At 39.1% G+C, this 141,936-nt stretch overlaps 3 protein-coding genes and 1 non-coding gene across 8 annotated transcripts; 2 read left to right on the top strand and 2 right to left on the bottom strand.

Annotated features, from left to right (window-relative positions):
* Nucleotides 1-25,287: 25,287 nt before the first annotated feature.
* On the top strand, nt 25,288-27,824 carry MIXL1 (Mix paired-like homeobox). Of its 2 annotated transcripts, none has more exons than XM_036823826.1 (2): nt 25,288-25,695; nt 26,658-27,824. In XM_036823826.1, exons 1-2 carry the CDS (start codon nt 25,288-25,290, stop codon nt 26,961-26,963), a joined length of 714 nt encoding a protein of 237 aa, XP_036679721.1. In that variant the 3' UTR covers nt 26,964-27,824. The 2 variants fall into 2 exon arrangements, with proteins under 2 accessions (XP_036679721.1, XP_036679712.1); XM_036823817.1 differs by having other exon boundaries at nt 26,634-27,824.
* Nucleotides 27,825-31,813: 3,989 nt separating this feature from the next.
* Nucleotides 31,814-134,760, bottom strand: LIN9 (lin-9 DREAM MuvB core complex component). 4 transcript variants are annotated; one of them, XM_036843932.1, is made up of 16 exons: nt 134,581-134,671; nt 133,739-133,883; nt 128,004-128,036; nt 126,480-126,574; nt 124,856-124,960; nt 114,713-114,846; nt 113,325-113,450; nt 107,615-107,772; nt 73,759-73,892; nt 72,277-72,396; nt 71,316-71,417; nt 67,435-67,515; nt 39,191-39,316; nt 34,063-34,242; nt 33,794-33,891; nt 31,814-33,299 (listed from the first exon to the last, which is right to left on the bottom strand). In XM_036843932.1, the coding sequence occupies exons 4-16, from the start codon at nt 126,480-126,482 to the stop codon at nt 33,194-33,196; spliced, it is 1,473 nt and encodes a 490-aa protein (XP_036699827.1). In that variant the 5' UTR covers nt 126,483-126,574; nt 128,004-128,036; nt 133,739-133,883; nt 134,581-134,671; the 3' UTR covers nt 31,814-33,193. The 4 variants fall into 4 exon arrangements, with proteins under 4 accessions (XP_036699827.1, XP_036699747.1, XP_036699590.1 ...); XM_036843852.1 differs by having other exon boundaries at nt 133,739-133,838; nt 134,581-134,666; XM_036843695.1 differs by lacking the exon at nt 133,739-133,883 and having other exon boundaries at nt 134,581-134,760.
* On the top strand, nt 60,257-60,329 carry TRNAE-CUC. Its single transcript has one exon. It is a non-coding gene; the product is annotated as a tRNA-Glu (tRNA).
* LOC118890762 (28S ribosomal protein S21, mitochondrial-like) lies at nt 98,943-99,391 on the bottom strand. The gene has a single exon (XM_036844062.1). It carries the CDS (start codon nt 99,362-99,364, stop codon nt 99,101-99,103), a length of 264 nt encoding a protein of 87 aa, XP_036699957.1. The 5' UTR covers nt 99,365-99,391; the 3' UTR covers nt 98,943-99,100.
* Nucleotides 134,761-141,936: the final 7,176 nt, after the last annotated feature.

The raw sequence follows: 141,936 nt of genomic DNA, 5'->3' as shown, positions 1-141,936 counted from the left end.
AAGAAGAAGTTAAATGTTTAGGAATGGAGGCCCCTGATTCCAAGGATCTATTCAAATGATGCTCGGAGACTAAGGCTTCTGCTTCAGGGGCTTTTCAGCCCCACCTGCTGGCTGGAGGCGGTAGCGCTGCCCCAGCCGGGCTCACTCTCCACGCGGGGTGCTCCTGGGACTGCCAGGCTCGCCGCCACACCCGCGGCCCTGTAGCCATCTCCTGGGTCGCGGGAGAGGGATGTGGGCAGCGAGACGAGCAGCTGCTGGGGCCCCGCCTGGGAGCTGGAGAGCCAGGATGAAGCCTGGGGCTTTGGGCAGGTTTGCCCAGATGATGAAAGTTTTCGAAATGAATATAAAAACCAAATTTTGATCAGCCATGCTAGAGGAAAGACTGAATTATCTTTCCATTCTCTCAGTAGAAAACTAAGTTATGAAATTGGTATCATATGGCGAACAAGAAGTATGCAGCCAAAAAAATGTAGGAAGAAAAATAAGCATAGAGATGTATCGGGGAATCAAATAACAGTAATAGCTGTTGTTACAACTGTGTCATTTCAATTTTGTCTCACTAATCAGCTCTTTTAGCATTTGTGATTCATTGTGGTTTCATTTCTCATTCTAATTAAGCATTCATTTTTGTACCTAATTTTTTTATCCTTTTTCTTTAAGAGCTCCCCTTCCCCCCATAAGTGAACAAGCTTCAGGCCTGGACGTGCCCTTGCTTGGGTGTACTGGAGGACTGCTCTCCAAAGAGCGTAGAACTAAAGCCAGGAGACCAGACTTCCGGGTTGGCTTGGTCACTTGTGGTCCTGTATCTCGGATCCAGCCTGAGCCTCCTTCCAGCTCCAGCACACACTCGTGCAGCGCAACCTTCCTTTACCTGCACGTGCGCTTCAGCTCCCTGGTGGCCAAGCCAAAGACTGCCTGAGGTTTCCTGAGGGACACTGGCTGTGGCTCGGGACTGCTGTCTTCCATTTCCTTGCACAGTGCCTGGAAGCCTTCGGTTGCTCTCCAAAAAAGTGGGAACACACCAAAAAACTGGCAAGTGCAAACAAATAGGAAGAATGGAAACTGGGTCCCCAAGGGCTGACAAGATAACTGGGGCAGGGGGACACGGTTGCTTAGTGAGGTTTGGGAAGACTTCCTGGAGAAGGGATAATTTTGAGCCTTGATTAAAATCAACAAGCAACAAGAGCAAGAAGTACAGCTAAATGGATGTGGGAGAGGGAGGCTGAGCCTGGGAGAGAAGTATGTCAAGGAAGCAGTGATTATTCTCCTTACATATCCCAATGACTCTCATGTGGAGGAGGGGTACTTCTCCCACATACAGGGACTGGACTTTATTCTCAGTTGTGCTCACAGGCCTGGCCCAGCCCCTGGCACGAGGGAAACAACCAATTCATGTTTGTTGAATGACTGAAAGAGCATGCAAAAATAAAAAACATTATAAAGAAATTTAAAAAAAAAGAGCATGCAGATTTCATAGCAATGCAAGGAAGTTATAGGAACAAATTTTAGCTCAATAAGAGGAAAAACTTTCTAAAAATTAGAACTTATGATTGAAGGACACCAATAATAGCTACTGAACATGTTGTACGTGTCACGGACTAGGCTAAACTCTTTATGTACATTTCTCATTTAAGCCTTACAGTAGCTGCTTGAAATAAGCATCATCGTCCACATTTAAAAATGAGGAAACTGAGTTACAGAGGTTAAGCTACGTGCACAGAGTCACAAACCCTCGTTCAGAGCCAGTGGAGGAGACTTGACTTGCAGACAGGTTTGTCTGACCCCAAAGCCACAGCTGACCGCACCCTGAAGGTTTGCCAGTACTTCAAGCATCTTGCTGACCCGTGAGACCCTTGCATTTCATATGCAGAATATGCACAGCCTTTCCCCTGAGGAGGCCCTGCCTGGTAAGATCTGCCAACAGGTACAGGAAAAGGTGCTCAACATCACTAATTATCAGGGTTTTGCAAATCAAAACCACAAGGAGATACCACCTCACATCTGTCAGAGTGGCTATTACCAAAAAGGCAAGAAATAACAAATGTTGGGAGTTCCCTGGCGGTCTAGTGGTTAGGATTCGATGCTTTCACTGCAATGACCCGGGTTCAATCCCTGGTGGGGGAACTGGGATCACACAGGCCGTGAGGCACAGCCCAAAAAAAAAAAAAAAAAAAAGAAGAAGAAATAACATGTTGGTGAGGATGTGGAGAAAAGAGAACACTTTTGCACTATTATTGGTGGAAATGTAAATTGGTGCAGCCACTACAGAAAACAGTATGGAGGTTCCTCAAAAAACTAAAAATAGAACTATCATATGATCCAGCAATTCCACTCCTGGGTGTATATCCTAAGAAAGTGAAAACATTAATTCGGAAAAATACATGCACCCCAATGTTCGTAACAGTATTTACAATAGCCAAGATATGGATGCAACCTAAATGTCCATCAACAGATGAATGGATAGAGAAGATGCACACACACACACACTCACACACTAGAATACTACTCAGCCAAAAAAAAGAATGAAATTTTGCCATTTTGCAACAAAATGGATGGATCTAGAGGATATAATGCTTAGTGAAATAAGAGAAAAATGCTGTATGTTATCACTTATATGTGGAATCTAAAAAAAAAAAAAAGCGAATGAATATAACAAATCAGAAACAGACTCTCAGATGTAGAGAACAAACTAGTGGTTACCAGTGGGGAGAGGAAAGGGGGAAGGGGCAAGATAAGTGTAGGGGATTAAGAGATACAAACTACTATGTATAAAAGAAATAAGCTGCAAGGATATACTGTACAGCACAGGGAATATAGCTGTATTTTATAATGACTTTAAATGGAGTATAATCTATAAAAATTTTGAATCACTGTGTTGTACACTTGAAACTAAAATAATATTGTAAATCACCTATACCTCTATAAAAATAAATTTAAAAATTTGAAAAAGCAGCAGCAAAGATACTGCTACCTCCCTCCAGGACGTGCCATAAAACTATTTAAGATAAAGTCGAGGTTGCTTTTTTTTTTTTTTTAACTTTAGAAGTACATGTTTGTTATAGAAAATTCTGTCAACATATAATAATATAAAGAAATAATCAGGCAGAATTCTGCCACCCAGAGAACCACTATTACACAAGTTCTATTAACCGTATTAGCATTATCTCCTAATGGCAGGCTCTCCTGACCCAGCCCAGCAGAGGCTGCTATTTGAGAGACAAAATCTCCTTTGCAGTCCCCTTGTTTTGCCTGGGGCAGGCCAGGTGAGACAAGATTTGAACGTGGCCTCCCATCCAGGTACTAATGAGGTCTGACCCTGCTTACCTTCCAATTTCAGAAGAGATGAGGTATGCTCAGGGTGGTATGGCTGTAGGCTGAGCCTGGCCTCTTGATAAGAGACACAGAGCCCCTCAAAAGGGTACCAAGACATAGGCACAGGGATGTTTATTGCAACAGCATTTATAATAGAAAAAAAATTAGTAGCAACCAAAGTGCCCAGCAGTAAGAGGCAAGCAACATACATAATGGTGCATCCATTCGATGGAGTTTTAGTAGCTACTTTAAAAAAATGCCCCAAAATGGAAAGATCTCAAAAATATGTTACTATGTTACAGAGCCACATTTATAGTATGGTTCTTTTAGGTTAAAATATTTATATAGCTAAAGAAATCAATATATATGGGATATATGAGGGAGGTTTTAACCTTTCATTTTCTACCTTTCTGTACTGTTTGAATGTTCTAATCTTATATGGGCATTATTTTAAAATATCACAGTGAATTCCCTGGCAGTCCAGTGGTTAGGACTCCACGCTTCCACTGCAGGGGGCACGGGTTCTATTCCTGGTCCGGGTACTAAGATCCCACAAGCCCCGCAGCTAAAAAAAAAAAAAAAAAATGTCACTGAGGATTATCTGGGAAGGAAGGGTTACGGCTAATTTTTAAAATCTTTTCTTTGTGTATTCTTATATTAAAAAAACACATGAATCTTCTACTCCTGTATTACAAATACTCTTTTTTTTTTTGGCCACGCTGCCCGGCTTGTAGGATCTTAGTTCCCCAACCAGGGATCGAACCTGGGCCCCCAGCAGCGTAGTCCTAACCACTGGACCGCCAGGGAATTCCCTATTTTTGTATTTTTAAAATTAACCTTTTGTATATATATGTATCACTGAATCACTTTGCTGTACAGCAGAAATTAACATAACATTGTAAGTCAACTATGCTTCAATAAAATAAATTTTTAAAAAATTAACTTTTTTTCAAAGCCTAAGTTAGGAATTTTTGAGGTGGCACCCGTTATGGCTACCAGGACTGCCAACCATCCTCATGCCTGGCACATAGTAGATACTGAATAAATTATTCAGTGGATGAATAAATTTGGTGAATCTGTTGGAGACAATTCACTGTACTCATAGAGCTCAGCCCCTGAGGTTCTCCCACAGTCTCTGAAGAGCAGTTTATCTTAAATGTAACCTCTGCAGCCTTCCTCTTCTACCCAAAAGCTCAAACATTTTCACAATTCAACCAGGAAATATTTATTGCTCACTTACTAAATGCACAAGGCAGAGCAAGGGGCTGGTGTTAACTTCCCCAAATTATTTTCATAGCTAACTAGTTATTAAGTCAACAAATATTTATTCATCACCTATCATGTATTCCAGGTGGAGGGGCAAACAGATGTGATCCCTGCTCTAAGGGACCTAGAGGTCCAAGGGCCATGGATCTCAACCTTATCAGACCCCGAGCCTCTTCATAAAACAGATCACTTTTAGTAGCCCTCTTCCTATCTAAAAGAAATCCATAGATAAAACATCATATCTACACAGTCATTTTTTATGTCCTAAATATAGTATAAAGGAGAAATGCAGGAAAAGCAATTAATAACAAAACTGTGGCTGTTTGAGCATGCCTTCTAGGGCAATAATGAAGTGGTCAGATGCTTGCATGCATGCATGGAACCACCTTGAAAACATCTGCTATAAATGCAGATGGATAATGCTGTTGCTGCTGGTAATGTGCTTTTTGAAATGGTGAACAACTCTTGAGAAAAAAAATTAGCTCACACATAGATACTTCCCTGGAAATTTTAGTGCAAAAACTCACTGTGTTTCTTTGTAAAATTCAGGTTCTGTGCTTGGATAATTACAGACTGGCTTTTTGTCTCCGTGACCATCCAGCGGGATGTGGGAGTTGGGTAACCTGACCGTGAGTGGCAGGACATCGAGTGTACCCGCCCTGCCCACGGATCGCCAGGTTCATCGCCCCCATGGGTGAGAAAAGCAGAAACGCTCGAGGGGAGATACTAAGAATACCAGGTCCAGAGGCTGCCACGGGAGGCTTCAGAGGCAGAAACTGAAGAGTCAGAACCAGCCCAATCACACTGCATATCTTCAAACAACAGGAAGTCCCGACACCCAGGAAAAATGTGGTGTGCAAGCCCCAGAGCAGGGACTAGGGTGTCGGCTTTCCAGGTGCCAGACAGCAGGATTCCGGCTGAGGCAGATATAAAGGTGATAATCAAATAAAACCCCCATTATAAAGGGCCTTAAAATAAGTACCAAGAGTGTGCCAGCTATACCCTCCCCCATGGCACAGGGCTGTGTGCAAGGCTGTATCTATTTATTTTTTAAAAAGCAAACTTTTGGGGGATTCCCTGGAGGTCCAGTGGTTAGGACTCCGTGTTTTCACTGCCATGCCCAGGTTCAATCCCTGGTTGGGATGCTGGGATCCAGCAGGCCACATGGCATGGCCAAAGGTAAAAAAAGAAAAGAAAAAAACAAACTTTTAAAAAGCTGCCTGGAAAGCAGGGCTATGGCAGCTCTTGTGTAAGGGTGTGTAACAGGGCGAGAGGCCCAGAGAACATTTCAATAGTCAAAAGGTAGTGGGACCAGGCAATATTTTCTTCTTCTTACTTTTACTCCTTCTGAATTTTATGTACTAATCCTTACTAACATTAATTATAATTTATAAACTTCAATATATGGTGTATCTTTTAAATATAAAAGATAAATATATCATATTATTATAATATAATCATTAATATAATTATATAAATACCAATAATAATTCATTCTTAATAAAGGAATATTCTTTATTCCTATGGACTTCTTTCTAATATATTTACTTTTAAATTAATCAAAAATAACACAGATTTGTGGTGAAAAATATTCACACAGCACTGCAGGGTATAAAGTGAAAAGTTAAATTCCCCTGCCCCACTCCTAAACTCCCCAGTCCCACCTCCTAGAGGTCAGAGTTTCTCAAGTATCCTTCCCTGAAATTTTTTCTATGCATATGCAAATATATACATGTAAATACAGTACAGAGCCTCTTTAAAAACATACACATGTGCTTATAGTAACAACTCGTTTGGCAATTTGCTTTTTTCATTTCACAATATCTTGGGGACCTCTTTCCAGATAGTACATTTAGAGCTACAAATTCTTTCTGCTTGGGTCTAGATCTCCTTTGAACCAACATACCCCAGTTTATTTAAGCAGGGTGGAGGGCACAGCAAACCAGACAAGAGGCACTCACCCATGCAGTCTCTCAGGCTCACCTGGGGAAGGGCAGAGGGGCTGCATTCCAGAAAGTGGCTGTGCTGTGTCATTATCCCCTCTCCCACTGCAGGCCGGGGAAGGGTTTGAGTCCTGGAATAGCAAGGAACCTAAGAGTCCAGTGCCCACACTATATGGATGAGAAACCTGAGGGCTTGTGTTGACCCAGGTCACCGCCAGCTGGTGGAAGATCCCATACTTGACCTGAAGTCCCCCAGCCCAGCTGACACACCAGCCCACCCTATGGGATCAGTCCCTCCCTGCCTCACACTCCACCATCCAGCCTCCTGGTCTGGGAGCACCTTTGAAAACTGCTGAGAGGGGCCTCCTCTTGTGCCTCACGGAGAACTGGGGGTCAGGGCAGCAAGCGGCCTTTGATGTAGCTTCTTTGGGGAGTGAATCCATCTGTCTGACGGATTTTTAAAATAACAGATTTCTTGGAGTATTTCCCCCCAAAATTTAGTAAGTGTGTACAACCTATGATCTCATTATCTAAAAATAAGCAGAGTTAATTTTCGAGAATGCCCCTCCGGAAGCTTTTCTGCGAATATATGTTTGTGTATTTTTTTATTTTTAGAAAATGGTATATTTTCCATATTGTTTGTCATGTAGCTTGCTTTTCACCCTCTGTGGAGGGGGGCAATATTTCATTTTCTCATGACAATGAATGTTACTTCGCATCACAATTTTCAATGGTTGCATCACATTATATCTTATGAATGTACCATAATTTATCCAGCCAATCGTCTGCTGGTGCTGGTTTGTAATCAAATCAACTGTAGAAGAGTCAAGTTACCAACCAGACTGTATTTCCTTCTGTGTCCAGCACTCGCTGAGGGGAGGGCAGAAGTGTGGGTCTCAGCTCCTGTCCTCCGGAAACCAAACATCTGCAAACACAGATCAGAAATGACAGGAGGGACTTGCCTGGTGGTCCAGTGGTTAAGACTCTGTGCTCCCAATGCAGGGTGTGCAGGTTTGATCCCTGGTCATGGAACTAAGATCCCACATGCGGCTCGGCCAAAAAAAAAAAAAAAGACAGGAGACCGTGTATCGCTATGCTGGGAGGTTATAAATGTGCTGGAGTTGAGAGAAGGGAGGGATGGAGGCTTGTCATGGTGAGGAGGTTAGACTGTGGTGTCTGGCAGACCTGGGCTTGGGTCCAGGCTGGGCCACTAAGCAGCTTGGGTAAGGAGGTCTTGAGTAAGTTATTTGGTCCTGTGCCCAAAGCCACAGTTTCTTTTTTTTTTTTTTTAATTAATTAATTAATTTTTGGCTGCATTGGGTCTTCATTGCTGTGCACAGGCTTTCTCCAGTTGTGGCGAGCAGGGGCTACTCTTTGCTGTGGTGCACTGGCTTCTCATTGCAGTGGCTTCTTTTGTGTGAAGCACGGTCTCTAAGCGCACAGGCTCAGTAGTTGTGGCTCACAGGCTCTAGAGCGCAGGCTCAGTAGTTGTGGTGCACAGGCTTAGTTGCTCCGCAGCATGTGGGATCTTCCTGGACCAGGGCTTGAACCCGTGTCCCCTGAATTGGCAGGTGGATTCTTAACCACTGGGCCACCAGGGAAGTCCAAGCCACAGTTTCTTCATCTATAAAATAACTGGTGACAACCATACAATGGGATATTCTCCAGCCGTGAGAAAGGAATGAAGTGCTGATAATGCCACAGCATTAGATGAACTTTAAAATATTACACTTAAGTGAAAGAAGCCAGACGTGAAAGATCACACACGGGATGATTCTGTTTTTATAAAATATCCAGAAAAAGCAAATGCATAGAGAAAGAAAGTAGATTGGTGGTTACCAGAGGCTGGGAGAGGCGAGAAGGAGTAGTAACTCCTTAGTGGACACGGCGTCTTCCCTGAGGGTGATGAAATCCTTTGGAACTAGAAGCGATAGTTGCACAACACTGTATACATACTAAATGCCACTGTATTGTACACTTGGAAATGATTAATTTTGTGTTCTGTGAATTTCACTCCTTAAATAAAATAAATGGTCACAGTGATTGTACTTACCACATAGGGCGGCTATGAGAGTGAAGTGAGATAAACTGTAGAAAGCATTAAGACTTCCCTGGCAGTCCAGTGGTTAAGACTCTGCATGCTGGGGACCTCCCTGGTGGCGCAGCGGTTAAGAATCCGCCTGCCAATGCAGGGGACACGGGTTCGAGCCCTGGTCCGGGAAGATCCCACATGCCGCAGAGTCACTAAGCCTGTGCGCCACACTACTGAGCCTATGCTCTAGAGACCGCGAGCCACAACTACTGAAGCCCGTGTGCCTAGAGCCCGTGCTCCGCAACAAGAGAAGCCACCGCAATGAGAAGCCCTCGCACCACAACGAAGAGTAGCCCCTGCTCGTCTCAACTAGAGAAAGCCATGTACGGCAACGAAGACCCAATGCAGCCAAAATAAATAAATAAATAAATAAATAAATAAATAAATAAATAAATAAATAAAATTTATTTAAAAAAAAAAAAAAAAGAAGAAAGCATTGAATGCAGAACTCAGCACAGAAAAGAACTCACTATCAGCTATGGTTACAAAGTCCTTCCTCTGAGCAAAGCCTTCCAGGGCTTGGGCCCCCAAGAAAAGCCAAAGTCATTACTCTGTGTCTACTAACTAATCTGGGCCCATCACCTCCCTGGCCTGTTTTCCTACTGCTTCCCCTGCTTCACACACCGGACTTGGGGTTCCTGCCACCCACCAGGCACACAGCCGCCCTAGGACCTTTTGCATCAGCTTTTCCCTCCACAGCCGTCACCTTCAGCGTTTGTTCCAGGCCTCTCTGACCGTCCTATTGAAGAGTGTCATCTCCACCCTATCCTCCTTCCCTACTCCTTATAACACTTCTACCAAACTATGTAGTTAACATCATACCAAATTCCTATATAATGAATCACTTATTTTACTTATCGTCTGTCGCCTCTCAATCAGAGCCCCATGGGGGCCAGGAATTTTGCTGTTTGGTTCGCTGCTGTGTTCCAGTGCCTGGGACAGTGCTGAACTGATGGTAGGTACCCCCGGAACACCTCTGGATGAGTCAGGTCGGGAGGCCAGAATATCTCCCATGAGATTTGTGTTGGGAGTGGGGACAGGGCCAGAGAGTGTCTGGGGCTCACGAGGAGCCTCGTGGGTTCAGAAATCCTAAACTTCTGAGGCGAGTGTGCCAAGAAAGGGCAGGAGGGAGGGCACGCTGACCAGATGGCAGGCTCCAGAAGAGCCAGGGAACATCTGTTTTGTCCCCAAATTGGTTGTCTGAGGACCGGGTTGTCATCTCAAGACTCGGTCCCTTCTTTGGGGTTTGTGCAAGGGAACACCTTGATTCCCAGATGCTCCCAGATGGATGAAAGAGGGCAGGGAAGCTGAGGAAGAGGGCTCTGGCTTTCCCATCGTCTAGAGGGGAGTGCTGGGTGCCGCAGATTGGTGGTGGGAACTGCATGGGGTTTGGAGGTGTGGGCAGACCCCTCCCCACCACATACAAGCTGTGGGTCCTTGGGCTGGTCATCTACATTCTCAGAGCCTCAGTTTCCCCACCTGTAAAATGGGAGAAAAGGCACATGAAGAGTGGATTATTGGGGAAACGACTAAGGTTATATGCACAGAGCAGTTAGAAAAGTGCCTGGCCCAGCATGGATACTCCTTCCTCCCCCTTTCAGTGAGGCTGAAGAGGGCTTAACTGGATTGTACTGAGTCTCCGTTGGTTTCTAAGTAGATGTGTAAGAGACCTAAGTCTCATAAGAGGGTTTAACACGGGTCTACGTGAAGTGCACTATTGGTCAGAGGCCATGAAAAGATTTTGTAGTAAAAGCCCAGTATGTTGCGTCCCAAGGGTTTTTATTAGCAGTCTGATAAAACCATGGCTGTATCTCCCAACAGAGGGGTGGGGGTGAGGGTTGCTGCCTCGTGTCTGCCAAGCCTTGTCGTAGGGCATGATGCACAACTAGGGCGGGACTCAAGGCCTGCTACAAAGCTTCAGACAGTGGGGTGGGAGAGTGTCTGGATCAGCAAGGGGGCACACGGTGATCCTAGCACCATGAGGGGCCAGGTGCCAAAGAACTTGGTACAAGTGAAAAGCCCACTGGGCATCTGGCCACCTCTGTCTGTCCCCTCTGTCCCTGCAACTCCAAACCCAGCACTAGCTCTTTGTCCATTTCCCTTAGGTGTCTGGGGTGATGGCCTGAGTCCGGAGGCCCCTGAACAGTGCACAGCCGTGGGCAGACCCCTGAGGTCCTCTCCTCTCTGAACGGCCTCTATGTTAAAGAAAAAAATTATTCATGACACTTGTTAAAGATGGTAATGCCGACTTTATTCAAGACCATCTTGATAGAAATAGGGACCACTATGATCGAATTTTGCAGGGGAGGGAGAGAGATTGGTCTCAACTCCAAATATGGCATGGGCAGGGGGGAAATTACAGCCAAGGAGCAGGGTAGGAGTCAGTGGATGGAAAATTACTAAGAGGTAATTACTAATATTACATCAGGGGAAAGGGGATTCTGGCTAAACTAAGCTAACAAGATTCTTGCTAAGACAGGCCAGGGTGACCGGACATCACCTGGGGATGGTGAAGGATGAAGAACCTGATCAGACATTTGAGGGGGGGTGTTCCTGCTAAACTGACTTAGCAGGGTTCTTGCTAAAACTGGATTCTACGAGGAGGTGCACAGACGAGCCTAGGAGAAGCTTCAGGAGCCTGACTACAGTTTGGTCAAACAAGGAATCCTTGTCACCCTCAGGCACTACAGTTTCTCTCTCCACACACAGGGTCCTGGGCCAGGTCCAGAGCCCCCTCATTGGACTTGGCGAGAACCTGAAAACCCCCAAGTCTCTGCTGGGCAAGGATGATGCCTATGGACTCGGAGTTCCCGGGGCAGAGGGAGGGAGAGGAGCTGGCATCAGGCGGAAACCCCTCCTACCTGTGATGCTTTGAGTGATCCTTGCTGTGGGTCACCCCTGCTCCCCCTCTCCTGGCTGCTGGCTTTCGGACCCTATCTCACTGTTCACCAAGGTTTCCACCAAAGAGGGTCAGGAGAAATGGCAGGAGATTGAAAACTCAAATCGTCTAATGCCATTATCTACTTGCAACTCTGGTTTTAAAATTAAATTAATTAATTATTAAAAAAATTTTTAATTGAAGCACGGTTGCTGTACAATATTGTAGGTTACAGGATTACAATATAGTGATTCACAATTTTTAAAGGTTATGCTCCATTTACAGTTATCATAAAATATTGGCTATACTCCCCATATTGTACAATATATCCCTGTAGCTTATTTTATACCTAATAGTTTGTACCTCTTACTCCCCTACCCCTATATTGCCTCTCTCCACTTGCAACTCTGTTTTTAAAAAAAGAATTTTTTAATTTTTATTTTATACTGAAGTATAGCTGATTTACAATGTTGTGTTAGTTTCAGGTGTACAGCGAAGTGATTCAGTTATACATATACATATGTTTATTCTTTTTCAGATTGTTTTCCCATATAGGTCATTACAGAGTATTGAGTAGAGTTCCCTGTGCTGCATAGTAGGTCTTTGTTGATTATCTATTTTATATATAGTAGTGTGGGTATGTCAATCCCAACCTCCTAATTTATCCCTCCCCCCGCACCTTTAGTAACCGTAAGTTTGTTTTCTAAGTTTGTGTCTTAGAAAAGAATTTTGAGGAAGAGAATAAAACCTGACCAAAAAGAGTACTAGAGAAATCTTATATTTGAGAAGTGGTTGGAAATGGGTTCTGCACATAGAGGGGGCTCCAAAAGACTCAGATAGGGCTTCCCTGGTGGCGCAGTGGTTGAGAATCTGCCTGCCAATGCAGGGGACACGGGTTCGAGCCCTGGTCTGGGAAGATCCCACATGCCGCGGAGCAACTAGGCCCGTGAGCCACAACTACTGAGCCAGCGCGTCTGGAGCCTGTGCTCCGCAACAAGAGGCCGTGATAGTGAGAGGCCGGCGCACCGCGATGAAGAGTGGCCCCCACTTGCCGCAACTAGAGAAAGCCCTAGCACAGAAACGAAGACCCAACACAGCCAAAAATAAATAAATAAATAAAATTAAAAAAAAAATTCCTAAAATTCATTAAAAAAAAAAAAAAAGACTCAGGTACATGGTTGAATTTCTCAGTCCCTCAGAGACTCCTCACTGGTGGGAAGGTGGGTTATGATTAGCGAACCATAGAATTCTAGAAATCCTTTATTCTAGTGCTCAAACTTGGCTGCACATTGGAATCACCTGGGAGCTTTAATAACTCTGATGCCAGTGTCCCACCACAGAGGCTCAGATTTATTCCATGTGAGGTGCAGTTTGGAGTCAGGATTTTAAAGATTTCCCCAGGAGACGACAGTGTGCAGCCAGCTTGGGGGTCACATCTCTCCTCAGTTTCCTCCTTTTACACATCAGGAAACTGAGGTCCAGAGAGGGGAGAGCCTGCTCAAGGCTTTGCCTTTCTGGGCTTTGCCCTTGGGCCCAGTCTCCTCAGCATGTTACCCAAAGCCCCCCTCCTCAGGGAAATGACAGATTTTGCCCCTGATAAGGGCCCTGCTCCCCGCTGCCCTCACGCCCTAGGTGTGGCTGCTTGGCATGCTAATTCTCCCCCGGCATCACCCTCTGGGTGGCTTCACAAGTCCCTGTCAGCTGACCACTTCCTCCAGCCCCTCCCCCGAGGCTTCAAAAACTGTGGAGAAACTTAATATGGCCCCAAGGTCCTTTCATCCCATCAGTGCCTTTCATCTGAGTCTTTTAAAAGTGAAAAGTTTCAACTATCAAAGAACCCCTGGGAAGAAGGTAGGAGGCAGGTACCACTTTCCCCATTTCACTGCTGGCAAAACTGAGGCTCTGGGAGAAGCTGTCAGTTGCCCCCCTGAGCCCTCCAGTTCCTCTTGAGATAAATCAGTTGACAGAAACCTGCAGGGGCTGAAAGAAACCCCACTGAGTCTTCCAGAAAGAGACAGCCGACCAGACAGTTGCTTCTGCATGGACGGCCCCCCCTGTCCTCTTGTGTCTCAGCACCTTGGGTCGGTGCTATACTCCTTACCTTTGTGCCCTCAGGAGCTCAAGGCCCCGGACTCATACAACCCCAGACACGTCTGAGCTGGCCCCAGAGCTCGGCAGACACCGGGGGCCCTGCCCACCGGGAGCTCGCAGGCCAGATGGAGGCCGAGATGAGCACACCTGAGAAAACACTGACTTTGCAAAGCAGTGGTGAGACGTGATAGACCCGGCAGTGAGGGACCACGGAGGGCGGGAGGGCGCACGGGCAGAGCCAAAGCGAGTGCACGGTGTCCCTCCACCTCACTTAACCCGCAGCACTGCCAGGAACGTCGTAAGGATCAGTCAGATGCTCCACGGGCAGTGTTGTGCAGTGTTCATTGCCGCATCAGCCGAGACTTGCGCCTGGCCCGGGCTAGCCAGCTTAAAAAGCCCTTTCGGGGGTAAGCACCTCTGCTCTCCACAGGCACACTTTGCAGAGGAGAAAACCAAAGCCTGGAGACGTTAAAGCCCTCGCCCAAGGTCCAACAACTAATCGAGGACTCAAGTGAAGACAGATTCAAGAATCTGCACCCTTCTGGGGCTGGAGACTTGACCCAGAGTGGGCGGGAACCCCGAACTTGTGCAGCGTGCCAGCCACAGAGACCCCCTGACCCCCGCCTGTTTATCATAATGAAATGTTCACCGAGCCCCTCTTGTGTGCCGGATACGAGGCTGGTGTTGGGTGAGTGGAGAACAAGTCAGATCCAGTTTCCGCCAGTCTCCCAGGGAAGGCGGACAACTACACAGGCGTCCCAGGCAGCATGTAGACAGGAGGGCTGGGAGCAAGTGCCCTGGTCTTGGGCTCAGGGCTCCTTTTGGGTGTTCATACCACACTTCTACGTGGGCCAGAACCCCAGGCCATCTAGCGCAGGTCAGGAACTTCAGTGACTGCGTGGGAAGAAAGGGGGGGGGGTCACCCGGATGGGGCTGTGCGTGGGGATTGTTGCCTGTGTCTGGCTCCAGGCTGCGAAATACGCTCAGGCACAGCGCAGTAATATACCTGAACAGACTCTTGCTTCGAGGAAAAGCTGGGGCTAAAACAGGGAGAGGCCTTTTAGAGTCTGAGATGGGTGCTCCCCAAACAGCTCAGCCAGCCCCTCCTCATCCAGGCCCCTGCAGACTCCACCCCTTCAGCCCTCAGACTCAAGGTGCCTCGGGGACCCCCAAGTAAGAGATGCACACTCAACCACGCTCTCCACTCAACCTCATTCCTCTCTGGACGCGCTGGGAGGCATAGGCGTGCTCAAGTTGCTGAACCTCTCCTAACCCAAAGGCTTGTAAAACATCTTTGCGTCAAGACAAAAGCTGTGCCCGAGGGCTCGGCTCAGACCAGATCTCACTCAGGCCCTTCCTGGAGTGAGCTAAATCACCTTCTTCTTCCACCGTCAGCGTCAGATGCTTCCAAAGTAGGGCTGGCTCCAGGAAAGCGGGGTCTTCCCAGAGCTGGAGCAATCCAGGCATTTCCCCCGCGGCATCCTCGGACATATCCTGAGTCCTTCCAAATGCAGAACACACAGGAGATTACGAGAGTTTGAGAATGATCGCTGTACAATGACTACAGATACTGTTAAAGTCTGTAAGGAAAAGTGTGAAAGTCTCTCTCCCCCGTCCAACGCCACTTCCCACACAGATGGGCACACACACAGATTTTAGATTGTGATTTCTCTCCGGCGTCTGACAGATTTTATAGTGTGCAAGGCACACGGGGGCATAGTGATATCAAACAAAGAAATTGTAGTCTGGCTAGGGAAACAAGATCCGACTGCAAAAAAATTATACATGAAATTATATAAATATACGTATAGACACACACACACCCATACACACGTGCCTACACAGAAAAGGTTTTACCCGAAAGGGTTGATAAATGGCTGACCTCAGATAGATTTATTTATCAGGTCTTTTTTTTTTCTGTGGTTTACATTTGACTTCTGCAGAAACTAGGACTCACACGAATTGACTGGAGAGCCCCACACACATAACCAAGGAACGGTGGCAGCTGGGGCAGACCCGGGGAGGAGGACGACTTGAACCCGGACCGGCAGGGGTGGGGTGGGATTTGGAACAAATATCAGAAGGAGGAACCAAGTTACTCCCGAGAAGGACAGGAGTTTGAGAGATGAGGAGGGGTGGCCTGAGGGGGGAGCAGACGCCCAGGCCCTGGATTGGGTCAGCCTGGCTCTGACTCCAGCCATCTCAGGCCTCCCGGGCCTGTCCCCTCCCTGAGTCACCCTTCACCCCAGGGAGACTCGGGCAGGGAAGGCTCCGTGAGATCACATCTGCGCAGTCTCCACACGGGGCGCTCCAGGCCGGGCCGGGACTGGTAAGCCCACCGTTAGGCCCACGGGGGGCAACGTGGAGAACCGGCAACAGGCTGAGGCGGGTCTTCCCGACTCTGGAGAGTTCCCAGGGTGGGCTCCTGAGCTCAGCCTCTCCGGGAGAGGTCCCCTGTCGCCCCTCAGGAAGGGGGAGCTCCCCCAGCAGTGCACACGTCCAAGGCACTTTCGGCCCCAGTGTCCGAGGTCGAAGAGGGGCCGGCCTGAAGGGGGCTGTTTCCTTAAACCCCGCTCAGGGACATTTTTCGGGCTGTGGCTGCAACTGGGGAGTCTCCTCCCAGACTTACAGTGGAACGGTCCTGAGCTGACCTCTGATTGGCTCTTTGCCACCAGGGTGGGCACGACTTCCAGCAACTCGTCCTCTGGGGAAGACTTAGCAACAGATGAGTCAGAATTCCCGGGGATGCCTCAGAACTCAACCCAGAGTCCCCAGAAACTTGCCCAGGACGATGGGGGAGAAAAAAGGTTAAGAGCTGTCTGCAGAAGAAGAGAAAGTTCCTCGAGAGCAGTGGAATGAGAGGCTTGATTTTCCCTCTTCTGGCGTATTAGCTCTTCCCCTGGAGTCCCTGGCCATGGGGATCCCTGTCGCCAGGCTGATACCTGGTGCTGGGGATCCAGGCTCCCTGACAGGCCTTGCTTATTCCTGCATTTGTACCTGTGTTCAGGCCCTCTTCTCCCAAAGTCCTTCTCACAGCCTCCCTAAAGCCCGTCTGCCCGCCTGCAAGGCTCAGCCCGGCCACCCTTCATCCAGGAAGTGTTCCTGCACCTGCCAAGCCCAGCCTTGCCTCTCCCCCACGTCCTCTCCTTCTCCCCCCAGCACTCCCTTCATTTGATAAAGCAGCATGACCAAGCCTTCTGTGGTCGTGCAATAAACACACTGACTCAGTGGCTGCGCTTTGGGCAGCCTGGCTTGTGGCAGATTCCCCAGAGGGAAGACCCAGCTACAGACCACGCTCAGCTCCGGCACCGCCCCCTTCCTCTGCTTCCAGCTCCAAACGGGGTGACTGCGGCTGGTCTTCTCTCCCCTGGGTTCATAAAGCGAGTGCCACCTCAGGCCAGCAGACCCTGTCTCTCCAAAGTGGTATTTCTGTCCTCAGCCTCAGTATCTATCTTCCGTTTCTTTCAAAAATACTGCCTATTGCTTTTAAAAACTTTTTATTTTGGAGAAATCTCAAGCATTCACAAAAGTAGAGAGAATAGCATCGTGAATGATCATGACGTAACTTCAACTGTTATCAATTCATACCCAATCTTGTTTCTTCTATATTTCCCCGACCCCCAAAATAGATTATTTTGAGAGCAAAGCCCAAACATCTTATTATTTCATCTGCCAATATTTCCAGGTATCTCTAAAAGACAATGAGTCTTTTAAAAATATAACACAAAATCACCATAACTGAAGAAATATTAACAGCAATTCCCTAATATCGTATCCTATCTAACATTGAAATGTCCCACCTTGTTTTAGAAATGAATTTTTACAGATGGTTTGTTGGTATCATTCCCCAAATGTTGCATTGGGTTGATATGTCTCTTTGGTTTCTTTTGGTCTCAGGTTTTCTCTCTCTCTGCACTTTATCTGATGAAGCAGCTGTTGGTTTGTCGTGCAGAGGTTTCCAAACTCTGGGTTTTGTAGAGTGTATCCCTGTGGGTGATGTGGGACCTGCTCCTGTACTTCTTTTGAACTGGTAGGGAGCTCTAACGGCTGAATGAAATTCTGGTTCTAAATTTTGGCAAGAATGATTCGTAGGTGGAGATGCGCATTTCTACAAGGACGGAGAGTTAGCAGTCATGACGATCACCGCGTAGGTCCACTATTTCATTAGAAGTTGCAAACGGGGTTATTCTAACTCTATCATTCCTTCTTCATGTATCAGCAAAACACCTCTATAAGGAGAAATTTTTCTTTGTCAAGACTGTGTTTCCCGGGCTTCCCTGGTGGCGCAGTTGTTGAGAATCTGCCTGCCAATGCAGGGGACACGGATTCGAGCCCTGGTCTGGGAGGATCCCACATGCCGCGGAGCAACTGGGCCCGTGAGCCACAACTACTGAGCCTGCGCGTCTGGAGCCTGTGCTCCGCAACAAGAGAGGCCGCGATAGTGAGAGGCCCGCGCACCGCGATGAAGAGTGGCCCCCGCTTGCCACAACTAGAGAAAGCCCTCGCACAGAAACGAAGACCCAAGACAGCCAAAAAAAAAAAAAAAAAAGCACTAGATGCTCTCTTAAAAAAAAAAAAGAGTGTGTTTCCCTTGAGTTTCAGTCATACAGGAAAGGAAGGATAAATACTTATTTCTTTCTCTTTGTTTACCAGTCTTCAGAATAAAGGGTTTTTCCAAAGGTGACCAATTTTTGGTTTTTGTGATCATTATGAAATAAAGTTTTTTAACATACTTGATATGTTTCAATCTATTGCTTTTGTATTCTTTTTTTTTTGACTTTTTGTTTTGTTTTGTTTTTGCTTTCAGGATTTTTTTGTTTGTTTATTTACTTATTTATTTTTGGCTGTGCTGGGTCTTCGTTGCTGCGCTGGTAATTTTTCTAGTTGCAGCGAGCGGGGGCTACTCTTCGTTGCGGTGCGCAGGCTTCTCATTGCAGTGGCTTCTCTTGTTGTGGAGCATGGGCTCTAGGTGTGCAGGCTTCAGTAGTTGTGGCACGTGGGCTCAGTAGTTGTGGCACATGGGCTTAGTTGCTCCGCGGCATGTGGGATCTTCCCAGACCAGGGATCGAACCCATGTCCCCTGCATTGGCAGGAGGATTCTTAACCACTGCACCACCAGGGAAGTCCACTTTCAGGATTCTTATTGATGCTCAAACTGTCCCAATGTTTGGTCAGTAGGAGCCTATTCAGATTGTTTCTTGGGAGGGCTCCCTCAGTAGTGCTTAATAGTTTTGTCATTTTCAGATATGACTAAATATTTTAGGCTCATACATTTGCTGTCTCAGGCCTAGAATGAGCCATTTCCCAATGAAGCATTTTTTTCCTTTTAATAGGAAATGGTATGTAGAGACCAAAGTCTCAGTGCTAATGAGTTTAAATAATCCCAGAATAAGAAACCCAAATTAAAAGCAGGGCCCCCTTTGGCACTATGTACAAGTGATCAACCCAAGGCAAAAGCATATTTGGGGGCAATAAAAGGGAGTGGGCTGAGTCTGGGTCAATGGCTGGGGTCTTGGAGTGGTGGGTCAGCTGTGTGGGGTAGGCTTCATTCTTGCAGAATGGCCACTAGCCCAAGCAGCCAGGCTGCAAAGCAAAAGGCCCAGCAGTAAGGAGATTCTCCTCATGGTACTGCAGCTCGGTGCCTGGAGCACATGAGCACTGTCTGAAAGGAGAGGAGGTCAAGGTTACTTATTGTTCTGTCCAAAGGAGTCCGAGGGCCGGGACTGTGAAGAGGTAAATGCCCAATTGCTGGAGACGGTGGATCTGTTTATTTAAAACAACCCTTCCTGGTGCACACTAAAATGGATTAGAATCCATTCGACGGTGCCTTATTATATCATATATCCACCAAGAATCTGTGCTTGATTGGACTAACTTTAGGTGGTATTTTACTTGCACAGATTTTTCTCATCTATTATAGGCTTATAATATATCCAGTAAATGACAATATATTGGAAATACAGACCCAATACATGCTGGGTGGGACACAGAGTCCAGAATTGATCTTAGGTTACTTTGGGTATCTGCTATCACGTAATAAATTATTTGGGGGCAGAAAAGACAGGTATTGGCAGATTCTGTATTCTCCTGACACCTCTCTCTTTACTTCTCCTGGTTCAGTTTAACTCTGTGCAAGACACGTGATACGTGCTAATTCAATACCATGCCACACCCCACAGAGAGTCAGGGAATTCTGAAGCTAAGTTTCATTACCTGCTTAGAAGAGAACAGAATGATCAAAATGAAATGGAGTTTAGTCAACTGACAATGTTGAAGAAACTCACGGTATCATAAGCAGTGTTCTCATATCATCATTTTGGAGAAACACCATTCATGAATGCTACAGGAGTACCTCACACACTGCTCAGACAAATCTATAGGAGACTGTCCAGTAGGAAAATGAGGTAATCATTTTGATGATCTAGAGTTCTGTTTAAACAATAAAAATGAGATTCTAGAATTCAAATCTAGTGTATGATTTTGTATCAACTGAATATCTCTTTGTATCTACATATAAAAATTTATCATGGGGGAGTTCCTTGGTGGCCTAGTGGTTAGGATTCCGGGCTCTCACTGCCGTGGCCCAGGTTCAATCCCTGGTCGGGATACTGAGATCCCGCAAGCCGTGCAGCGTGGCAAAAAAAAAAAAAAAAAAAATTATCATGGACCTAGAGATTATTATACTAAGTGAAGAAAGTCAGACAAAGAAAGACAAATATCATATGATGTTGCTTATATGTAGAATCTAAAAAAATGATATAAATGAACTTATTTACAAAACAGAAATAGACCCACAGACACAGAAAACAAACTTATGGTTACCAAAGGGGAAAGAGGGGGGAGGGATAAATTAGGAGTTTGAGATTAACATATATGCACTAATATATATAACATAGTTAACCAACAAGGTCCTCATAACTATACTCAATATTTTGTAATAACCTATCAGGGAAAAGAATCTGAAAAAGAATATATATATTGATATATACATATATTTATATATATAAAACTGAATCACTTTGCTGTACACCTGAAACTAACACAATGTAAATCAACTATACTTCAATAAAAAATATCAAATCAACTATATATTCAATTAAAAATAAATAAAACCAAAACAAAGAGGAGTATAGACAAACAGACTGTGGACAATGAAAATACGGAAAATTTCAAAACTTAAGCTACAAAATCTAGCACTTACCAAATAAAAAATTTTCAGATGAAAAAAGAAATTATCAAAGAAGAGTGATTTGCTGGATGATGATATAGAGCTTAGCTGTTAAATATGATAGCCACTAGCCACATGTGGCTAAATTTAAATCAATTAAACTGAAATAAAATTAAAAATTCAGTTCCTTGGGGGCACCAGCCCCATTTAAAGTGCTTAGTAGGCACATTGCAGAAAGAAATGTCAGACAAATGCCAGGTGTGAGGACCAAATACTCTGCTAGTTGTTTCAGTTTTTCTTTTCAAGTGTGTAGACATAAACTTGGAAAATTTATGGTTTCCTTTCTCTGAGGTTGAAATGTTCTTTTAACTTTATTGCATAGCTATGTGAATCGGGGTCGTGAAAGACATACAGAAGAGTCTTTCCTGCTCAGAGGCTTTTGGGTAAAAATCACTGAAAGAAGAAAAGGAATCATCCTTTTAAAAAACAACACGCTGGGTTCAAAATCTGTTTCGTGTTTGTTATTTGAATTTATATGACGCTGACTAAACAACTGAAAAAGCTTCTTAACATTTTATCACTTTCCTGGCACATTAATACCTTTTGGGGGTGTTGTCTCTCGATCTCTTGTAACCACTGGTTCTGAAATAAACTTCAGAAACTGAAGAGGCCTGGGCAGAAGAGGAGATGAAATCAAAGCGAGGCCAGGATCAAAGGGGCAAACAGCTCTCGGATCTCAAGGTGAAAGCAGAGCCATCGACGCCCCTCGGCTGCCTTTTCCTGGCTCTCTCTTTAATAAACACCCAGGGCTCCAGAGCCAGGCCTTAGGGCAGCGCAGAGGGGAAGAGAGTACTTAGCACTTGGAGAGGAAAGGCAGGCCTCTGTGATGTCTGGGGGAGTCAGTGACAGGAACCGTGGTGGGAAATGTGGAGGAAGCAGAACAGGATGGGGACCCCACATGGCTCCATCCTCCCCAGCCTGGGCTGTTATAGAGCCACTCTTGGCTCCAGAGAATAATGTTTTCTTTATGTGTCGCTTTTCTACTGCGTTTTTACTTGTATTTACCAGCTTTCCTTATACAGGAAGCATCTCTGAAAACTGTCTTCTATTTCACCTTGCCCTTCCTTTGTGTCTATTTCAATAGGCGTTACTGACAGACCAAATATAAATAATGGCCAAAAGCGCTCAGCAAATCAAGTGGTGAGGAGCAGAGCCCACGTGTTAGTGAGGGGGAATCTAACCCCTGACCTCAGTGATCCTTGTCTTCGGCTAACCCTGAACTTTGGTTTGCTATTCTGTAACTGGTAAACTGACTTGCTTTGGTAGAAGAAAGTCCTTTACAGAGCTTGTTTAAAAGGTACTTAAATTTCACAGATTATCTATTTTGGGAAAGAACTTGCAATAATTATTTTTTAAGATATTGCCAAGGATCGGGCTCTTTCCATTTTGCATTTGGAGAAACAGGTATAGAAGAATGAACAAATATTCATTGTGCATTCGCAGCAGGGTAAATGAGTAAGGAATCTAGAACTTGGATTTAGTGAAAACCACTTATGAATTTTTAGGTGTTTGTCAAGCAAAAGAGAAGCAGAAAATAACTTTAGAGTGAACGTACACTGTAGAGACCCTGTAGAGGCTTACAGATTGCTCACCGTAGTCAATGAAAAGCCCAAGAGAACTGGGAAAACCGTTCCTACTGTGCAGTAACACCTCTTTTCAGATATATTACATTGCATTCTTTGCTTCAGTTTTTAAAAATTAGTTTTTTTTTAATTCAGATTTTACCAGTTTTTCCACTAACGTTCTTTTTCCTTTTCCAAGGATCCAACTCAGAATACCACACTGCATTTAGTCATCAAAAAACTAGGTTTTAAAAATGAACTTATAACAATAATACAGGCACATAATTAAAAAAATAATAAAGCACACCGAAGGGTATAAAATAAAGTCTCCAACTATAACACTTCACTCCAAATTCCAACCCTGGGTTTCTACTGTCTCCTCAGCGAGGTTTTTTTTTTTAGGTATATGCAAGCACACACCATTAAAACTTCATTTTAGAGCAAAAGGAGGAGAGAAGGGGAAAGGCTGAAATCTTATTTCAACATAGAGGATTATAATTCCACACAGACTCTCAGGAAAAGTCGTAAGAAGATAATGCTCATTTAGTCAGTTTGGAGGATTATCAAGCTGCAAATTGAACACTGCAATTTCTTACCACCAGTTTAAAAGGCAGAGAAAAGACTGTCTTACATGTTTGGATTCCTTCATCAAATCGTCACCAGGCACTCCATTCGTGTCTGCAGGTACATTTTCCTGGCAAAACTGCAAAACAGGCAGGTTCGGGGGGCCCCTCACAAGTGAACAGATAGCAGCAGAGGAACGAGGCTTGGACAAAGGACTGGGGGATTTCCACACAGGCCGGAGAATTCTGATGACTCTTGACCCCTGGGCAGAGTTTCTGGGTTGCTGGGCCATCTGGCTCTTAAACCTCAGCTGGCAGCCAGCAGCCGGCAAACCTCTGCTTTCCTTGCGTGGTTGGCCTCCTTATCTCAGAGTGACAGCAGTGGAACTCGGGGTCTGCGTGGATCTGGCTCCACCACCTCTGCCTGTGACTGGGAACCCAATGGGCCCAATGTGCCTGGAAGAGAACAACCCCGAGACTGGAGAGGGCCAGGGGGCTTCACCCTCCTCTGAGGCTGGCAGGGGAGCTCAGCAGGGGGCCTGGGGGTCATGTCTGGAGACCAGCTCGGCACAGTGCCTTTGGAGTCATTTGGGCCTCGTCTAGATTGTGGAGTGTTTCTTGATCTGTAAAACTGGGATAGGAATACCTACTTCATAGGTACATACGTAAAGCACAGCCTAGCACAGTGACACTGCAAAAATGGTTTTTGAATTAATGAAAGAACGAGGGAGCATAGTAAAATAAGAGGGTCTGACCTCCCATCCCCTACATCCTCTGCCTAAAAACCCCAATGACCTGGCTAAGGAATAAAGGAGGAAGGGAGGAGAAGGGAGAAAGAGAAAGACGGGGTAAGGGGTGGGTGCAGATGAAGCAGCAGGCTGTTAGAATGGTCGGACTGCCTACAGGAGCCTCGGGGGCTGCGCAAGGGCTCTGGGACACGGTCCCTGACCCTATCCCCCACCCCCACAGGGAGAGAATCAAGCACAGGGCTCCTCTTTGCAGCTGCCCCAAGAATCCTTTTTGCTTTGACACCTGGAAAGTCCATCCAGGACGAAAATATCCAAGCTCTTCCTGAGGCTGTCTTGTAGCATTCTAGAATGGATAGAGACAGGTGGGGACTGTAGCCTAAGAGACCCTCCCAACTCAGAGCCCTCTCTGAGTCAGTGACAGTAAATGGCCCTGGTGAAATCAGGGCTCAGGTTCTGGGAGCAAGAAGACCCAGGCCTTTGGGCTCCTCTCCTGAGGACGTGCACTCTGGTGGAGCGGTTCCCATACTGGACCATGAGTTTCTATAAAGTGAATTCAGTGGCATCCAATTCAACAGATGTTAATTGGTGCCTTATGCATAGCGCCTTATGCATAGTAGATGTACAAAGCAGACACTCAGACTTGAACGAGAGAAGTGGTTCCTGTTAAGACTTTACAATCTAGGAGGGGAAGCAGATACATAAACCATAACCACAGTACAAATCAGGGTAAAACGGGAACCTTAAATGAGGACCAAAGGGCAGAGGCAAGAGAGAGTGGAAACTTGGTGGTGCCCCTTTCATCTCCTCCCTTCCAGCTCAGACGCGTCTTGAGCATTGTTGGGTATCTCCAGAAAGGCCAGATCAGGAGTCAGTAAATGAGTCTAGAAAGGCACATTCTCAACCCTGCTGTGCCTAGGGTACCCTTATTCCTAGGCCTACAGGGACATTCCAGACAAAAGGTCTCCTCCCCTCCAAGGTGAGTTTACTGCCTCTCTTTGAGGTCTCTTTATCTGCACCCCCTTCTTCTGATTCAGGATTTGTTAGGGAGGCTTGCGGAGGACAGGGGCTGGGCTGTTTGACCAACCTGGTACAGGGTCTAGCACATAGCAGGGGGGGTAAGTAAATACCTTTGATGACGACAGACGGGGCAGCGGGCAAGGCTCACTGACCTGGCCATGCGAGAGAGAGGCGGCCCCCGGCCCTCGCCGCCCTGAGCGGGTGACCCGACCCCAGAGGAGGGCGGTTCCGCCCGCACTCCGCCCACGCACTCGAGGGGCCCCTAGCCGCCGCGCTCCCGGGGCAGACCTGCTCTGGGGGATGTGGATTGTGGTGGCGGTGGCGGGGCTGGCGGGGCGGATGAACGGGGGAGGGGTCGGAGGGGGCCCAGGCCCAAGTTCACGCCTCCCTCCCTCCATCCCACGGGCAGCGGAAGCGATTATTCCCCACCGGCGTCTGGCGGGGCGGGGGGCGGGATCGCACCCCGAAGAGACACGGGCGTCCACCCCTTTGATCGCGCCGCCACACCGGGCCCCCTCCCTCGGCCCCGGGGCCGGTATAACTAGAGGCCGTGCCCCTCCCGGCGGCTCACTGGGGTCCGGCAGCGATGGCCGCAGCTGAGCCCAGCCAGCTCCAGTTCGGGGAGATCGCCGCGCCCCCCGCCTACCGGCCCGCCCACTCCGGCGGGGCGTTCCTGCCGCCCCCGAACCCCGCCGCTGCTCTGCTCCCCGCGCGTCCCTCGGGCCCCGGTCCGGAGCGCGGCGCCCCAGTGGCCTTCGCCGGCTTTCTCGGGAGGGGTCCCGGGCCCGCGGCGCCGCCCTCCGCCGCCCTGGGCCCGCCTGCGCCCCCTAAAGGCGCGGCCGTCCCGTCGGCGTCGCAGCGCCGAAAGCGCACGTCGTTCAGACCCGAGCAGCTGCAGCTGCTGGAGCTCGTCTTCCGCCGGACCATGTACCCCGACATCCACCTGCGTGAGCGCCTGGCCGCGCTCACTTTGCTCCCGGAGTCCAGGATCCAGGTGAGCGGCCGCGGCGGGCCGGCACGTTTGCCGGTGCCACTTGCTTGACGTTGGGCAAGTTCCTTCCCTTGAGCCTCGGTGTCCTAGGCTGTAAAACCAGTACCTGTTGCCTACGGTGATTGTGAGGCTTAAATGAAATAATTCAGCCGCACGCTCAGTGACTTCTGCCTCTCATTGCTGAGGATAATAAGGGCCCCTCCGAGAAGGCTAGCTGGTCTCTTGAAATGGTCAGAAAGTAAATCCTCAGCAGGAAGGTAATAGGAAGTATTTTCACACTTTTTCCTTATCCAGGAAGAAGGGACAGATGAGGCACAGTTGGTGTTTCCTCCTGCTGGCTCACCAAGTTGCCCCCCTGGGCCCCTAGGCCACTTTCTTGGCAGGTATTGGGTCTGCAATGTGGGTTGTGAAGGATGTAGCGTCTTGGGGTAAAGCCTGAAGCATATGGAGCTTCTCGTCACAGTCTGAAAAATCTAGCGCAAGGTGCGTTTGTTGCCTAAAGTAATAAGGACAGGTTCCTCGGTATTTGTGGGGAAATAGTGAGCTGAAAAATTTATTCATATAAATGAATGAAGTCCACTGGGCAAAATGCCTCCTTAAATAATTTGACAAGGGAGTACACTTTCAAAAACTAATTTTCCAAATTCTTTTAAGGGCTATCATCTTTAAGCATAGTAGCATTTTTCCCTAAAATTCATAAGTGCTGCTATTTCTGTAGCCTCATTTTTCATTGCAGATGTCCCTATATAAAGTATAGCTAGAACTAGGTATTATTCCAATTTTGCATCTGGGAATGGTGAGGCCGAGAAAGCTAGGTGCTCTGATTTGTGAAGTGTTCTGTGAAAACCATAAGGTTTGGGAGCAGGGAGCCAGGGCATGTTAAACTGGAACTTATTATGAACTATGAAGGTGTAATAGTAGCATGAGGACCCAACCAAAAGCAGTTTCTCTCTCCCCCCTTCCAGGTGTGGTTCCAGAACAGGCGCGCCAAGTCGCGTCGTCAGAGCGGGAAATCCTTTCAGCCTTCAGCCAGGCCAGAGCTTTTCCTCCACCACTCTGCTTGTGAAACTGAAGCAGAATATTTGAAGCCCCAGCTGCCTCTGGAGGTAGATGTGAACTGCCTGCCGGATCCCAACAAGGTTGGAGGAGACATCTCCGACCCTAGCTCCCAAGCTCAGAATTTTGAAACCTATTCTCCTCTCTCTGAAGACATTGGTTCAAAGCTGGACTCATGGGAGGAACACATCTTTTCTGCCTTTGGTAACTCTTGAGGAGTCTGGGAGAATTCAGGATAAGGTCAGAGGAACCATGACTGACAGCCAGGGAGACACACATCAGAATACCATCCTTTCTGGCTTCCATGTTAAGGACTCATCCATGTTAACCTTGGTAATGGTTTTGGGTCATCTCTCACCTGTGAAGCTTCTTCCCCTTTTGCCCATGAACTTTTGCCCATGGCCTGTTCTTTCTTCATAGTACACACCCCCTAGGAGTTCTGGCATTTTTTATCAGTGCATCTCCAAATCTGCACTTTCATTTTGGTCTGCATACCTGCTCCTTCCTACCAGTCCTGTTGTTATTTTTTCGAACTAGTTTTTCAGAACTCACTATCTTCACAAGAACTCCTTGGTTCGACTCAGTTTCCCCTTGTGCTTAACAGCTGCTGTCTTCATATGGCTCCTCCAAGGCTTATACCCTTAGACTCATGTTAACCCAGCTCCTTCAATCCTCATCCTATCATCAAGATTTACTACTTTTTAAATTTGGCCTGACATCTTTATGCTCATTCGTAGCTCCAGTGATCCTGCATCCAGATTATTCAAGAGCCCCCTGCCTCAAGTTTCTCCGCTTTTAAAAAACTACTCTTTAGAAATCTGTAGTAGCCTCCAATTGCTACCAAATTATAAAAACGTTTTGGTTACCCTTCCAGATAACTGACATTGATAGCCTACAGGACAATTATGTGCATCTTCTTAGGGTCACCCATCCACAATATATGCCTCTGTCTCAAAGCCACTCCTTTCAGTTTTAGAACCAAATGAATAACCTCTCTCTTTCAAAACACTCTAGACCTCCCTCTTTCTGAAGGCTGTAACTTTTTCTAATCCTCATTTTGTACCTGTTACTTCAATCACTGCAGCATTACCCTTAGCACTTGTTATTGTACTTCTGTGCAACTTCAGTTTATTATTATTAAATGTTTTCCACAAATGTTTCATTGTAATTCTATTTAAATGAGTTCTGTCCTTTAGATAGCACTTAGTACAGCGCTTCACTCCATAACTGCTCAGTACATATTTTGTGGTCATGAGAAACATTTCTAAAAGGAAAGTTTCTGAAAATGTAGTTTATAAAGCCAGTAATCATGGTATCAGCAGGCCACTGTGCTGAGAAATTTAACTTGGTTAAAAGTCTATCCAGCTTGTTCAAAGTTTAGTAACATGAGTCTTCTGGTTTCAGGAGATTTCTCTTTCCCAATTTATATGGTAAGAATGTATGTAAATTACTAAATTAGCCCAAGATAAATTATTGCTTCGAGATTTTAAGGGTCTTCAAACTCCTAAGGACAAAAGGAAACTTTGTATGTGAGATAATCATAGGTGAGGTTTCTTTGTAAACTGTGCTTTGGAGGAAGCTCATGAGAAGCCATGGCTGGTGCCAGGACTCAGGTTTGTCTTTTTTTTTTTTTAATGGAATTTTTTTTCTTTTGGCCATGCCACGTGACTTGCAAGATCTTAGTTCCCCGACCAGGGATTGAACCCAGGCCCTTGGCAGTGAAAGTGCGGAGTCCTAACCACTGGACCGCCAGGGAATTCCCCAGGACTCAGGTCTTGATGATTACTAGAAGAGTCAGAGCTATGCTGAATGCCTCAGAGATCATACATGCCAGTTACCCTGATTTTCATAGAGGTGTTAAATGGCTTGCACTTTTCAGAGTAGCAAATCCACTATTAAAAGCAACCAGGACATAGTTCAGGCTTTAGTAGCAGACTTGCCTTCTGAACCCTTAGAAGCTGTCTGAAACCAAAAATTAAATGATAAACATTAGCTCTTACCATTTTCAGTGCTTGTTATGTGCCAAACATCGTGCTCGGGGCCTGCCCTGGGGGTGGCCAGGAAGTCTCACAATCACAGAGCGCTTCCTTCGCATTTAGACTTGTGACAAGGCCAAATGAGATGATATACATTCACAACTGAGAGACATACAATAACTAACTTACAGTCCAGTCCCCTGCCGGGGAGAGACGCCCACTGGGGGAAGCGCAGGGCAGGGCCCTGTCCGCCCCAAAGCTCCGGTCTGCGGCCAAGTGGGTGCACGTCGCCTCCTGTCCGCGTCTGTTTCCCCACTTGTACCAGAAAATACTACAGTACTGCACCATCTCTGGACGGCTGAATCTGAAGATGTGGAACCACAGACACGGAGGAACTACATGTAGGAGGGCTGACTGTAAAGTTACACGGGGATTTCCCACGGCAGGGAGGGTTGGCCCCTAAACGCCCTCCCCACACCATGTTCAAGGGTCAACTGTGTATCAGTCTTTTCCTTTATTGTTAGCACGTTGCGCGTCCAGTTGAAGACATCTTTCCTGCTCCTGGATTATAAAGGTATTTTCCTGGGTTGTCATCCTACAGTGGCCGTTCACGTTTAGGCTTTCAGTCCACCTGGACTTAACTTTTGAATATGGTGTGAGGTGGGGGGCAAGTCTCATCTGTCTGTCTGTCAAACTGTCCCAGCACCAGATTAACTTTTCAGTTACATCAGCAACTAATTGCTTTATTTTAAAAAGTAATAGAAACACTCCTAAAGTTAGTGAAGTACAAACCACTTCTTTCTTATCTGTAGGCAATTTGAAGATTTTTGTTGGTTTTTTTTGTTGTTGTAAGGGAAAGAAACCATTATAAAAAACCATTTACACTACTTTATTTCATTTAAACATTCGTGTGTCAGGATATTTTTATTTTATCGTAAATGATTACTTAAATCACTGGCATAAACGTTCCTGAATTTTGAATCACTTTAATTATAAATACTAAATACAAAATTTAAAAAGCTAGAAAGACAATTTCAACACATTTTACATGAAAAACTTAAAACATTCGGTCTTTATTTTCTTTCCGTTCTTACTTTTCCTGGATATTCTCAAATAAAAATAAGCAAATGACTTTAAAAAAAAAAAAAAACTTGCAGTCCACTAAGGATCACATTTAAAGGAAACCTGGTAATTAGCTTATTAACTTTATCATTGCATTTACATTGTGTTATGTTCTGTTTTCCCCAGTGAAGAGTTTAGAAGATCTACAAATATTTAAATATTGCCACAATTTTTAATGTGGGATCCTCTAAGAACAGTGATCTGTACCCCTTTCAAACTCTTAGGAGACACTAACTGCTAAATGTATTTATTATAGGCACTATATGTTTAATCCTCACAACTGCCATATAAGGTAGGGACTATTATTGTTTTAAAGATTACGAATTTTAAGTAGTGGTTGACAAATCACATAGCTAATAAATGACGGCCAGGACTCAAATCTAGGACTAACTCAGTCCACCATTTATTCACCACCATATAATGCCTGCTATGTTAGCCTGGCCTTTTTAGTTAGGACTAATGATAACGTGACAGGTTTAAAGGCAACTCCTTAAGCAGAATTTGTACACCCAAGTGAGTACTGTCTCATCTTTCAAAGCAATCATCATGGAGGACCATACTTTTACTCCAGTGACACTAATGTTGCTTAGAGCTCTTTTGAAACTCTTATTTGTTCATTTGTTCCACAAATATTTGGTGCCTATAAAAGGTACTTTATCAGGGCCTGGAAATAAAATGGTAAGCAAAACCAGCAACGGTCCCTCCCCTCATGGACCAAAGAGGCCAGTATGTAGACAAAAGAAGAAATATAAAATTGCAAATGTGACAAAGTGCTGGAAGGAGGGGTACACGAAGACCTGGAGATGATGTATTGTGGTCAAAGAAAGCTTCCCTGAGAAAGTGATGCTGAAGGTAAGATCTGTAGGATGATCCAAGGTAAAAGGAGAGGGAACACAGAGGTCACTGAGTGTGCAAAGGCCTTGTGGAGTAAGGAGCAGGATGGAGAAATTGTAGGGGAGGCTAGGTCATGCCTGGCTGTGTAGGTCTTGTAAGAGAGTTCTGAAATTGTCCCGAGAGCCGTAAGACTTCAGATGGGGATAACATGACCAGTCCTGCGTTCTAAGAATATCGCTCTGGCTGCATCTGAGGAGAGCTGAGTGGATACTGGGAGATAAGTTAGGAAATGACTGCTGTGTTCCAGGCTAGTGATGATGGCAGCTGGGCTAAGAGTACTGGTGATAGTGTAGACGGAGAAAAGTGCATGAATTCAAGGGAAAAATTTTAATTGGCAAGTTTTTTTGTAGATTCTCAATGGTAGCAAGTGAATCTGATTTTTGGAACTAACAGTAATTCAGAACCAAATCTACGTAACACCTGATATGCTTGCTTGCTCGCTCAATCTGGCTTTGATAGTTTTCTTTAGAGCTCCAAAAATGTGTTAAGCAGTGGCAGCATCATTTAAATGAATGTACAGCTGACCCCAAGTGACTACTTTGAATTGTATAGATTTCTTCTTCCTTACACAAAAATAAAATTCAAATATATTCTTAGGCACAGTTCTTGCCATCAACACATGATGGCACTGAAAGATACGGACAATGCTTAATTAAATATGTGCAAAACCAGGTATAATTTATTTTATTATTTTTTTAACATCTTTATAGGAGTATAATTGCTTTACAGTGACGAGGTATAATTTAAGTGTGACAAGTTAGCCTTAAGAAATGTAAAAGAAAAAATGTAAAAAATGCTTACCTAAGTCTAGGCAGAATATATTAAAAAATAAACCCTTCTCTAGGTCTATAGTAAGCCAAGTAACTTACTTGCTTAGTGTTTTCCACAGTGATTACTCAGTGATGGGAAAAAAAAACCCTAATGATATTTTAATTCAAAATGACTTGGTAATTAATCTGTACCGTTTTTCCTAAAAATATAATTTAGTGGAAATGATAATTTTTAAAAACTTTTTAAATAGAAGGAATACTTATCAACTTGTATTAATTAAATGAAAATGTAGATCATATTAATTTTCATAGATCAATTTATTTAGAATTACAAATATTAAGAATAAAAGATTTATGCATTTCTTAATTAACATAACAGTTTAGCTAAATATAAACTCTGCACTAAAGTTCTGCAGTGGCACAATACCAACAAAGAATATGGAAGCATTTTTAAACTATACAAAAATTTCAAATGGAAAATAATCTTGTTTCAATTTTATTATACATTAACATATAAAAAGTCTCATTTTATGAGACATCTAAAAGAATCAAAGCCACTTCTACAGCTATATCTTAAACTCCAAATCTGAAAACAATTTATTTTATTTTGACTTTATAATATTCTATATTAAAACAGAGAAAATTCCAAATACACACTTTTTACAAGATTAACATCTTAGGCAGGGTTTTCCTTAAAAAACCAAAAACCAAAAAAGCCCATAACCAAATACAAACCTTTTTCTCCATTTCCTAGCACTGGCTATTATATTTGTTTTCCTTATAAAATCTTTTTACTTTAAAAATTGTGTAACTGTTGGATTTTAACCAGTAATCTGGTTCAAAAGCTGTGCAAATAAACAAAAAATATGAAAATAGTGTGTTATCAGTCTTTTTTTTTTTTTAAAATAAATCCCATAACAACAGCACATCTTCCCCTGAATTGATGGGAAGAGACATGCCAAATTCATTTGCTGAAATTAAGCATCTTGCAGTAATGTTTCTTTCCTGCTCCTTCATTTTCTTTCAACAGACAAACAACAAAGGTTTCTTTTATAAATTATGATAAATTAAAATATTTATTATTATAAAATGATCTATAGAACCATGTCACATTGCAAGTATATATCATATATACTTGTAAAGTCCATATTTCCCACCTATATTCCAGTGGCTTCCTAAAAATGAGGACTTCCCATATCTCATGATGTTATCTTTTGAAGACTGAGGTGGTGATCAACTAAATGAACTGGAGTTGTAATTTTCTAGATGGAATTTCCACATTGCCATGCATAATGCACAAAAAGACCATGTTTCTTCACGTTCTCCACTGCAGTAGTTGTCTGCATGGGTTGGGTTGAATTCATGCACGTTAAAAAGATGGTCAACATATTCTTCCATGAAATTATATTATGTTCAGACATTTTCAGTTTAAAAGTACTTGCTAATAAACATATGTAACATAAGCAGTGCTACTGCAGCTGAATAATAAAAGAAAAATAAATATAATGCTGGTCAGCAATGCTGGTTTAAGAAGCAGTACAGTATATTAAAATGCCTTATTTGGAGATTTAAATTTCCCTTGTTTTCCAGCAGTTAGGTTTATTTGGTGTTGGAAGCCTATATAAAGGAAGAGAACTTCTCAAAAACAATGTCCTATGCAGTTGGAATAATTAAATCTTCTATTCAGTCTCTGTTGGTGTTATTTGCTGCAAAGGCATGTAAGTTTCCCATCTGGCTCAGGCCGCTCTGAATATGTGCAACATGAATTTCTACATTATTCTGAAAGCAACTAAAGAAAGAAGAAACATGGTTAACTACATTATCTCACAAAATGAAGAAAAACAATTTTTAAAAAAGGCAGAGCTGAATTGCAGTTAGGAAATAGCTAAGATAATGACCCCAGGTAAGTAAGAAATCTTCCCTTTACATTAGCCATAATTCTACTTCAGTAGTAATTGAAAAAGTATATTTGAAAGAAGCAAAGAAGCCACGGGAGTACTGGAAAGAGAGGATGAATCTCTCTTTGGGGAAGACTTCTAAGTTGAAATCCATGCTAAATCCAAACCTAAATATTATATGTCTTCTGATTCCTTTATATAAAAAAATCCATCTGAAAATTCTACTCTGTCAATAGACTGGATATAACCGAAAAGCTCGTTTACAATTTATTTAAAGGATAAAAATCATATGAATACTTCATAAATATGCAAAAGTCTTAAAGCTTATACTGGAAATCACTATGAATTTAATATAAAAATAATTAGAATACATCTAATGAATTACCTGATATTAGAAGCATCTATTGTACTCTTGATATCATTTAATGAATCTGTAAGTGATTTAAATTCAAAGGAATTCAGGTCTCCTCCTTCTGCCAGACACTAAAGGAAAAAATATTTCAAAATTTAATTGAATTATAGTTCAGATACAGACCAACACTCTGCTCTAATATACAGTTTAATTTTTTAGCAACAAATTAGCATAGTTTGTTTAGGTGTCAAAATTAAGAAAATATTCTTAATATTTTCTCCAAAAAGTTCTCCGAAATTTACCTTAATTTGTAATAAAATAGCTGTAAGCCTGGAGATTAAGTCTGTCAGATTTTCATTTTCAACACAGGGCTGTCCTGTTGAGGAATTTGCATGCCGAACAATTTCCTGTGCTTCTTCCTCACACCTTCGTCTCATATCTGTCGGCTGATCTGCAGGCTGGAGCCCTTGGTCTGGAGCAAGCTGAACACAGATGATTAAAACATAAGATGTACATTCCTAAGGCCATGATAATTTCTGTGTGTTTGTGCCCTGTTTTCAGGTTAGGATTTTTAAAAATCTAGCATTTATAACAAAAATGATGCTCACTCTTACCTTAGAAGTTTTTTCTCCTCTAACTGTATTTTTTTTCTGATTTGTTTTATATTTTTGGTAACTTTTAATTTTGAGACACTTTAAAACTTCTAAAAAAGAATAGAACAGGGCTTCCCTGGTGGCGCAGTGGTTGAGAGTCTGCCTGCCAATGCAGGGGACACGGGTTCGAGCCCTGGTCCGGGAAGATCCCACATGCCGCGGAGCAACTACGCCTGTGCTCCACAACTGCTGAGCCTGTGCTCTGGAGCCCATGAGCCACAACTACTGAGCCTGCACGTCTGGAGCCTGTGCTCCGCAACAGGAGAGGCCGTGATGGTGAGAGGCCCGCGCACCGCGATGAAGAGTGGCCCCCGCTCGCCGCAACTAGAGAAAGCCCTCGCACAGAAATGAAGACCCAACACAGCCAAAAATAAATAAATTAAAAAAAAAAAAAAAAGAATAGAACAAAAAACTCTGGGTAACCTTTTACCCAGATTCACTAACTGCTTATGGTTTACTGTTTGACTTAAACATTTGATCTTTCTCTGCCTGTATATAATTTTTTTCTCTTAACTATTTGAGAATAAGTTGCAAATACTGTGCCTCTTTACCCCTGAATACTCCAGTTTGTATTTCCTAAGTCCAAGGATATTCTCTTACATAACCACAGTGCAGGGATCACAATCAGGAATCCAGCACTATTTATAATGCCATTTTCTAACAGTCTGTATTCAGATTTCATCAACTGTCCCAACACATAGCTAGTTTTCCCCCTGAAAACATTTGGTTGTCCTGTCTCTCTAGACTCCTTTACTCTGGAACAGTTCCTCGGTCTTTCATGACCTTGATATTTTTGAACAGCACCAGCCAATTATTTTGCATAATATCCCTCAATGTGGGTTTGTCTGTTTCCTTTTGATTAGACTAAGGTTACACACCTTTGGCAGGAACACCACAAAAGTGATGTTGAGTTCTTCTCAGTGCATTGTGATCAGGAGGCGCGTGATGTTTATCTGTCCCACTACTGCTGATGTTATCTTTGATCACCTCGGTTAAGGTAGCTATGTGCCTCCTAATCATCCCAGAGAGCTTCCTTGATCATTCTCAGAGCAGCACACTGCTCCACCATGGGATGTGCGATAGGTTATTTAGCCAACTCCCTATGTAAGGGCATTTAGGTTTTTTCTAATATTTTGCGATTATCAGTAACACTGCAGTGAACAACCTTGTCTTCTAATAACTTAAAAGTTTTTTTTAAATGGAAGTATACATAAACATATAAAAGGATACAAATCCTAAAGTGTATGGGTTAATGAATTTTCACAGATCAAACATGAGAAATCAGCACCGAGATTAAAATGGAACATTACCAGCCCCTCAGAGACCAGTTGTCACCTTCCAGTATAATACTCCAAGGGTAACCACCATCCTGACTTCTAGTATCATATGTTGGCTTTTTCTGGCTTTTGACCTTTACATAAATGGAATCATGCATTATATAGTCTTTTGTGTCTGACTTTATCTGTTCGATATTTACATATGAACAAATATGTTCACATATTTATGAGTTCATCCATGGTGTTGTGAGTAGTTGAGTTCATTCATTCATTTTTTTTTAATTTCTAAGATTTTTTTTTTGATGTGGACCATTTTTTTAAAGAAGTCTTTATTGAATCTGTTACAGTATTGCTTCTGTTTTATGTTTTGGTTTTTTGGCTGCAAGGCATGTGGGATCTTAGCTCCCTGACCAGGGATCGAACCTGCACCCCCTGCACTGGAAGGCAAAGTCTTAACCACTGGACCGCCAGGGAAGTCCCAGAGTTCATTCATTCTTATTGCTGAGAATTCCATTGTATATTATATGACAGTTTACTGATTCATTCTAGTATTGATGGGTATTTGGGTAATTTCTAATTATTAGCTATAATGAACAGTGATGCTATGTATGTTCTAGTGTATATCTTTTGGTAAATACATGTTCACATATATTTGGTATATATTTAGAAGTAGACTTGCTTGTTCTTATTTTACAATCGATATTGTACTTCCATAAGAGCTTTGTGAAAATTACATCATTTTACTCCATTAGGAAATGAGCCTATCACATATGGCCTTGCGTACATAATGAGATACAGAAAGACTGGTGAGCAATCCACTTCTGCATGCTTTGTTATATGTTATCTTGGACTGCTTGGTTTGCACCTCTTGTGGATGGTTGCTAGTCCATGGGGAGAACTCTGTTTGCTAGCACAACACATATTGCTATGTAGATAAATGACAATTACCCGGAAAATAAAAATGAATGATAATGGATGGCTAAAGGAATGAGCAAAATATACTCAGAGTTTAGTTACAGGTAATCACAGTTCATGTCCCTCAGTTCTATTCAAGTGGATTGATAACATCATCAATGGCAGATCTTTGGGACTTAACTATGAGGCTAGCGTCATAAAAAACTGTTTAAGAATCTCATATCACAAATAGAGATGGCTTTAAATAAACCCATGCACTTATGGTCAATTAATTTACAACAAAGAGGCAAGAATATACAATCGAGAAAAGGCAGTCTCTTCAATAACTGGTGCTGGGAAAAATGGACAGCTACATGTAAAATAACGAAATTAGAACATTCTCTAACACCATATACAAAAATGGATTAAAGACCTAAATGTAAGACCAGATACTATAAAACTCCTAGAGGAAAACATAGGCAGAACACTCTTTGACATAAATTGCAGCAATATTTTTTTGGATCCGGCTCCTAGAGTAATGGAAACAAAAGCAAAATAAACAAATGGGACCTAATTAAACTTAAAAGCTTTTGCACAGCAAAAGAAACTAAATAAAACAAAAAGACAACCTACTGAATGGGAGAAAATATTTGCAATCGATCCAACCAACAAGGGATTAATTTCCGAAATATACAAACAGCTTATATAGCTCAATATCAAAAAAACAAACAACCCAATAAAAACATGGGCAGAAGATCTAAAGAGACATTTCCCCAAAGACAACATTCAGATGGCCAACAGGAACATGAAAAGATGCTCCACATCTCTAATTATTAGAGAAATGCAAATCAAAACTACAATGAGGTATCACCTCACACTGGTCAGAATGGCCATCATCAAAAATTCTATAAATAATAAATGCTGGAGAGGGTGTGGAGAAAGGGGTACCCTCAGACACTGTTGGTGGGAATATAAGTTGGTACAGCCAGTATGGAGAATGGTATGGAGGTTCCTTAGAAAACTAAAAATAGAGTTACCATTATTATCCAGCAATCCCACTCCTGGGCATATATCCAGAAAAGATGAAAACTCTAATTCAAAAAGATACATGCACCCCAATGTTCACAGCAGCACTATTTACAACAGCCAAGACATGGAAACAACCTAAATGTCCATCAACAGATGAATGGATAAAGAAGATGTGGTATAATATAAGAAAAAAACAAAACAGAACAAAACAAGAAGATGTGGTACATACATACAATGGAATATAACTCAGCCATAAAAAAGAATGCAATAATGCCATTTGCAGCAACATGGATGGACCTAGAGATAATCATAAGTGAAGTAAGTCAGACAGATAAAGACAAAGATCATATGATATCACTTAAACATGGAATCTAAAAAAATGATACCAAAAAAAGATTAAAAAATGATATAAATAAACTTATTTACAAAACAGAAATAGACTCACAGACACAGAAAAGGGGACACATAAAGGGTTACCAAAGGGTTTCCCAAGGGGCGGGGGAAGGATAAATTAGGAATTTGGGATTAATAGATATACACTACCATATATAAAACAGATAAACAGTAAGGACCTACTGTATAGCACAGGGAACTATATTCAATATCTTGTAATAACCTATAATGGAAAAGAATCTGAAAAAGTATATAATTATATATATAATATATATATAAAATTCAGAAACATATATATATATATATATATATATATATATATGTATCTGAATTACTTTGCTGTACACCTGAAACACTGTAAATCAACTATACTTGAAAAAAAAAATAAGAGTGGCTTTACTGGAAATATACAGCCTCTAAGAAAGCAAATGCAGGAGCACACTAAACTCATCACAATCATTTAATTCTTACCTTTTAGTAAGAAACTCAAATTTTAGGTGAACCTGTTGAACCACCTTCATATATATAATTATATGTGCATGATAATGATAACAATAATGATAATTCACAAATAACCCTATAATCTATGTGACTGAAGTTCAAGAATCTATAGTTCTAATGTAAAGTTTATTTTTTTAATTTTTATTTATTTTTTAAATTGTTTTGGCCACGCCGCATGGCTTGCGGGATCTTAGTTCCCTGACCAGGGATTGAACCTGGGCCCTCGGCAGTGAAAGCACGGAGTCTGAACCAGGGAATTCCCAAATATAAAGTTTAAAAAGGAACAAACAAAATTATATACACAGCATGATCATAACTTTGTGAGAAAAAGCATGTATGGTAAAAAAAAAAAAAAAATTAGGAGGAAGTAAAGCAAAATACAGTCTTTGGGGTAGTGGAATTAAAAGAAATTATTTTTCTGGATGTTTCTAAATTTTTGGAGAGCTATAATATAATCATTTGTAATTCAAACAAACAAAAAACCAACAGAATTGATAGCTCACTGTGTATAAAGCACTCTTCAATACTGATGCTGTAAGGAATAGAAATATATATAAAATATGGTTCTGCTAAAGGATGTTGGCTTAATTTGGATTTTCTGAAATGTGATGGTAACAGTATTAAGCTTCAGATAAGAGTGGAGGTCACAGTCCCCTCAAGGGAAATTCATACAAATTACCTACCTCATAGCAGTACTGTTGAACTTTATGCAAAACTTTGTTTAGGTCCTTGTTCAGTTGTTCAAGCTCTAGAACAATCGTTGCATATCTCCGCTGAAATTCAATGCCAATGGGCATGGAATATGATTTCTGAGAAGAAAAAAAAAAGTCAGATTTTGATAAATTTTTTTTTTAACAATGTGATTTCAATTTCTAACAGGACATTGGACTTACTCAAAATAGACTAAAGGTTATTAAAACAGTCTGTACTCAATGTTATTCTTCTTAAATGTGATAATGGTATTATTGCTGTTTAGGAGATTGTTCTTAAGAGTGTCATGATGTCTGTCATTTACTTTAAAAAAAAAATTTTATTTATTTATTTTTGGCTGCGTTGGGTCTTCGTAGCTGGGCGCGGGCTTTCTCTAGTTGCGGCGAGCGAGGGCTACTCTTCATTGTGGTGCGTGGGCTTCTCATTGCAGTGGCTTCTCTTGCTGCGGAGCATGGGCTCTAGGCGCGCAGGCTTCAGTAATTGTGGCACGTGGGCTCAGTAGTTGTGGCTCACAGGCTCTAGAGCACAGGCTCAGTAGTTGTGGCACATGGGCTTAGCTGCTCCGTGGTATGTGGGATCTGCCCGGACCAGGGATCAAACCCATGTCCCCTGCATTGGCAGGCGGATTCTTAACCACTGCACCACCAGGGAAGTCCCTGTCATTTACTTTTTAAAAAACAGAGATCGTGTGTGTTTATGTGAGTGTGTATATATATATATATATATATATATATAGAGAGAGAGAGAGAGAGAGAGAGAGAGAGAGAGAGAGAGTGTGTATGCGTGAGAGAGATTAAATGAAGCAAATGAAGCAAAATTATTGAATCTATATATATGTTTCTTACATAAATCTTTCAACTTTTTTATAACTATCATTTTTAAAAACAAAAAGTTGGTAAAAAATTATATATATTCATTTGAAGTGTTCTAGTTACTAAAACTCAATTGATTCTCCATCTGGAATCAATTCAATATAGTGCAATGGATAAGAGCATGGGTGCTAGAATCAGATTATATGTTCAAATCCCAACTCCATTATGTACTAGCTGCGTGACCTTAAGCAAGTTCCTTAATTTCTCTGTGCCTCTGTTTCCTCATCTGCAAAATGGGGATAAAAGAACATCTACCTAATAAGATTATGGTAAAGATTAAATGAAATAATATATGCCAGTATATTGCCTTCCACATAGAAAATGTTCAGTAAATATTAACTGTTATCATCACTGCTATCATTTCATATTTGCTTCCTACCAGTAAGTGTAAATGGACTTTGATTCTATTTCCTTTCCTCTCTTCATAACACCTCCAATAAACTACACTACCTATTCTGCTCCAGCTACAAACGCTGCAATGAGACGTCTTCAGTCAAGCCAAGTTTAACCACACTTCTTTTTTCAGAGGATTTCTGAGAAAGCAGATCATCATGTACCAGGGAAACAAGTACAGTTAAGAAGGGAAAAGTATACCTAGACTGATAGGGATAAACTACTTACAGTAGCACTAAATCACAGTATTATAATTGTTTAAGTTAACAGAAACCTTAGAGATCATCTTGTTCAGCCGTGTCATTTTACAGATGAGAAAACTGAAGCCCAGGAAAGTTAAATGCTTTGCTTAACAGCACACACTATTAATGATGTACTAGGCACTGTTCTAAGTGTTTAACAGAATCTCACTGAATCCTTACAACCATCCCATGAGAAGGGTACTATAATTATTCCCATTTTACATATGGAGGAATCTGAGGCCCATGTACCACAGCCAATAAGTGGTAAGCACACTGGATCTGAAGCTAGACTGCATCAGTCAGAATTCCTCCGCCACTGGGTATGATGCAGTGAAAGAGAAGGAAGGGAAAGAATGTCACAAGGAGATTAGGGAAAGGATAAGTCATTTTACAAATTAATTATTTTTTATTTTGTAATTATTTTTTAAACTGAGGTATAATTGACATACAACATGCTATTAGTTTCATGTGTACAACATAATGATTCTATATTTGTATATATTGCAAAATGATCACTACAATAAGTCAGTTAGCATCCGTCACCATATACAGTTACAGAATTTTTTTCTTGTGATGAGAACTTTTAAGATTTACTCTCTTAGCAACTTTCAAATGTGCAGTACAGTATTATTAAGTTTGGTCTGCAGCTTTCCAGTCACTTTCTCAAGGCACTTTACACACATATATGTATAGCTTTTTATAAAAATGAGATCCTACTATAAATATTATTTCACAATTTGTCCAATTACTTAATGTATCTTAGAAAGCTTTCCATGTTGATATAGACAGATCTAGCTTGTTGCTTTTAAGAACTACATAGTATGGGACTTCCCTGGTGGTGCAGTAGTTAAGAATCCGCCTGCCAATGCAGGGGACATGGGTTCGAGCCCTGGTCCGGGAAGATCCCACATGCCATGGAGCAACTAAGCCTGTGTGCCACAACTACTGAGCCTGTGCTCTAGAGCCCACGAGCTACAACTACTGAACCCGCATGCCACAACTACTGCAGCCCACCCGCCTAGAGCCTGTGCTCCACAACAAAGAGAAGCCACCGCAATGAGAAGTCTGCACACTGCAACAAAGAGTAGCCTCTGTTCGCTGCAACTAGAGAAAGCCCGTGCACAGCAACAAAGACCCAACGCAGCCAAAAAATAAATAAATGAATTTATTAAAAAAAAAAAAAAAAAAAGAACTACATAGTGCTCCAGAAGAATGGCTGTCCCATGATTTATTTGACCACTCCTGTTTAGATGGACATATTGTTTCCATCTTTTTTTTTTTTTTGCTATTACAAACAATGCTGCAATAAACATTCTTGTATGCACACCTTTGTGCATATGCACATGAATGTTCATTTGCAATAGCTAAAAACAGTAAACAACCCAAATGTCCATGGTACAGCCATACAATGAGATACTACTTAGCAATAAAAAGGAACAATACTGTGCGAACTTTGAAACGTGCAACCAAGAGGGTGAATCAAAACTCATTATACTGACTGAAAAGAGCCAGGCAAAAAAAGAGTATATACTGTATGATTCCATTTATATAAAATTCTAGAAAACACAAATGAATTTATAATGATAGAAATTAGATCAGTAGTTGCTGGAGCCTGAAGTAGAGGGAGGGATGGATTACAAAGGGCTTGGGGAAATTTGGGGGGGAAAGGAGAAGGTAGAAATATTTGTTATCTAGCTTGTGGTGATGGTTTCATGGACGCATATTTCTATGTATACACACACAAATATATCTCATCAAATTGTACATTTTAAACAGGTATAGTTTATTGTACATCAATGATACCTCAACAAAATGATAATGGGAAAAAGCCACCCAGATCAAACAACAGAACATTGCTAGCACCCCAGAAGCCCTCCATGTGTCACCTTACAATCAATTCTCTTTCATCTCTCTCCAAAGTAACCATTATCCTGACATCAAACATTATAGTTCAGTTTTTGAACTTTATATAAAATACAATCATACAATATATGCAGTCTTTTGTTACTGGCTTCTTTTGGTTAACATTAAGTTTGTGAGATTCATCCACACTGTTGTGTATATCTGTAGTTAGTTCATTCATTGCTGTATATTATACCTTTATAGAAATACGATATATTTACCCATTCTACTGTTCTATTTGTTGTTGGCCATTTGGCCTGCTTCTAGGTTTTGGCCAATGTGAATAGTGCAGCTATGACATTTTGTACTTTGTTCAATTTTAGTAGATAGATCTAAATAGTTTCCCAAGGTGATGGAATAAGAAAGTTCTGGCTGCTTCATATCTTCACCAATCTTTAATACTGTGGTCTTTGAATATTAGCCACTTTAGAGGGTGTGAGTGGTATCTCACTGTGGTATTAATCTGCATTTCTCTGATTACTACTGAGGTTACTACTTTTCAAAAAATTTTTTGCTAATTTGAATATCCTCTTTTTAAAAATATATATTCAATTTTCTTTCCTGTCTTCTATTGGGCTGCATATATTTTTCTTATTGACTTAGAGATCTTTATATATTCTGGATACAAGCTTTTTATCAATTATATGTGCTGTAAATATTTTCTTCCATTTTGTGGCTTGCCTTTTCTTTTCTTGTAGTTGTATCTTTTGATGAACAAAGGTTCTTAATTTTAATGTAGTTCAATTTATCAATCTTTTCTTTTATGGTTATTGCTTTCTATATTCTATTTATTTCATTAAAAAATTCTTATCCCAAGGTCTTAAAAATATTCTCCTATATTATCTCTAGAAGCTTTATAGTTTTGCCTTTCACATTTAGATCTAAAATGCCAGTCGTCTGGCTATGTTATGAGATTTACCCCCCTCTCCATACTGATATCCAACTGATCCAGCACCGTTATTTCAAAGGCCTTTCTTTCCTCACTGTTCTGCAGAACCACCCTTGTCATAGATCAAGTGTCCGTACACGTGCAAGTCTATTACTGGGCTCTCTATTCTGTTCCATGGTCTTTTTGTCCATGTTGTGCCAGTAGCACACAGTCTTCAATAACTCTAGTTGTGTAATAAGTCTTGATATCCAAGAGTAAGTCATCTTACCTTATTGCAGTTCCACATAAATTTTAGAATCAGCTTGTCAATTTGAACGCACTTATACATACACACACACACACCCACACACACACACACACACCCAGGTGGGATTTTGATTGAGATTACATTCAATCTATGAATAAATTTGGTGGAAATTGACCCCTTTACAAAAGATAGTGTCTGAAATCATAAATATGAAAATCTCTCTTTTTATTTAGGTCTTCTTTAATTTCTCTCAACATTTAATAGTTTTCTATATAGAAGTTTAATATATCTTATGTTATATTTATATCAAGGTATGTAGGTTTAAATGGTATTTTTGAAATTTCATTTTATAACTGCTTATTGCTGATATATAGAAACACAACTGCTTAAATAAAAAAACTGACCTTGAATCTAGCAACTTTGCTAAACTCACTTATTAATTCTAATAATTTTTCTGCAGATTCTTTTACATCTTCTAGGTACACAATCACATCATCTGTGGATAAAATGGTTTTATTTCTTCCTTTCCAATCTATAGATCTTACTTCATTTTCTTGCTATGTTACACTGGCTAGGCCCTCCTGTGTACTGCTGGATAAAAACTGCAATAGTAGGCCTCCTTATCTCATTCCCAATCTTAAAGAGAAAGTTTTTAACACTCACTAATAAGTATGATATTGGGACTTCCCTGGTGGTGCAGTAGTTAAGAATCTGCCTGCCAATGCAGGGGACATGGGTGCGAGCCCTGGTCCGGGAAGATCCCACATGCCTCAGAGCAACTAAGTCCATGCACCACAACTTCTGAGCCTGTGCTCTAGAGCCCGCGAGCCATAACTACTGAAACTCGCGTGCCTAGAGCCCGTGCTCCGCAACAAGAGAAGCCACCACAACGAGAAGCCTGCACACCACAACGAAGAGTAGCCCCCACTCGCCGCAACTAGAGAAAGCCTGTGAGCAGCAACAAAGACCCAACACAGCCAAAAAAACAAACAAACAAAAACCCTGTACCTGAATGTTCATAGTCACCTTATTCATAATAGCCAGTGTGGAAGCAATCCAAATGTCCCTCAATGATGAATAAATAAATAAAATGTGGTATATCCATACAATGGAATATTATTTGGCAATAAAAAGAAGTACTGGGAATTCCCTGGTCATCCAGTGGTTAGGACTCCATGCTTCCACTGTCAGGAGCCAGGTTTGATCCCTGGTCAGAGAACTAAGATCCCACCCACAAGCTGCACAGCCAATAAAAAAAAAATTAAAAAAAAAAAAAGTACTGATACATGTTACAGCATGGATGAGCCTTCAAAACATTATGCTATGTGAAAGAATACAGTCACAAATGATCACATTTACATTAAATGTCCAGAATAGGGGGACAGAAATTAGATTAGTGATTGCCTAGGTTTGGGGTCGGGGATGGTTAGAGGTGAAATGAGGAAAAAATACAGGGTTTCTTTTTGGGATAATGAAAATGTTTTAAAATTATGATGATGCCTGCACAGCCTGTGAACTGAACTGTAAACTAAACACCACGGAACTGTCCACTTACTGTAAATGGGTGAATTGTATGGTATGTGAATAATACCTCAATAAGGCTGTTACTTTAAAAACCTGCCCTTTTAAATAAGTTACTATAATTAAGCATGGTTTCCTATCAATCCCTCCTATATAATCAACTAATGTGCTTTAGGTCAGGGGTCTCCAACCCCCAGGCCATGGACCGGTATTGGTCCGTGGCCTGTTAGGAACCAGGCCACACAGCAGGAGGTGAGTGGCGGGCAAGCGAGCCAAGCTTCATCTGTATTTACAGCCGCTCCCTATTGCTTGCGTTACTGCCTGAGCTCTGCCTCCTGTCAGATCAGTGACAGTGTTAGATTCTCCTAGGAGCACAAACCCTACTGTGAACTGTGCATGTGAGGGATCTAGGTTACGTGCTCCTATGAGAATCTAATGCCTGATGATCTGAGGTGGAGCTGAGGCGGTGATGCTAGCGCTGGGGAGCGGCTGCAAATACAGATTATCATTAGCAGAGAGGTTTGACTGCACAGAGACCATAATAAATCAGTTGCTTGCAGACTCATATCAAAACCCTATCAGTGAGTGGCAAGTGAAATCAAGCTCAGGGCTCCCACTGATTCTGCATTATGGTGAGCTGTATAATTATTTCATTATCTATTACAATGTAATAATAATAGAAAAAGCGCACAATAAATGTACTGCGCTTGAATCATCCTGAGACCACCCCCCACCCCCCACCCCTGGTCCAGGGAAAAACTGTCTTCCACAAAACCAGTCCCTGGTGCCAAAAAGGTTGGGGACCGCTGCTTTAGGTTGTCACATACAGGTTGAGTGTGGCACACAAAATGGACTTTTTTTTTTTCTTGGATGTATTCTACTTTCAGGACTGGTTAGCTAGTAAGGAGATTTCTTCAGAGATTCATAATCTCAAAAATAAAAGAGGACTAACAAACATGATATGACAATTCTGACAACATATTCAGAGCAAGAAAAGACCAACTTTCATAGTGGTGGATGGAGAGAGGGAAGGAGTACAGAGAACATAGTATTCAGAGTTTTCCAAAGCCACTAATACATGGTTTTAAAAATGGTTAAGACAGAACTCTCAGGGATAAATCCCCTTTTCCACTCTTGAATTATTATTAATGTCCATGTATGACAAGTCAAATTTCCAAAGTGGAAAAGCAATTATTAGAGACTGACTGAGACTGCTAGTTCAATATCTAATAGTGTTGAGGCAATTCAAATCTATTTTAATAAATTCCACTTGCACTATTAATTTCTATGTGGATGCTTTGTATGTGTATTTTAAAAATATTTTAATAATCAAAAATAGAAAAGGCATATTGAAGTCAATAAGCTTAGACAAACTTTCACTGACTTTAACATACTACATAATCTGGACAAGAAAAGGTAGTTCAAAGCTTTAACTCTGAATGAACTTGATAAAAACTTCTCAGGTGTATGGCTGAGAAATTTGTCCTTGTATCATAAAAGTGACTAAAGTATTTTAAAATAATTTTCCTCCCTTTGCTTTACAAATCGAAAGTTTGAACATCTAATTTCATATTTTGACAACTCTGGCTGTAGTTTGCTTTTGCTGAGTAAAGTATTAGATAAACAATTAAGTTTTCCAAAATTAAAGGAGACTTTATCAGACCAATGTTCCATTTTTTAAATAAATTCCATCAGAAAATATACTGGACAAAGTAGTATGTCCAGTTCTTTGAGATGAAAAATAGTGAACTACTCAGGTCATTTTGGTAAAAATAGAATAGAAATTAGCTATCAGCTTCAAAATTAAGTTAAATTAATTAAATAAAATTAAATATTTGTTAGGGCAGAGGCTGGGTAGGGATAGGGTAGATAAAATTACTCCTAGTCAGTGCTAAAATCACTTGGGATTAATGTAAATGTTAAATTAGTTCAATGTCACTAACCTGATGTGTCACAGAAAATTAGGAAAAAATGTATACCAAGAAAATCTGTAATCCATAAATCTGAAAGAATTGCTACACTTCTGAAGGTTTTTTAAAATAATAGCTCTGGATATATTAAAAATAAAATCTCCTTACAATACCTGGGAGTCTTCCTTCTGCAAAGAAGGAATTAAACTAATTGAATAATCTGTATTTGTCCCTGAAATACTCTGCAAAATTCCAACTCACAAGTAATATACAAAACAGAATAAATAATAGGTATGTTAAGATTAAAGTTTATAACTTGATTTTTACTACCTCTACAAGGCTGTACATATATTACATCAACATAATAGCAATGGCATAGTCTCTGAAGGTACTTTCCACATTTTATTTACTTTTTAAAACTAATCTCAAATCACATACCATACACCTATTTCCTTTTTGATGATTCCACTTAAACTTAGGGTATGGTTTGTTAAACAAAACTTATGAACAAAATAATTATCATGTTTATTGCATGTTATACAAAGGAGCTACTGTGAATAGAAATCCATCCTTCTCCACCATTTGTTTTTAATGAATACAGGTATCAAACAATCCTGAACATACTTCTGATACTACTAGCAGTTAGCAACTCTTCAAAAATCAACACAATTAGCAACAGCGTTCATTTTACCTGCTACCTTAAACAATTTAAATTTCAACTCTTTTGCCAAGTAAGCATGTGATTTACGCTTTTTCTTCTTTTGGAAACAGTTTTATTCTAAAGCATTCTGATATGTCTTCCCTTGATCTTATCCTGTAAACCTGAATTCCAGGTTTATGTTTAAACGACAGTGCCTTGATACGAGAAAAAAAATAGAGTGGTACATTTTCCTCCTGTTGTCTGAAAACATAATGAGTGTACATGTTTTAAATATTTTATTAGCAACGAATGACCATATCATGTTTACCAGTTGGAACAGTTTTATTAAATGTTTGAGTGTTTTGCACTGTAATAACGAAGATAGTAAGCTGGAGATCCTCTAAAATCAATTGTTGTCTGTTTGTTCTATAGATGCCTGTGGAAGTTTCATATTTTCTTTGGACATCATTAGACTTCCTAGTTCTTGAAGTAATGTTTTAATGTTATATGAATTATGACATTTTGCTTAACACTGGTATGTTCTGTGAATCCACCATCCCACTGGAAATATTCTATCCATATTAAATTTTCTTGTAAATCTAACTAATGGAGGAGTTTCTGGATATCTAGGTCATTCTAGCTTCCAGGCTTTATATTCTGTTTTCATAATTTGTCTGTGGAGACCATCATCATCTTCGGTGGCTCTAGACTTCAGTTATTTATTTCTAATTGTTAAACTCTCCTTGCATTCCTGGAATAAATCTATTGGCTGTGATGATGTACCTTTTTAAACATACTAACAAATTCCCATTTGTTAATATTTTGTTTAGGATTCTGTCACCTACATTCATGAATGAGACTGGCTAGTAGTTATTCTCTTTTGTCATATCTTTGTTAGGTTTTGATATCAAATTATTCAAGCATTACAAAATGAATTGGAAAATGCTCCTGGTTTTTTTCCTATTCTCTAGAAAAAGTTTCTGAAAGTTGACGGTGATGGTAAACACTTGGTTGAATTCACTGGTATGGAAGAATGCATCTGGGGTTGTAGGTTCTTTGTGGTCAAGTTTTAAATTACAGATTCATTTATAAGGTAGTGATAGGCTTATTCAGACTTTCTATTTCTTATTATATCAATGTCAGCAAGTTGTATTTTTCTAGGAATTTGTCTCCATCTCAATTTTCAAACATATTTACAGGTAGCTGTTTATAATATGTATTAGTCTGCTCAGGCTGCTATAATAGAACACCATGGACTGGGTGGCTTAAGTAACAGAAGTAAATTTCTTTGTGTTCTGAAGGCTGTAAGTTCAAGATCAAGGTGCTGGCAGGGATGGTTTCTGATGAGAACTTTCTTCCTGGCTTGTAGATGGCTATTTTCTCCTTGTGTCCTCAGATGGCCTTCCTTCTGTGCACACAAGAGAAATCTCTGGTGTCTCTTCCCCTCTTCTTATAAGGACACCAGTCCTATTAATTTGAGCCCCAACCTATGGCTTCATTTAACCCAAATTACCTCCTTAAAGGCCCTATCTCTAAATACAGTCATATTGGGCTTAAGGCACCAACTTCTGAATTTGGAGGGGACAAAATTCAATCACACAAAATTCAATAACACAGTATCCTCTCAAGATCTTTTTCATGTCTGTAGGTGGTATTGCGATCTCCCTTCTTTCTTCCTTCCGTTTTTTTAAAAAAAATTAATTAATTAATTTATTTTTGGCTGCGTTGGGTCTTTGTTGCTGTGAGCGGGCTTTTCTCTAGTTGTGGCGAGCGGGTGCTACTCTTCGTTGCGGTGCGCGGGCTTCTCATTGCGGTGGCTTCTCTTGTTGCGGAGCACGGGCTCTAGGTGTGCGGGCTTCAGTAGTTGTGGCTCGTGGGCTCTAGAGCGCAGGTTCAGTAGTTGTGGCACATGGGCTTAGTTGCTCTGCTGCATGTGGGATCTTCCTGGACCAGGGCTCGAACCCATGTCCCCTGCATTGGCAGGTGGATTCTTAACCACTGCACCACCAGGGAAGTCCAATCCTCTCTATTTTAGATTTGTTTCCCTTTTTTTAAAAAAAAATTATTTACTTATTTTATTTTTGGCTATGTTTGGTCTTCGTTGCTGTGCACGGGCTTTCTCTAGTTGTGGCGAATGGTGGCTACTCTTCGTTGTGGTGAGCGGGCTTCTCACTGCGGTGGCTTCTATTGTTGCAGAGCACAGGCTCTAGGCATGTGGGCTTCAGTATTTGTGGCACATAGGCTCAGTAGTTGTGGCTCACGGGCTCTAGAGCACAGGCTCAGTAGTTGCGGCACATGGGCTTAGTTGCTCCGCAGCATGTGGCATCTTCCCAGACCAGAGCTCGAACCCGTGTCCCTGCATTGGCAGGAGGATTCTTAACCACTGCACCACCAGGGAAGTCCCTCAAGTCTATGTTCTTACTGATTTTTTTTTTAAACCTTTATATTTTATTAGTTACTAAGAGGGCTATGGAAATTGTGTTGCTGTAACAGTGAATTTGTCTTTTTCCTTTGAGTTTTGCCAATTTTTGCTTTATACATCTGGAGGCTAAGTTATTAGGTACATGTCAATTTCAAGTTATTATTCTGAAATTATACCTTTCATCATTAAGAACCACACCTCCTGGGCTTCCCCGGTGGCACACTGGTTGAGAATCCGCCTGCCAATGCAGGGGACACGGGTTCGGTCCCTGGTCCGGGAGGATCCCACATGCTGCGGAGCAACTGGGCCCACGTGCCACAACTACTGAGCCTGTGCTCTGGAGCCTGTGAGCCACAACTACTGAGCCCGCGTGCCGCAGCTGCTGAAGCCTGCGCGCCTAGAGCCCGTGTTCCGCAATGCGAAGCCCAGGCACCACGGCAAAGAGTAGCCCCCGCTCGCCGCAACTAGAAAAAGCCTGTGCACAGCAGCGAAGACCCAACACAGCCAAAAATAAATAAATTAAAAAAAAAAAAAAGGACTCCCCTGGTGGCGCAGTGGTTAAGAATCCGCCTGCCAATGCAGGGGACATGGGTTCGAGCCCTGGTCCGGGAAGATCCCACATGCCGCGGAGCAACTAAGCCCGTGCGCCACAACTACTGAGCCTGCGCTCTAGAGCCCGCAAGCCACAGCTACTGAAGCCCGCACCCCTAGAGCCCGTGCTCCACAACAAGAGAAGCCAGCGCGATGAGAAGCCCGCGCACCACAACGAAGAGTAGCCCCCACCCGCCGCAACTAGAGAAAGCCCGCGCGCAGCAACAAAGACCCAACGCAGCCAAAAATAAATAAATAAATAAATAAATAAATAAATAAATAAATAAATAAAAAAAGAACCACACCTCCTTACAGCAAGTAAGATATGGTGAATTAAACCTTTCATCATTAGGAAGCACACCTCTTTATATCCAGTAATATGTATTGCCCTGAATTTTACTGTTGGATATTAATATAGTTATAAGCCCTTCTGTTATTATTTTAAAATTTGTACTGTATATCTTTTCATACATTTAAAATTTTATTCTTTCTGGATCCTTTTATATTAAATGTGTCTCTTGCAAGAATCATAGAGTTGGGTTTTTTTTTTAAATTGAAGTACAGTTGATTTACAATATTATTAGTTTCAGGTGCACAACATAGTGATTCAATATTTTTATAGATTATATGCCATTTAAAGTTATTACAAAATAATGGCTAAATTTCTCTGTGTTGTACAATATAACCATGTTGCCTATTTACTTTATACATAGTAGTCTGTACCTCTTAATCCCCTACCTCTATCTTGCCCATCCCCCTTTCCCTTTCCCCACTGGTAACCGCTAGTTTGTTCTCTATATCTGTGCATCTGTTTCTGTTTTGTTATATACATTTGTTTTATTTTCTAGCTTCCACATATAAGTAATAACATAGAGTATTTGTCTCTCTCTGACTGACTTATTTCACTAAGCATAATACCCTCTAGGTTGATCCACGTTGTTGCAAATGGCAGCATGTCATCCTTTTTTAAGGCCAAGTAATATTCCATTGTGCGTGTGTGTGCACGTGTGTATGTATATGCATACACACATATATACAGACTACATCTTCTTTATCCATTCATCTGCTGATGGACACTTAGGTTGCTTCTGTATCTTGGCTGTTGCAAACAATGCTGCTATGAACATTGGAATGCATTTATCTTTTTGCATTATTGTTTTTGTTTTCTTCGAATATATAACCAGTAGTGGAATTGCTGGATCACATGGTAGGAGTTGGATTTTATTTTTCCTCCAGTCTGGCAATCTTTGCCTTTTATTCAGGAAATTTAGTCTATTTATACTCAATACTATTTATCAATATATTTAGACTTAAATCTACCATCTTACTATTTTCCTTCTATATGTCCCACCTGTTAGGTGTCATTTTTTTCTTTCTTTCCTTGCCTTCTCTTAGACTGAATGAACATTTTATTGTTCCATTCCCTCACCCACCTCCCCCTGATTAGTTTGGTAGTTATTCATCTTTTACTATTATTTTAACAGGTATCTTAGAGATTAAAATGTACATCCTTGATTAATCAAAGTCTATGTGTATACACACCCTTTACTCTGACCAAAAGACAACTGTTGTACTTTTAAACCTTTATATTTTAAACGCCACAAGATACTATTTTATCATTTTATATGGTGTCACTTAGACTAATCTACATATTTATCCTTTTTGTTGTTTTTCATTCCTTTTTGAAAGTTCAAGTATCTTAAAAAAACAAGTTTTTCTTTCCTGCTTGAAGAAAACCTTTATTATTTTCTTAAGTGTAGGTATTCTGGTAACAAATTCTATAATTTGTCTGCAAATGTCCTTATATTAACTTTCCCCTTAAAGGAATTTTCACTGCATATAGAACTAGGTTGGCAGAAATTTTGTTTCCGCCCTATAAAGATGTCATTCCATTCTCTTCCATCCTCTGTGGTTTCTATGGAGAAGTCACCTGTCAAACAGACTTTTGAAGGTACTTCCCGTCTTCCATTCTACTCTGGGTACTTTAAATACTTTTCACTTTGTGTTCAGTTTTCAGCAGTTTTACTATGATGTGCCTAGGAGTCATTACCTTTTTATTTATCCCATTAGGATTCATGGGGGTTCTTGAATTTGTGGCCTGTTGTCTTTCAACAGTTTTGGAATGTTCTCAGCTCTTAAAATATTCCTTCTGTCCCATTCTCTTTCTCTCCTCCTTCTGTTACTCTATTAGACATATTAGACTCCCCACTATATCCCTTATTTATCCTATCCTCTCTTCTGAATTTTCTATCCATCTTTCTCTCCTTGCTTAAGTCTGGATATTTTCTTCTGATCTGTTTTCAATTACTAGTTCTCTCTTCAGCTGTTCCTAATCTGCTGTGGTTATATCTACCAACTGAGTTCTTAATTTTGATTATTGTAGTTTATATCTAGAGTTTCATTTGGTCCTTTTCGTTGTTGTTGTTTCCAGTTCTCTTCTAAAATTCTCCATTTTGTCTCATCTCTTTAAACAAAACAAGCATTTAAAATCTATGTCTAAGAATACCATTCTCTGTAATTTGCCCACTGTTCATATTTTCTTTTGATTTTTGTTAGGGTTATCTTGTCTCCTATTGTGTCTGGGATTTAAAATTGAGTATTAGACACTGTATGTTAAAAACTGTAGAAATAATTTCAGGTCTAGTATGATATTATATTCCTCTAGGAGGATTTATATTTACTTCTAGTGGGCTGCTTGGGGTCCTAGTGCTCCATAATCATCTTAATTCAATTTCAGAGGTAAGATTATTTGAAGCTGGGCCAGTGTAGCCTTTTGGGGTTCCAACCCAGAACATGGAAGGTTCACCAGCTTCCCTCAACCTCTGCTAGTTCTCTGGACTCTAATTTTGTCCTCCCCACCCTTGTAAGACTTTTGAGAACACCACTCAGTTTCTCCGCCACCTTTTCTGCAACTTGCAGAAGTCCCTAAGGAAAAAGCAATCCTAAATGCCAGGTTCCCCCTTCTGAGTTTACTTCTTTTCCTAGATCCTATCCCTATAATTCTTTAATACCTTATTAATGCTCCAGTTTCTTCAAACAGCTTATTTTTATATTTTATTACAGAGGAAATAGCTATTCTCAACTATCTGGATTAGGAAGACTAATCCAAATTATCTAGTCTGCCATTATGAAAAGCAGAAGCAGCATTAACTTTTCCCAAGCAGTATGTTCAAATTCTTTAGGGAAGTGTCTGTTACTTTCTCTCCCTTTAACTTGGGTAAATACCACATTTACATTCTGTCACTGGGATGAAGAGGGGAATGTGGAAACAGAAATGGAATGAATTCCTTTTAAAGTACTGCATCTCACTTTTGCATTCCTCTATCATATTTGCAACTCTTGGCCTGGAGTCTCTTCAGGGTTCAAACATGCAGACTCTTTTAGCCAAGGTTTTTATTTCATCCAACAACACGTAAGAAAAATTTTAAAAATCTTTCAGACATTGTTAAGCAGTCTGTTTCCATGTATTCTATTTACTTTTTTTTTGTATTTCTAATTTTGCATGGAATTGTAAGGGATAGGAAGAAAACACATGTTCAGCCTACCATCTTAAATCAGAAGTATAATTAAATCTTTAAAATACTCATACATTTTGACCCTGCCATTGTACATTCTAAGAATTTATCTTTTTTTAAAAATTTTTAAATTTTATTTTATTTTTTTATACTGTTCTTATTAGTCATCAATTTTATACACATCAGTGTTTACATGTCAATCCCAATCTCCCAGTTCATCACACCACCACCCCCACCCCCCGCCGCTTTCCCCCCTTGGTGTCCATATGTTTGTTCTCTACATCTGTGTCTCAATTTCTGCCTGCAAACTGGTTCATCTGTACCATTTTTCTAGGTTCCACATATATGCATTAATACACGATATTTGTTTTTCTCTTTCTGACTTACTTCACTCTGTATGACAGTCTCTACATCCATCCACGTCTCAACAAATGACCCAATTTCGTTCCTTTTTATGGCTGAGTAATATTCCATTGTAAATATGTACCACATCTTCTTTATCCATTCGTCTGTCGATGGGCATTTAGGTTGCTTCCATGACCTGGCTATTGTAAATAGTGCTGCAATGAACATTGGGGTGCATGTGTCTTTTTGAATTATGGTTTTCTCTGGGTATATGCCCAGTAGTGGGATTGCTGGATCATATGATAATTCTATTTTTAGGAACCTCCATACTGTTCTCCATAGTGGCTGTATCAATTTACATTCCCACCAACAGTGCAAGAGGATTCCCTTTTCTCCACACCCTCTCCAGCATTTGTTGTTGTAGATTTTCTGATGATGCCCATTCTAACTGGTGTGAGGTGATACCTCATTGTAGTTTTGATTTGCATTTCTCTAATAATTAGTGATGTTGAGCAGCTTTTCATGGGCTTCTTGGCCATCTGCATGTCTTCTTTGGAGAAATGTCTATTTAGGTCTTCTGCCCATTTTTGGATTGGGTTGTTTGTTTTTTTTTAATATTGAGCTGCATGAGCTGTTTATATATTTTGGAGATTAATCCTTTGTCCGTTGATTCGTTTGCAAATATTTTCTCCCATTCTGAGGGTTGTCTTTTCGTCTTGTTTACGGTTTCCCTTGCTGTGCAAAAGCTTTTAAGTTTCATTAGGTCCCATTTGTTTATTTTTGTTTTTATTTCCATTACTCTAGGAGGTGGATCAAAAAAGATCTTGCTGTGATTTATGTCAAAGAGTGTTCTTCCTATGTGTTCCTCTAAGAGTTTTATAGTGTCTGGTCTTGCATTTAGGTCTCTAATCCATTTTGAGTTTATTTTTGTGTATGGTGTTAGGGAGTGTTCTAATTTCTTTTTTTTCTAATTTCATTCTTTTACATGTAGCTGTCCACTTTTCCCAGCACCACTTATTGAAGAGACTGTCTTTTCTCCATTGTATATCCTTGCCTCCTTTGTCATAGATTAGTTGACCATAGGTGCGTGGGTTTATCTCTGGGCTTTCTATCTTGTTCTATTGATCTACGTTTCTGTTTTTCTGCCAGTACCATATTGTCTTGATTACTGGAGCTTTGTAGTATAGTCTGAAGTCAGGGAGTCTGATTCCTCCAGCTCCATTTTTTCCCCCTCAAGACTGCTTTGGCTATTTGGGGTCTTTTGTGTCTCCATACAAATTTTAAGATTTTTTGTTCTAGTTCTGTAAAAAATGCCATTGGTAATTTGATAGGGATTGCATTGAATCTGTAGATTGCTTTGGGTAGTATAGTCATTTTCACAGTATTGATTCTTCCAATCCAAGAACACAGTATATCTCTCCATCTGTTGGTATCATCTTTAATTTCTTTCATCAGTGTCTTATAGCTTTCTGCATACAGGTCTTCTGTCTCCCTAGGTAGGTTTTTTCCTAGGTATTTTATTCTTTTTGTTGCAATGGTAAATGGGAGTGTTGCCTTAATTTCTCTTTCAGATTTTTCATCATTAGTGTATAGGAATGCAAGAGATTTCTGTGCATTAATTTTGTATCCTGCAACTTTACCAAATTCATTGATTAGCTCTAGTAGTTTTCTGGTGGCATTTTTAGTATTCTCTATGTATAGTATCATGTCATCTGCAAACAGTGACAGTTTTACTTCTCCTTTTCCAATTTTTATTCCTTTTATTTCTTTTTCTTCTCTGATTGCTGTGGCTAGGACTTCCAAAACTATGTTGAATAATAGTGGTGAGAGTGGACACCCTTGTCTCGTTCCTGATCTTAGAGGAAATGCTTTCAGTTTCTCACCACTGAGAATGATGTTTGCTGTCGGTTTGTTGTATATGGCCTTTATTGAGGTAGGTTCCCTCTATGCCCACTTTCTGGAGACTTTTTATCATAAATGGGTGTTGAATTTTGTCAAAAGCTTTTTCTGCATCTATTGAGATGATCATACGGTTTTTATTCTTCAATTTGTTAATATGGTGCACATTGACTGATTTGCATATATTGAAGAATCCTTGCATCCCTGGGATAAATCCCACTTGATCATGGTGTATCATCCTTTTAATGTGTTGCTGGATTCTCTTTGCTAGTATTTTGTTGAGGATTTTTGCATCTATATTCATGAGTGATATTGGTCTGTAATTTTCTTTTTTTGTAGTATCTTTGTCTGGTTTCGGTATCAGGGTGATGGTGGCCTCATGGAATGAGTTTGGGAGTGCTCCTTCCTCTGCAATTTTTTGGAAGAGTTTGAGAAGGATGGGTGTTAGCTCTTCTCTAAATGTTTGATAGAATTCACCTGTGAAGCCATCTGGTCCTGGACTTTTGTTTGTTGGAAGATTTTTAATCACAGTTTGAATTTCATTACTTGTGATTGGTCTGTTCATATTTTGTTTCTTCCTGGTTCAGTCTTGGAAGGTTATACCTTTCTAAGAATTTGTCCATTTCTTCCAGGTTGTCCATTTTATTGGCATAGAGTTGCCTGTAGTAGTCTCTTAGGATGCTTTGTATTTCTGCAGCATCTGTTGTGACTTCTCCTTTTTCATTTCTAATTTTATTGATTTGAGTGCTCTCTTTCTTTTTCTTGATGAGTCTGGCTAATGGTTTATCAATTTTGTTTATCTTCTCAAAGAACCAGCTTTTAGTTTTATTAATCTTTGCTATTGTTTTCTTTGTTTCTATTTCATTTATTTCTGCTCTGATCTTTATGATTTCTTTCCTTCTGCTAACTTTGGGTTTTGTTTGTTCTTCTTTCTCTAGTTCCTTTAGGTGTAAGGTTAGATTGTTTATTTGAGATTTTTCTTGTTTCTTGAGGTAGGCTTGTAGAGCTATAAACTTCCCTCTTAGAAGTGCTTTTGCTGCATCCCATAGGTTTTGGATTGTCATGTTTTCATTGTCATTTGTCTCTAGGTATTCTTTGATTTCCTCTTTGATTTCTTCAGTGATCTCTTGGTTATTTAGTAACGTATTGTTTAGCCTCCATGTGTTTGTGTTTTTTACGTTTTTTTCCCTGTAACTGATTTCAAATCTCATAGCATTGTGGTCAGAAAAGATGCTTGATATGAATTCAATTTTCTTAAATTTACTGAGGCTTGATTTGTGACCCAAGATGTGATCTATCCTGGAGAATGTTCCGTGCACACTTGAGAAGAAAGTGTAATCTGCTGTTTTGGGATGGAATGTCCTACAAATATCAATTAAGTCTATCTGGTCTATTGTGTCATTTAAAGCTTCTGTTTCCTTATTTATTTTCATTTTGGATGATCTGTCCATTGGTGTAAGTGAGGTGTTAAAGTCCCCCACTATTACTGTGTTACTGTCGATTTCCTCTTTTATAGCTGTTAGCAGTTGCCTTATGTATTGAGGTGCTCCTATGTTGGGTGCATATATATTTATAATTGTTATATCTTCTTCTTGGATTGATCCCTTGATCATTATGTAGTGTCCTTCCTTGTCTCTTGTAACGTTCTTTATTTTAAAGTCTATTTTATCTGATATGAGTATAGCTACTCCAGCTTTCTTTTGATTTCCATTTGCATGGAATATCTTTTTCCATCCCCTCACTTTCAGTCTGTATGTGTCTGAAGTGGGTCTCTTGTAGACAGCATATAAATGGGTCTTGTTTTTGTATCCATTCAGCAAGCCTGTGTCTTTTGGTTGGAGCATTTAATCCATTCACGTTTAAGGTAATTATCGATATGTATGTTCCTATGACCATTTTCTTAATTGTTTTGGGTTTGTTTTTGTAGGTCCATTTCTTCTCTTGTGTTTCCCACTTAGAGAAGTTCCTTTAGCATTTGTTGTAGAGCTGGTTTGGTGGTGCTGAATTCTCTTAGCTTTTGCTTGTCTGTAAAGCTTTTGATTTCTCCATAGAATCTGAAGGAGATCCTTGCCAGGTAGAGTAATCTTGGTTGTAGGTTCTTCCCTTTCATCACTTTAAGTATATCATGCCACTCCCTTCTGGCTTGTAGAGTTTCTGCTGAGAAATCAGCTGTTAACCTTATGGGAGTTCCCTTGTATGTTATTTGTCGTTTTTCCCTTGCTGCTTTCAATAATTTTTCTTTGTCTTTAATTTTTGCCACTTTGATTACTATGTGTCTCGGTGTGTTTCTCCTTGGATTTATCCTGTATGGGACTCTCTGCGCTTCCTGGACTTGCGTGACTATTTCCTTTCCCATGTTAGGGAAGTTTTCGATTATAATCTCTTGAAATATTTTCTCTGGTCCTTTCTCTCTCTCTTCTCCTTCTGGGACCCCTATAATGCGAATGTTGTTGCATTTAATGTTGTCCCAGAGGTCTCTTAGGCTGTCTTCATTTCTTTTCATTCTTTTTTCTTTATTCTGTTTCACAGCAGTGAATTCCACCATTCTGTCTTCCAGGTCACTTATCCGTTCTTCTGCCTCAGGTATTCTGCTATTGATTCCTTCTAGTGTAGTTTTCATTTCATTTATTGTATTGTTCATCTCTGTTTGTTTGTTCTTTAATTCTTCTAGGTCTTTGTTAAACACTTCTTGCATCTTCTCGATCTTTGCTTCCATTCTTTTTCCGAGGTCCTGGATCGTGTTCACTATCATTATTCTGAATTCTTTTTCTGGAAGGTTGCCTATCTCCACTTCATTTAGTTGTTTTTCTGGGGTTTTATCTTGTTCCTTCATCTGGTACATAGCCCTCTGCCTTTTCATCTTGTCTATCTTTCTGTGAATGTGGTTTTTGTTCCACAGGCTGCTGGATTGTAGTTCTTGCTTCTGCTCTCTGCCCTCTGGTGGATGAGGCTATCTAAGAGGCTTGTGCAAGTTTCCTGATGGGAGGGACTGGTGGTGGGTAGAGCTGACTCCATGAATTTATCTTACAAATAGACACAAACAAATGCACAAAACTATACAGACAAGGACATTTACTGTAGCAGTATTGTAGTATAATCATGGAAGTAACTCAAATATCCAGTAATAGATTATTTAAATTATGGTATAATACAGAAATTTTAAGAGAATGAGATAAGTTAATATATAATGATATAATTTCACTTTTGTTAGAAAATAATTTTCAAAGCAACTCAGAAACAGACTCTGCCCTGTCAGGGTGGCAATGGCCACTGAGCAGGGAGGAAGTTCTGCCTCTCCCTCTGCACAGGCTCTAGCTCCTCTAACAGCAGTCACACCTCCTATCAAGGTGACAGTGGCCAGCACACCCTCAGGGAAGATGTGGCTGTCATCCACATAAAATTCAGCCTTCACACCAAAGACACTGGGTACATGCCGTCTACAAAGGGACACTCCCACATAAAAACACCCCTTCAAGACCACAATAGATAACTGTTTCACCCAAATTCACAGAGACAGAGAAAGTAAAATGAAAAGGCAAAGGAACTACTCTCAATTGAAAAAGCAAGAGAAAACCCCTGAAAAAAAAAAAATGAAACAGAGGTAATCAGTCTATCAGAGAATGAATTAAAAATTTTGGTAATATGGGAATTCCCTGGTGGTCCAGTGGTTAGGACTTGGCATTCTCAGTGCCAGGGGCCCGGGTTCGATCCCTGGTCAGGGAACTAAGATCCCACAAGCATGGGATCTTAGTTCCCGTGGTGTGGCCAAAAAAAAAAAAAAAAAAAAAATTTGGTAATAAAAATGCTAACTGAATTAAGAAAGAGAAATGATCTATAAGCACAGATCATTTTAACAAGGAACTAGAAACTATAAATAAGACCCAATCAAAAATAGGTAATTCAATTCCTGAGATAAAAGCACTCTAGAAGCAATGAATAGCAGACTAAATGACAGAAGAACACATAAGTGATCTGGAAGACAGAGTAATGGAAATCACCCAATCAGAACAGCAGACAGAAAGACAAATGAAAATAAACCAAAAAAACCAAACCAAACAAACAAACAACAAAAAAACCAAAAGCAACATATGAGATCTTTGGGATAATATAAAATGTGCCAACATTCACATTATGGGGGTTTCAGAAGGAGAAGATAGAGAGAAACTGTATTTAAAGAAATTATGGCTGGAAATTTCCCAAATCTAAAGAAGTAAACAGATACCCAGGTACAGGAAGCACATAGGGCCCCAAACAAGGTAAACTGAAACAGACCCACACCAAGACATATCATAATTAAAATGGCAAAAGTTAAAGATAAATAGAGAATTCTAAAGGCAGCAAGAGAAAAACAGAGTCATATACAAGGGAATGTCTAAAAGCCTATCAACTGATTTCTCTGCAGAAATTCTGCAGGCCAGAAGGGAGTGGCATGATATATTCAAAGTCCTAACAGGGAAAAACCTGCAACCTAGGATACTCTACCCATCAAGATTATCATTTAGAATAGAAGGAGAGATAAAGAATTTCTCAGAGAAGCAAAAACTAAAAGAATTCACCAATACTAAACCTAGCCTAAAAGAAATGTTGGAGGGTCTTCTCTAAATGGAAGAGAAGTAACAATCTATAGGAAAAGGGAAATCCCAATAGAAAAGGCAAATATATAGTAAGGATTGAAGATCACTTAAATAAGACAGTACCTAGATTAAAAAAAAAGAAATTATAAAAGCAACTATAACTGCAATAAACAGTAAAGGGATAAGCGTGAATGTAAAATATGACATCAAAAAAAACAACATATGAAGGGGAATTCCCTGGTGGTCCAGTGGTTAGGACTCAGTGCTCTCACTGTCAGGGCCTCAGGTTTGATCCCTGGTCAGGTTACTAAGATCCCACAACCCATGCAGTGTGTGTGTGTGGGGGGGAAAAAAAAAAGTATATATATATATATATATATATATGAAGGAGGGGAGTGAAAACTGTAGAACTTTTTAGAATGTGTTTGAACTTAAATGATTATCAGTTTAAAGTAGACATCATTATAGGTCAACATATATGAACCCCATTGTAACTACAAATCAAAAACCTACAGTAACTACATACACAAAAACCGAAAAGAAAGGAACTCAAGCGTACTAAAAAAGAAAATCATCAAACCACTACGGGAGAAACAAAAAGAAGAAATGAATGAAGAAGAACTACAAAAACAACTGGAAAACAAGGATTAAAATGGCAATGAGTACATACCTATCAATAATTACTTTAAATGCCAATGGACTAAACGCTCCAAAAGACAGGGTGGTTGACTGGATAAAAAAAAACAAAACCCTTCAATAAACTGCCTAATAGACTCACTTCAGGGTAAAAGACACATACAGACTGAAAGTGAGTGGATAAAAAAAACATTTCATGCAAACGAAAATGACAAGAAAGCAGGGGTAGCAATACTCATATCAGACAAAATAGACTTTGAAAGAAAGGTTATAACAAAAGGTAGCAAAGGGCATTATATAATGATAAAGGGATCAAAACAAGACAGGATATAACATTTGTTAACATACATGCACCTAATATAGGCACACCTAAATATATAAAGCAAATATTAACAGACATAAAGGGAGAAATTGACAAAAATATAATAACAGTAGGGGACTTTAACACCCCATTTACATCGATGGACAGATAATCCAGACAGAAACTCAACAGGGAAACAGTAGTCTTAACTGACACATTAGACCAGTTGGACTTAATTGATAGCTACAGGAAATTACATCCAAAAATAGCAGAATACACACACATTCTTTCAAGGGCACATGGAACGTTCTCCAGGATAGATCACATACTAGGTCACAAAACAAGTCTCAAGAAATGTAAGAGGACAGAAATTATATCAAGCATTTCTCCCAAGCACAACAGTATGAAACTATAAAAACTCCAGAAAGAAAACCAGGAAAGAACAAACACAGTGAGACTAAACAATATGCTACTAAAAAAAAAAAAAAAAAAAGCGTCAATGATGAAATCAAAAAGGAAATTAGAAAATACCTCAGGACAAATGAAAATGGAAACACAATTTTCCAAAATCTATGGGATGCAGCAAAAATAGTTCTAAGAGAGAAGTTCACAGTGATATAGGCCTTCCTCAAGAATAAGAAAAATCTCAAATAAACAACCTAACCTACCACCTAAAAGAAATAGAAAAAGAAAAACAAAGTCCAAAGTCAGCAGAAGGAAGGAAATAATAAAGATCAGAGAGAATAAATAAAATAGAGACCAAAAAATCAATAGAGAAGATCAATGAAACCAAGACCTGGTTATTTAAAAAGACAAATAAAATTGATAAACTTTAGCCAGGCTCTCATGAAGAAGAAAAGAGAGAAGACCCAAATAAACACAATACTACAGAGAAACAAACAAACAAAATGACAGAGAATACTATGAAAAGTTATATGCCAACAAACTGGATAACCTAGAAGACATGGACAAATTTCTAGAAACATACAGCTTGCCAAGACTGAGTCAAGAAGAAACAGATAATTTGAAGACCAATCACTAGGAGTGAAATTGAATCTACAATTAAAATACTCCCAGCAAACAAAAGTCCAGGTACAGACAATCAAACATGTAAGGAAGAACTTATACCTATCCTTCTCAAACTATGCCAAAAATCTGAAGAGGAGGGAACACTCCCAAATTCATTTTATGAGGCCACCATTACCCTGATACCAAAATCACACAAAGACTCTACAAAAAAGGAAAATTACAGGCCAATATCTTTGTTTAATAGAGATGCAAAAATCCTCAACAAAATATAAGCAAACCTAATCCAATGATGCATAAAACGGATCATACACCGTGATCAAGCTGGATTTATCCCAGGGTCACAAGGATGGTTCAACATACGCAAATTAGCCAGTGTGACACACCACTTTAACAAACAAAAAAAGATGAAAATCACATGATTATCTCAACAGACGCAGAAAATGCATTTGACAAATTCAACATCCATTCATGATAAAAATGTTCATCAAAGTGGGTACAGAGGGAACAAATCTCAACATAATAAAGGCCATTTATGACAAACCCACAGCCAACATAATACTCAACAGTGAAATGCTGAAAGCCTTCCCACTAAATTCAGGAAATAATATTGGAAGTCCTAGACACAACAATCAAAAACAAAAAGAAATAAAAGGTACACAAATTGGAAGTGAAGAGCTAAAACTGTCGTTACCTGCAGATGACATGATACTCTGTAGAGAACCCTAAAGTCTAGGCCCAAAAACTATTAGAACTAATAGATGAATTCAGAAAGGCTGCAGGATACAAGACTAATATACAGAAATATTCTGCGGTTCTATATACTAATAATGAAATATCAGAAAGAGAAAGTAAAAAACAATCCTGTTTAAAATTGCATCAAAAACAAACAAACTCTAGGAATAAACTTCACCAAGGAGGTGAAAGACCTATACTCTGAAAACTATAAAACACTGAGGAAGATGATTCGAAGAAATGGAAAAATATTCCGTGCTATTGGGTTGGAAGAATTAACATTATTAAAATGGGCATACTAGCCAAATCAATCTACAGATTTAATGCAATCCCTATCAAAATACCTAGGACAATTATCACAGAACTAGAACAAATTATCCTAAAATTTATATGAAATCACAAAAGACCCTTAATTGCCAAAGCAATCCTGAGAAAAAGGAACAAAGCTGGATGTATAACCCTCCCAGACGTCACACTATACTAAACTATAGTAAGCAGAACAGCATGGTATTGGCACAAAAATAGACACATAGATCAATGGAATAGAAATAGAGCCCAGAAATAAACCCATGCACCTGCGATAAATTAATCCACGACAAAAGAGGTAAGTCTATACAATGGAAAAAAGACAGTGTCTTCAACAAGTGGTGCTAGGAAAATGGACAGCCACATGTAAAACAGTAAGAGTAGAACATTCTCTTTCACACCATATACAAAAAAAACAAAACAAAAAAACCCCTCAAAATGGTTTAAATGTAAGCCCTGAAACCATAACACTCCTAGAAGAGAACAGAGGCAGAGCACTCTTTGACAGAAATTGTAGCAATATTTTCTTGGATCAGCCTCCTAAGGCAAAAGAAGTAAGAGCAAAAATAAACAAATGGGGTCTAATTAAACTTAAAGCTTTTGCATAGCAAAAGAAACTATTGACAAAAGAAAAAGACAAACTATGGAATGGAAGAAAATATTGGCAAATGATGCAGCTGACAAGGGATTCATATCCAAAATATATGAACAGCTCATATAACTCAGTATCAAAAAAACAAGCAAACAATTCAATCCAAAAGTGGGCATAGGATCTGAATAGACATTTTCCCAAAGAAGACATGTAGATGGCTAACAGGCACATGAAAAGATGCTCAACATCACTAATTATTAGAGAAATGCAAATCAAAACCACAATGAGGTATCACATCACACCGGTCAGAATGGTTATCATCAAAAAGTCTACAAAAGACAAATGTTACAGAGGATGTGGAGAAAAGGGAACCCTCATACACTGTTGGTGGGCATGTAAATTGGTGCAGTCACTATGGAGAACAGTATGGAGGTTCCTCAAAAAGCTAAAAATAGACTATCATATGATCCAGCAATTCCACTCCTGGGTATATATGCAGAAAAAATGAAAACACTGATTCAAAGAGATACATGCACCGCAATGTTCATAGCAGCACTATTTACAATAGCCAAGACATGGAAACAACGCAAGTGTCCAGCAACAGCTGACTGGTTTACAAAGATGTGTCATACACACACACACACACACACACACACAATTAGAGTATTACTTGGTCATAAAAAACAATGAAAAAAAGCCATTTGCAGAAACATGGATGGACCTAGAGAATGTTATGCTTAGTGAAATAAGCCAGACAGAGGAAGACAAATACTGTATAATATCACTTATATGTGGAATCTAAAATGCAATACAAATGAATGTGTATGCAAAACAGAAATAGACTCACAGATATAGAAAACAAACTAGTGGTTACCAAAGGGGAGAAGAAAGCAGGAAGGGATAAATTAGGGGTATGGGATTAACAGATACAAATTACCATATAAAAAGTAGATAAGCAACAAGAATACACTGTATAGCACTGGGAATTATGCCCAGTATCTTGTAATAACCTATAACGGAATACAATCTGACAAAAATACTAAATCAATATGCTGTATACCTGAAACTAAGACAAAACTGTAAATCAACTATACTTCAAAAAACAAAACAACATATGAAAGTATATGCATAGAAGAAGAAATCCATATGCTAAGCATAAAAACATATTTATACCATATACTAAACTAAATAGTTTTACAGTATTTCAATTTTTATAATGGTAATTATTTCTAATCATAAATAAATTATAAAGCCTATCAAGCCAGTTAGATTTCTACAGAGATCCCACATGCCAAGAAGCCAAATCAACATCAAAACAGGCCTTTTTTAAAAAGTAGGTAACATTAACTAGGCTAAGGCAAGTCTAGTACTTTAAGGTGTGAAACCTAGATACAGGGAAAAGTCCTAGCTAGTGATATGAAAGTTAAATAATTTGATTATGCATCAAGGTGGAAGAGATGATAAAATGATCAGAGGAAATGTAGTGGGGAAGCATTGAAAAGGCATAGAATAAAGGGTAGAAGTAGAACTGATGGAAACCAAGATAAGAATTAGAGTCCAGTAGGAAAGAAGCAAACACATAGTATTTTTACATTTAGGATATATAATGGCAATATGTTATGGCTATTTTTTTTTCAATCTTTGATAGCCTGTGTATCTGACAATACTAACTTTATATCATGCCTAAATGAGTTAAACTGGGACTAAGAAGCCTGTTCTGGTACCTGTACTACTAAACAGCAGCATAATCTTAGTCCAAAATCCCTTGACATCTTTGGTCTTCAGTTTTCAATTCCATAAAAATGATGGGTTCAAATTAGATAATTCAAAGTCATGTCCAGATTTTAAAAATCCATAATCCTAAAAGGACTGTTCCTCATTCAGTTAGGTGACTACTTGTCCAGCTATTTACCCACATCTACCCCTCACACCATTCCATACAAGAGATGACTAATGTTACGACAACTCCCTATTCCTGCATTCATGACAGACATTGGTAATTAGCTACAGCCCTTTGCCCCCAGGCCCAGTCACTGAGCTCTCCCTTACTTTCATACATCCTTACAACCATTTTCAATCAACTGGAGATGGTACTTGAGATAAAATCTATTCACCATCCTATAAATCCATAAGCAAGTTATGACTTTCAATACAATTTAAAAATTTCCTTAGTATTTTCTACATTTTAAAAAACTCTGATAATTCTCTCCTATGAATAAAATTGACTCATATTTTTATACTCATTAGATTAATAAAATAGGATATAAGCTCTGTCAAGATAACCTGAAGATACCAGCCTATATATTTCCTGATTTATTTACTCTGAATCACTTTTAATAACCTCTGCTAATATGACTTCCTTAGTCAGAGGCACCAATGCTAGGAATTCTACACTCAAGCAAACTGTCAAAGAACCTAATATATATCCATTAATCCTATTCAATGGCATAAGGAGGTCTGGGGTAATGAACTGTATTGCATTGCTAATTTACTTAGCGTATGTTCAGTATAACAAGAGATAGCGAGAACAAATCAGGATTTAAAAATAACATTTATCTCAAGGTTTTCTTCCATAAAATATTTTAAAATCTTTAGATATAGAAGCTGCCCACCATTTTAAAATGAGACAAGCAAACAATGAAAAAAAAATATCCTTACCAGTTTTTCTGCTTCTGTGTTCATTTCCCTTAATTTCTTGATATGTTCCTTTTTAATCATGAGAATTTTTGATAATCTGGTCTATAGACAATGAAGAAGAGATGTTTTGGAATAAACACAGGCACTTAAGTATATCATGTAGATGTCAAATTTCTAAGTTTTCACCAAGATATTTTAGCAGATTTTAGTGTTTCCAATATAAATATAGCACAGACACTATTTTATAAGTCAGACTGGCTGAGAAGAAGATATTTTAAATTCCCCTGTAACCAGGATATGTCAAAATGATTAAGGAGTCAACCTGAATAAGCTTTCACTGGTCCAAAATGGAACAATGTGTGGACCAATCAGAATAATAACTACAGTTAACTGAAGCACAAATACATTAAAATCCATGAGTTCAGACTGATACTTAAAATTAACCATTGTTGGAGAATACTAGTGACCATACTCATAAACTGGAAAACAAAGACAAAGAGTCAAGCATTTATCCTGCCTATACTATACAAACTATGCCATTAGGTAACCAAATAATAGATTAGGGGAAGTTTTTCCTTATAGAACTATTACAGCTACTAAACAAAGAACAAGAATAGCACCATTTTGCAATCCTAATGAATGAATTGACCTAGGCATTGATAATTAGTACCAGCCAACATTATACAAAAAAAGAGATAAAATAATATGGGTATCCTATTAGAACACAAAACCACACATAAAAGTAGTCACATAAAAACAAGTACACCAATCAAATAAAAAACCCAAATCAAATCAAATCTTTATATTCAATGAGCAATTTACATGAAATATAAAAGACAAAAGAATATGTTGGATGTTATCACAAGGATTCAGTCAGCAAAATCCAGACTGTGGGAGACTCTATGGACAAATAACCTAGTTTCTTCAACAAATAAGTTAATGGGGAAAAAGTACAGTCAACATTTAAGAGACAACTGGAGAACTGGAATGCTGACTGGATATGTGATGATATTAAGACTTTCTGTTAACTTTTTAGATGTAATAATGATAATATAGTTATGTCTCTTAAAAAAAAAAGGGCCCTTACCACTTAAAGATATATAACGAAATATTTACAGATAAATGATATGATGTCTGATTTCTCAAAACAGAGAAAGTGGGTGGGAGCATAGCTGAAACTGAACTGGCCAGGAGCTGTTGATAACTGTTATAGCTAGATAATGGGTACCTAGAGGTGCATTATACAACTCTGTCTGCTTTTTTCTTTTTTAATTAATTAATTAATTAATTAATTTTATTTATTGTCTGTGTTGGGTCTTCGTTGCTGCGCACAGGCTTTCTCTAGCTGTGGCGAGTGGGGGCTACTCTTCGTTGCGGTGCACAGGCTTCTCATTGCGGTGGCTTCTCTAGTTGCGGAGCACGGGCTCTAGGTGCGCGGGCTTCAGTAGCTGTGGGGCATGGGCTCAGTAGTTGTGGCTTGCAGGCTTTAGAGCACAGGCTCAGTAGTTGTGGCGCATGGGCTTAGTTGCTCTGCTGCATGTGGGATCTTCCTGGACCAGGGCTCGAACCTGTGTCCCCTGCATTGGCAGGTGGATTCTTAACCACTGCACCACCAGGGAAGTCCCCTGTTTGCTTTGATATGCATTAAATTTTTGATAATTAAAAAAAATCTAAAAACTTGACCTAAGTTGATACAGGCAGACGGAGGGCCGGGTGAGATATGTTACATAGTTATTAACACAGACCCTCATTAGTATGTCCAGAGCTGTGGACTGGTACCCTGTCTCTAGTTGTTGGGGTTTTATGGAAATTTGTGTGATTCTTCAGAGTTAGAAGCAGTAAAAGATGGGATGAAGGCAACAGTCTCCCTCCCATTTTCAGTTTTGTGTTTCTTGTTTTTTAAAAATTAATTAATTAATTAATTAATTTTGGCTGCCTTGAGTCTTCGTTGCTGTGCGTGGGCTTTCTCTAGTTGTGGCGAGCGGGGCTACTCTTTGTTGCGGTGCACAGGCTTCTCATTGTGGTAGCTTCTCTTTGTTGCGGAGCACAGGCTCTAGGTGCTCAGGCTTCAGTAGTTGTGGCTCACGGGCTCAGTAGTTGTGGCTCGCGGGCTCTAGAGCACAGGCTCTAGAGCACAGGCTCCGCGGCATGTGGGATCTTCCCGGACCACGGCTCGAACCCGTGTCCCCTGCATTGGCAGGCGGACTCTTAACCACTGTGCCACCAGGGAAGTCCCTTCTTGCTTGTTTTTGATAGAAAATCATGCTGTTTCCTTTTCATTCTTTTCAAAACTGAGTCCTCTCTAACAAGTGGGCAGTCTTTTAGATTCCTCAAAATCCCTAACCCCAGGAAAGAAAAAGTTTCCTCACAAAGAAAATTCATTGTAAACTATGAATTATAAAAATTGCAAAAACATGATGATGTTTATTTTGTTATAAGAAAGAAAACAGTAACAGAAAAAGACAAAAACATATCTCACAGCTTAACAAGAGCAGATCTGAGTTTCATAAAACTTTACATATTACAAAAGACAAGTACATAAAAGGACTTCTATTTTTATCTGCTAGATAGCTTAAAATAATGAAAGCAGTGTTTTAACTAGGCTTTTACACGTAGATTTTGAAGTTAAAATTAAGCACTGCAAGCAAACATCTAAGCATCAATAAAAACATCAATACTTTAGAAGTAGCATACTAGTATTTAGCCTCTGACGCCCTCTGCTGGTGTATCGATGGCTCTCTCTCTCTCTCTCTCTCTCTCTCTCTCTCTCTCCCCCCTAGCCCCTCTCTCCCTCTCCCTGACCCCCTGTTCTTCCCTCCATCTCCCCCTACACACACTTGCCCAAATATGACATATTAGCTCTGTTTTTACTTCCACTATTTAAAAGAAAGAATTTCTTTAAAACACAAGTGTCCTATTTGTGAAAATGATAAGCCTTGTCTCTTTTCATATTTTTAACTTTTCATATAAAAATATCTTATCTACCTTTGGAAGTTAAAAGATGTAATTCTGTATTCCAAGGATAATTAACAACATACAACTAAGGAATAAAAAATGCTATACACATACACATAAATGATAATACTTTTCCTCAAAATAACATTAATTGTAAAAGGTAACCCTGTGAATATTTTAATGGATTACGCTATAAACATTTTTATTTATAAAGACTCTATCTATCCCAAGCCAAGTAGTTTTTCTTTTCAAACAAAAAGAAAAGAAACAAATCAAACATTATTAGACTATGGTTCAAACTAAATAAAAGAAAATAAAAAGAAAATAAAACATTAAATTACTGATAAAAAACCAAACTGAATAATTTATTTAATCTAATTTTCAAAATAAACAGCTCATTACATTCTTAAGAGTCAGGCTATTCAAGAAAATTGTTCTATATTATAATTCTATACTTGTTTCGATTTAGCCTTAGATTTCCTTGTGCCTAATCAATAAGTACTTAGCAAATGAATAGCTATTCCTAGTCTCAGAAAAGAAATAAAGTTTCTCCTAACCAGAGAGCTGGCCAACACACCACAATTGTTGAGGTGACTGATAATGGCAGGATGCACTGAGATTACTAAATAAAAACCTTTATACTTATAAAATTTATGAAGTTAACCATTCAGTTTCACACAGCATATACTAGAAGGTTAGAGTCCTTAACACAGAAAAATAATAAGAACCAAACCCAAGAAAAGCCCAACAAAAATAGATCTCTAAGTCTTTTTTTGCTGTTATAACTTATTTTCAAGCTTGTTGGAAAATAACAGAGTTCTTAAAACCAACACAATGATTTTTAAAAGTATAAAAATATTTGGTCCTAGAAAAATTTTCAACTTTAATAACACAAAAGTCATTGAGTTTTTTTCATAAATAACCAAAATATTCAGAGCAATTCTTACCACTTGGATAAGGAACTCTACTGGAAAACCACCTAACGTTTCTGTGTCAGAGCCAGAAATTTTACTTCTCCAAGGTGACTGTCCTAATAAGGGGTCATTATCCTGTGGGAATAAAAGGGAATCATTTAACCATTGACTTTTCAAAAGGAAGTATCTATTTTTAAAATTAATTAATTAATTAATTTATTTTATTTATTGTCTGTGTGGGGTCTTCGTTGCTATGTGCAGGCTTTCTCTAGTTGCGGCGAGCAGGGGCTGCTCTTTGTTGCAGTGTGCAGGCTTCTCATTGAGGTGGCTTCTCTTGCTGCGGAGCACAGGCCCTAGGTGCATGGGCTTCAGTAGTTGTGGCACGCGCGCTCAGTAGTTGTGGCTCACCGGCTCTAGAGCACAGGCTCAGTAGTTGTGGCACATGGGCTTAGCTGCTCCGCGGAATGTGGGATCTTCCTGGACCAGGGAATGAACCTGCGTCCCCTGCATTGGCAGGTGGATTCTTAACCACTGTGCCACCAGGGAAGTCCCAGAAGTATCTTATTTTTTAAAAAATTTATTTTATTGAAGTACAGTTGATTTACAATGTTGTGCTAATTTCTGCTGTACAGCAAAGTGATTCAGTTATGCATATATATACTTTTTTTTTCATATTCTTTTCCATTACGGTTTATCACAGGATATTGAATATAGTTTCTCTGTGCTATACAGTAGGAAGGAAGTATCTTATTCTTAAATAAGGAGCAAATTCTATTATAATTACTATTCTATTAAAAATCCTACAAAAAGGAAAATATTTCCAGAGTTGAAGCAACTATTTTATTTACTTTATTAACTTATTTAATATCTGACAACTCAAAATAATGTGGGCACCTCCTGAAGTTACTGTAATAGATGTGTATTTCATAAGAACATAGTTTACATTCATAATAATCATTTAAACTACTGGTGACATCTAAAAAATATTACTTACTGTAATTGGTGACTGGAGAGGAGGAGTATAATGTAACCGTGGTGGAGTCATAAAAAATCGAGAAGGTCGCTGTTTTTGTCCAAAGGCAGCAATAGGCATCGTCTCATGAGGCTCATTACTCTTTGGGAAAAGAAAATAGTCCCCAAAACTTGAAGAACTTTACCAATCATTTTAGCTTTATAACAGTCCTATTTTATCATAAAATATAGTAACCTACAAAGATCAAAGGGCTAGAACTTAAGTCAGAGTATGGATACTACTCTGTTACTAAGAGGTTGAATTCATAAAACAGAAGAAAGTGATCTATTGAAAGAAAGGAAAGTGATCTATGGCCACCCTTGGTTGTCTCTGTGTTAAAGACTATCTGAATATTACCCACTGTAATTAAAGGCAATTCTTATCTGGCCAGGGAGAAATGTTTGGGTGATCTCATAAAGGAAATTACATTAATGAAACAGAAAAGTAATTTTTCTTTTTTGAAATGGGAGGTTTAAAGATTTCCTCCTTTAATGAAAAAAATTAAGATTGGTATACCTTGCTCTATATTTAGTCCAAATTTCCTTTCTCTCCTACTCCTCTCTAAAAGTACGTTTGATAAGGAAACCCTTACAATAAGCAGAGAGTCACAGTTTTTTTAAAAGTATAGATCATAAAAAAAAGATTCTTCTATTTTTGCACTAAGGAGATAAAGTAATTTTGATTTTTAATTGTAAGTTCACAACCCTTAAAAATCAAGTTTATAACAAAGAAATGAAAAAGGGGAGGCTAAATGTGAACAATTTAATTTCCATAATGCTTAGAGGCAAATAGTTTTGTTATAAAAAGTTCATTACTCATTAAAAAAAAACTATTAGAGTTATATTTATCCTTTATATTTTAACTTATTAGAAAGGTATATAATTTCCATGACATTGCTAAATCAAGCATAATCATGAAATAATGGTCCAGTAGTTTAATGGACTATATCAGAAGTGCAAAAGATGTGGATTCCAGTCTCAATAGGGCAAGAATCCAGCTTGAAAGCCTTGAATAAATTACCTAACATACTTATGTCTCAATTTCATCATGCAAAAAGTGGGGGTAATTAACAACCACCTTGCATATTCTGAGGATAAAATAGGAACATATAAAAATATATATTTTGAAGTGCAAGATGTTAACATACTTTTAAAGTCATTTTACAAGAGGACTATACCAACAGCTGAAATGAAAGTGTTGTGTAGCTTATTCCCCAAGATTATTTAGTCAAAAGTGATCAGTTGTGTCACACTAAATTTGGTAGAGGGATGCTAGCTTCTGGAAAACGTGGAAGACTTAAGTATAGTTCTGCTCCAGGAGTCTAGTAAGCAGGGCTGGAAACCCCTAAAGATCTCTTCCTCTGTGACTTGAAATCTTGATTCTATCATAAATACAACCCCTAAGAAAACTCTACAAAACATATTTAATAGGCATAAAACACGTGTATTATGAAACAATACTTACAAGAACTTCATAGTCAGGGATAGTATGAGTTCCAAGCCCTGCCCTATCAAAAGTTACTCTATAAGTAGCATTAAGAGTATCCACAGCATCTATCTGTCCAGTGAACAGACCATCATGAACACCACGTAATCGTGCTGAAAAAAGAAACAAAAAGGCATTATGATATTTAGGAGATACAAAAAACTGTCACATACAAAACTGCTCCAAGCATGTAATTCAAAGTGGAGAAAGTATAGTACTGTTGTCTATTAAAGTTTCAAAAAAAGCATGTACTTTATTTTAGGCTTAAAGGAACAACAAAAAAATTTTTTGAAACAGAAAACAAAACTATAAATGGTGATCCCTAATTTGATATATGAATGAAATCATATATATACCAAACTAAGGGGAAAATACTTTAACATCATATCATTGCTTTAAACCTCGAATTGCAAAAAAAAAAAAAAAAAGTCAACAAATTTGGTCATTATACTCATGAATGAAACAATAGTAGTTCAACTGAAAAAAAAAGAAAAGAAAAGAAAAAAAAAGACAAGGGTGCTATGCAGAAAAGATTTACTAGGTTTCAGACTGCTAACCTTAGAAAGGGTTGCCTATAATGTTGACTTCTGGGTACTTGAATTTTGGGAGTGTTCCCATTGTTCCCATACTAAGAAAGGTGGTTTACTGTGCCTAGACTGTGCAAACAATGTGGTTACCTGCTTTCCAATTATTGTATGTGTTGGGCAGAAGGTGCCTACGTAACCGGCCCCCCCGTAAAAACCTTGGGCATTGAGTTTCTAATGAGTTTCCCCGGAAGACAACATTTCACAAGTGCTGCTACAACTTGCTGCTGAAGGAATTATGCAAGTCTTGTGTGACACTACAGGGAGGGGACTCTTGGAAGCTTGCACCTGTTTTCCTCTGGACTTTGGCTCCATGTACTTTTCCCTTTGCTTATTTTGCTTTATATCCTTTTCTGTGATAAGCCATGGCCATGAGTACAACTATTTGCCAAGTACTCTGAGTCTTTCTAGTGAATCACCAAACCAAACCTGGGGGTGGTCTTGGGGATCCCTCACACAGATGTGTCACTATTATTTAAATCCAGTCTGAAGTAACATAAGGAAAATCCAAGCAAACATCCAGCATGAGTGAAAAATATAAGAACAGTAGCATTTAAGGCATTAAACTAGGCAAAGTGACACATTTTATACACACAAAAACGTATATAGTACTTATTTTTTATTTTTTAATTTTTTTTGGCCACGGTGTGTGCCATGTGGGATCTTAGTTGCCCAACCAGGGATCGAACCTGTGCCCCCTGCATTGGAAATGCGAAGTCTTAACCACAGGACCGCCAGGAAAGTCACAATGATATCATTTAAATAAAATACAAATATTCAATGCAAAACTGTTTAAAAGGATCAACTGATAAAAACTCAATTGTAGAAGACTAAAATATCATTCTCTTATGGTTACCAGGGGGGAAGGGTGGCAGGAAGGGATAGTTAGGGAGTTTGGGATTGACATGTACACACGGCTATATTTAAAATGGATAACCAACAAGGACCCACTGTATAGCACAGGGAACTCTGCTCAATGTTATGTGGCAGCCTGGATGGGAGGGGAGTCTGAGGGAGAATGGATACATGTATATGTATGGCTGAGTTGCTTTGCTGTGCACCTGAAACTGTCACAACATCGTTAATCAGCTATACTCCAATATAAAATAAAACGTTAAAAAAAATATCATTCTCAGTCTTTGACAGACCAATTAAAGGAAAAGTAAACAGTTATACAGAAGATACGAGTAATAAAGTTGAATAAACAAACATAAATATAGAAAAGGACCTCCAGTTATGGCAGTGTGAAGAGGTTGGTGATTCTTCTCTGCGAAAGACTTGTATAAACCTGTACAGGATTGTCAAAGACAACCATTTCAGGGTACTAGAAATGGGCCAAATGCAGAAAACAATTAAGAAACGATTACTGTGGAAAAATTGCTAGAGCTTCAGTTAAGGACAGGTGAACTCAGTGGCCTTTTTGCAAGAGGCTATTCACACTCTACCATCACCAACAACTTGGTTGGTAAAAAGAGTTTTTCTAATGTATGGTTGGTCATGGAAACAGTGTTGTTTGTTGCCAGAGGGGCAGACAGGATGTGGACCAGTGGGTAAAAACCTGTGACTGTGCTAGTTAAGAGTGGCAAACTCGATCAGGAAAGAATAAGAAAACCCCACAACTTTGCAAGCCTAAGAGGTAGTCCTGTCTGAGGTGATTGGCAGAATAGCTAGGAATTTAACAGGGAGATCCTGGAAACTAGAGAGCCATAAGTGGAAAACTATGTGATTGGGTGGGAAAGACCTAAGAAAGTCTGGTAAAAAGTAAAAGCTAAGGATGACCTGAAAACGGACAGCAACTTTGTATGTGTTTCCCAAGTCCACACAGAGATCAGTCTGAGGCCTTTCTGGATTAAGATGTTTGAGTACAATCTCTGCCTAAGTCATTGGTTGGCCACTAAGTTATGCAGACACAGGAACATTCCCTAGGAAGCAAGCTTAAAAATAAATAAAAGAGTAAAAAAAAACTGAGCAGAGACATCAGTGGTTGCATAGGCAAGTTACTAAAGTAAAAACAATTCTCAAAAAAATTACAGAGTTGCTATAATATATTATCTAAAATATCTAGTTTTCAACCAAAAATTACTAGATATGTAATGAAATAAAAAAGCTGATTCTTACTCAGGATAAAAGTACAGTAAGTAGAAACTGACAAAGATGATACATTAGCAAAGTCTTCAAAAGTAGATTTTATAAATATGTTCAGAGAATTAAAGACAATGACTCAACAGGGAATTTCACAGAAACCATACAAAAGAACCAAATAGAAACTCTAGAGTTAAAGAGAAGATTTGAAGAAAAGAATTAGGGAATATTTTAGATAATATATTGCAGCAAGTCTGGATTCTGATCTATTAAAGAGAGATCAACAGAAATTATCCAATCCAAAGAACACGGAGAACAAAAGATTGAAGAAAAATGAAGGGAGCCTCAGAGAGCTGTAGGAAGATGTCAAGTGCACCAACATATTTGTAATGAGAGACCCAAAGGAAGGAGAGAAAGAAGGAGAAAAGGAAATTGGAAGAAATTATGGGCAAAAATCTCCCATATTTGAGTTAAAAAATTAAGCTACTAACCCATGAAACTCAATAAACCCCAAATAGGATAAATATAAAGAGTATCAAACCTAGACACATCATAGTGAAATTTCCAAAATCCAAGGATAAAGAGAGAATATTCAAGAGAAAAGCTTCAAGAGAAAAATGACTCATCACATGTAGGAGAAGAACAACACAATTAACAGGTACATCTCAACAGAAACAATGAAGGTCAGAAGGCAACAGAGTGACATATTCAGTGTGCTAACAAGAAAAAACCATCAAGCAAGAATTCTATATCCTGTGAAACTATTTTGCAGAAATGCAGGAGAAATGGAAACATTCTCAGATAAAAACAGAGAGAATCTGTTGCTCCTAGACAAGTTAGGAAGAAATACTAAAACACATTATTTGTGATAAAAGGAAATAATACCAGACAGTAACTAAAATCCACAGCAAGAAAAGAAAAACACCAGAAATGGTAAATATGTGGTGCATATAAAAAACGGTGTGTACAAAATACACACACACACACTTTTTTTTCTATTCTCTTCATTTCATTTTTAAAAAGTAAGATTATTTAAAGCAATAATTATAATACTACATTCTCAGGTTTATCACAGATATTAATGTAACACGTTTGATGACAGTAAAAAGGAAGTAGGAGAAAATGGAGCTATATTGGAGTAAATCTGCTATATTTTATCAGAATTAATTCAGTATTAATCTTAATTAGATTGTGATATGTTAAAACTTCATATTGTATTTCCCAGAGCAACTAACACACACACACACAAAACCCTCAAAAAATACCTAAAAATAACAACAGAGAAATTAAAATTGTATACTACATTTGTATACTAATATACAAATACTAACTATATAACTATACTAAGTAAAATTTGTATACTAATTGTATCCTAAACAGTATTTGTTTAACACAAAAGAATGCAGGAACGGAGGTAAAGGAAAATAAAGGATATGAGACATATTGTAAACAAATAGCACAATGACAGGCATAAATGCAAGCATATCAATTATTACATAAAATGTGAATAGACTAACCACTGATCAAAAAGCAGAGGGTGAAAGGGGTCAAAAGGTACAAACTTCCAGTTATAAAATAAGTCAGTCTATATAAAATACATAACCAATAAGGACCTACTGTACAGCACAGAGAACTACACTCAATATCTTGTAATAACCTATAATGGAAAAGAATATATATATATATATATATATATATATATATATATACACACATACACATGCATGCACACACACGTATACACATATAACTGAATCACTGTGCTGTACACCTGAAACTAACACATTGTAAATCAACTATATTTCAATTAAAAACATTTTTTTAAATTGTAAATGTACAAAAAACAAACAAAAGAAGTCATGGGGAGGTAATGTACAACATGGTGACTATAGTTAATAATATTGAATCATATATCTGAAAGTTGCTAAAAAAGTAGATCTTAAAAGTTGTAACTTTTTGGTAACTATGTGTGGTAATGGATATTAACTAGACTTACTGTGGTGATCATTTCACAATATATACAAATATTGAATCATTATGTTGTACACCTGAAACTAATATGATGTTAGATGTCAATTATACCTCAATAAAAAAATACAATTAGATAAAAATTTCTTAAATTTTTAAAAAGGCAGAGGTTTGCAGACTGACTTCAATAGAACAAGACTGATCTATAAGCTGTTTATATATTTCTACATGTGTCTGAGACACACTTTAGATTCATAGATTCAAATAGGTTGAAAGTAAAAGGATGGAAAAAGATTTACCACAGTAACAACAGAGTACTGGAATGGCTATATTAATGAAAATTTAAAATAAGGGATACTACTGGAAACAAAGAGGGACATTTCATAATGATAACAGGGTCAATGTATCAGGAAAATATGACAAATATAAATATATATGCACCTTAACAGAGCACCAAAATACCTGAAGCAAAATCTGATGAAATGGTAGAGTTCAACAATTATAGTTAGAGATTTTAATATTCATCTTTCAGTAATTGATACAACAATAAAACAGAAAATCAATAAGAATATGGAAGACATGTACAACACTATCAACCGATTTGACCTAACTAACATATACACAATGCTCAACCCAACAGCAAAATACAATCTTTTGAAACATACATGGGGCATTCTCTAAGACAGACCAAATGCTAGTTCATAAAACAAGTCTCAACAACTTTAAAAGAAGTAAAATCATACAAAGTACCTTCTCCAACCGCAACAAAATGAAACCAGAAATCAGTGAGTCTTCACCAAGCAGGCTTGGTCATGCAAAATAAACTGAGAGAATACTTATAATATGAAAAGTATAAGAACTCAAATATAATTTGGAGGGAGGACCATCTTATGTTCTGGCATATACTGTATACTTACATACATCAAACTTTAGAGGGAGATTCATAAAACTTTAGGGGAAACTCACTTTCTACACTTCTGTGTTCTTTTCTTCTTTTTTTTTTTTGAGAATGCATTGCCTTTATAAATCAAGAAAAGAAGATATTTCCATATTTTTATATGGATGCCATTTATGACCCTCTACCACAGATCTATACTTGAAGTCAGGCTCCCCTATTATTACAGGAGTATCTATCTGTTCAAGTGATGGCTAAATTCTATCCAGTTTTACTTAACTGGCTCAAAGACTTCTAAAAATACTTAAACTTTTGTCTCTAAGGCAGCCCTCTCCTTAACAGCCATTTCCAGATTACTGGTGTTGACAATGCAAAGCTAAAAAAACAAAAACAAAAGCAGCAACCTAAGTTAGTATACATGGTCACTAAGGGATGAAAAGCAGATTCTCGGTCAGAATGCCAAGTTCAGGAAAGTAAGAAAAAAATGCTGTTGTGGTTATCAGCATTAACCTAAGGCTTTGAGAATATTTTATAATAAACAAATTTCAAAAACATCCTTTAGGTAGGGTAAATCCTATTAATCCATAAATCCTATTAGCCAATTACCTCAGGACAATGTCCATTTACACTTGTTATCCTACTTCAGTTATTAACAGCACCTCCTCTTCTACTTTCAGAAGATGCTTATTTGGGTGATAAATTATATGGTCACTCTACTTCTTTGACCGTTTATAAGGTCAAATACGCAATGCAAAAAAAAAGAGACAATTTTTCAAGCACAACAGAAGGTTTGCTGGGAATCTGGTGAACATACCTAATGGCATCCAAAAATCCAAGTTTAGAAAGTAATTTCATTATAAACAAACATCAAGGGACAACTTTAAATATTATTGGTCAGAGCCTCAGTTTTGGGCCAGGATTCAGAATTTGGGTTAACCAGCAGCTGTCAAATCTTAACTCTACATTTACTTCTATAAATCATATCTTCCAAATCACATCTTCCACATCATCCTTGATGACTTCCTTTCCCATAATCCTTTGATTTAGATAAACTACATTACTTTTAGGACAGTTCTGAATTTTACAATTTCTTAACAAACCAATGATTTTAAAATCTCTTTTTATACCCTGACTTCTCTGACTACACAGAGTTCTAGAACTATTCAGAGCAACAGACACCTGATGAACGACTTCCTGTACAATGTGGTTAAAGTATCATGTCCAGACGTTTCCCCAAGACTTTTCCACTATTCAAATTTTCCATCATTTTGGTGTTTGTCAAAATTCTTGTGTTCTTAACTCTGTAACTAAGAATCACTTGGTGTCACTTTTTACCTGTCTTCTTTGCGCCTACTGCAAAATCTTTAATATAGTTACTTTAAAAATTTCTTTGTTGTTGTTATTGAGGAAAAGTCTACTACTCCTTCTTTACTAAAAAATTTCTTCCCAGCAAGGAATGTGGAATTTTGTTTGTTTATATACTTTTCTAGGTAAAATTTACATACAGTAAAATGAAAATGTAAGTGTATAGTTCTGTAAGTTTTGACAAATGAAATCATCCATCTTTAAAGTCACGGAATATTCTTATTATCCCAGAAAGTTCCCCCTTCCTAGGCAATCCTTTCTTCAGGAGCAACCTCTTTTCTGATGATATTTTTCTACCATAAATTAATTTTGCCTATTCTACAACTTCATATAAATGGAACCATACAATATGCATTCTTTAGTTTTCAGCTTCTTTTGCTCGTCATACTGTCTGAAGTTAATCTATATGTCAGTAGTTAGCTCCTTTTTATTGTCAATTTGTATTCCACTGTAAGAAAATATCATGTTATGTTTATCCATTCGCCTGTTGTTGGGTTGATTCCAGGTTTTGATTATAAAGTTAAAACAAAGATGCCATAAACATTCTTGTACATATCCTTCTGTGAACAGCAATTTTCGTTTCTCTTACTTAAATACCTTGGAGCAGAACTGCTGGATCACAGGACAGACATAAGTTTAATTTTATTAAAAATTGTCATGCTTTACTCCAAAGTGGTATACCATCCTATCAACAATGTATATGAATTATGGTAGCTCCACATCCTTGCCAACATTTAATGTTATCAGTAGTTTCAATTTTAGCCATTCTGGTGTGTGTAGTGGTATTTCATTATGATTTTAATTTGCACTTCCTTGATGACTACTGATGTTGAGTGTTTTTTCACGTGCTTATTGGCCATTCATACATCTTCCTCTGGGAAGTCTCTACTCAAGTGTTTTGTCTATTTTTTGAATTGTATTACTTATGTTTTTATTACTAAATAATAGAGTTCTTTATGTTTTCTAGATATAGTCCCTTTTCAGATATATGATTTGGAAATATTTTTTTCCCAGTATACGGCTTGCCTATTTATTTTCTTAATGTTGGCTTTTAGTGGGCAGAAGTTTTAAATCTAAGTTAAACCTAAAAATCACCTTTATTTTTCTTTTTTGATAATTACTTTTTTGCCAGATCCAAGAAATCTCTGCCTACTTACAGATCACAAGATATTTTCCTGTGTTTACTTACAGAAGCTTTATAGTTTTGGCTTTTATGTTTAGCCCTTTGGTCCATCTTAGATTAAGTTTTTTGTATAGCATGAGGAAAGGTCAAGGTTCATTTTATTTCCATATATATACCTAGCTGATCAATCATTATTTATTGAAATGCCCTTCCTTTCCATTGAAATGCTTTGGTACCCTCAGAAAGTCAACTGGACATATGTGTGGATCTATTTCTGGATTAAACTATCCTTCCCATTTTCACAGACATTAGAATAAGCACAACAATTGCAAAAAAAAAAAAAAAGAAAAAGAAAAAGAAAAGGCCTGCTGTGATTTAGACTGTTTACCTCTAAGATCAGTCTTGGCAGAACTGACATTTTTAACAATACTGAGTTTTCCAATCCATGACATGTTTTATCTCTCTAATTATTTAGGTTTTCTATGCTATTGTCAATAGTGTCATTTTTTAAAATGTCATTGTCCAGTTGTTGCCTTATTATACAGAAATACAACTAATTTTCATATTGATTTTATATCCAAAGACCTTGCAAAAAAATTCATCTTATTAATTCTAGTCCTTGATTTGTGGATTCCTTAGGATTTTCATATGGGTAATCATGTCATCTGTGAAAAGAGACAGTTTTACTTCTTCCAAACTTTATGATTTCTATTTTTTTTCTTGTATTATTTCACTGTATCTAGCAGAATACTGTATACAGATCGTAACTGTATCCTTGCATTGTTCCCCATCTTAGTGGCAAAGCATTCAAAATTTCACCATTAAGTATGTAGTTGCACATAGATTTTTTCATATATTAACTTTGTCAGGTTGAGGAAGTTCCCTTTTATTTCTAGTTTGTTGAGAGTTTTATCATGAGTGGGCATTAATACTGTCAAATGATTTTTTGTTATCTATTGATAGGACCATGTGGTTTTTCCACTTTATGCTACTAAATATGGGGAATTACATTAGTTGATTTTTAAAAACAGACTTTCTTTTTAGGAGCAGTTTTAAACACACAGCAAAATTTAGAGGAAAGTACAGAGTTCCCATACATGCCCTACCTTTACTCTCCCTAAGAGCTTCCCCTACTATCAACCCATATAGCTCCTCCCTAACACACCCAACAGGCTCTCCCACTATCAACATCCCACACCAGAGTGGTACATTTTGTTAGCTGATGAACCTACACTGAAACATTATTATCACCCAAAGTTTATAGTTTACATTAGGGTTCACTCTTGGTGTTGCACATTATATAAGTTTTGACAAACGTATAAGGGCATGTACCTGCCCATCATTACAGTATCATTCAGAGCAGTCTCACTGCCCTAAAAAACCTCTGTGCTCCACTTATTAATCCCTCTTCCCACTAGCCCCTGGTAATAACTCATCTTTCAACTGTCTCCATAGTTTTACCTTTTCTAAAATATCATACAGTTGGAATCATTCAGTATGTAACCTTTTCAGATTGGCTTCATTCACCTAGTAATATGCACTTCAGGTTCCTCCATCTCTTTTCATGGAATTTTGTTATTATTATTTTTAGGCCATGCCACACAGCTTGTGGGATCTTAGTTCCACAACCAGGGATCGAACCCAGGCCCCCGGCAGTGGAAGCGCATTGTACTAACTACTGGACCACCAGGGAATTCCCTCTCATTTCATTTTAGCTTCAAATAATATTCCATGTCTGGATGTATCAGTTTATTCATCTAATGAAGGACACAGTGGTTCCTTCCAACTTTTGGCAATTATGAATAAAGCTGCTATAAACATCCATGTGCAGGTTTTTGTGTAGAAATAAGTTTTGAACTCATTTGGGTAAACACCAAGGAGTGTGACTGCTGGACTGTGTGGTAAGAATATGTTTAATTTTGTAAAAAATTGCCAAACTGTTTTCCAAAGTGGCCGTACCATCTTGCATTCTCACCAGTAATAAATAAGTTCCTGTGCTCCACATTCTCGTTTGGTGTTGTCAAGTTCTTGATTTTGGCTATTCTAATAGGTGTATAATGGTATTTCATTGTTTTAATTTGCATTTCTCTGATGACATATGATGTGGCATATCTTTTCATGTGCCTATTTGCCATTTGTATATCTTTTCTTTTTTAAAAAATTGAGGTAACATTAATTTACAAGATCACATAAGTTTCAGGTGTACAACATTATATTTTGACTTCTATATATATTACAGCATGCTCACCACCAAAAGTTTAGTTTCCATCCATCACCATACAACATACGCCCTTTACTCATTTTGCCCTTCTCCCAACTCCTTCCCCTCTGGTAACCATACTACTCTGTTCTCTGTATTTATGTTTGTTTTCATTTTGTTTATTAATATTCTACATATGAGTGAAATCATATGGTATTTGTCTTTCTCTGTCTGACTTATTTAACTTTGCATAATACCCTCAAGATCCATCCACATTCTCACAAATGGCAAGATTTCATTTTTTCATGGCTGAGTAGTATTCCACTGTATATTATATACACACACACACACCACATCTTTATCCATTTATCCAACAATGGGCACTTAGGTTGTTTCCATATCTTGGCTATTATAAATAATGCTGTGATGAACATAGGGGTGTATGTAACTTTTTGATTTAGTGTTTTTGTATTCTTTGAATAAATACTCAAAAGTTAAATAGCTGGATCACATGATAGTTCTTTTTTGTGTGTGTGTTATAGTTCTATTCTTAATTTTTTCAGGAATCTCCGTACTTTTTGCCATAGTGGCTGCACCAATTTATATTCCCACTAACAGTATGAGAGTATATCTTCTTTGGTGAGGTACCTGGTCAGATCTTTTCTCCATTTTTTAATCAGGTTGTTAGCTTTCCTATTATTAAGTTTTTTTTTTTAATCCTATTATTAAGTTTTAAGAGTCCTTTGCATATTCTGTATAACAGTCCTTTATCAGATATGTCCTTTGCATATATTTTGCCCCAGTCTATGGCTTCTCTTCTCATTCTCTTGACATTTATTATTTTTTCAATTATTTTTTTGTAGTAAAATACACTAAAAAGTTATCATCTTAACCATTCTTAAGTGTAGAGTTCAGTGGTATTAAATATTAATAATGTTGTTCAATCATCACTCATATCTATAACACTTTTCATCTTGTAAAACTGAAACTCTACACCCATTACAGTAACTCCCCATTCATCCCTCCCCCACAGCCCCTGGCAACCACCATTCTACTTTCTGTCTGTACGATTGTTGACTATTGTAAGCAGCTCATATAAGTGGAATCATAGGATACTTGTTTTTTTCTGACATTTCACTTATCAATGCCCTCAAGATTCATCCATGTTGTTGCAAATGGTAGGATTGTCTCCTTTTTTTACGGCCAAATAATATTCCATTGTATATACAGTTGACCCTTAAACAGCACAAGTTTGAACTTCAGGGGTCCACTTATACACAGATTTTTTTCAGTTGTAAATACTACTGTACTGCATGATCCATGGTTGGTTGCACCTGCAGATATGTAACTGCAGATACGGAGGGCTGAGTGTTTGTGAATTTTAGACTGCACGGGAGATCAGCACACCTACTCCCCGCGTTGTTCAAGGGCCAACTGTATACACCATATTTTCTTTCTCCATTCATCTGTCAGTGGACACTTAGGCTGTTTCCATGTCTTAGTTATTGTAAATAATGCTGCAACGAACATGGGGGTGCATGTATCTTATGGAGATAGTGAGTTTGTTTCCTTTGGATAAACACCCAGAAGTGGAATTGCTGGATCATGTGGTACTTCTATGTTTAATATTTTGAGGAACTTCCTTACTGTTTTACATAGTGGCTGCACTGATTTACATTTCCACTACCAATCCACAAGGGTTCTCTTTTCTCCACATGCTTCCCAACACTTGTTATTTCTTGCCTTTTTGATAATAGCCATTCTAACAGGTGTGAGGTGCCATCTCACTGTGGCGTTTCCCTGATGATTAGTGATGTTGAGCATCTTTTCATGTACATGTTCGCAATCTATGTGTCATGTTTGGAAAAACGTCTATTCAGCTCCTCTGACCATTTTCTAATCAGTTTGTCTTTTTGTTGTTGAGTTGTATGAGTTCCTTACATATTTGGAATATTAACTTCTTATCAGATATATGACTTGCAAATCTTTTCTCCCATTCTGTAGGCTGCCTTTTTATTTTGTTGATTGTTTCTTTGGCTGTGTAGAAGCTTTTTATAGTTTGATGTAGTCCTACTTGCTGATTGTTGCTTCTATTCCTTTGCTTTTGGTGTCATCTCCAAAAAAAAAAAAAATCATTGTTAAGACCAATGTCAAGGAGCTTTTCCTCTGTGTTTTCTTCTAGTAATTCAATAGTTTCAGGTCTTACATTTAAGACTTTAATCCACTTTGAGTTAATTTTTGTGAGAGGTGTAAGATAGGAGGCCAGTTTTATTCTTCTGCATGTGAATATCTAGTTTTTCCAAGACCATTTATCGAAGAGACTGTCTTTTCCCCATGGAGTATTCTTGGTTGCCTTGTCAAATATCAGTTGACCATATATTTATGGGTTTTTTTGGGGGGGTTCAGTTCTGTTCCATTGGTTTATGTGTCTATTTTATGCCAGTCCTATACTATTTTGATTACTATAGCTTTGTGATATAGCTTGAAATCAAGACATTTGAGTGTTCCAACTTTGTTCCTCTTTCTCAAGATTGCCTTGGTTAGTCAGGTCTTTTGTGGTACCACATAAATTTTAGGACTGATTGTTCTATATCTGTAAAAAATGCCACTGGAATTTTCACAGGGATTTCACTGAATCTATAGATGGCTTTAGGAAGTACGAACTGTTTAAAACAATATTAAGTTTTCCAATCCATGAACATGGGATATCTTTCCTTTTATTTTTGCCTTCTTCAATTTCTTTCATCAATGTCTTGTAATTTTCAGTGTACAGATGTTTTACATCCTTGGTTAAAATTATTCCTAAGTATTCCATTGCTTTTGGAGCCATAATGAATGAGACTGTTTCCTTATTTTCTTTTTCAGATATTTCGTCTTTAGTGTATAGAAACACAACCGATTATTGTATGTTGGTTTTGTATCCTGGCTTTACTGAATTCATTTACCAGTTCTTATAGTTTTTTGTAGAGTCTTTAGGGTCTTCTCTATATAAGATCATGTCATCTGCAAACAGAGATTATTTTACTTCTTCCTTTTGGATTTGACGCCTTCTTTTTCCTTGCCTGACTGCTCTGGTTTGGACTTCCAGCACTATATTGTCACACTTGTCTTGTTCTTGATCTTTAGAGAAGGAGCTTTCACTCTTTCCCTGTTGAGTATGATGTTAGCTGTGGGCTTGTTCTTTAGCTTCTTAAGGTAAAAATAGAAATTTAAACCTTTTTAAAATGTATATAAGCATCTTCTTCTGATGTAAGTATTTAAAAATGTAAAAGTTTCCTCTATAAACTTCTTTAGCTGCACCCCACAAATATTTATATTTGATATATTTATTATCTTTCAATTTAAAATATTTGTGATTTTCCCTTGAGATTTTCTCCTTTTACTTATGAATTATTTAAAGTATGATGTTTCATTCCCAAATACTTGGATGTTTTCAGAGATCTTACTGTTTCAATTTCTGATTCAATCCTGTTGTACTAAGAGAAATTCTGTACACTGTATATGATTTCAACCTTTCAAAATTTATTGACATGTGTTAATAGGCCAGCATATGATTTATCTTGACAAACAAAGCCTAAGCATGTGCAAAGATTATATATTGTGCAGTTTTGGGGTACACTGTTCTAAAAATATCAATTAGATATCATGATTGGTAGTGCTATTCTTTTTTTTTAAATTTATTTATTTTATTTTTGGCTGCATTGGATCTTCATTGCTGCATGCGGGCTTTCTCTAGTCGCAGTGAGCGGGGGCTACTCTTCATTGCGGTGTGCGGCCTTCTCACTGCGGCGGCTTCTCTTGTTGCAGAGCACAGGGTCTAGGCATGCGGGCTTCAGTAGTTGTGGCTCGCGGGTTCTAGAGTGCAAGCTCAGTAGTTGTGGCGCACAGGCTTAGTTGCTCTGCGGCACGTAGGATCTTCGCAGACCAGGGCTCGAACCCATGTCCCCTGCATTGGCAGGCAGATTCTTAACCACTGCGCTACCAGGGAAGCCCAGTAGTGCTATTCTAATTCTCTACAGTTGTACTGATTTTTTTTTTTCCTGTTCTCAATTACTGGTAGAGAGTTGTTAAAATCTACAACTATAATTGTCGACCTGTATATTTCTTCCTTTAGTTGTCTTACTTTTTGCTTTAAGTATTTTGAACTTCTGTTATTAGGGGCCTACTAATAAATATATATTACGATTTGTTGTGTTCTTCTAATGAAGTGCTCTTTCGATCATTATCAAGTACCTCCTCTGTCTGGTAATACTCTTTGTCTTGAAATCTATTTTGTCTAATGTTAACATAGCCACTTCAACTTCCTATTGTTAATATTTGGTTGGCATATCTTTTTCATTCTTTTGCTTTTAACCTGTCTGTGATTTTTATATTTCAAGTACAACTCTTGAAGACAGCACATACAGTTGACCCTTTAACAACATGGGGGTTAGGAGTGGTGATATCCCCTGAGCAGCTGAAAATCTGTGTATAACTTTTAACTCAAGAGTATAACCCAAAACTTAACTATTAATAGCCTACTGTTGACTGCAAGCCTTACAGATAACATAAATGGCAATTAACACATATTTTGTAGGTTATATGTACTATACACCGTATTCTTACAATAAAGTAAGCTAGGGATAAAAAAAAGTTATTAAGAAAATCATAAAGAAGAGAAAATACATTTATAGTATTGTATATTTTTATCAATACCATAAGTGTACATCATCTGTTTACAAGATGAATCATGTCTCAGTACCTACATCAATATTGTCTTATATGATATTACAAAATGCTTTACATGTTGTGCCTATTACTAAAACTAGACATCAAAAAAAGAAAAGATAATGTGAAAAAGAAATTCATCTTTATTTACAGGTACAATGATTCATGCATTGATAATGAAGAAAAAGCAACACAAATTGCTTTATAGTAGTCTAGTGTAATCAATACGATGGCTTCATGGTAGCCTGGCATATACATTAATGAATGAATCATTATAAAAATTTTATGGCATACAGTTTTACTGTCATATTCATAATACAGTATTAAAACACTTTCATTTTTAAAAAATTGAGGTATAGTTGAATTACAATATTATATTAGTTTCAGGTATACAACATAGTGATTCAAAATTTTACAGCTTATACTTCATTTAAATTTATCACAAAATACTGGCTATATTCACTGTGCTGTACAATACATCCATGTAGCTTATTTATTTTATACTTAGTAGTTTGTACCTCTTAATCACTTACCCCTATCTTTCCCTCCCCTACCCCGCTCCTCACTGGTAACCACTAGTTTGTTCTCTACATCTGTGAGTCTGTTTCTGTTTAATTAGCAACATAGGTTACTTCCATATCTTGGTTATTGTAAATAATGCTGCTGTGAACATTGGGTTGCATGTATCTTTTCAAATTAGAGTTTTCATCTTTTCTGGATATACACCCAGGAATGGAATTGATGGATCATACGGTAGTTCTGTTTTTACTTTTTTGAGGCACCTCCATACTGCTTTCCACAGTGGATACACCAACTTACATTCCTGCCAGCAGTGTACAAGCACTCCCTTTTCTCCACGTCCTTACCAACATTTGTTAATGGTGGTCTTTCTGATGACAGTCATTCTGACAGGTGTGAGGTGATATCTCATTGTGGTTTTGATTTGCATTTCTCTGATGATTAGTGATGTTGGGTATCTTTTCATGTGCCTGTTGGCCATCTGTATGTTGTATATCTTCTTTGGAAAAATATCTATTCAGGTCTTCTGCCCTTTTTTTTTTTTTTTTTAAACTTTGGGTACTGGCACAAAAACAGAAATATAGATCAATGGAACAGGATAGAAAGCCCAGAGATAAACCCACGCACATATGGTCACCTTATCTTTGATAAAGGAGGCAAGCATATACAGTGGAGAAAAGACAGCCTCTTCAATAAGTGGTGCTGGGAAAATTGGACAGGTACATGTAAAAGTATGAAATTAGAACACTCCCTGACACCATACACAAAAATAAACTCAAAATGGATTAAAGACCTAAGTGTAAGGCCAGACACTATCAAACTGTTAGAGGAAAACATAGGCAGAACACTCTATGACATAAATCACAGCAAGATCCTTTTTGACCCAGCTCCTAGAGAAATGGAAATAAAAACACAAATAAACAAATGGGACCTAATGAAACTTAAAAGCTTTTGCACAGCAAAGGAAACCATACACAAGACCAAAAGACAACCCTCAGAGTGGGAGAAAATATTTGCAAATGAAGCAACTGACAAAGGATTAATCTCCAAGATTTACAAGCAGCTCATGCAGCTCAATAACAAAAAAACAAACAACCCAATCCAAAAATGGGCAGAAGACCTAAATAGAGATTTCTCCAAAGAAGATATACAGATTGCCAACAGACACATGAAAGAATGCTCAACATCATTAATCATTAGAGACATGCAAATCAAAACTACAATGAGATATCATCTCACACCAGTCAGAATGGCCATCATCAAAAAATCTAGAAACAATAAATGCTGGAGAGGGTGTGGAGAAAAGGGAACCCTCTTGCACTGTTGGTGGGAATGTAAATTGATACAGCCACTATGGAGAACAGTATGGAGGTTCCTTAAAAAACTACAAATAGAACTACCATACGACCCAGCAATCCCACTAATGGGCATATACCCTGAGAAAACCATAATTCAAAAAGAGTCATGTACCAAAATGTTCATTGCAGCTCTATTTACAATAGCCAGGACATGGAAGCAACCTAAGTGTCTATTATCAGATGAATGGATAAAGAAGATGTGGCACATATATACAATGGAATATTACTCAGCCATAAAAATAAATGAAATGGAGGTATTTGTAGTGAGGTGGATGGAGTTAGAGTCTGTCATACAGAGTGAAGTAAGTCAGAAAAAGAAAAACAAATACAGTATGCTAACACATATATATGGAATCTAAGGAAAAAAAAAAAAGGTCATGAAGAACCTAGTGGCAAGACGGGAATAAAGACACAGACCTACCAGAGAATGGACTTGAGGATATGGGGAGGGGGAGGGGTAAGATGTGACAGGGTAAGAGAGTGGCATGGACATATATACACTACCAAATGTAAAATAGATAGCTAGTGGGAAGCAGCCGCATAGTACAGGGAGATCAGCTTGGTGCTTTGTGACCACCTAGAGGAGTGGGATAGGGAGGGTGGGAGGGAGGGAGATGCAAGAGGGAAGAGATATGGGAACATATGTATATGTATAACTGATTCACTTTGTTATAAAGCAGAAACTAACACACCATTGTAAAGCAATTATACTCCAATAAAGATGTTAAAAAAAAAACAAAAAACTTTGGGTTTATTTATGGCTGTGTTGGGTCTTCGTTTCTGTGCGAGGGCTTTCTCTAGTTGCGGCAAGTGAGGGCCACTCTTCATCGCGGTGCGCGGGCCTCTCATTATCGCGGCCTCTCTTGTTGCGGAGCACAGGCTCCAGACGCGCAGGCTCAGTAATTGTGGCTCATGGGCCTAGTTGCTCCGCGGCATGTGGGATCCTCCCAGACCAGGGCTCGAATCCGTGTCCCCTGCATTGGCAGGCAGATTCTCAACCACTGCGCCACCAGGGAAGCATTGCCCATTTTTTCTAATCAGGTAGTTTTTTCAATATTGAGTTGTATGAACTATTTATATATTTTGGATATTAACCCCTTATCAGTCATATCATTTGAAAATATTTTCTCCCATTCAGTAGGTTGTCTTTTCATTTTGCCAATGGTTTCCTTTGTTGTGCAAAAGCTTTTAAGTTTAATTAGGTCTCATTTGTTTATTTTTGCTTGCTTCCTTTGCCTTAGGAGACAGATCCAAAGAAATATGGCTATGATTTATAACAAATTGTGTCCTGCCTATGTTTTCTTTTTTTTAAAAGTAGTTTAATTTGGGGCTTCCCTGGTGGTGCAATGGTTGAGAATCTGCCTGCCAATGCAGGGGACACGGGTTCGAGCCCTGCTCTGGGAAGATCCCACATGTCACGGAGCAACTAGGCCCGTGAGCCACAATTACTGAGCCTGCGCGTCTGGAGCCTGTGCTCCACAACAAGAGAGGCTGCGATAATGAGAGGCCCGTGCACCGCGATGAAGAGTAGCCCCCGCTTGCTGCAACTAGAGAAAGCCCTCGCACAGAAACGAAGACCCAACACAGCCATAAGTAAATAAATAAATAAATAAAAATTAGAAAAAAAAAAAATAGCGCATGAGGAATCTATTTTTTAAAAAAGTAGTTTAATTTATTTAAAACTTCATTTTTAAAATTATTTATTTATTTATTTTTGGATAGTTACAGAAGTCAAGGGATCTCGACTTTTTTTTTTTTTTAATAAATTTATTTATTTTTGGCTGTGTTGGGTCTTCGTTTCTGTGCGAGGGCTTTCTCCAGTTGCGGTGAGTGGGGGCCACTATTCATCGTGGTGCGCGGGCCTCTCACTGTTGCGGCCTCTCCCATTGCGGAGCACAGGCTCCAGACGCGCAGGCTCAGTAGTTGTGGCTCACGGGCTTAGTTGCTCCGTGGCATGTGGGATCTTCCCAGACCAGGGCTCGAACCCGTGTCCCCTGCATTGACAGGCAGATTCTTACCCACTGCACCACCAGGGAAGCCCGGGGTCTCGACTTTTTGGCTGCGCGGCATGTGGGATCCTAGTTCTGTGACCCGAGATCAAACCCGAACCGCCTGCACTGGAAGCAGGGAGTCCTAACCACTAGACCACCAGGGAAGTCCCTGCCTATGTTTTCTTCTAGGAGTTTTTTGGTTTCCGGTCTTACATTTAAGTCTTTAAACCATTTTGAGTTTATTTCTGTATGTGGTGTGAGAAAATGTTCTAATTTCATTCTTTTACATGTAGCTGTCCAGTTTTCCCAGCACCACTTATTGAAGAAACTCACTTATTGAAGAAACAGTCTTTTCTCCACTGTATATTCTTGCCTCCTTTGTTGTAGATTAATCGACCATAAGTGTGTCAGTTTATTTCTGGGCTCTCTAGTCTGTTCCATTAATCTATGTGTCTGTTTTTTTGCCAGTATCATACTGCTGTGATTACTGTAGCTTTGTAGTATACTCTGAAATCAGGAGTGTGATACCTCTGTTCTGTTCTTCTTTCTCAAGATTGTTTTGGCTATTCAGGGTCTTTTGTGTTTCCATACAAATTTTAAAATGATTTGTTCTAGTTCTGTGAAAAATGCCATTGGTATTTTGATAGGGATGGATTGAATCTGTATATTATCTTGGGTAGTATGGTCATTTTAACAATATTAATTCTTCCAATCCAAGAACATGGTATATCTTTCCATCTGTTTGTCTCATCTTCGATTTCTTTCATCAGCGTCTTATAGTTTTTGGAGTACATGTCTTTTACCTCCTAGGTTAGATTTATTCCTAGGTATTTTATTCTTTTTGATACAATTGTAAATGGGATTGTTTCATTAATTTCTCTTTCTGATAGTTCAGTGTCAATGTATAGAAATGCAAGAGATTTCTGTATGTTAATTTTGTATCTTGTAACTTTACTGAATTCATTGATGAGCTCTAGTAGTTTTTTGGTGGTGTCTTCAGGATTTTCTATGTATTGTATCATGTCATCTGTAGACAGTGACACAGCAACAGTTTTACTTCTTCCTTTCCAATTTGGGTTATATTATTTCTTTTTCTTGTCTGATTGCTGTGGCCAGGACTTCCAATATTATGTTGAATAAAAGTGGCGAGAGTGGGCATCTTTGTCTTGTCCCTGATCTTAGAGAAAATGCTTTCAGCTTTCCATTGTTGAATATGATGTTAGTTGTGAGCTTATCATATACGGTCTTTATTATGTTGAGGTATGTTCCCTCTATACCCACTTTGTGAAGAGTTTTTATCATAAATGAATGTTGAATTTTGTCAAAAGCTTTTTCTGCATCTATGTAGATGACTGTATGATTTTTTATTCTTTAATTTATTAATGTGGTGTATCACATTGATTAATTTGTGGTTATTGAACTGTCCTTGCATCAACTGGGATAAATCCCACTTGATTATGATGTATTATCCTTTTAATGTAGTTAGATTTGATTGTTAATATTTTGTTGAGGATTTTTACATCTATGTTCATTAGTGATATTGGCCTGTAATTTTCTATTTTTGTGGTATCTTTGTCTGGTTTTGGTATCTGGGTGATGGTGGCCTTGTAGAATGAGTCTGGAAGTCTTCTTTTCTCTGCAATTTTTTGGAATAGTTTGAGAAGGATAGGTGTTAACTCTTCTCTAAATGTTTGGCAGAATTCACATATAAAGTCATCTAGTCCTGAACTTTTGTTTGTTGGGAGGTTGGGGTTTTTTTTGTTTTGTTTTGCTTTAAATTACGGACTCAATTTCATCACTGGTAACTGGTCTGTTCATATTTCCTATTTCTTCCTGGTTTGGTCTTGGGAGATTGTACAGTTCTAGGAATTTGTCCATTTTTTTCTAGGTTGTCCATTTTTTTGGCATATAGTTGTTTGTAGTATTCTTTTATGATCCTCCAGTGTCAGTTCTGACTTCTCCTTCTTTCTGGCCCTCTTTTTTTCTGGGGGAGTCTGACTAAAGGTTTATCAATTTTGTTTATCTTTTCAAAGAACCAGCTCTTAGTTTCATTAATATTTTCTTTTTTAAGTCTCTATTCCATTTATTTCTGCTCTGGTCTTTATGATTTCTTTCCTTCTGATAACTTTGGATTTTGTTTGTTCTTTTTGAGTTCCTTTAGGTGTAAGGTTAGGTTGTTTATTTGAGATTTTTCTTGTTTCCTGAGGTTGGTTAGCATCACTATAAACTTCTCTCTTAGAACTGCTTTTGCTACAACCCATAGATTTTGGATTGTTATATTTTTGTTTTCACTTGTCTCCAGGTATCCTTTGATTTCTTCTTTGGTTTCTTCAGTGTTCCATTGGTTGTCCTTGCTCCATGGGGAGAACCCCTATAATCGTAATTATTCTCATTTGTGGGTTGCCCAGCCTTGGGGTATGTATAATGATTATAAAGGAACTCCACCCCTCTTACCCATCTCACTGATTCCTTCTGGTAGATTCCAGTCTTTCTCATCAACAGTTGTTCTGTAAATAGTTGTAATTCTGGTGTGCCCACGAGAGGAGGTGAGCTCAGGGTCTTCCTTCAATACAAGTCTTTTTTTTTTTTTTAATTGACGTATAGTTGATTTACAATGTTGTGTTAGTTTCTACTGTACAGGAAAGTGATTCAGTTATACATATATATACATTCTTTTTTTTTTTTTTAAATTATTAGCACCTTTAATTATTATTTATTTATTTTTTTGGCTGTGTTGGGTCTTCGTTTCTGTGTGAGGGCTTCTTCTAGTTGCGGCAAGCAGGGGCCACTCTTCATCGCGGTGTGCAGGCCTCTCACTATCGTGGCCTCTCTTGTTGCGGAGCATAGGCTCCAGACGTGCAGGCTCAGTAGTTGTGGCTCACAGGCCCAGTTGCTCTGTGGCATGTGGGATCTTCCCAGACCAGGGCTCGAACCCGTGTCCCCTGCACTGGCAGGCAGACTCTCAACCACTGCGCCATCAGGGAAGCCCTATATACATTCTTTTTTATATTCTTTTCCATTATGGTTTATAACAGATATTGAATATAGTTCCTAGTGCTATACAGTAGGACCTTGTTGTTTATCCACTCTACATGTAATAGTTTGCATCTGCTAATCCCAAATTCCCAATCCATCCTTCCCCCAATCCCATCCCCTTGGCAACCACAAGTCTGATCTCTATGTCTGTGAGTCTGTTACTGTTTTGTAGATAGGTTCATTTGTGTCATACTTTAGATTCCACATATAAGTGACATCATATGGTATTTGTCTTTCTCTTTCTGACTTCCCTCACTTAGTATGGTAATCTCTAAGTCCATCCATGTTGCTGCAAATGGCATTATTTCATTCTTTTTTATTGCTGTGTAGTAGTCCATTGTATATATGTACCACATCTTCTTTATCCATTCATCTGTCGATGGACATTTAGGTTGTTTCCTTGGCTATTGTGAATAGTGCTGCTATGAACATAGGGGTGCATGTATCTTTTTGAATTATAGTTTTGTCCAGATATATGCCCTGGAGTGGGACTGTTGGATCATATGGCAACTCTACTTTTAGTTTTCTGAGGAACCTCCATACTGTTTTCCATAGTGGCTGCACCAACTTACACTCCCACCAACAGTGTAGGAAGGTTCCCTTTTCTCCACACCCTCTACAGCATTTGTTATTTGTAGATTTTTTAATGATGGCCATTCTGACCAGCGTGAGGTGGTACCTCATTGTACTTCTGATTTGCATTTCTCTAATAATTAGCAATGTTGAGCATCTTTTGATGTGCCTGTTGGCCATCTGGATGTCTTCTTTGGAGAAATGTCTATTTAGGTCTTCTGCCCATTTTTCTACTGGGTTGTCTGTTTTTTTGTTGTTGAGTTGTATGGGCTGTTTGAATATTTTGGAAATTAAGCCCTTGTAGGTCGCATCATTTGCAAATATTTTCTCCCATTCTGTAGGTTGTCTTTTTGTTTTGTTTATGGTTTCCTTTGCTGTATAAAAGCTTGTAAGTTTGATGAGGTCCCATTTGCTTATTTTTGCTTTTGTTTCTATTGCCTTGGGAGACTGATTCAATACAAGTCCTGCACACAATATTCCACATGATGAATACTTAGGTCATGATGATGACGACACAAATACATCTCATACAGTTCTTGCCATGCAGTGATTAGATTTTCACATGAAGACACTCACACACCTACACAATAGATAAGTTTATTAACTGTATGGAATGATGATTATTTACTATCACTAAGTGGAAATGAATCATCATAAAGGTCTTCATCCTCACTATCTTCATGTTGAGTAGGCTGAGGAGAAGAAGGAAGAGAAGTTGCTCTTGCTGTCTCAGGGGTGGCAGAGGTGGAGGAGGTGGAGGAGGTGGAAGGGGAGGGAAGACAGTCAGGCACACTTACTGTGAATTTATGGAAATACATCATAATTTCTACTTGACTTTTTGCTTTTTCATTTCTCTAAAAATGTTTCTATATGGTACCAATCCTTCTTCCACTATTTGCTTTAGTTTCAGTGACCCTATCATAGAAGGGTCTATGCTATAAAAAAAACCAAAAGCAGTCTTGAAAATTGAAAGTCTTCTCCCTGACTGTCTAATGTCAATTTGTTTTCTGACACTGCATCTTCTATGTCTGCTTCTTTATTGGCTGGCACTGATTCAGAAGCACTCATCTCCATCAAGTTGTGTTGTTAATTCCTCTGGTGTGGTGTCCATTAGCTCTTGAAATTATCCGTGTCTTGAAGCCCTTCACCCCCTACCTCTTTTTCTTTTTTTCCCCTCCATCTCTATAATCTCTTTCCTTGACTGGCTCTTTCAGGCTTTTCCTATAACAACAGTGACATCTTCAGTGATAGAATCCTTCCAGATTTTCATGATGTTTTCTCTATTAGAGTTCTCTTCCATAGCATTGACAATCCTTTCCATAGAGTACCATGTGTAATGAGCTTTAAAGGTACTTAAGGCTACAGGCTGAATTATAGATGTTTTGTCTGGGGGTAAGTAGACCACTTCAATGCCTTTGGAGTCAAACTCATGGGGTTCTGGGTAGCCAGGGACATTGTCCAATATCAAAAGAACTTTAAAAGGCAGTTCCTTATTGCCAAGGTACTTCCGGACTTCAGGGACAAACCATCAATGGAACTGATCCAGAAAAAGAATTTTTGTTGCCCAGGCCTTCTTGCTGTACAACCAAAAGACGGGCAGCTGGTGTTTATTTTTTCCCTTCAAGGGTCCAAGGTTAGCAGCTTTTTTTTTTTAATTTAATTTAATTTTTTATTGAAGTATACTTGATTTACAATGTTGTGCCAATCTCTGCTGTACAGCAAAGTGACTCAGTTATACACACATAGACATTCTTTTTTTTTTAATATATATTCTTTTCCATTTGGTTTATCACAGGATATTGAATACAGTTCCCTGTGCTATACAGTAGGACCTTGTTGTTTATGGTTAGCAGCTTTATACGTAAGGGCAGTCTTGATCATAAACCTTACTGCATTTGCAAAACAGTAGTTAGCCTATCTCTTTCTGTTTTATTTTTTTATTTTTTAAATTTTTGGCTGCGTTGGGTCTTTGTTGCTGCACAAGGGCTTTCTCTAGTTGCAGCAAGCGGGGGCCATTCTTCATTGTGGTGCATGGGCTTCTCACTGCGGTGGCTTCTCTTGTTGTGGAGCACGGGCTCTAGGTGTGCGGGCTTCACGAGTTGCAGCACGTGGGCTCCATGGTTGTGGCTCGTGGGCTCTAGAGCGCAGGCTCAGTAGTTGTGGCACATGGGCTTAGCTGCTCCGTGGCATGTGGGATCTTCCCGGACCAGGGATCAAACCTGTGTGCCCTGCATTGGCAGGCAGGTTCTTAACCGCTGCTCCACCAGGGAAGTCCACCCTTTCTGCTTTAAATCCTAGTGCTTGCTTTTCTTCCTTACTAACAACGCTTTTTTGTTTTGTTTTGTTTTTTGTTTTACCAGAATAGGGCACTTATGTCTGCATTAAAAACCTGTTCAGGTAGATATCCTTTCTCCTCCATGACTTTCTTAATGGCATCTGGGAAGCTGTCTGCTGCCTCTTGGTTGGCAGAAGCTGCTTCTTCTGTCATCCTGACATTTTTTAAGCCAAACCTCTTTTTTTTTTAATCATTTTAATCATTTAAGTGTACAGTTCAGTGGCATTAAGTACATTCACGTTGTTGTGCAAGTATCACCACTATCCGCCTCCAGAACTTTTTCATCTTCCCAAACTGAAACTCTGCTCTCATTAAACAATAATTTCCCATTCCCCTCCTCCCAACACCAGCCCTTGGCAACCACCATTCTACTCCCAGACTACTTTTGGACTCGGTTTCTCTTTGACGTAATACAAGAAAGTGTCCATTGCTGACTAGTGGGATTGCTTCTATATACGCAGGCCTTCTTGCATATACGTGATTGAGTTTATTGTAAGAAAGGTAAGAGAAAATGGGGTGGGAGAAAGAAAAGAAGTGGAGACAGCTGGATAAGGATTTTCACATGGGGCCTCCTATCCACAGGCCTCAGCAGCCCTGCCATGGATCCGCCCGATTCTTTCGCATCAAGAAGTTGATCTTGCGAGCCATTTCCATGTTGTAGATTCGCCGGCAGGTTTCAGAGCTTTCCCTCTGTCGCCGGCGGCAAGGCTTCTCGTAGTATCGCCGTCGCTTTATGTCCTCAATGAGCCCATCCATGGTAAGGATTCTGTTTAGGGTCCTGTATGCACCTTCCACGTTCCCTTCCTGTACCATCACAGTCCTGGCAATGAACTTCAGATGTTTTGTCATGACCTTGGATTTAAGCCTTCAGTCTGCAGGACCCCTCAGCGCCCAGCCGGCTGCCAAACCTCTTTTTAAAATTATCAAACCATCCTTTGCTGGCATTAAATTATCCAGCTTTAGGTCCTTCACTCCCTTTTGCTTTGTCGTCATATAAATGACTTTGCTTTTCTCAAATCATATTGGAGTCCATAGGTATGCCTTTCTTATATCAATCCTGCACCCACATAAAAGCTGTATTTTCATTATGAGATAAAAAGATATTTCAAAAAAGTGCTAGGTATTCATGCCTGCTGGCATAGCTGCAGCTATAGCTTCACCAATTTCCTTTTCTTTTTTCTTTACAATGGTCCTTACACTGTATTCATTTATTTATCTTGAAATAGTGGGCAATCATAGCTGAAGACCTCAATCTACAGTACATATCAAGCAATTCAACTTTTTCTTGTAATGTCATGACTTTTCTCTGCTTCTTAGGAGCAATTCCAGCATCACTATGGCACTTCATATGGGCCCCATGGTTTATGGTCTTCCACTAAACACAATGAAAAATACTTGAGAACTGCAAGAGATCACTTTTTACAATGATACGCAATTTACTGGAGATGAACTGATCACATGGAAATGATTACTGTCACACAGCATTTTTAGCACATACTCACAACACTTGAGCTCACTGCAACAGCAATGGGAGGTTGCTACAAAATTTTTACAGTAGTACAGTGTATACTACAGTTAATTTTATGAAGCTATGATTCAATACGGCATCTTTATGTTTGCTTGCATTTCTCTCAATGGCAAATGTATGGACTGTGTTTGTGGAAGTAAGGTTTGATAAATTTTACTACCATAAAATATGGTAGTAAATGATAAAATAGACTATGTCTACATATATCTTATGCATTCATGACATATCTAACTTTAAAAATTTTTTCAGTATTTCAAGGCTAAGCAATTCATCTGCAAGTTCTTTCAAGTTGTCACAAATTTCCAAAAAAATTTCCAGTGTGTTTATTGAAAAAAAAAATCCACATATAAATGGACTCACACAATTCAAACCCGTCAAACCCATGTTGTTCAATGGTCAACTGTAGTTGAGTTTGACTTCCTTTTTTTTAAAAAAATAAATAAATCCAGTCTGATAAGCTCTACAGTGTAGTGTTTAGTTCACTGACATTTAATGTAATTTTAAAAGGGCTAGATATAAGTCTACCATCTTGCTATTTATTTTCTACTCCTCTGTTCTTTCTTTCCTGTCATCTTTTCACTTAATTGAGTATTTGTTAGTTTGTCAAATTTAATTCCTCTATTGGCTTTTTAGGTATACCTCTTAACACTTTTTTAAAAGTAATTCCTTCAACTGGACAGCCAAACGCAAAAGAAGAAACTAGACCACTACCTCACATCGTATACAAAAATCAACTCAAAATGGACTAAAGACTTGAAAGCAAGACCTCAAACAACAAAACTCCTAGAAATAAACATATGCAGTATGCTCTGTAACAATGATCTTAGCAATATCTTTCTGGATATGTCTCCTCAGGCAAGGGAAACAAAAGCAAAACTGAACAAATGGGATTATATAAAACTAAAAAGTTTCTGCACAGCAAAGGAAACCATCAGCAAAATGAAAAAACAACATACCAAATGGGAGAAGATATTTGCAAATCATATATCCATTAATTGGCTAATATCCCAAATATATAAAGAACTCATACAACTCAACAACAAAAAGACACACAACCCAATTAAAAAATGGGCAGCAGAGCTGAATAGGTGATTTTCTAAAGAAGACATATAGATGGCCAACAGGCACATGAAAATATATTCATCACTAATTGTTAGGGAAATGCAAATCAAAACCACAATGACTCACTATCAAAATAAAACAAAACAAACCCCAAAACAACCCAATCAAAAAATAGGCAGGGGACTTTCCTGGCGCAGTGGTTAAGAGTCCTCCTGCCAATGCAGGGGACATGGGTTCGAGCCCTGGTCCAGGAGGATCCCACATGCCATGGAGCAGCTGGGCCCGTGGGCCACAACTACTAAGCCTGCACTCTAGAACCCTTGAGCCACAACTACTGAGCCCGCATGCCACAACTACTGAAGGCCGCACGCCTAGAGCCCATGCTCCGCAACAAGAGAAGCCACAATGAGAAGCCTGCGCACCGCAACGAAGAGTAACCCCCACTCGCCGCAACTAGAGAAAGTCCGTGTGCAGCAGCAAAGACCCAAAGCAGCCAAAAATAATTTAAAAAAAATAGGCAGGTGATCTAAATAGACATTTCTCCAAGGAAGACATCCAGGTGGCCAACAGGCACATGAAAAGATGCTCAATACTGTTAATTATTAGAGAAATGCAAATCAAAACTATAATGAGGTATCATCTCACACGGGTCAGAATGGCCATCATCAAAAGTCTACAATAAAAAATGCTGGAGAGGGTGAGGAGAAAAGGGAACCCTCATACACTATTGGTGGGAATGTAAATTGGTGTAGCCACTATGGAAAACAGTCCAGAGGTTCCTTTAAAAACAAAAAATAGAGTTATCATATGTTCCAGCAACCCCACTCCTGGGTATATATCCAGGAAAGATGAAAACTCTAATTCGAAAAGATACATGCACCCCAATGTTCATAACAGCATTATTTACAATAGCCAGGACATGGAAACAACCCAAGTGCCCAGCAACAGATGATTACTTTAAGAAGATGTGAGATTTTATATATATGTATAAAACACACACACACACACACACACACACAGGAATATTACTGAACCATAAAAAAGAGTAAAATATTTACAACAACATGGATAGAGAATATCACAGTAACTGAAGTAAGTCAGACAGAGAAAGATAAATATTATATGATATTACTCATATGTGGAATCTAAAAAGTAATTCAAATGAATCTATATACCATACAGAAACAGACTCATAGGCATAGAAAACAAACTTATAGTTACCAAAAGGGAAAGGGAGGTGTGGGGGGTATAAATTAGGAGTATGGGATTAACAAAACTACACATAAAATAGATAAGCAACAAGGATTTACTGCACAGCACAGGGAATTATATTCAATATCTTATAATAACCTATAATGGAAAATAATCTGAAAAAAATATATGTATAATTAAATTACTTTCCTATACACCTGAAACTAACACAATATTGTAAATCAACTATACTTCAATTAAAAAAAAACCACAGTGAGATATCACCTCACATCTGTTAGAATGGCTATTATCAAAAAGGCAAGAAATAACAAGGGTTGGCAAGGACGGGAGAAAAGGAAACCCTCATACACTGTTGGTGGGAATGTAAATTGGTGCAGCTACTATGAGAAACAGTGTGGAGATTCCCCCCCAAATTAAAACTAGAACTACCACATGATCTACCTATCCCACTTCTGTGTATTCATCCAAAGAATACAAAAACACTAATTCAAAAAGATATATGCACCCCTATGTTCATAGCAGCATTATTTAGAATAGCCAAGATATGAAAACAACCTAAGTGTCTATCAATGAATGAATGGATAAAGATATGCTACACACACAGACACACACACGCACTGGAATACTACTCCACGGTAAAAAAAGAGCAGTGATTACCGTAAATGGAATACTACTCAGCCATAAAACAGAGTAGTGATTACCAGAGGGAAAGGGGTGGGACAGGGGAGGGTGAAATGGGTAAAGGGGATCAACTGTATGGTGAGAGACAGAAACTAAACTTTTGGTGGTAAGCATGCTGTAATGTAAAGAGAAGATGAAATATAATGTACACATGAAACTTATAATGTTATAAACCAATGTTACCTCAATAAAAGATTTTTAAATCTACTTTTTTTTAAAAAGTAATTCCTTTACTAGTTCTCAAAGTACGGCCCCACTTCAGCAGCACCAACACCACTTGGAAACTTCTTCAAATGCAAGTTCTCAGGCCCTACCCCTGACCTTCTGAATCAGAAACTCTGGAGTGGGGGCCAGTAATCTGTCTTTTCAAAGCCCTCCAGGTGATCTGACGCACACTAAGGTTTCTGAACCTCAGTATTCTAGGGATTATAATATTCACTCTTTACTTATTACACTCTACTTCAGTTAATACTGTATACTCTCACTACAAATTTAAGAAACTTGAAACACAACAGTTCCATTTTACACATATATTTACCATTTCTGGTGCTGTTACTCTGTAGTCAAGGTTCCATCTGGTATCATACCCTTTCAATCTAAAAAGTTCATTTGACATAACATCTAGTGTTCTTCTCCTGTAAGAAGTCAGCTGCTATTTGTATCACTGTTCCTCATATAATGTTGTTTTTCTAATGAATGCTTTCAAGATTTGCTCTGTATTTTTTCTGTATTGTGTCTAATTATGGGTTTTGTTGACGCGTGGGTTATATGGCTTGGGGTTTAGAGTACTGTGGATCTGTACTTTTTTTTTTTTTTAAATCGAGTTTGGGGAAGGTGGCCAAAATGGCGGAGTAGGAAGTCCTTGAGCTCACCTCTTCCCATAGGCACACCAAAATTACAACTATTTACAGAGCAACTATTGATGAGAAAGACCAGAAGATAAGCAAAAATGATCTTCTACAACTAAAGATACAAAGGAACCACGACCAGACAGGTAGGAGGGGCAGAGACACAGTATAGTCAAGAACAATACCTCCACAAAGGGGAGGATAATAACAATTGTAGAAGTTCTCCCCAAGGAGCAAGGGATCTGAACCCCACGTGGGGCTCTCCAAACTGGAAGTCCTGCACTAGGACGACAAACACCAGAACACCTGCCTTTGAAGGCCAGCAGGGCTTACATTCGGGAGAGCCAGAGGGCTATGGGAAATAGACTCCATTCTTAAAGGGTGCACACAAAATCTTACAAGTTCTGGGACGCAAAGCAGAAGCAGTAATTCAAAAGGAGCCTCGGTTAGACCCACCTGCTGATCTTGGAGAGCCTCCCTGAGAGGCAGGAGCCAAGTGGAGTTTACCGGGCGGAAAGAGACACTTGTGGCAGCCATTTCTGGGAGCTTGTTCAACCATGAGGACACTGGTGCTGGCAAGCGCCATTTTTTAATCCTCCCTCTAGCTTATTAGGACTGGGACCCGGCCCCGCCCACCAGCCTGTCTGCACCAGTAATGGGACACCTCAGGCCAAGCAGCTGGCTGGGCGGGGACACAGCCCCACCCACCAGCTGGCCGGCTGGGAGCCCCTGAGCCCACAGCCGCTTCAGGACCTGGACTTATCCACCAGAGGGCCCAGGACCGGCCACTGACACCAACGAGCCTCACTAGTCCCAGGTCCCCAGGGCCCTGCACCAGAGACCCTGGGACCTGGCTTTGCTCACAAGTGAGCCAGCATTAGCCCCAGGATCAGCCTCACCCGCCACTGGGTCCTGGCCCTGCACACCAGAGACCAACGCACTAACTCAGGGTGTTCCAGGGCCCTGCAGCCAGAGACTTTGGGACTGGCTCCACCCACCAGTGAGCCGGCACTAGCCCCAGGGCCTGGGCTCACCCACCAGTGGGTGGGTACCAGCCTGGGGACCCCCTGGGCCTCAGCCCTGCCCACCAGTGGGCGGACACCAGGCCCTGCGGCTAGAGAACCCAGGACGCAGCTCTGCCTACAAGGGGGCCGGCACCAGCGCAGGGATCTCATCCCCTGTGCCCTGTCGCACCCACCACTGGGTGGACAGCAGCCCCAGGACCACCACAGCCCTACAGCCTGCTGTGTCTGGATGCACCCCACAGACCGGCAGGCCAGCACTAGCTCCAAGACCCACTGAGCCCTAGTCCCGCCCACCAGCAGGCTAATGCCAGCTCTGGGACACCTTGGGCCCCTCAGCTAGCCGCCCCAGGAACTTCCCCTGTCCACCAGTGATGGGACACTAGCCCAGGGAATACCGGGGGCTCTGGCCTGCCAACCAGCAGGCTGACAGCAGGCCACCAGACATATTGGGCCCCTCAGGCAGCAGCCTCAGGACCCAGCTCCACTAACCAGCGGGCTGATAACCAGGTCTGGGATATCCCGGGCCCCTACAGACAGCCATGCCAGGAACTGGCCCACCCACCAGCACTAGATCTGGGAGCCCAGCTCCGCCCACCAGTGGGCCAGCACTAGTCCCAGGAACCCCCACTCATGCCTGCAGCCAGCCACCTTGTGCCCCCCCCACAGACAGAGGACTTCCACGAGGCAGGGCCTAGCAAGCAACCTGAAGGAGGGCCAGCCACACCTACCAGCCTGCCCACAAGCAGTCAGGCCACCACAACAGAAGGACCCAGGCAGCCCACACGGGGGGCACCCCTAGAGCACAGAGCTCTGGTGACCAGAGGGAAGTGTGCTGCTGGGAAGCACAGTAGGTCTCCTACAAAAGGCCACTTCTCCAAGGTCGGGAAATGTAATGGATGCAAGTGAAATCATTATGAACTACACTTTACAGTGTGTATGTCAACTATATCTCAAAAAAACTGAAAGAAAAAAAAAATCAAATCTTTTGTCTTTTTTTTTCCCACATGTCATTGTGCCTTTCTTCTCCTTTTAAGGACACTAATTACATGTATGTTATTTGCATAATATTGTCCCACAGGTCTCTGAGGCTCTATTAATGTTTTTTCCATTTTTTCCTCCATGTTTTCACAATGGATCATTTATATTGATTTATTCTGAAGTTCACTTACCCTTGGTTTTGCTGTTTCCAATATGCTTTTAAGCCCATTCAGATTTTTCTTTTCAGACACTATACTTTTCAATTTTAAATTTGTTTTATCTAAGTAATTTCCATTTATCTACTGTGATATCCCCATTAATTATGACCATATTTACATTTAAGTTCTTGAACATGTTTTATAACAGATATTTTAAAACTAATTCCAGTATCTGAGTCATCCCAGCATCTATTTTCTATTGACTGCTTTTGGTCTTTACTTCAGAACCTGTTTTTATGTTTCTTCATAGGTTTCATAATTTTTTATTGTATGCTGACACCTCCTCTAAACCAAACAGAAACTTTCAAAAGCTCTAGTAGTTAGTTGATTCCTACAAACTTTTCTCATATCTTGACACATCCAGTCCCACCTATTCTGCATTGTGACATGAGTACCTACTTACTGACACTGTAAAATTTTCAGTCTTATCAAATAGTACTGCCAATCCTTAAATGCTGGAGCCCTTAACTTTTAAGGATTCCCTAATTGGGTCTACGTGTCACTCTATTCACACCAGCATTTCTCTGATTAGTAGTTATATTGTAGACTTTGTACTTATTTATATGGGGTTTTTAGAACTAATGTATTTTTTCAGGAATGCTCTCTCTCCCTCACTCTATCTCCACCCCCACTCCCAGACTAATTTTGTTAAGAGAGAGACCATATATATCATCTATAACTTCTATACATGGTAGGTTATGACTAAATGCATTCTTCTCTTTTCCAACTGCATTTTATATGCATGATAGTCTCTTCCTTATTATCTACCTTTCCTTTCATTACCCATTTTTACAATACAATGGAAACATGTACCACTTTTATATCCAGAAAATAATAATATAAATATGTAATTCAAGGTTCCCTTTCCTCCAGAAAATATTCTCTGATTAATCCAACCATTTTTCAAACACTTCCAGTACTATTACTACCCTACCTACCCACTTAACACCTTGTTATTTCTTGTATTACATAAATTGTAATTTTAGATCACCAAATTATTAAGGATTAACTTAAACTTGAGGTTTTGGTGGTAATTTCCCTCAGTGTTGTAACTTGAAGTGAACACATAGAATCACCACCTACAAATTGACAGAATTTACATCTTTACAAAATTTCGAGCAAACTACCTACTGAATAATTTAGTTTTATTCAGTCATTAGAAATGGAGTACTTCTAAACCCAAAGATCACAAGAACAATGGTGTTTGTGAACTAACCAGGTAAAAATGGTTAGAAAAGAAAATCAATGATGTGGAAGCAAAAATAGAATTCAAAATGTTTAAAATTTAAACATTATACTTATTTTAAATTTCATCTTTGTGGCAGTTTGCTTTAGTTTATGTTGTGGCAGACATTGCTTTGAAAAGGTACACTTTTATCCAATTTCTTTAAAAAACAGACTTCACAGATGAAGAAACAGTAACCTCTACAGAATATTGCTACAGAATTATAGTTTAAGCTTTCTAAATATAAAAGCCATTTGTCTAATAAACGTTATCTTGGTGAAAAACTGCAAGTCAAAATAGTAATAAGCTTATCTTCACCTACCTGTAACTTTGGTTCCAATAACCAGGGGCAAAGGAATTTCGTCTGGGAGATCTTTGAACTGTGAAACATCCGCAACTTTCCTTTGTTGTAAGAGCCTTATTTTCTGCCGTTTCTGTTTTAATGCTGATCTCTCTTCCTCAAAAAATGCAGAAGAACATCTAGAATAAATTATAAAAATCATATAAACTGATAACTGTCCTATATAAAAACTTCAAGTCAGACCATTCATCTCACTACTCCCTTTATTCTTCTCATTCTTTTAAGTACTATATTTAAAAATGGGTTCTTAGCAATAATAATTTTCTCTTCAAAGTAAATTACCTTTGTCTTTTTAAGAACAGAACCTTGCAAGACTGAAAGATACATAAGTCTAGATTATTCCTTCCTACAAAGCAGGAGGATTTGTTCACCATCCTTTGACAAAACTGCACCTGGATCCCAGGTCTCCTCTTAAGAACAACGTTCAGTTTCAATACTCTACTCAAAAGAACATGATATTTTCCCTGTGACCCAGTGAGCCTATCTGTACAGGAATTAAAGATGAGACTTTCCACCGTGTAAACTTTTAATCATATTTCCTGTCTTGAAGTATGAATACTGAATATACTCTTATCTTTAGGGCCTCTCTTATTTCTATTTTCAAATTCTAGGATGAACCAAAGGTATTTAAACAAAGCTTTCAGGCCACGAAATATACATCCATATCACTACAGTCAAGATAATGAACATCAATCACTCCCCAAAGTTTCCTTGTGCCACTTTACTATCCCTCCTTTGCTTCCTCCCATTTCTATACTCCTACTTCTCAAGCAATCAGTAAGTTGCTTTCTGTATTAAAGTTTCTATCTTCTAAAGTTTTATATAAATGGAATCATCTAGTATATACTCTTTCTTCAGGCTTCTTTCATTCAGCATAATTATTCTAAGATTTGTCCATACTGGTGTATGTATCAGTGGTTCATTACTTTTTATTGTGACACATCTTATTCTATGGATATATCACCATTTGTTTATCCATTCACCTGTTAGTGGACTTATGGGTTATTTCCAGGTTTTGGCTATTACGACAAAGTTGATATGATCATCTGTGTGTGGGCTTCTGTACAAACATATGCTTTCATTTCTCTTGATTAAAGTAGTGGAAGGGCTGGGTCATACGGTCAATGTGTGTTTAACGCTTTAAGAAATCAAAGAATCCAAATATCACCAAAGAAGATATACAATTAGCAAATAAGCATATGAAAAGATGCTCCACACTATATGCCACCAGGGAAATGCAAATTAAACGAGATATCACTACACACTTATTAAATTGCTAAAATCTGGAACACGGACAACTTCAAATGCTGGTGAGGATGTGGAACAACAAGAATTCATTCATTTCTAGTGGGAATGCAAAATGGAAGACAGTTTGGTAGTTTCTTACAAAACTAAATATACTCTTACCATAAAATCCAACAATCGTGCTCCTTAGTTTTTACTCAAATGAGTTGAAAACTTATGTCCACACAAAAATCTGCATAGATGTTTACAGAATCTTTATTCATAATTGCTAAAACTTGGAATCAACTAAGACGTTCTTCGGTAGGTAAATGAATAAACAAACTGGTACATCCAAAGAATGGAGTATTATTCAGCACCAAAAAGAATGAGCTATCAAACCACGAAAAGACATGGAGGAACCTGAATGCATATTACCAAGTGAAAGAAGCCAATCTGAAAAGGTTACATTCTGTGTGATCCCAATATATGACATTCTGGAAAATGCAAAGCTATGAAGACAATAAAAATATCAGTGGTTGCCAGCAGTTGTGGGGATGGGGAGAGGGATGAATTGCTAGAACACAGAGGATTTTTAGGGCAGTGAAACTACTCTGTAAAATATAATAATGGTAGATATGTCACTAAACATTTGTCAAAACCCACAGAAGGTACAATACCAAGAGTGAACTCTAATGTAAACTATGGACTTTGGGTGGTTATGACGTGTTGGTGCAGGCTCATCAGCTGTCACAGATGTACCACTCTGCTAGAGGACACTGATAGCGGACGAGGCTATGTATGTGGGGGGGCAGTAAGCCGGAAATCTCTGTATCTTCCTCTCAATTTTGTTGTAAACCTAAAACGACTTTTAAAAAATTAAGTCTTTTAAAAAAGAAAGAAAGGAACTGCCAAACAGTTTTTTCAAAGTGGTTATACAATTTTATATTCCCATCAGCGGTGTATAAGAGTTCAAGTTGCCCCACAGCCTCACCAACATGTGGTATGCTTAGTCTAATAAATTTTCAACTAGAAAATCTGTGGTTTTAATTTGCGTTTTTCTAATGACTAATTATGTTGAATATCCTCTCATTGGTTTATTTGATATTCTTACATCATTGGTGAATCATCTGTTCGAATCTTTTGCCAATTTGTTAAATGGGCTGTTTCTTTTTCTTTTTTTCAGCTGTGCAGTGCAGCATGAGGATTCTAGTTCCCCATCCAGGGATCAAACCCGTGCCCCCTGCAGTGGAAGCATGGAGCCCTAATCACTGGACCACCAGGGAATTCCCGTTTGATTCTTAATACCGTATTTTCAGAGTTCTTCATACATTCTGGATATAATATACACTTTCAGCAATCAAATTTTATTTAAATAGTATTTTTGCATAGTTAATACATTCATAGGCTTCTAATTTAAAAGGTTCAAAAGGCACTGGAAACTCTAATACCTCTGTCCCTCGGTTTCCTGTCTTCCATCAGATCATGACTGTGAGTTTTCTACATGTCCTTCATTGATACTTTAGGAATACACAGGCAAAAATGCTTATGTTCCCTTCTTATTTTCCCCAAATTGCTACAATATGCTCTGTTGTGTATTTTGCTTTCTTAAAGTATCTCAGCAATCACTTCTATATCAGTACATTAGAAACTTCCTCTGTTTTTTGGTGGGTTTTTTTTGGCCACACCACACAGCATGAGGGATGCTGGTTCCCCGACTAGGGATTGAACCCGCGACCGCTGCAGTGGAAGCACAGGGTCTTAACCCCTGGACCTCCAGGGAAGTCCAACTTCCTCTGATTTTAAGTTAAATGATTTCAGAGTTTTCTACTATTTTGAGGTACCATACTTTAATTAATCATTCCTCTATTTATGGACACTTAGGTTTTTGCCAATCTTTTGCTTCTACAAATAATACTGTACATGTCATTTTACCCATGTACAAGTATTTCTGTGATGTAAATTCACAGAAGTACTCGGTTACAGGGTATGGAAATTTGTAAATTTGACAGATATTACCAAATTGCCCTCCACAGAGGTTATATAAATTTAATCTCTCACCACCAATAGTGACTTTTTCACCACACCATTGCTAACCCAACATATTAAAACTTTATGAACTCCATTGATCTGATAGTTAAAAAACAGTATTCTGATTGTATATTTTATTTTATATTTCTCACTATGAGTAAGGCTGAACTGTTTTCATCTGTTCAGAAGAGCCATTTCTTTTTCCTTTCTCATGTACTGTCATATAAACAGACACTTTTATTATAGGTTATTTGACTTTTTTTTATTGATTCATACATAGTTCTTCATATATTTGGAAATTAGTCCTTTGTCTGTGATAAGAATTATAAATATTTCTGTTATTGTCTTTTGACTTTGTTTATGGATTTTTTGTAAGGGGCAATGCAAAATGTTTTTATTTTTATGAAGTCAAATTTATTGATAATTTCTTTTATGGTTCCTAGCTTTGGGGCCTGTTAGAAAGATCTTCTCCAATTCAAGATTAAGCAAAACTCTCCTACAGGTTCCCCTAGTGGTTTTACTGTTTCATTTTAAAAATGTGAATCTCTGATCCTTTTCAAATCTTTCCTGGTCTAAGGTATGAGGTATGAAACCAACTTGTGTTTTCTTAGATTGCTTCAGAGTGGTCTCAGTATCCATTAAATAAGTAACTTAACCCCTCTCTCCCCTATGTGCTTGAGATGCAACCACTGTTATCATGTATTAAATTCCTGTAGACATCTTTGATTCTATCTGGACTTTCTCTCTTTTTTTTTTAGTTTTAATTTTATTGGAGTATAGTTGATTTACAATGTTGTGTTAGTTTCATGGGCTTTCTCTCCTTTTCAATTCATCTTTCTATGCATGTAACACTACAACACCATTTTGATTATGATCACATTATATCTATTTTAATAGGTGATAATACGTACTACATATGTATGTATGATACTACATAGTCTCCCTTTATTACTTTGCTTCTTCAGAATTTCCCTGGATCTTCCTGTTTGATTTCTCCTCTTATATGCAAATTTTAGAATTAGTTGATCTAGTTTAAAATAAAAAAAAGGGGGGGCCTCCTGATATTTTTTTTTTTTTTTTTGATATTTTTATTGGGACTGATTTTAGAATGCTGAGTATCCTAATCCAAGATCATCTATGTCTTCCCATTTCCTCATTTGTATCCTGCACATTTCCTGTTAAGCTCCTTCTTGGTATTTTATTTTACTTTTTTTTAGGATATTTGGAAAAGTATATTGTATCAATAATTTGTAGTGTACCTCAACCTCCTCAGAGAAAAGAAAAACTATAAACTTTTGTTGAAAATAAAGACTTCATTTCAACTATTAATTTACCTTGATGAAGTAAAGGACTATAAAATTCAACAATGTTATGGTAACATAAGAGAGGATAAATTAATAAGAGAAATATTATGATGACAAACAAACTGCAGAATTATAACTAAACAATAAAATAAGGAGGGACTCTCATTCTGACAATAATTAGAAACAGTGTGGCTTAATTTACTCAAACATGTAAAGTCACAGCAAAAAGCACCCAAATGGCCTAAAGTAATTACCAAAGACCATAAATTACCTATATGAAACACACTAACATATCACATTTTGATTTGTTCTTATAAATGAGGGAAATATTTAAAACATCAGCAGCAATGTCATCTTTCAATACAAGGGATAAAATAAAATATTACCAGTTCAATGAAAAGTTCTCCTTGAATTTCATTACCATCTACAGAAATCATGAAAACTAAATTCCATACCTACTTGTCCAAGTCACTTTATAATTCCAAGTCTTCTCTGAATTTCCCCACCATTTAAACTGAAAAAGTCTTACACATGCTTTTACTAGGCTGACAGACATGAGACTAATGATCTAGTATATTGCAAAATTTCACTCAAAAGTAATATAAGGTTTTCTGATGTGTTAAGCAAGCAAGATAACACTAGAAAAGGAAAAGCAGTTTAACACAAAAAGTAATTCTCAGGAAGTAACATATTGGATATATTCACTTGATTTGTTTTTATATAAAGTAAAACATGCATTTGTGGAAAGGCTCTTGAGGTGATAAAAAGAGTTTTACAAAAGGTAATAACAATGTATGCATAACCTTATAGCTTCATTAAATGACTTTTAGTGCATTCTTAAATATTTTTTGGAACATAGTGGAGCATAGATAATATAACAAAATTATGTTCAAAGCCTGTGACCTGAACAAAAATGAAACTGTGCATTTAATTATAAGATGCCTAAGTATAAAAAGCACCTACATTAATGTTGGTCAGTAGGATATATTTAACATATAACTATTCTGGAAAGTTGTGTTTTGGTACTAGTCCTTTTGAAGATGAAAAAGTCAATATGGTAATGATACTACCAACTAATTTATTAATTTTATTTTAAATAAAAACATTATTTTTACCTCCGTGGTTTCCCCATAAGCCGCCTGATTTTTCCCCATTCTACTCTTGTTAACTTTCTTGTTTTCAAATTAGGAAAAGATTCCTTTAGACACACACAGAAGTCATTGTCGCCTTCAAAAAGTGGTCTGTAAAACAGAAATGGTATTTTAATGGTTAATATACAAGGTGTTACTTAAGAGCCATAAAATTCAAAATATGCATTCCAATTTTCAACATATTAATCACAAGATGCCAAACCTTCACTTCTACCCAAAACAGACACAAATTCCAAGTGTTAAAATTAAACTAAATCCTTTGCATTTACGAAACAAATAATGTGTAAAAGTTACTCAAGAAATACTGTCTGTGCTTGAGATTCCAAAAGACACTGATTTTTATTAAAAATTTCCTATAGGAGTCTATCCTTCCAGAGGCTATCTTGGCATTACCATTATATCTGGTGAGGATAAACAATGTAGCTACAAAGTATCTTTGTCCCAAAAGTAATACCATCACCAGGGAGTTCTCTTTGAGGGTAAATCAGTTTTAGAAAACTGGGGGACTCCAGAGGGTTAGATTAGTTCTAGGGAAATCGAGAACTCGGATCATACTAGGACACCCTGAGAGCTCTCTTAAGCCTACGAAAAAATTTGTGGACAAAAATAAAACAATTTTATTCATGAGTTTGGGAAACCAGGAACCAGTCTCAGCAATGACATATGAATGTCTTGGGCTTCAATATGAATGTTCATGAGATTCACAAGGTTCAGAGTAGGCAACTGGTGAAAGCAGAGAAAGGAAATAAAGATAAGCAGTCAGCAAAGCAAGCACCACTGACTGGCATGCATTAGATAAGATTAGATTGTGGTGGATGAGAAATCAGAATTTTTCCTCAATAAATTCTGTTGTTGAATAATTGGATTTCACCCAAATCTCTTACTATGTTCTACTTAAACATTTACGTATAACTAAAATGCATGAATATCATCCCCCAAATAGAAAGACTCCTAAAAATCTTCCTGAATCACTTTTACCATTAATAACTGTTTCTCTATTATACTAGCATTTAAAATCTCAAGATTTATAAAACAAGTCCCATTCACTGCAAATAATGGTGCTTTGTTTTTAGGGTATCTCCACTCCATAGTCTTTGTAAATTATAATATGGAGATTATACTTTCATTTGATTTTTCAGAAAAACATATAACAACTTCTTCCCCAAAAGGGGGAGGAGGGAAGAAAACTATGAAAAACGGAAATGGATCAAACTAGAATGAGGAATAGAAAAAGAAATTCAGGAAAAAAATAGAATCAAAATAGACCTCTAGAAAAGGTTGAGGCTTTTAACATTTGAAAATCTTAAACTTTTGGTTCAAATGATACTTGTGATATGAGCCACAATACATACTTATCTATATTTGAGTAGAACCACTCATATATGCACCACTTATGTGCTTTGGGAAGCTTGAGTAAGTTACGTAATCGAAAACCAATCTTCTGTGAGGCCTTCTTATCTGGTGTTGACATTGTTGCTGTAAATTTCTGTACAATAAAAAAAAGAGATTAATTACAGTTCCATTAAGTAAAAATGAACATCTATAACAATGAATACATTTGTAAAAAGGCAGATTATGGTAGGTACTCAAAAAGATTCAACAATATACAAAATGAAATTTTTTGTTATTATTTAACAAATATACATTCTGATTATTTCTTACAAAGTTAAAGCCTCCAATTTCATAACATATTTTGACAAGGAGGGTGAAATATTTGCCCCCGCCATGTTTGCACTACAGTGTAATTTCAATTTAGGTATGCAGAAGAAGATACTTGTGAAAAATATTTCTAGAGCTCTTGGGCCAGAAAAGACCAGTAAGGACTCTGACACTATTGTGAGAGACAGAGTGAGAGCGAGAGAAAGAACCTGCAGAAAATATCACTCATTTGTATGAACTTTAGAAATGTTTGGAAAGATGTTTTGTACTCATGGATTGGAAGAGTATTGTTAAAATGTCCATAATACCCAAAGCAATCTACAGATTCAATGCAATCCCTATTAAAATTTCAATGGCATTTTTCACAGAAATAGAACAAGCAATACTAAAACTGTTATGAAACTACAAGAAAACCTGAATAGCCAAAGTAATCTTGAGAAAAAAGAACAAAGCTGGAGGCATCATGCTCCCTGATTATAAACTATATTACAAAGCTACAGTAATCAAAACACGATGGGACTAGCATAAAAACAGACACATTAGAGCAATGGAACAGAATTGAGCCCAGAAATAAATACATGCATATATGGTCAACTGATATTTGACAAGGTAACCAAGAATACTCAATGAGGAAAAGACAGTCTCTTCAATAAATGGTGTTGGGAAATGGTTTTCACATGCAAAAGAATAAAATGGGCTTCCTGTCTTACACCACTCATAAAAATTAACTCAAAATGGATTAAAGCCATACATGTAAGACTTGAAACCATAAAATTCCTAGAAGAAAACATAGGGAAAAATCTCCTTGACACTGGTCTTGGCAATAATTTTTTGGAGATGACACCAAAAGCAAAGGCAACAGAAGCAACAATCAGCAAGTGGGACTATATCAAACTAAAAAGCTTCTGCACCGCAAAAGAAACAATCAACAAAATGAAAAGGCAGCCTACAGAAAGAGAGAAAATGTTTGCAAATCATATATCTGATAAGAAATTAATACCCAAAGTATGTAAGAAACTCATAGAACTCAACAACAAAAAGACAACCTGATTAAAAAATGGACAGAGACGCTGAATAGACATTTTCCCAAAGAAGACACAAATGGCTAACAGGTACATGAAAAGGTGCTCAACATCACTAATCATCAGACAAATGGCACAGTGAGATATAACCTCACACCTGTTAGAATGGCTATTATCAAAAAGCCAAGAAATAACAAGTGTTGGAGAGCATGTGGAGAAAAGAGAACCCTGTGAACTGTTGCTGGAAATGTAAATCGGTGCAGCCAATATGCAAAACAGTATGGAGGTTCCTCAAAAAATTAAAAACAGAAGTACCACATAATCCAGCAATTCTAACTCTGGGTGTTTATCGAAAGGAAATGAACTATCTCCAAAAGACACATGCAGCCCCATGTTTGTTGCAGTATTATTTACAATAGCCAAGACATGGAAACAACCTATGCATCCACTGACAAATGAATGAAGAAAATGTCGTGTGTGTATATATATATATGGAATATTATTCAGCCATAAAAAAGAAGGAAATCTTGCCATTTTTGACAACATGGATAGGCCTTGAGGACATTATGCTAAGTGAAATAAGTCAGACAGAGAAAGACAAACACCATATAATTTTACTTATATGTGTGACCTAAAAAAACATTACCTCCCTCCCCACAAAAAACCCAACTCAATAGGTACAGAGAACAGACTGGTGGTTACCAAAGACGGGGTAGGGGGGCAAATGAAATGGATAAAAAAAGGTCAAAAGATACAAACCTCCAGTTATAAAATAAATAAGTCATGAGGATGTAATGTACAGAATGGTGACAATACCATACTGTATACCTGAAAGTTGCTATGAGAATAAATTTTTAAAGTTCTCATTACAAGAAAAATATTTTTGTAACTATGGTAATGGATGTTAACTATAGTAGACTTACTGTGATGATCATTTCACAATATACACAGATATTGAAATCACCATGTATACCTCAATATAATATTATATGTCAATTACATTTCATTTTTTAAAAAGCTTAAAAAACACCATCAGAACATCAAAAGAATACAACACAACCAAGTGGAATTCATTCATGTCAAGAATACAAGGATGGGCCAGTATTAGAGAACTATTAATGTAATCTGCCATTATTAATAAATCAAACAATAAAAATCATATGATCACCTCCACTGATGCTAAAAACACTTGATAAAATTCAATATCCATTAAAAAAAAACTCTTAATGGAATAAAAGTAGACAAAATGACTAAAAAAACATGATATACCAAAAGTTAAATGATACAGCTAAAGAAGTACTTGAAGGGAAATTTAATTCATTGGGTAAATGCTTATATTTAAAAAAGGAAAAATTTCAAATAAATAACTTATCCTTCCACCTTAAGAAACTAGAGAAAGAAGAAAACTCAAAGCAAACAGAGGAAGAAAATAATAAAAATTAGAGCATAAATAATAGAAAGAAAAAATAGAAAACCAATAGAGTAAAATCAATAAAACCAAAAGTTCTTTGAAAAAAATCAACAAAATTGACAAACCTTTAGCAATACTGACCAAGAAAATAAAAACAGATGAACACTTTAATCTTCAAAACACATTTCTCCCCATTCCAATCGAAATGTCAGTATCGGACTTCCCTGGTGGCACAGTGGTTAAGAATCCGCCTGCTAATGCAGGGGACAAGGGTTCAAAGGTTCAAGGGTTCAAGGGTTCAAGCCCTGGCCCAGGAAGATCCCACATGCCACGGAGCAACTAAGCCCATGCGCCACAACTACTGAGCCTGCACTCTAGAGCCCACGAACCACAACTACTTAGCCCACGTGCCACAACTACTGAAGCCCGTGCGCCTAGAGCCCATGCTCCACAACAAGAGAAGCCACCACAATGAGAAGCCTGCACACTGCAAAGAAGAGTAGCCACTGCTCGCCACAACTAGAGAAAGCCTGCATGCAGCAACGAAGACCCAACGCAGCCAAAAATAAAATTAATTAATTAATTAATTAATTTTTTAAAAAAGAAAGGTCAGTATCATATTCAATGTTAAAATTCTAAAAACATTCTCATTAAAGTGAGGAATATGACAAAGATGTTGATTATACCCCTATTTTTGACACCGCTTTGATGGAATTAGCCAATTAAACAAAAGGAATAAAATTGTAAAGGAGAAGACAAAATTACCATTATTTGCAGGTGATATGACTCCCCCAGAAAACTCAAGAAAATCAACTATAACCATTAAAAGGAATAAGAGAAATTAATAAAGTGGGAGAAAACAAAGTTGTTATACAAAAATCTCTATTTAAAAAAAATCATTATCAACTGAACTGCCCCAGAGCCCGAGGGGAGGGCAGACTCACTGAGGCTGCCGGCTCTGGAGGGGCCCCACCAGCCGAAGCCGCCACAGTCCTTGGGACTGCGGGCCAGTTGTTTCAACAAGTAACTTAAAGACAAAACGGAAAAACAAGGAGGTTTGTGCCTGAGATCATGTTGATGTGAAACCAGGGATGGCCACCTTGTGCCAGATCATTCATCCTGGGGTAAGCCAGCTGCCATGTCATGAGGACACTCAAGCAGCCCTAAGGAGAGATCCATGTGGCAAGGAACTGAGGCCTCCTACCTACAGCCATGAAATCAAATTATCAATGCCTGAAGGAGACTGACCAGAGGCCCAAGGACACAGGAAATATCAAGGTCATTACACAAACATCAGCCCCACAGAACCCCTAAAGCCCAGATCCTGAAGAAGCAAAAGAGGAGATAAACTGCCTCAAAAGGGATATTAGTCATGTATACTCCCTGCAAGAGTACATCAAAGGGCTTGTTTCCACTGATGATGACAAGAGATGCTACAACGGTACTTTAAGTTTTCAATATAATGGAAAATAAACTGAAAAAAAAAAAAACATTATCGGGACATCCCTGGTGGTGCAGTGGTTAAGAATCCACCTGCCAATGTAGGCGACACGGGTTCGAACCCTGCTCCAGGAAGATCCCACATGCCGCAGAGCAACTATGCCAGTGCACCACAACTACTGAGCCTGCGCTCTAGAGCCCGTGAGCCACAACTACTGAGCCCGAGTGCCACAACTACTGAAACCTGTGCACCTAGAGCCCATGCTCCACAACAAGAGAAGCCACTGCAATGAGAAGCCTGCACACCACAACGCAGAGTAGCCCCTGCTCACCGCCACTAGAGAAAGCCCATGCGCAGCAACAAAGACCCAACGCAGCCAAAAATAAATAAATAGATAGATAAATAAATAACTAAATCATTATCTTTTCTATATATCAATGAGAACAAATTAGACAATCAAACAGAAGAAATATCCTGTTTATGACAACAAAAACAACAAGAACAAAAAGTATTAAACACCTAGGAATATACCTAAGAAATGTGCAAGATTGACATGGAAAAAAATTTTAAAGTCTACTAAGGGGTATTAAGGCTTGAATAAGTAGAACTACAACCAGTTCTTGGATGGGTAGTACCAATGTTACAAGTCATAACCCCAAAATTAATTTATAATATTAGTTCAACATCAATGAAAATCCCAACAGAATTTTTTTCCTAGTCAAGTTGATTCTAAAGTTCATATGGAAAAATAAATGTGCAAGTATACTTAAGAAAATCTTAAAAAAGGATAAGTAATAATGTTATATCAGAGATTAAAACACAATATAAAGTCACATTAAAACAATTTGAGGGACTTCCCTGGTGGCGCAGTGGTTAAGAATCCTCCTGCCAATGCAGGGGACATGGGTTCAATCCCTGGTCCGGGAAGATCCCACATGCCGCAGAGCAACTAAGCCCGTGCACCACAACTATTGAACCTGTGCTCTAGAGCCCATGAGCCACAACTACTGAGCCTGTGTGCCACAACTACTGAAGCCCGTGTGCCCTAGAGCCCGTGCTCCGCAACAAGAGAAGCTACCACAATGAGAAGCCCACATGCCGCAACGAAGAGTAGCCCCCGGTCACCACAACTAGAGAAAGCCTATGTGCAGCAACGAAGACCCAACGCGGCCAAAAAATAAATTAAAAAAAAAAAAGTTGACATAAGCACATGTAGAGACATGTTAGATATAAAGAGACAGAAAGTCTAGAAATAGGGGTTTCCCTGGTGGCGCAGTGGTTAAGAATCCACCTGCCAATGCAGGGAACATGGGTTCAATCCCTGGTCCGGGAAGATCCCACATGCCACAGAGCAACTAAGCCCATGCCACAACTACTGAGCCCACGCGCCGCAACTACTGAAGCCCTTGCGCTCTAGGGCCCAAGTACCACAACTACTGAAGCCCGTGCTCTGCAACAAGCCACCGCAATGAGAAGCCCACACACCAAAACGAAGAGTAGCCCCCACTCGCCACAACTAGAAAAAGCCTGCGTGCAGCAACGAAGACCCAACGCAGCTATAAGAAAACAAACAACAAATTAAAGAATAAAAAGAAAGTAACTTGGTCTTCCCCATTTGAATTCTTTAAAAAAAAAAAAGTCTAGAAATAATCCCAAATATATACATGAATATAGCTTGTCATGCAGCAGCATTATAAACCAATGTATAAAAGATGGATTGTTCAGTAAATGTTACCGAGGACCACTAAGTAGTCCTCTAGGAAAAAAATTCGGTTGCAGTCTTACCTCATTCCTTACTGCAAAATAAATTCCAGATGGATTGAAGATTTAAACATTTTTTTAAAAAATGAAATAAGAAATATAGAGAATTCTAAAACTATAAATGTTAGACTAGGGAAGGTCTTTCTAATCATAAAATCAAAAAGTCATTAAAAGGAAACAGAGCTATATCTGACCCTTAGAATTTTTTCAGTCCTCTATGGTGAAAAATATAGAAACAAAGCAAAAGACAAACTACAAACTGTGAAAAAAATTATAACCAGTATGAACAGCCAAAGGGCTAATATTCTTAATATATATAAAATTCTTACAAACTAATAAGAAAATGACCAACAATCTAATAAAAAACAGGAGAAAGACAAATAGTTTAGAGCTAAGGAAAGAAAGTTTGTAAACATATATGAAAAGTATCTCACCGTCACTCATAAATGACATGCCAACTAAAACAAGTGAGATGCTATTATGAGATTAGCAAAAATCTAGATGTTTGGTTATACACTGAGTTAACAAGCATTAGGTAAAATAGGCACTGTGATATATTACTGGTTGAAAGTATAAGCCAGTGCAATTTCTTTGGAGAACAATTTGGCACTACTTTAAAAACTTTAAATGTGCATATCCTGTGATCCAGCAATTCCACATTTTAGCCATCTGCCCTAGATAAACACTTGCAAATTTATACAAGTATGTTTGGGATGTTCACTACAGCATTGTTTGTAATAATGAAAACTTAGAAACCACTTGAATGCCCATAAAATCAGAGAATTTATAAATAAATTATGGTATAAGATTGACTACTACAAAACAGTAAAAAGAAATGAAATATTGGAGCCTGTCTAACTAAATCAGTCAGCATGGACAGATCTCAAAAACAGACTTTTGATTCCATTGCAGGGGGCCTGGGTTTGATCCCTGGTCAGGAAACTAAGACCCCTGCAAGCCACGAGGCAAAAAAACTCAAAAGAACAAACAAACCAAACCAAAACAAAACAAAAAAAACACTTTTGAGTGAAAAAATAAATTACAGAATGATGCCTGATACAGTATCATGAAAATAATACTATAAATGTAATTTTAAAACTACATACACAAAACAATACCATATATTTTCTATGAATACATATATAAAGGTTTAGAAGTATTAAAAAGATCTAAAAGGATAATCAAACTACAGTGGTTGGTTACCAGTGGAAGAGGGAAGCAGATCTGGAGGGTAGGTGAAGGTCAAAATTAACTTTTTATTTTTTAGTATAAAACTTTACTTAGGAAAAATTGTAGATTTATAGAAAAGTTGCAAAGATAATACAGAGGTTCCATATGCCCTTCATCCAGATTTCCCTAATGTTAACATCTTATAAAACCATGGTCTGTCAAAACTAAGAAATTAACATTCGTATAATACTATTAACTAAACCATAGACTTCATTTGGATTTCTCCAGTTTTTCCATTAATGTCCTTTTTCTGTCCCAGAATCCAATTCAGGATACCACATTGTACTTAGAAAATTAACTTTTTAATGTAAAAAAAAATTATATGTCATGAGTTATTTAGCATAAATAATAATCAAATTATTATAAAGTATTATTATCAGAAAGAGTGCTATTTTTATTTCTACTGAGTTATTGACCCAAATTCTAAAATAGGGTATTGGTGGCTCATTGCATACAAAACTGTATTAAAGATTTCTCTGTTGAGTATGAGGAAATATATTCAATCTGTTAGTGGAAATATAAATTATTACAACTTTTATAAATAGATTATTAGGTAGTATCTTCCAAAGTTTAAGTGTAAATACTCTTGTAGCAATTACACTTCTAAGGGTTTATTCAACAAATGGAAAATGGAGAGTGACTGCTACTGATTTTTTTTGAGATGATGAAAATGTCCTAAAATTGGTTGTGGTGACAGTTGCACACCTCTGTGCATATATTAAAACGACTGAATTGTATGCTTTAAATAGGTAAATTGTATGCTATATTAACTGTATCTCAATAAAGCTACAACAAAAAAAGTAGAGCTGTGAAGACAGGCTGCCTGCCATTTAGCATCGGCTTTCACTTATTAGCTTTGTGATCTTGAACAAGATACTTCTCTGTGGACTTCCCTGGTGGCGCAGTGGTTAAGAATCCACCTGCCAATGCAGGTGACATGGGTTCGAGCCCTGGCCCGGGAAGATCCCACATGCCGCGGAGCAACTAAGTCCGTGCACCACGACTACTGAGCCTGCGCTCTAGAGCCCGTGAGCCACAACTACTGAGCCCACGTGCTACAACTACTGAAGCCCGCGGGCCTAGAGCCCACGCTCTGCCACAACAGAAGCCACCGCAGTGAGAAGCCTGCGCACTGCAACGAAGAGTAGACCCCGCTCGCCGCAACTAGAGAAAGCCCGCACACAGCAACGAAGACCCAGTGCAGCCAAAAATAAATAAATTAAAAAAAAAAAAAAGATACTTCTCTGTGTCTGTTTTCTCACCTGAAAATGGGAAATAAGATAATAGTAACCTAACTCATGGGGGGTTTGAAGATTAAATCAAAGTAATACATATGAAGTGCTTAGAACAGGATCTGGCACATACTAAGTATTGAATAAACGTTGGTTTTTAATAATTCTCCAGCTCTGAATAGTGCTCTTTAAACAAACACACAGATAGAATACACCAGATTTGAGGCTGTGACTAGGAAAGTAAGGGAACAACACATATCATGTAAATGAAGACTGAAAGAACTAGGCATGTTAAGACTAGAAAAGAGAAAACTCAGAGGATATAAAATTTTTTCACATAGTTAAAGAAGTCTCATATCATGTCTGTCCTATGTTATATTTGTTCTGTATTGCTCACAAGTAGAAAGGCCTTTGTGAAATAGTCCCAGAAGGAATGATATGCGCCTGGGAAGGAGGGCTTTGGATAGACTTAGGGCAGGATAGTTTCATAGTCACAAAGACCAGAGTTTTCTGTATGTTTGAAATTTTTCCTAGTAAATAGTTGGAGGGAAAAAAAAGAACTGAAAAAAAAAATCCACACCTCTGGAAATTTTAAAAATCTAAACAGAGTTAAAGGATCCAAATTATCCTAATAACACAGCTCTTCTAAAATCAATACAAGAAATAGTTGTTGACTATTCTTGCATTCATTCAATCTTGTATCTGACATCTACTGAGCCAAGCAATGCACACTGTGTATTAGTTTCAACTGGGTCAAATTTTTAAATTGAATTTTAGATGCTTATGCATACTTGTCCCTGATGTTAAAAAGTTCATATATTTTTGCTCATTTTACAGAGAACGAACATATTTTACTATTTGAAATGATTATAAAGGTATGTAGAAGTTCTTTGGTTTTTTGTGGTTTTTTTTGGTAGGGCATATTGCTGGTAATACCTTTAATTAATTTGATGCCAAATCCTTGGTTGAGAAAATTACCTCTACTGTGATACATCCTACTGGAAAATGTTATAACACTTTTGAAAAAAAAAGAATGGGAAGTAGGGAATAACTATATCAAAAATTATACATTTCATAGGAGAAAATTATTGTATTCTTAAAGTTAATATTTCCTTATCTAATTTTCATTCATTCCTTTGATTCTTACATGTCCATTATAATTTTTCTTTAAAAGATGTGTCAAAAATGAAAAAGGAGATATGATTTCATGCTCTATATTTTCCTCTTTTGGATAAAGGAAGTCTTCAACATACTTCACTCAATGACAAAGTAAAATGAGTTTTCCCCTCTGATTTCCATGCAAACGCCAAGCTGATTCCAATTTGCCAAATCCATTTGCTGAATGTCCACTATCTCCATGCTTAAAAAAAAAGGGTGTGCATGGGAATTCCCTGGTGATCCAGTGGTTAGGACACCGTGTTTCCACTGCAGGGGGCACAAAATCCTGGTTCAATCCCTGGGGAACTAAAATCCCGCATGCCTTGTGGTGCGGCCAAAAAAAAAAAAAAAGAAGAGTGTGCATTTGTAAGACTGAGGACTGAGGACTGGCTTTCTACGCTGGCTTAAAGCCCATCAATAAAATAATGTCCTTTTTTAGGTAACTAAAACAGGAGCTGAGCTGAAATACTGATTTAAAGAACCTGTTACTCAAAATGTCATAGAACAATAAATATAAACTTTATTATACTGAGCGATTGCTCACTTCCGTTCAATGAAACAAAATTTTAGCACACACATACCTGTGGAACCATTGCCACCCTCTGATTTCTCTTAGGTGACCTTGTATTTATTTGTCTGTCATCTTCATCAGAAAAGAGCCGACTTCGTTTTGAATTTCTGAAAGGCTATGATAGAAATTTTTTTATTTAATGAAAAGGCCAAACACCTGCCATTTTTGTTCCAAAACACAATTCTATACTTGGAAAATACAGCTAACTCTGAATTATCAGCAGTATTGAAGGATGAAGAATGGGTAATAAAAAGCACACAAATAACTTCAGATTTTAGAAAGTAGAAAGATACATATGTACGTAATTTGTTTAGAAATGAAACACCTAGCTGTTAATTAAAACTAGAACCCAAGTCTTCTTCGTATAGTACACTGGCAGTCTTGAATGTTGAAGATAGGAAAATTAAGCTCTGGAAATTCTAGTTCTCATTATGTTGGCGCTTGGATTAATACCAACCAGTTGGGTGTTTCACCTGATAGGTCTATTGGATAGGGCTGGGTTGGGACAAAGTTACTAGATCACTTTAGAGAGTAAATCTAAATGTATATAATATTATACTAGATCTGCTGTCAAAAACTGTTGACAAATTTCCATTTGCAAATAAAAATACAAGATACCTATAACAGATACTTGATAAGTGCATGTAGAACTAAAAAATTTTAAGTATCCAAAGTATATCACACACTTAAGGATTTATAATATGAAAAATTTTACAGTGCATCCTAGGTTCAGAGGCTTAATAGGGAAGAACAACAGAAATAAAATCCCAATAGCACCCACATCATTTTTCAAATCCTTCTACCACCATTCAAGACAGTTCCATGCCTACTTAGAACTGAAGCAGGTGCAGCGGGCTAGCAACATATGGGAAGCATCCAACTGGGTCAAGGCTAGAGGTATGGACCAGTGAAACTAAACCCACTGAGAGTCTCAACACTGCAGAGCCCTGACAGGAAGTTCCTTCTACCCTGCTCCCTTCCTCTGACCATGGGCAGAGAGGAGGAAGAGAGTGATGGTGACAGAAATGATAACAGCGTGGAGAGTCCTGTACACTCACTGTGGCCAGCTGCCCAGGCTACTGACAGCTACTGTCTAACCTAGCTCCAGGCTTGTTTCATGATTGACCCCTAAAATTTCCTGGCTACCTGGCTGGGCAGGGGAGGAAGAGAGGCCCCGAAAATTGTTAGTCACGCCAATTATATGCTCATCTCTACTTCCCACCCCTAAATGCATTTATGCTTGACTTACACAAGATTTCAGTATCCTACCACTTATTTATATATCTTTTTGTAGGGACCAGAGCCAGGTACAATCTTTTTATTAAAAAAAATCTATTAAATTATTAAAAATCTATTAAAAGTAAGATTTCGGGTTGTTGGAGTTTTTTGGGTTTGTCTATTTAAAGAAACTACAATTACTTAACAAATGCTTAATGATGAATAGATTATCACAGGCTATAGATTATTTATCTAGATATGATCAAATACTGGTCAATGACACTTAATGACACAAATACTTGGAGTTGGGGAAAACCCTTGGAAAATTTTTATAGTGCTTTAAGAATGTGCACATGACAATAATACAGACAATTTAGCTATCATATTCTAAAGAGTAAGAAAAACTAATTCCTTACCATTTCCACAGCAGAGCCTGTATTCCTGCCTTTCCAAACAGGTGTTTTTTGTAAAGAGCTGTACTTTTCAGTCCATGTGTTAGATAAGCTTCCCTCTGTAATAAATAATTATTAATGATATTTAAGTTTAGTTCAAAGGATTTCATACTATAAACATGGCCTTTTTAATAACAGCAATATATCTGAAATATTTACGAATATGGAAAAAATATACTGACCATAATAATTTTAGTTTATTACAAATGAAAAAAAATTTTCTGTATTTTTTTGTCAAACTCTCTAAATAATTTGACAAGGCAATGCTACTTGAAAGTATTACATTTTCATATTAAAACATGTGTGGCTTATTTCATTTTGGTTTTCAATAATTCCTCAATTCTTATTTGCCAAGAACTACCTCAGTACAATCTGACTGAAAGCAGGCAAGGGAAAATGGGAAAAGCTCCTTTAACCTTGAATTTAGAGCATATTTCTGTTTCAATGTGCAAAACCCTTGATATAAAAAAATGAAATATGTGGGTTATTTTTCCTTAGTTCAAAGAAACGTCTTCAGAGTTGTATGCAACCAGAAAAAATCCGATCAAGTAACCAATTAAGTGTGTTATGAAAATAAAGAAGGTGAGTTTAATGTTTACAAAAAGGATATGTTTATTTAGAGAGAGATATAGAAAACTGTGATGAATATACACAAGATAGTTATTTTTATTTCCTTCTAATTACCTGAAAGCATTTTCTAATTTTTCTATAAAAAATTTATATCACTTCTATGTATTTTCTTAAAAAGAGAAATGGCTTTAATATTGGGAGAAAAAAATTAGTGGAATACTTTTTCAGACATATATTTTAATAAGTACAAAAGAAAAGAGGTGGGATGGGGTTGATCCTGCTAGGCAAATAAATTAGGGTAATCCTGGAAGATAAGTGTTCTCAAGCCAGAAGGACTTAATTTGGTAGATCACCAATCCAAAGTATAATACAGTAGCTTTAAAAACTGAAAGTACTAATGAATCTTTGAGAAGATCTACATTGGTTCCAAATTTACTCACCCAGTAGAATCTTGCTCAAGAGGTAAAATTTCAAAATAAATTATATTAAGAGGATAGGTCTAACGTACTTACACAAAGAAACAGCAAGACCAAGGAACATGTCTAACTTTTTCTCAGAAAAAAATACTATCATTCTTTTATTTCAAGAGACTTGCATTACTACTTAGAAGACAAGATTCTCTAAAAACAAACAATTATGTAAAAATACAGCTTAGCCCAGTTGATTAATAAATGATTTAACTCTAGTAAGAAATGTCTGGAACGTTTAGTTAGAAACTTCTTTAATCAATAATTCTAGGGGGAGAAAACCAAGGGCCAATTCCCCATATGAACTTATTATCACCAGTGAAAACCAATATTTAAAAGCTATAATAAATCATAACTTAGAAAGAAAAGAGAAATACTGTATCCAAATAAATTTAATGAAATAAATTCCTAGTTTGTGTCATACCTAAAAGAATCACGCTATGATTCTTACCTTTTAAACTGACAAGGGCTTTCGCTGAAGAGCCTGCAATGAAAACAAATCAGTATTACTTCAGAATCAAAGTGAGAGAAAAAGAACTTGGTTTAGGGTTAAAAGTGATACATTTAGTTTTAGCAATGTTGAAGTGACAGTGGAATGTGCAATTAGAAATAACTAGTAGACAATTCAAGCTATTGACCAAAACTCAGACAATGTAAGGAAGAACTGGAGATATTTGGGAGTCTTGTTTGAAGTTGTGAGAACTGGAGACCTTCCCAAGAGAGAAAAATGTAGAAAGAGAGGTAAGAGGAAGAGTAGGGACAGAAGTGATTTTGGATCCTCATCCAGAAGTGTGCTGGAGAAGGAAAAGAGAAAGGGAATTGACATTTATTGAGGCAAAGATCAGAAGTGGTAATAGAGTGGAGAAAACAGAAAATGGAAATGATCCAGGGACTGTCATAGCAGACAATAAGTCCCTTGGAAGTCTAGAATGCAGGTATGTGCACCACTTAAAGATCCAAGCTGGATTAGGGAGCTGGAGGGGTTCACTGACTAAAACATTAGTGCATATCAGAATAACCAGGAAGCTCCTCATACATGCAGAAACTGTATGATTAATAAAGGCCCTCAGGGGATTCTGTTGCAGGTACCCCTCAGGCCCATTTCGAGAAACACTGGGCTACAGGTTCTGGTGTAAATAAAGGATAGGATCTATAGGTGAGGGGAAGTAGGAGAATTGATAGGGAAAGAAGTTTTCATGAGAGAGGGGGAGCAGTAAATTGAAAATCTCAGAGTTGGATAACTATACTGCAAAGAAGTTCAAGTCATTTGAAAAATAATAAAGTATGATCTCTCTCACTTACATGTGACATCTTAAAAAAAAGCAATGAAAGGGAATTCCCTGGCAGTCCAATGGTTAGAACTCCACACTTTCACTGCCGAGGGCTTGGGTTCAATCCCTGGTCGGGAACCAAGATCCCACAAGCTGCGTGGCGTGGCCAAAAAATAATAATAATAATAAATTTTTTTAAATTAATAAAACAAAACCCCCCCACCAAACTCACAGATACAGAGAAAAAATTGGTGGCTGTCAGAGGCAGGGGCGGGTGGATAGGCAAAATAGGTGAAGGGGGTCAAAAGGTACAAACTTCCAGTTATAAGATAAATAAGTTCTAGGGATGTAATGTAAAGCATGATAACTATAGTTAACAATACTGTAGTATATATTTGAAAGTTGCTAAAAGAATAGATCTTAAAAGTTTTCATCACAAGAAAAAAAAATTGTAACTGTGTGGTGATTAGTAGTTAGTAAGTAACTAAACTTACTGTGGCAATTGTTTTGCAATATATACAAATGTCAAATCATTATGCTGTACACCTAAAACTAATACAATGTTTTATGTTATTTATATCTCAATAAAAGAAAATAAATTAACAGGGGAAAAAAACCTTTCTATGCTCCAAAATAGAAACTATTCACATAATTATTAATGAGCAAAATCCCCCTCTTTAAATTTAAAAAACTGTTTAGAACACCTTTTTTTCTTTTACTATAGTCAAATTATTATTTCTTGTCATTCCTCATTTTTAAATTTGTTTTATTTTAAAACCAGCTATTTCTCATCTCAGTTACTCTGACATCCGTTTATGTTTAAAAAAATATAATCTAAGACCAGGCAGTAGTGATGTTATTTGAAAGGTTAGCCTTTTACTTACATTGAGAAAAGACAGATTTGTAAGTGGCTTGTTAAAAATGCCTGTCAACATCTATAAGGAGCCAGTCCATTATGACATTACACAAAACACAAAAATAAATAAATAAAAGATGACCTCAGGGATAAAGTAAGATAGAAGAACATGAACTAAGTACAAAAATCAGAGAAGACAAATTAATTCTCCTTGGTTTTTAACAAAAGCAGCAATGATTTACAACTCACATAAATGGACAACAGACTTTAAATGAGAAGTAACAGATAAAGTATCATGGTTCTGGCTATGAAACATTTTTATGTATCTCAGATCTCTAAACCTCAACTGACTTCTCTGCAAGGCAGTATGAGAGGCTTGTCGGACAACCCACCAACATCAAAGCCACTCTTACTTTCCCCCTACTCTCCTGCCTAGATGTGGAGAATGGTTAACAGGACACGTTAACAGCTTCTGTATGGCAAAGTGAAGTTTAATGACCAAAGGCAGTAAAGTTGTAGGGGGAAAAGTCGGGGAGAGAGGCCATAAAGCCTTGCTAAGAAGCCTCAAAAAATACAACACAACTGGGAAAGCAGCAGTAGCAGACAGGGCACGACGTGTCAGTGTAGCTACCAAGAAAAACATGGTGCATTTGAGAAAAAGTGGTAACCATTCATTCATTCAGTGAATATGTGTAGAGTGCTGACTGCATCCTGGCCCCTGCTCTAGTCACTGGGGATACTGACAGCATGCAAAACAGACAAAGCCGATGCTCCTGATGCTCTCCTGGAATTTACATTCTAGCAAGGGGGAAACAAACACACACACACACACATATCACGGGATGGTAGGCACTACTGGAAAAAAAATAAAGCAGGATAATAAGGATAGGGAATGTGGGGTGGGAGTTGGTGGAAGGAAGACTATTTCTCTATAAGGTGCTCATGATTAGCTTCTCTGAAACGTGATATTTGAGCAGAGATCTGAAGGAAGAGGTGTGAGTTGTAAGGATATTCATTCCTGCTCCAAGAAGGCAGGGACTGTATCTTGTAGACTCTGACCTACCACCTTTAACCTTCTTCCCTTCTTGAGAGATAGTATAGCATAGTGGTTAAGAACACAGATGGAGACTAGCTGTGTTTGAATCTTGGCTCTGCCACTGTCTTACTGTGTTATCTTAAGCAAGTTACTCAACCTCTCTGTGCTACTTATTCTTCGTTTGTAAAACGGGGATTAAATGAGTTACTATATGTAAAAGTGCTTAGAGAAAAATGCACATAGTACATGACTAATTTTCAGACCATGCTTATTGTTAGTATTACTTTGATCAATCAAAAAAAAAAAAGATTAGGTTAAGAACATGTATTTTACAGGCAGGTGAATTCAATTAAGTTAGACTCCTGCTTTAACTGCGTATGTTCATTCTTTCAACATATATTCACTGAATACCTGCCACAGCACTATTCTAGGGACTGGGGTTAACTGAAGGAAAAGCTAGACAACGCTTCTGTTCTCAGGGAAGTTTACACTGTGGTGGGAGGAGACATACAATAAACAAGTATATAAAATGACAGCTACACTGGTGGCAGCTGCTGTAAAGGAAATAACCAAGGGATCGCAGCGTGCGGAGTAACTAACTTTACACAGGGCGGGTAGGGAAGGCTTCTCTGAGGAGGTAACATGTGAAAAGGACTAGCCATGAGAGGACAGGGGGACAAAGCAACGAGTCAGGCTGGTAGAAACAGCAGGTAAAAAAGCCCCGACGTAGAACATTTAGAATATTCAAGGAAGGGTGGGGGCATTATGTTTGGGAAGTCACTGGCAAGAGAAGGGTGGTTATGAAAAAAGAACAGAGAAGTAAGCCAGCTGTCATGCATGGAACTGGAACGCAAGCATGAAGAAAAACAGAAATGGCACCTTCTCTGGTGGGGCTTCTAACCAAAGCTAACCAAACAATCACAGTAACAAACGTAAAGCTGCAACTGTGACAGCTGCCACTAAGAAATTACACAGTGGTATGAAAAGATTTAATAAGAAGATGCATTATTTGTCAGGGAGGACAGAAGTTTAAAATGGGATCTAAAGGATAAGTAGAACTTAACCGGAAGTGAGAGGAAGGAAGAGCATTCCAGGTAGAGAGAACAGCATGTGCAAAAAAGAAAGCCTAGTGAGTATAAGAAATGAAAAAGGTCCAATTTAGTTCAAAGGGATAGAATGAGAGGAAGAGTGGTACAAAATGTAGCTGGAGAGGTGGGGAATGGCCAGACCACAAAGGGTCCTGTAGTTAGTAAAGTGTTTTCAGCAATAGGATGACATACATACATTCTGAAAGGATCACTCTGGCTGTGTGTAGGTTGCGGGGGAGGGCTGGGGTGGTGGATTGATGGGAGGCTGAAGCGATTAATGCAGAAGAGATGGTGACAGCTTGGACCAGGATGAAGGTGAGAAGTAGGTAAAACCGAGAGACATTTAGAAGGTAAAAGTTACAAGATTTAGTAAAGGCTTAATTATGGGAAGTGTGGAAGACAACCTCTATCTAGGTTTTAGCTGACTGCACAGCGGAGCCGTTCATTACGACCGGAACCACTGGAAGTGTCTCTGAACTGCAGTAGGATTATGAGGTAGATCTTGAACCCATTAAGTCTGAGGGGCCTCTGAGGCATCTGAGAGAAGATGTGAAATGGGCAAGAGATATTGAGCACAGAAGCCCAGAGGAAAGATCTGGGCTGAAGAGAGCCTCAGCTACCTCATCAGTAAGAGTACTTACCTCAGCTGGAATGAGGATTAAATGAGCAAATGTATACAATATGCTTTGCACAGCACCTGGTTCATAGTTAGTACTAAATAAATAGTAGCTCTTATTATTGATAATGTTATACTGACTATTGGATAACTTACAAACTAGCCCCCTTGACTAAAACTGGCAAAGAAACACATCGCTACTTCTAGTATCAAACTGAAATCACTTCTGCTGCAGTTTCATTAACCATGCCTCTTACCCTACATTCAGTTCCATATAAATTAAGCATTGATATATACCTGATTTATGGCACTGTGTGACAAACCAGGTAAAGCAATCCCTGCTTTCAACCAGCTGTGGTCAAGCTAAACAAGACATATATCGCACAAGCTAAGGTGCACGCCCACACACACCCTAGTGTACCAGAGATGTCACAAAGCAATATAAATGATTATCTTATTTAGCTTGAGAGTGTAGCTGTAATTTGAACCCTAGTATGAGTCCCAAGTCTCTGCAAAGAACTGGAGTAAATCCTCAATAAATGTTTAATGATAATGAGCAAATATTCTAAATGACAGTTATCTAGTGGGTGGGACTTCCAAGAGGTGATAAAACATCTTTACAACACAGAGAGCAAGGACTTCCAGATGACGAGCACATTGTGTTTAGTAGGTCCACCTTTATTTAGGAGCATCCTAAATCACAATCGACTGTATTCTCCAAATAAGAAACAATAAAATTCATTGGTGGTCTACGGCTGTGCCTTATCCAATACAGTAGCCGCTAGACACACATGACTATTTAAACTTAAATTAACAAAAATCAAATGGAATTTAAAAGTCACTCTAGCCACATCTGAAGAGTTCCATAGCCACATATGGCTAAGTGGCTACCCTACTGGACATCGCAAAACAGAACATTTCCATCACTGAGAATGTTCTACTGGAATTCCGCGCTGGTCTAGAGCAAATTTAAAACGCAAACTCTCTTAATACAACTTTTCACCAGTTCGGCAACTTGAACTTTCAACTTTATAGCACATTAAGAATATACGACCCCACAAGGAAAACAGAATTGGCTGTATTCAGTTCTCACTTTAAAAGTGTCTTGCACAGATAAATTTAACAGTTGTTTCTATTACACTAAAAGCTCTCACAAATGATACATATACATAAACTGAATAGTGAGTGTGCATCAGGACCCATCTGTAATTAACTGAAAGATATGCCTTTATCTTGTATACTTTATATCGATACAATATTGTAAATTACAAAATTAAGTTCTATTGTGCTTAAACTACAGAATTAGTGCTTTTACTTACTAAACACAAGTGAGCATCCACGTCTGAGATGGCAGGATGAGTAAACGTGGTTAAAGGAGGCAACGCACAGGGTGGGTGTCAGGAAGAGTACTGAATATGCCTGTGGTGATGGTCACATCCATGAGTAAAGGTACCCCCGTGATTCCTAAGACACATACGCAGAGAAGAAAGTCTGCGGGATGGGGGCTGCCTGAACACTTGTGTACCCAGTCTGGATTATCTCTGGAAAGGTCCACAGCCACCTGTGGTCCCAGGGGAAGGGGTCAGCCCTTTGACACGGAAATGCTTCCAGGGGTGGACACACCGGAGGAGGGAGGGGAGGGCAGTGATGATCACAAGTGCCTGCAGCGGCAGGAACTGTGACAGGACAGGATCAGAGGCCGGGACAAGAAGGAGAGCTGTGACCACCCCCTCCCCAGCCCGAGCCCTTCCCGGCCCCCGAAAGCGAGTTACATAACCCCGCCAGGCGTCTCTCCGCGCCGGGCGAGCGGTGCAGGCGGGGAGGACAGCCCCCGCGGCCAGCGGCCGCTCTTCCCCCACCGCGGCCGGGGGCCCGAGCCGGGCCAGGGGAGCAGCCACCGCCTCCGCCCCGCCCGGGCTGGGCCCCCGGGCTTTCGGTTTCCGGCCCTGGCTCTCACACAACCCCACAAACCAATACACAGACACCATAACAAAGGCGGCGACGCGGCGGCAACACCGGGGTGGAAGGACTAGGGGACCACAGCGGGGCTGGCAGTCAGCCCACTTGCCCGGCAGAGGGCACGGCCGCCCGTCCCGGCCGGATGCAACCCGGGGGCAGGCGGACGGCGGGAAGAGTGGGGGTGCTTTGAGGTGCTACTCACTCTCGTCAGGCAACTGGTCGAGCTCCGCCATCTTGAACGAGCCGCGCCGCTTTTTCAAAGGCTGCCCGCCGCGGTGCATTGTGGGGCGGAGACTGTCTTTGCGAGGGAGGTTCGAATGCGGAGCTCGCTGCCCGCGGTGCGGCGCAGCGCGGCGCTACTCCCGCCGCTGCCGGCTGAGGCGGGCCCGGCTCCGCCCGCGCCTGCCCGGGGAGGGGGTGCCGCCGAGTGGGGCCGCGCCTCGCCCCTCCGCTCCCGCCCCCGGCCGGGCCGGAGGGAGGAGGAGGGAGGCCGGGCCGCCAGGCCCGTCTCGCGCCGCCCCTACCCGGGCCCAGCGCCGGAGCGCGGGGAGAGCGGGGGGAGCGGCGCGAGCTGCCGTGTCCCGCCCGGCCCGGCTCCCGGTCCGCGCCGCCCGCCCCCTCCGGGGCTCGCTCCCGGCGCGCGTTTCGAGTCTCGCGCTGCAGCTGCGGGAACTGCAGGCTGTTTATTCCGAGTGGGGAAAAGGAGGGAAGGTGGGAAGGAGGCCCCGGCCGGCTGGGGAGGGGGGCAGGGGGGCAGGGAGGCGGCACCTGTAGGCCCGGCGCGGGGAGAAGCCCCAGGTTCTCGGCCGCGTTCCCCTAGGGGGTTCTACCCGAAGTAAAATTTTCGCGGCTCTCCAAGCCCACGTTTCTCCGGCGTCTCCATCCCCTCCTTTCTCCGGAGAGCTAGGGGAGGGCCGGGGAGGAGGGCTCAGGCCGCGGCAACCACACAGCTTGCCCGCCCAGGACTCGCGGTGTCCGCAACCCCTCGGGAGCCTGGGCCACCCCTCCCGAATGCCGGAACCGGAGTTGCGTGGAGCTCGGAGGAGAGACCTTGAGAGGTCATGAAGTTAGTCATTTAGGTCGGCAGCTGAAGAACTGTTTTGCTCAGCTCTTTCACCCATTCACACTAGACCATGTAGTGAGCTGGGAGAGAATTACAGAAACAAAAACCGACAGTGACACTTAAAGATGATGAAGTACTCTGATAGAAATGTTATGAGAGCACAATGAGAATTCATCCAGTTTTGAAAGAAGCCCAGGGAAAGATTTCACAATTCCTGTCTATAACTGCGTCCAGTAATAAACCACTCTTGCTTTTCAACAATTCTTCTAACAAACGTTATTGAGCTCCAGTCCTTTTTCTCCAGGGATGTAAGGGTGGGTGGGGGGGGGCGGGCGGGGGGATAGTTAAGCAATGAGAGTACAACACGGGTGAATTCCAGGAACTAGAAAGTTAAAAGGTGGTAGACAGATGAGGACAGCAGAACACACAGGCCGGCCCAGGCTAAGGAGCTGAACTTGCTAAGAGCACTGGAGCAATGGATGGTGGGGTTTTAAAGTATAGGGCTGGCATGTTTCCATTTGTGTTGTTTCCCACAAATGTGGGAAACGAATTGGAGTGTGACAAAATGAGAGTTCTGGAAACCAGTCAGGAGGAAGCTTGTTGGGGCAGGCAGGCAAAGGAGAGGAGATATCTGTACCAGCCACCCTAGAGTTTCAGAGGATGGACTCTGGATCCCCAAGGCTTGGCTGGGATTCTGGCTGCTAGTTGTATAATCTCAGGCAAGTTTGTTTATTAATTCTCTGTGCCTCAGTTTCTCATGTGGAAAATGCAGATAATAACAGGGTTGTTTTGAGCATAAATGCCTTGGTAAACATAAGGACCTTGTAATAGTTCCTAGAACACATTTTGGCTCAAATGTTAGCTATTGCCACCACCACTTTGGAATGGGAAGTATCACTGGATGCTAACTTCGTGCCTTGGGTAATTGGGTACCGCCGCTTGCTGAGGTAGGAGGTGAAACAGGGTGTGAAGGGGAGGGGGATGAAAAATTAAATTTTACAAAGTAATCCTTCATATGTAACTTAACCCCTCCTGTGCCTGCTAATCACATTCTGATCTATCTTATGTGAAGATGAAAAAAACTGATGGCAGGGCTTCCCTGGTGGCGCAGTGGTTGGGAGTCCGCCTGCCAATGCAGGGGACACGGGTTTGGGCCCTGGTCCGGGAGGATCCCACATGCCGTGGAGCAGCTAGGCCCGTGCGCCACAACTGCTGAGCCTGCGCTCTAGAGCCCGTGAGCCACAACTACTGAGCCCACGTGCCACAACTACTGAGCCCGCACGCCTAGAGCTGGTGCTCTACAGCAGGAGAGGCCACCGCAATGAGAAGTCTGCGCACCGCAGCGAAGAGTAGCCCCCGCTCGCTGCAACTAGAGAAGGCCCGCGCGAAGCAACGAAGACCCAACTCAGCCAAAAAAAAAAAAAAAAAAACTGATGGCAAACCAAGTTTTATCTTAAGGCAGTTTTCACACACACACAACAGCAGGTCTGCTGTTTAAACAAATATTTTTAGGCTATTTCTCTGATAATCTGCATTTTAAAGAAGGACCCTAAATGAGTCTTCTCATACTCTGAAGCCTGAAGCTGTATCCCAGCCTCAGATCTACCACTTATTAGCTGTGTGACTGCAAACAAGGCACTTTATTATTTTCAGTGAGGGTCTTTATTGGATATTTATGAGAGAGATTTTTATAATCTTTGGCTTACTTGATCCTCCCAACAATCTGGTAACTTGTTCAAGGACAACATTGACCGGGTGATAGAATCAGGAATTCGGCCCACTCTCAGAGCCTCAGTTTTTCCCTCTGTGATGTTAGGATAACACATCCATCACAAGGTTGTTAAATTTCCTCGAATTGTGTATTCCAATTTAAAATGACATGATTGTATAAGTGTCATTGTTTGCTTAAAGAAAAAAAAAAAACCTAAAATTTCGACAAGGTCACTAAAGTCGTGAAAATAAATCATAAGAGAAATAAACATAGCCACATTCTAGGGATTTGTTTGGTCATTTCCAGTCCCATGGCCCATTTATCAAATATTGAGTTATTTCTGTGTTAACTTGTGTGCTTCAAAGGACACTATCAAGAAAGCAAAAAGACAACCTTCAGAATGGGAGAAAATATTTGCACATCGTATACCTAATAAGGGACTTGTAGCCACAATATATAAAGAAATCTTACAACTTGATAGTAAAAAGACAACCCAATTCAAAAATGGGCAAAGGATCCAAAAAAGATATAAAAGCCAATAAGCACATGAAAAGATGCTCAACATCTTTAGTCATTAGGGAAATACAAATCAAAACCACAATGAGATACCATTTCACATCCACTGGGGTGGCTATAATCAACAAGACAGATAACAGCAAGTGTTGACAAGGTTGTGGAGAAATTGGAATCTTTGTGTATAGCTGGTAGGAATGTAAAATGGTGCAGCCACTATGGAAATAGTATGGCAGTTCTTCAAAAAAATTAAACAGCATAACCATATGATCTAGCAATTCCACTTCTGAGTGAGTATATAGCCAAAAGAATTGAAAGCAGGGTCCTGAAGAAATACTTGTACAATCATATTCATAGACGCATTATTCACAATAGTCAAGAGGTGGAAGCAACCCAGGTGTCCATCAATGGTGAATGGATAAACAAAATGTGGTATATACATACAATGGGATATTATTCCTCAGCCTTAAAAAAGAAGGAAATTTTAACATATGTACAATATGGATTAACTTTGAAGACATCATGCTAAGTAAAATAAGCCAGTCACAAAAAGACAAATATTGTATGATTCCACTTACATGAAGTACCTAGGATAGTCAAATTCATAGAGACAGAAAGGAGAACGGTGGTTGCCAGGGATTGGGAGAGGGGGAAATGGGGAGTTACTGTTTAGTGGGTATGGAGTTTCTTTTGGAAAGATAAAGTTCTGAGATGGATGGTGGTAATGTTTGCATAGCAGTGTGAATGTACATAATGCTACTGAACTGTACACTTAAAAATAGTTAAAATGGCTAATTTTACATTATGTATACTTTACCACTATAAAAAAAATACAGTCCTGGCAGTCCAGTGGTTAGGACTCCGCGCTTTCACTGCCAAGGGCCCGGGTTCGATCCCTGGTGGGGGAACTAAGGTCACGCAAGCCTCGCCCGCAGTGCAGCCAAAAAAAAAGTACATGTTGCACAAACAGGACTCACAATGTGATCTCATTTACAAATATATATGCATAGACTAAAATCCAGAACGAAAGATATACAGTGGTGGCTGTCTCTGGGATTATGGGTGATTTTTTTTTCTTTATATCTATAGTTATTATTTTTCTACGGTAAGATTTTTGTTACTTTCATAATAAAAGTGGTTGTTGAAAAAATTGGTATATAATATAATAATAATAATAATAATAATGGAATATTATTCAGCCATAAAAAGAAATGAAGTACTAATACATGCTACGACTAGATGAACCTTCTAAACATTATGCTAAGTGAAAGAAGCCAGACACAAAAGACAACATATTATATGATTCCATTTATGTAAAATGTCCAGGACAGGCAGATCCATAGAGACAGAAAGTACAATAGGTTAATGGCGGCCTAGGGCTGGAGTGAGAGGTGGGGGACCGGTGGGAGGTGGGGGGAGAATTGGGAGTAACTGCTAAAGATACAGTGTTTCTTTTTGGAGGGAGGAAAGTGTTCTAAAATTGATTGATTGCAGTGATAGCTGCACACCTCTGTGCATGTACTACAACCCACTGAATTTTACGTTTTAAACGGATGAATTTTATGGTATGTGAATTATATCTCAATAAAGCTGTTATGTGAAAAATCTTACTTTTAGACTTTTTGGGTTTTGTCTCAATCTAAAATCTTTGGTCACTTTTTGTAGAATCCTTTTCTTAGTCACTTAATGAAGATGCAAAATCAACTGCACTCTGCTGGGCAATTTTATTTTTATTTATTTATTTATTTAATTTTTTTTAAAGTGAATTTATCTTTTTTTTAAAAACATCTTTATTGGAGTATAATTGCTTTACAATGGTGTGTTAGTTTCTGCTTTATAACAAAGTGAATCAGCTATACATATACATATATCCCCATATCTCTTCCCTCTTGCGTCTCCCTCCCTCACACCCTCCCTATCCCACCCCTCTAGGTGGTCACAAAGCACCGAGCTGATGTCCCCGTGCTATGCAGCTGCTTCCCACTAGCTATCTATTTTGCATTTGGTAGTGTATATATGTCCATGCCACTCTCTCACTTTGTCCCAGCTTACCCTTCCCCCTGCCCATGTCCTCAAGTCCATTCTCTAGTAGGTCTGCGTCTTTATTCCCGTCTTGTGCTGGGCAATTTTAAATGATAGCTGCAAACAAAAGACCGATATCAAACTGCTTTCCTTTCCACTTTGTCTTTTCTGCCAAACATTCTACTTACTATTCTGCAAACTATGTTGGAAAGAAACTGCTTTTCCTGTTGGACCCAAGTGGCTACAGGAAGGTGCAGATTGAATTCATGACAGATCCTGTTTTTTAGAATGAAACTTAGGAGGGTCATCAAACACCAGTTTCTCCTCAGACCCAGGTGAAAGTATCATTTGGTTAAAAAACAACAACAACAACAACAGAGGAAGGGATTATTAAGCCTGTTTCCAGGGCTGTAGTGAGAATTAAATGAGATCACTTATGTAAAACACCTGGCCCACATCCCAGCACATAAACACCAGCTCCCTGCCACTCTTTCCTACATCTTGTTTCCCTAAATTGTACCAAGAAGGAACTAAGTGTTGTTAGTTGTATTTCTGAGAAACTACTTCTAAAGACATTATGCTCAGCAAAGTTTAGTGGTGTATCCCAGGTTATTTAGGGAGGTCTCTGTTTTTCAGTCAGCAAAATGGAGCCAAGCCTAAGGAAAACCATCACTTCCTTGAAGGAATAAGAGCAACCTCTTTCACCAGGTATCTTTAGTAACAAACTATGAAAAAGTTGTAATAGATCATCCCATGGGAGGGAAAGTAGAAAGACATATTCCCCACACAAATGAACACACTCAGTCATTGTCCAGAATTTTCTAAATGAATTGGGGGACATCAGCTAAGGAGCACATGAGATCAGACTACTCAAGAAGGAGTGCCTTGTCATCAGAGCTCCCCAACCAGAAAGATGGCTTCATGCAGTGGATTTATGGATTCCAACCCGGAAAGACTGCCCCTTCAGGACATGTATGTGCCCATGGGATGTAAGAAAACATTGAACTGGATAATCACTGATTTTGCTTTCTCCTCTTAACCCCCAGATTCTAAGCAATTCAATAGGGTGAAATTATCCAGCAGTTGATCAGCAAATATTTATTAAGCACCTACTGTGTGGCATGCATTAGGCAACATTCAATGTGACATAGTGCCTACCCTTACAGATTGTATGGTCTAATGGAAGACACAGATTCTTTAGGAGATTACAGTAGCATGATGAGCGCTAGTTTGAGGCTGAGGACAGGATGCTATAAGAGCATAGAGTAGGGAGGGGCGGGGAGCAGGAAAGTTTTCTCAGGGAAATGGTCTCTGAACTGAGACCTGAAGAATGAGTAGAAGTTAGGGAAAGGAAGTGGAAGAAGAAAGTAGTAGTATTATTCGCAGAGGGTCATGTACAAAGGCCCAGAGGTGAGAACGTAAATGACTTTTATTCCAGGAACTTTAAGTAGTTCAGGATGGCTGGAGAGTAAGATATGGCAAGAGGAAAAACCTGGGAAATAAACGGGGGTCACGCAAGAGTCAGGGGGAGCTTTGAGAAACTTTTCCTGAAGTGGGTTTTGCTAGCTATGGAGGTAGATGCCTCACAGATGTCCAGGCCGTTGGTTGACGGCCCCAGCCGCTGCCCCCTAAGATGTGCTCAGCATTTGTGCTGATGCCATGCTCTCCCCAGGCTGCTGCTCCTAGCCAATAACTGAGCATGGCAGAGCTGCCAGAGCCAGGCCATTTGTCTTCAACATGGGCCTCCCATAATGCACAATCTTGGCTCTGGGGCTCCTGCGTGGCATGGTCTGCATTGGCTGCACGCTTACGAACAGAGCTGCCTGCCGCACGTGACCCTCGGCAACACTGTTGAACACAATAAAGGATGTTCTGTGGCCATTGGTCTGTGTTTGGGGTGCAGGATATACCAGCTTGTCAGCATTAATTAATAGTTGTTTCTTTGGTGGAGCCTCAGGGATATCAATGATTAGGTCTGGTAGTGGAGCTAGAATATGCCCACACTATCAGCTCACTCCAATAGATTCCCACAAGGAGTCAGTTTTGGACTCCTTGGTACACAAGCCAATGGTGGTTTGAGACCTGGAGACAAAGCGTATCCTGTGCGATCCAGCAGTGGGAGGACAAAGAAGCCTGTGCCTGAGATCTCCAGCCCCCCTCCTTACATAACTTCTCCTGCTGTTACTGTACTGTATCCTTTGCCTGTAAAACAAACAAACAAACAGAAACACTGTTCTGTGCTAAGAGTG

This window comes from Balaenoptera musculus, chromosome 1, assembly GCF_009873245.2.
Source record: "Balaenoptera musculus isolate JJ_BM4_2016_0621 chromosome 1, mBalMus1.pri.v3, whole genome shotgun sequence".
In the NCBI taxonomy this organism is placed as follows: Eukaryota; Metazoa; Chordata; class Mammalia; order Artiodactyla; family Balaenopteridae; genus Balaenoptera; species Balaenoptera musculus.
This window is presented reverse-complemented; position numbering and strand designations above follow the sequence as displayed.

Coding starts and splice junctions, on each gene's coding strand:
- MIXL1 (XM_036823817.1), top strand. CDS start 25,288: ATGGCCGCAGCTGAGCCCAGCCAGCTCCAGTTCGGGGAGATCGCCGCG. Junction 25,696..26,633: donor TCCCGGAGTCCAGGATCCAG/GTGAGCGGCCGC, acceptor CCCAACCAAAAG/CAGTTTCTCTCTCCCCCCTT.
- LIN9 (XM_036843695.1), bottom strand. CDS start 134,659: ATGCACCGCGGCGGGCAGCCTTTGAAAAAGCGGCGCGGCTCGTTCAAG. Junction 126,575..128,003: donor AGCCCTTGTCAGTTTAAAAG/GTAAGAATCATA, acceptor TATTTATTACAG/AGGGAAGCTTATCTAACACA. Junction 33,892..34,062: donor CTATTTTATTACAAATTAAG/GTAAATTTCGGA, acceptor TTTTTCCTTTAG/TGTCTGGCAGAAGGAGGAGA.
- LOC118890762 (XM_036844062.1), bottom strand. CDS start 99,364: ATGACAAAACATCTGAAGTTCATTGCCAGGACTGTGATGGTACAGGAA.